The sequence below is a fragment of the Malania oleifera genome, chromosome 7, assembly GCF_029873635.1.
Source record: "Malania oleifera isolate guangnan ecotype guangnan chromosome 7, ASM2987363v1, whole genome shotgun sequence".
NCBI lineage: Eukaryota > Viridiplantae > Streptophyta > Magnoliopsida > Santalales > Ximeniaceae > Malania > Malania oleifera.
In genome coordinates, this window is record NC_080423.1 from 54,964,742 (window position 1) to 55,108,920 (window position 144,179).

Genomic DNA, 144,179 nt, shown 5'->3' on the forward strand with positions numbered 1-144,179 from the left:
ACATTTCATATCTTGTCATAAAACCGATGATGCAACCCACATTGCTGATTTATTCTTTAGAGAAATAGTTCGACTCCATGGTGTTCCTAGGAGTAGTATGTTTAATCGTGATGTTAAGTTCCTTAACTATTTTTGGAAAGTCTTGTGGGGAAAGTTAGGAACTAAATTGTTTTTTTTTTTTTTTTACTACTTGTGACCCCCAAACAGATGGACAAACCAAGGTAGTGAATAGTTTTTTATCTACTTTGTTGCGTACTATAATTCAAAAGAACTTGAAAAATTGGGAAGGATTGTTTGCCATTCATTAATCTGAGTGTTCATTCTACTACTGATTTTTCACCATTTAAGATTGTTTATGATTTTAATACACTAACTCCTCTGGATTTGTTACCTTTCCTAGTTAATGAAAGATCTAGTTTGGATGGTCAAAAAAAGGCTGAGATGATGAAGAAACTCCATGAAAGTGCACAACAACACATAGAGAAGAAAAATGAGCAATACACGACCAAAGCCAACAAGGGCCATAGACAAGTTATCCTTGAACCAGGTGATTGGGTTTGTGTAACGCCTTGAACCTGAAACTAGGGTTCGGAGTGTTGTTTAAAATAAATCTCTAATACCATACAATAAAACAGCGGAAGATCCATAACAATTACCAGAGCACTAAAAATTAAACTTTATAACAATAAAAATCCCAATACAACAATAAGATTCTGAGGTCATCAAAAACATAAAAAAATACTTATATATATAATATAATTTAATTAATAATTATTATTATTAATTAATTAATTAATTTAATTTAATTTCAATTTTAAATTTTTTATTTTTTATTTTTTATTTTAAATTTTTTTACACTTCCATGCATATTAATTTTATAGGGCGTTACAGTGTGGGTGCATATGAGAAAGGAAATATTTCCAGCCCGTAGACGGTCCAAGCTACATTCTCGAGGGGATGGTCCATTTCAAGTACTTGAGAGAATCAATGATAATGCGTACAAGTTGGATCTTCCAGGTGAGTATAACATTGGTGCTACATTTAATGTTTATGATCTTTCTCTTTTTGATACAAGTAACGATTTGAGGTTGAATCCTTTTGAAGAGAGGAAGAATGATGAGAATCAACAAGTACCATTAAAGGATCCATTGCATGTTCCTGTTGGACTTATCATTAGAGCGAGATCCAAGAAGATCAAAGAAGCACTTCATGGGCTGATTCAAGATATTTGGGCTTATTAAAAAATTGGGCACTCCAAGTTTGGCCCAAAGAAATATGAAGGCTTTATAAACTTAATCCAAGTTTTTGATGGAGCTAATCTTCCTTAATGACTGTAATCTCCCTATTAATGGTGTTCTATTTAATTATGGGATTTGACTTTTTGGCTTTTTTCTTTACATTTAATTTGTAATTTTGTAAGACAACTTAATTTGCATGAGTTTTTAGTAAGTTGTAAGAGTCATTAATGTGTCTAGTAAGTTGGTGTATTTATTATTTAGGTCTCTCATGCTTGTGTGGGAATTGCTAAGTGTTTAATGTCCTTGTCTCCCATGCTTGTGTGGGAATTGCTAAGTGTTTAATGTCCTTATCCCCTATGCTAGCTATATATATCTCACCATTGTAAGAACTAAATTCATTGAATAGAAATCAAGAAAAAGTGAGGATTTGTTTCTTCTTTTGGTTCTTTAGAGAACTTGCGAACTTATCAAGGATTCTTCCTTGTGGCATTCAAATTTTATATATTCGGTTCATGATTAAGTTATAATCATTGGGTCTGCGTTTGTTACTTTATACTTTCGGTTCATGTTTCATTTATAAACATTGGGTCAGAGTTTCCTATCAAAATTCTGAATTTTAGCTTTCTTGGGCAAGCATTCTAATATTGGTTGTTGGGTCTCAACGCGTGTCGATTGAGGTTCGCATCATACTTTCAAAAAGTCGGCAAGCCTTGTTACTAATCACATATTTCCCACATAATCAGAAGCCGTTAGGCCTTTATGTAAGTTGCATGCATGCACTTTTTTGGCATGTTCAACAACAAGGCTCAAGGTTGACAAATCGACTTATTAAAAATTGGTTATCTCTTAGTAAACAAACTTATTTTACATAGTGCTTACATGTGGTAGTAAAGTGACTTATGAAAACTCTGCTGGCTCTTCATAAATCAAAATTTCATAAGTCGGTGAGCTTGTAAACAAACTTATTTTACATTGTGCTTACATGTGGAAATAAAAGTGACTTATGAAAACTCTGTTGCCTTTTCGTAAATCGAATTTTCACAAGTTGATAAGCTTGGTTTTATGTAGTGACTTATTTTATGCATACTTATGGAAATAAAATGACTTATGAAAAGTTGGTTGCCTCTTCATAAATCGATCTTTCACACGTTAGTTAGTTTAGTTTTACGTAGTGTATGCATGGCAACATAAAAATGACTAATGAAAAATCAATTCTCTCTTAGTCAAGAAGCTTAATTTACATATTGCATGCATGTGACAAGCAAGTGTTTGGAGTACTACTGTAGTTTGTTTGTTTGTTTGTTTAATTAATTTCTTTCTTCAACTTTGTTAATCTATCTTCCATGGAACGTTATAAGCAACAACAACACCTTAACCCACAAGCTGTGCTTATGAGTATGAGGGCAATAATGGGAGTAGTAGTTTAATGGCGTGCAACTAGCATAGCAACAACAACAATAGTAGTATGGGCTCCCACGCCTGCCCATATTAAGATCTTGCACTACTACAATAATGGAGTTAGGTCCCCAACCATAGAGCAGATCCATGGATCACAACCAGATTGTGGTCATACGGTAAGATTGAAGGCAAACATGTGTTTTATTTGTTACTTACAATTACAAAAAAATTTTGCATGCTTGTGTTGGTAGACTGACTTATGAAAAGTTGGTTTTTCCTGCACAAATGGATTTTCAATAAGTTGGTAGGTCGTTTTATGTATGCATAATAAATTGACTTATGAAAAGTTAATTAATCCTTCATAAATTGACTTATGAAAAATCAGTTTGCTCCTTGATAAATTGTTTTTTCGTAAGTCAATAGCCTATTTTACGTAAACTACATGCATGCATATGCATAATAAATCAACTTATGAAAAGTTAATAAATCCTTCATAAACCAATTTATGAGAAGGCGGTGATCTCTTAATAAGCTGGCTAATGAAAAGTTGGTACGTTCTTCATAAATCAACTTTCATTAGTCAATTTCTTCTACTCCATTGATTGGAAAGTCGTTTAAGTTTTACCACATTTCTGTCTATAACTCATGTGCAATTGTGTTTTTTTGAATTAAAAATATTACTTTTATAAAAAAACTCCCAACCAATCACAATTTGTTATATTAAAGGCCAACTAAAATGTTGTGGGATTCATACCTAATAATAATTTTCATTTGTATGGGTCTAAATGTTAATGTGAGATATTATATTTGGCTGATTTCAAATCTTATATAGAGAAATTGGTCTTTCAAAGTGTTTCTCAATGAAGATAGGATAAATTGAAGATTCTCACTAAAAAAAAATTAATATAAAATTATATTAAAATTCGATAAAATTTAGGTAAATTCAAATTTAAGAATTAACATTTATATAAGGTGAATTTATTTTAAAATTTTTAAATTGTAATTACCTGAAACATAGGCGTTATAAAAAAAGGCACAAATTTTTTTTCTAGTAAAAAGTTGCGGTAGAAAATTTATGGAAAAAAAAAATAAAAATTGTGTTCGTGATTATTGTGTGTTTCTCTAGTATTTGTGCAAGTGCGAGTGCTGGTGCGCGTGAGAGAGAACATAAGAGAGAGAGAGGGAGGGAGGGAGGGAGGGAGAGAGAGAGAGAGAGAGAGAGAGAGAGAGAGGTTGGTTGGGGTTGATCCATCGCCATTGAGTTGCGTCAGTCCCTCCTCTCTGTCAACGGCAATCTGATAGAACTATCTAATTATTGTCAATATATAATTATATTTCGTTGTTTTTCTGATCGAAGTTCGAAGAATTGCCATCATGGCAACCAGCGGAAACAAGAACATCAATGCTAAATTGGTGGGTCTTCTCGTCTTTCCCTTTTTTTATTAGTTTGTTTTAATATTTTTTCTGAGGGTATCATCGTTCTTTGTGTTTCTTTTTTTTTTTTTCCCGAGTTTTGTGTGAGTATTGTGTGCGTGCGTGGTTGTTTGTATATATCTGCGAGTTCTAGTCTATGCTACCTTTATTTCTCAAGAGTTTCGTTTGATTGTGTATGCTTTTGATGTAAATTCTGATGTGGTTCTTCTTTATTTTTGTTTTAGAAAAAAAATTGTTTACATTACATTTTTCTACGCAGATTCTGGTTTGAGTTTGCTTTCGTTTTTAAGCATCAGTTCTTTTCTGGATTTTTGTTAATGTTTCCTATGCAATTTCTGACTTGGTTGCTTCAGTTTCTGAATAAATTCTGATATATATATATATATATATATATATATATATATATATCTGTGTGTATATTGTCGCGACATTTAATATTCTGACTTTCTAATGTTTTAGTATCATTTTTATTTAAATAATATTGAGATGTTCTTAATAAATTTGATTGGAAGTTTATTTGCTTTGGACGATGAGCTTAGTTTTAGGTGTTTCCCCCTTGATGGAGCTTCAATTGTCAGTTTTTCTTAAACTGGCATTTTCCCTGTTCACCTTTTGGGGTAGAGTTTTCTTTTTATTTTTCTTTTTCTTCACGGTAATTTACTTTTCTAGTTTATTTTGGAGCATGTGAAACTTCTTCGTTTTGACCACTTATGCCTTTTATGGGAAGATGTGATATTGTAATATTATTATTGACAAGATTTGAACTTTAACAGGTCTGGATCATAATCATCATTGGAAATTCATATAATTTGGACCTTGGATTTAATTTTTTCTCAAGAATGTAAAGTTGAGCTGGTTTCAACCTCTTCTTTTTTTTTGTGTAGTCTTTTGCTATCCTACTTATGTGTTGTTTGTCATTCTGAATGACACTATTATTTTTTTGTTCTTTCTATTGAAGTGTTTTGAAGGGGATGCCATTGGTAGGATGCGTCTTTAAATCTGTGCAATATATTGATAAACTACTTGTATATGACATTACTTTGTACCATGTGTTTGGGAGAGGCCTTGATTTGAGTTTGTGTGAATTTGGATAAAATGTAATTCAAAATTGTATTGAATTTTGTACAAATCCAAATCCAAGGCTCAAAATTCATGTTCCCAAACACATCTTTATGAGGTTTTCCTATGTTAGGACTTTTACCTGTTCTATTCATGCTAACATGCTTAAATAAATTTTATGCCATCATATTTTCTTATAGATGGAACTTGAGTCTAACTCGTGTGGTAAATAGCTTTTATGAGCTTTTAAAAAAGCTAAGGAATAGTTTAGTTTTGGAGAACATTTCCTATTTTCCAATTATTAGTTTTCCTAATAATTATTAAAAATTAGCTTATTTTTTAATTTTCAAAATTCGTATTAAAATGGTAGAAAGTGAAGAGTTTGTTTAAATGTGCAAAACAATTTTTCATTTTTTTATTTTAAGATTTTAAAATAATCAGAAAAAAAGACAACTTGTTTTCCAATTTTCCAAATTTTATGTAATATCATATTTGGAATCATGGATTTAGGGCTTGAATTTGGATTTGTGTCGATTTGGAAGAAATTCTATAATTAAACACAAATTGAAGTTCAAGATCCAAATCTCATGTTCCTATATGCAAAGTAAGAGATGGAAATTTAGAAAAATAATGAAAAGATGTTTTCCAACATTTTTATATAAATTTGGAAAATTGAAAAACAAGGTGGCATTTTTGTAATTATTGGAAAAATTAGAAATGAAAAGTAAAACTATTTTTTCACAAGCAAATAGTGCCAAAACCGTTTATTGTTATTCATTTTTTTCATACAAATGTTGTAAAAATGAAAAAATTAGTTGACTTTTTTGTAATTTGTTGGGAAACTAATATGGAAAATGAAACTGTTTTCCAAACTGGATTGACCCTAACTTTTTTGCTTTTTCTGGGGAGGTTTTAAGAGTTGTGGATTTGAAACTTTAATAGACACAATCTGGTTTTTCCTGGACTTTTTCTCAAATGATACAATTTTAACAGCACATTATTTACATTTCTAGCTCTAAGAGATCATTCTATTCATTCTGGTAATTTCAATATTTCAGTCTGTTTATTGCTTTTTTACCAAATACTAAGTCACCTTTACTATTCACAGTGACACCAAACAATTTTTTTACAACCATCCCAATCACCTCTTTCTCATCATCTCCTTTTTAAAAGCTCCTTTTCACTTCATCACATGATTTTTTCATGATTCCTTTTTAATTGTTTTGCATTGTGGTCTCTCTTTCTCTCTCTCAAAAACTCTATTTTACATCTATTTTGTTAGCCTCTATGGTTTGTTAACTGAATTCTTGCTTTTTTAGAAGCTAGAGTCCATGTTTGGAGTCGATAATGAATTAGTTTCATCTTGACCTAGATATGCATTATGCTATAATATTATTGAGGAGGACTCAATATGCCCGGCGGTCCACCCCTGCCAACCCCAACATATATTTCTGGGGAAAAAAAATCCAAAGAAATTACAGACGGTTATTATTATTATTCCAGTTGGATGTCCCTTGTGTCTCAGCCATCCCCGTTTTCTTAAATATGTTTTTTTTTTTTTTTTCCACTCAAGGTCAAATTTCTCTTAAATCATGCTTGTGGTTGATTTTTATTTTGTTTTATTTATTTCCCTAGGTGCTTCTTGGTGATGTTGGAGCTGGAAAATCTAGTCTAGTGCTGCGCTTTGTTAAAGGGCAGTTTGTTGAATTTCAGGTTGGTGCTGGTAGGGATACTGAAATTGCGTTCTAATCTTTTTTTTATCCTTTGTATTTTAGAGCTTCACTTTTGTTATGTAACACTGTAGGAATCAACCATAGGCGCTGCTTTTTTCTCACAAACTTTGGCTGTCAATGACGCAACTGTAAAATTTGAAATCTGGGATACAGCAGGTCAAGAGAGGTATCATAGCTTGGCTCCGATGTACTATAGGGGAGCTGCAGCTGCAATAGTTGTCTATGACATGACAAACCAAGTATGTGCAGACTTACAATACCTGCTCTTTCTTTACATTCCTATGTGTGGTGTTTGGGAAGCCCCATTATCAGTGCTTCAAATTTATGAAAGCTTAATAATGCATAATTATTTGAAAAAAAGCTGTGTAAGACAAGGAACTAAGACCTTTAGACTTATGAAGTCCTTAAGGCCAAAGGTCTAAACTTGTTTTTTTGTTTTTTTTTTAAATTTTGTTTTTTGTTTTTTTGTTTTTTTTGTTTAAATGCTCATATATTACATAGTAGCTGAAATGAGAGAAAAAAAAAAAAATAAAGACTTTTTTTAAGTGTAGGTATGCTGCATGCACTTATAATTCAACATTTATATTGGAAGAAGAGAATAAATCCAACTCATCCTTCTATTTGTTCTTTCCTGTCTTTTGTTCTATTATTATTGTTTAAGTTTTTGTTGTAACAAGAACTTGCAAATTATTCATCAGATTTACTTATTATAGGCCACATAAATCTCCTCACATTTTGATGGAGATCTTTGTTCTGATAGACCTTAAAAAATATTAAAATCAATAAATTACGCTTATAAAAATGAACTGTTTGAAGGATTGTTATTGTGTGAAGCTTCAAAATTATTATGGATTGAGTCTTGGCCATTGGAAACATTGACACATTTGCCTTCATGTCTGCACGTACGCTTTGTGTGTATTGCTGATCTTTTGGGTATATAAATGTGTTCCTTGGGTCTGGAATGTAACGACGTTTTCATGTATGTCGTCAAATGGCCCATAAGTTAAATTTTTCCAAGTAAAAAGCCATATGTTTCATCCTTGTATACATTAAATAATATTTTCATTGGGGAAAGAAAAAGAATTAACAACTAAGTGCCTGTTTCAACATTGTTTTGGTGAGGTGGCAGAGCAGAAGCCCACTACTTATTCACATTCTCTTTTTATAATCCTATTCCTAACAATTAACAACCAGTGACAATGCTTTAAATTCTATACTGTTACTGTAATCAATCATGTTAAGCTTCTACATCTATGATAACAATTTGTTATGGGCCCCAAGCTAGGGCACATAGGCAAATATCCATTTCTTGTGGTTTTAGTGACACCCAGTGCATGGTCACTTAAAATTTCTTCAACATCCTTTTGTCCAAGAAAATGAGCTTCTTCTTTGATGTTCCTTGGGTGATTGATCTGCGTAGTGTTAGGATTCCCAAATCAATTGGGATTTCTAATTAATGTGCTATGATTCCCAAATCAATTGGGATTTTATTTAATATGAGGATTATTTAATGTTTGTTAGGATTCCCAAATCAATTAGGATTCGAGGAGATCCCTATATGTGTGTAACCCCTATGGGGCTTTTTCATGGAAGCAACCAAGCAATAACATAATTCATAGCCTTTGGCTAATTTGGAAGCAGATCCCCTCAAAGCGATCAAACCCTATTTTCTTTTACCATTCCTTCTTTAAATTTACCCAATTTCTCTATGATAAAACCCTAGGGTCTTATCATTTAGTATCAAAGCTGACGTTCTTGTGGATGTTGTTAACCTGTTGACAAAAGCAAGTTCTTGGAATTCTTGATCTTTACTCATACTCAATGTCCTAAAAAAATTTAGCAGTCTCTAATGGAAGCTAGGCTAAAGGCTGAACTTAGCAATGTGTTCAAGTCTCAATTTGAAGAGATCAAGGCATTACTCTCTAAATTACTCATTACATCTTCCTGTAAAGAGAGAGAAGATGATGTCTCTACATCAGCTAATCGTAGGGAGCAGCCGAACATGCGTGAAGGAGGTTATCAAGGAGAGCTTGATCATGGTCCGTTTTCGTATGAAGGTGGATTTTCCTCAGTGGGATAATGATGATCCTACCGGTTGGGTTTCTAGTGCTGAAAAATACTTTTGCTTTCCTCAAACCCCAGTAACATCTAAAGTTGAGATTGCTTCTATTAATCTGGATGGCGATGCTATTTAATGTTATGATTGATTTGAAGCTCATTATGGAATGCCTTCACAGGAAGAATTTGTTTCTGGATTACTTGTCCGATTTGGGCCCATTGGATATGAGAATATCGATGGAGAGCTTGACTACATATTCCAAACTAGCATTGTCTTGAAGTATTAGACATGATTTAAGTGGCAATCAAACATGACTAAAAATTGGAATGAAAGCCAACTTGTTGGTACTTTTATTGATTGTCTCCTACCTAACATTCAACATGAGGTCAAAGTGCATCTGCCATGAATTATGATTGCAGCAATTTCTTTTGCACTGTTAGAAGAATTGTTGGGAGAAGAACAACGTTGATCTAACAAGACCATTAGCTAGCAAAATGTTAGCAACACTATCACACCACCTGCTCCTGGCAATCCTCTTGCCAAATGATTGACTCAGGAGGAACTTAAAGAGTGAATGACAAAAGGTTTGTGCTGGCATTGTGATGAAAAGTGGCATAGAGTGCACCGTTGCAAAAAAGGACGACTCTTGATGATTGAACCAGTGGAGGAGCCAAAAGAGGTTGAGGATGACCCCACTTATTTAGATCAGGAATATATGGAATCTGATGATAATGATGAATCTATCCCTTCTTCAGTTCATGCTTTAGCTGGTCATGTACTTGATACTATCTTAATTGATACAGGTAGTACTAATAATTTTATGGACATTGAAATTGCTAAACGACTAGTCAATCTTGTGGAGCAATGTGAAAAGTTTGATGTGAAGGTTGCAGATGGAAGGACCTTGATTGGTTAGAGCAAGTGTTTGAAGTTTAAACTTATGATGCAAAATCATGGGTTGTATATTGATTTCTTTTTGCTGCCACTAGAAGACTATGAAGTGGTTTTGGCTGTTGAATGGTTAAGGACTTAAGGTGATATAGCTTGGAATTTCTCTAAACTGATTATGAAGCTTGTTGTGAATGGCTAGAGAGTGACTTTTAAAAGCAAACGTTGTGGTAATGTCACTACAACTTCAAGCCATCATATGAAGAAGCTCCTTAAGAAGGAGTGACATGGTTACGTGGTACAACTTTGAGTATCAAGGGAGTTACAACATCAATCTGGATAGGATGAAGGGCTAGACTCTCTTATTTCATAATTTTCTGACCTATTTGCGAAGCCACAGGGATTGCCATCTTAGAGAACACATGATCACCGCATTCCTCTAGTGCTAGATCATTTAGGTCATTTGTGAACTATACTCACTACTATTCATGAGCATCATTTGTTTGTCAAGAAATCTAAATGCAATTTTGCTCGATTGCATGTAGAATACCTTGGGTGTATTGTTTCTCAAGAAGGTGTTTCAGTTGACCCATCTAAAATACAAGTGATGATAGATTGGCCTATTCCACAAATAATAAAAATGTTGCAAGGATTTTTGGGGTTGACTGGTTACTACCTCAAGTTTGTGAAGGATTATGGAACGATTAGCGTTCCATTGACCGCTTTACTGAAAAAGGATGCATTCAAACGGAGTGAGGAAGCTGAACAAGCCTTTGTCAAGTTTAAGCATGCAATGTCTACCACACCAGTTCTTGCCTTGCCAGATTTCAACAAGGTGTTCATCATTGAGTTTGATGCATCAAGAGTTGGCATTGGTGCAGTTTTAATGCAAGATAGACGCCCTGACAGCCCCGTTGCTTTTACCAGTAAGGTTTTTTGTCCATCCCACATTGGCATGTCTGACAAAGAGATGCTAGCCATTGTGTATGCAGCTACAAAGTGGAGAGATTCTTGGAGTTTATTGCTGCTTAGCCTTGAGGACGAGGCTGATTTGAATGAGGTGGGAATGTTACGATTCTCAAATCAATTAGGATTTCTAATTATTGTGTTATGATTCCCCAATCAATTGGGATTCTATTTAATGTTAGGATTATTTTATTTTTGTTAGTATTCTTAAATCAATTAGGATTTGAGGGGATATTTTACATTCCCGATAGGAGTAAGTTTCTTTACCCTATATATATGTGTAACCCTTACGGGACTTTTCCATGGAAGCAATCAAGCACTATCATAAATTCATAGCCTTGGCTACTTTGGAAGCAAATCCCCTTGAAGTGATAAGACCCTGGGTGTTTATCGTGGAGAAAATGGGAAATTTAAAGAAGGGAAAATAATAAGAGAAAATAGGGTTTGATCGCTTCAAGGGAATTTGCCTCCAAATTAGCCGAAGGCTATGAATTATGTTATTGCTTGATTGCTTCTATGGAAAAGCCCTGTAGGGGTTACACATATATATAGGGTAGTGAAACTTAGTCCTATTAGGAATGTGAAATATCCTCTCGAATCCTAATTGATTTGGGAATCCTAACAAACATTAAATAATCCTAACAATAAATAGAGTCCCAATTGATTTGGGAATCCTAACAAATAGTTTGTGCAATATTGTTATTTTCTCATTATAGACCAGCTGAGAGGACCCAACACAAAAGGTCTGATAGAAATTAGTCCCCAATTGCACCTTGAATCATTTGAAGGTTAAATTAATTTCTAAGAAATCATCCCCCATTTGACAATTTTGGCTTCGAATTCTCAAAGCCTCCTCTTATCTTTCCTTAACAGCTCAACGTCAGTGATGACTTCTCAGCCTTTGACTTCCCTCCTAACCTCTAGTTGCCAACTTACTAGAAATCGTAGTGACGATATTGGCTTTGAATGGTTGAAGTCTTCTCTCTTCTTTCCTCAACGGCTCAACGTGAGTGATGATTCGAAGTGTTCATCGACATTCAAAGGGTCGAAGACTTTGCCGAAGGGCTGAAGCCAAATTCTCTCTCCCTCTCAAGCGTATGTAATATGGAAGCTATGGTTTTGCGAAAAGTTTATCTCTCACTTCTTGCGAAATAATTCTCTCTCCCTCTCGAGTGTACGGGCGATATAGAGTCTTATGCAGTAGGCCATGCTGAATCAATCAATTCAAATTGAAGGAAAATCCTTCAATCTGCATTTGGATAAGGTCGGGGAGTTCTCTTCTTTGCTTGTGGTCAAGAACAACGTGGTGCGCAATAGATGGGTTAGGTTTTCTAAAGAGGCAGTGTCTTGGGTTTGCTGATGAGTTATCAGTGTTTGGCCAGATGGAAAGGGGGTACCAGAGTTTCCATAAGGGCATCATGCTGTACTGGATGTCGATTAGGTGGACGGAGGCGGGAAAGTTTATGGAGTTAGGGTTGGGATGGAAAGGAAAGAATTTCAGTGTTCATTCCTGGCAGCGTAAAGGGCGAGGTTTGTTGAAACTTTGTAAATTATTTTTGTGAGATTGCGAAGGTATTTCAGAAGGAATCTGAAGCTGTTGTTGCAGATGACCCTTCATGTCCCCGTTTGTGGAGTCAGGTGGTGCTGGAAGCTAAAAAGGGCGTTGGTGTGGGTCGTGGTAGCCAATATTACTCTGGGAATCCAGGTATGGTGGGTGGGAGAGAGGATCAGTGTTGCAGATGTGGAGGTGTGATGCAGTTGAAGGAACCTGAGTTTTTGTAGTCAGGACCCATTGCAGAATGACCAGAATTGTTAGACCACAATAGCAAGGAAGCTAGGGTTTTGGCAGGAGTAATGATCTTCTCAGATGCAGTTAGGGCTGCCTTGGGGGAGGAGATTGCAAAGATGAAAGGGTTGGGTGGTATTTTTCTGGTTCTGGACCTTGCCCAAATAATAGAAAAAGGAGGCATGCCCATTTTTAATAAATTGGGCCAATTATTGATCGGACTCAAGTTTTAGGAAAGTCTGAAGTGGGCTCAAAGGGAGGATTGATCCTTTGGGCTTCATGCAGATGGACCAAGGTGGTAGTCAAGCTTATGGATTGGATGATAGTGATCCAGGTACTTCCTTGCTGGAAACCAAAAATAGGCAGGTGCAAAATTCTGTCCTTAGATCCCAGAAGCCAAGAATTGGGAAGGAGGACACTGTTCCTTTTGGTAGTACTTTACATTCCCAGTCTATAGATTCCTAAGATATTAGTCAAATTGAACAAACTCAAATTAACAGTAGAGAAGATTTGAAACAAGATTGCGGTGATAAAAATGCAACAAGTTTAGAAGAGGGATTAGAAAGTGATGTGGAAAAGAGTTAATAATTAGAAGTTGCTTTTGGGGGAAAGGAAGTTTGTTGGTTTTTGTCTTAATTATAACAAATTTGAGGGAAACAAGGTTTGTGCTCATTAGAGGGCGGCTTGTATAGGTGCTGAAATGAGGAAGGTGTTTGAAGATAAGATAGAAACATCTAGTGAGTCAGTAGCAGAGTTATTAAAGAGAGATTCTAAAGGGGAGCTTAGTATAGTGGAAGATTTGGATGCTAAGAAGGAGGCTGGGTATAGTTAAGGGGTAAGTAAAGAAAAAGAGGGAAAAAAAATGCGGGGACTTCTCAGATTCAGAAAGTGATGATATTAGTGAGTTTGAATGTGGTGGGGGGGGGGGGGGTAACTGGATGAGATTCGAGAACAATATGGGTATGTTTCGGGTTCTTTTGAAGAGCTTGGGGATTATCTTTTGTCCATCAAACCTGTTGGAAGGATTTGGAGGGAGTTTCTATCTTTGATAACGATGGTCTGGTTAACAATTTACAGCAAAGGGATGGAATTTTGCTTATGCCTATGGAGGAGGCTCCTAAGAAGGACCTAGAAGCACAATATCTTATGGATAAAATGGGCTTAAAGTTAGCTGATTTTGGACGAAATGAATTGCGCATGGATGGTGGCAAAGCTGCAAAAGTCAAAAGTTGAAGGGACAAAGGGAATTAGTGAAATTGAAGAGCTTAGCAAATTATGATGGAAAGGGTTTCCTTAATTAACATATTGTCTAGTGTTATATGTTAAGGGGCTGACTAGTGTTTTTTGTTTTTTTTTTCTTCTTTTTCTTGGGGGGTTTTCTTGTTTTATTTGGTGGAGTCCTTGTCCCTGCACATTGTATCTTCCTTTCTTTCTATCTAATACAGCTTCTTTTTATATATGTTAAAAAAAAATAATCTATGCAGTCTACAAAGACTTCAAGACTGGAGAGTGTTCGGTTTGATTTGGATTGCGGTGTAAGTATGGGGTTTGGGTACAATGCTATGCGCAGTTTGACTTTATGCTCATATTATGCTTTGCTAGCTATAATTTTCCAATAAGGAATCTTCTGATCCTCTTAACTATACTAAACTTCTGTGGCGCATTTAAAAATGAGCTGTAACTGCTGGGTGGAGTGTGTCAATAGAAGGTTTTTTTAAGTTCCGACTGGTTGGCAATGGTGATCTGTTCCTTTGCATCCTAAGTGGAGAAGGTAGTTGTTATTTCTATTTTTTGCAGTGGATGAGAGACAGGTAAGGTGGTTGGCCTCTCAAATGGAGAAGTTCTGGTTCTGGAAAGGGAGAATCCCTAGGTAAGAGTTTTTTTCAATCGCCAAATTATAGTGTACAGATGCATCTTGTGACTAAGAATCAGGGACTTCAGTGGTTGTTCTCGATTCTATGCAGGGTGTTCTACAAAAGATCATAATTTCTGTTGAAAAGAAGCAGTTGAATAGTAGAAAATGGTTAAGGTTCTTGCTGAACTTGTTTTTAGTAAGATGCTTGCTGGGATTGCCAGTGAAGATCGTGTTCATATGTAGGGATTGTGGTTCTCATAACATTGACATAGTTGGGGAAAGCATTTTGAGACCCCCTAAACTGTTGAACAGGATATGAGGGATGGAGGGACAGGGCAGAGCATTTTTTTGGAAGATTGGGAGCGTCAATGAGGCCTAGAATTGTTGAATTTTTTAAGAAAAGCAATGAACCAGTGCCGCGCTGGTGGTTTTCTGGCCATTTGGACGAGATGTGAGTGGGAAAGGCAGGGAGGTTCCTGGTTTGAAGAGGGAAATAATTTTGGTTGTTACCCTTGGCACAATAACATATGCATTTTTCATCTGCTTTGCAACTCAAGTTTGAATGCCTGCAGCCTTCAAGTGCGGGGTGGACATTAGTTATAACAAAATTTGGGCCTAATGGATTTATTAGTTGTGTGGTCAGGCCCATTATTAACACTTTAATGACTTAAATCAGGTTAGGCTGGAGACAATTTGGCTGCCTTCTAAATGTGTTTGTTCCCAGACAGGAGGTTCTTCTCCTCACAGGCCTGTGGGGGAGCACGATTGTTGTCTTATTCTGCCTTTACTATGATGAATGAGGCACCATACCAGATTTCAGATTCATCGAAATGCTTGCTTGACGGGGGACCGCAGTGAGCCTTGTAGAGGTTCTCTATGTGGTGGAGACATTGGTGCAGTTGGCAATCAATGAATGAAGGCAGAGGTTGGTGTAGGATGTACTGTCTAAACTCAAAGGGTAAGAAATAACAGAATATAGTATAAGATTGTATTGAGTTTCTTCCAAATCCACACAATCCAAATCCAAGCCCAAAATTGATGCTACCTTAGTACCTTATATAATTTTTGGAAAATTGAAAAACAAGTTGTGTTTTTTGTAATTATTTTGAAATCTAGAAATAAAAAATGAAAACCATTTTGCACAACTAAACTAAACCTTAATTTTCTTCCTTTTTAATATGAATCTTGGAAAACTAAAAAGTAAGTTGGATTTTTTTTTCTTTGGAAAACTAAAAATGGAAAATGAAAACTATTTACCACAACTAAACGGGTCCTACATTTCCTAAATTTCTTGAATGATGCATGGGGCTTCCTGGTTGGGTCCTTTCTACATAAGGCTACTGCTGCCATGATTCTCCTCGACTATGAAAAAGTTTGGTTTTGAATGTGGATTAATAGGACTGGGTGTACAGGAGTAACACAAAATCTACACTCAAAGGAGGCTTTCACATCAGAGATGAGTAGCAACACAACTTATCATGAACTAAACCAATCTTGATGGCTGTTGCTGATGGAATTCTCGCAACTTGTGCCCATTGTAAATGATGTAATGCTGAAATTGTCATGGCTTTCACCAACACATCACAAGCATGCAAATCACAAACATAGGAACAAACTAGAATAGAATCTCACCAAGCATGAAGTCTGCATCAACATAGGAAGAAAATGATTTTAAATCTAGTTCAGTAACCCATCATTGGCATCCTTTGAGCCTAAAATGGCTGTACACTGAGCTGTTCATTAACATGATGAGAAATAATCATATCGATTGAGCACTGGGATCAACAAAATCATGCATGGGCTGATGAACTCCTTATATGTACTTGTGCTGGCGCGAACATGATGGAAGATTTCATTTAGTTTAAGAGATGGTCTCAGGCAAGATTTCATTGACTCCTGATGGATAATTGTGCGGACAGAGTAGCGGAGGACTCATACCACCGCTTAGGCCACCCATTTGGCAAGCCTATCTTAGGTGTTGTTAAGAATTGAGTGTTAAATTTGGAAACTATGTTTTAATAACTTTTAGTTATTTAGGGACTGTTATGTGTATGCGTGCGTTCTATGTTTGGTTGCGCAATTTGAATTGAATCAGAGAATTCCCCTCCTTTCTCTCTCTCTCTCTCTCTCTCCTCTATGTCTACTGCTTTCTCTTCTTCTTTCTTCTCGTTCTTCCTCTCTTCTTCCTTTCCTCTTCTTCTGTCTCTTTTTTTGTTGTTCCCTGCTGTGTAATTGAGAAGGATTCCTATTCCTTACTCTCGCCATAGTAATGCATTTTTACCATTCTATTTCATGTTGGATGGAATAACCCAAGCTTTCACACGAGTAAATTTTTTGTAATTTATTATCTTCCTATTCAATTTTTATTATGTTTCCATCCCATTCATTCTATCCCTAGGAATAGATATTCCACGAACTAAATGTAGCCTAAAAGTTTAGCACATATCACAGCAAAGTCAATCCACTGTGGATGTTTCCTATTGCAACAGTCATTGTTGAAGCCCAGGGCACTCTGACCTGAGTTCTCATAGTCATTGCAGCACTTAGAGAATCTCAGGGAAGGAATTGAATTTGCCAAGCCATTGTAAAGGAGTTGCACCAGCAATCAGACTTCAAATTTGAACTTGAAAGCCCATGGCCAAAACCAGTAGCACTGCCGCCACCTGCAAGTGGATGTGCCTCCACGTGACACTCTGGTGTTGGCCAACTGCTTCCAGTCAGTTATCTCCTCATTCCCAAACTTTTTTGGTCACACCTCTACTGCTCATTGTGATCCCAATCTACCATTGTTTTGAACACAGTTTCCGGAATGCTTGGTGGAAGCAACAGGCCTCACACACTAACTTTGTATGTGTGACTTGGTCAAACCTTCTCCAACTATTTCCCGAATGTCATATTTTGACCAAAAACACTAGCTTTTCACTCTTTTTCAAGTTCTTTGATATGCACCATGAGAAGTTGGACTGCCTGTGCAAGGAGAAATCAATTCTTCCAACATCAAGATTTATATTTATTGTGATATTTTAAGATTCTATAAATAGAATAGTGATATTTTGAGGTTTTCTTGCAAGACATTGAAGAAATTTTGCCTGAAATTCTGAGTTTCTGCAAGATGGTTTTACTATGCCTTTCTTTCAGGATAGTTGAGAGACCTTCAAAGGAGACCTCCTCAAAGTTTTTCTTGAATTCTTTCACAATGGAGTGGTAGGGAGGAGTTTGAATTCCACTTTTATTACCTTTTTCCCCAAAAAAGATGGTGCAGTTAAAGTCAAGGACTTTAGACCTATTAGCTTGGTAATGAGTGCCTATAAGATTTTGAGGTGTTATCTAAGGGTTGGCTACTGTTCTGGAGGACACTATCTCTCTTAGACTAAGAACCTTTATAGGTAGCAGATAGATCCTAGATGCTGCCTTGATAGCTAATGAGGGGGTTGAAGTTGCTGTTAAAAGGAATAAGAGGGGTCTTGTGTTGAAATTGGATTTTGAGAAAGCTTATGATAGGGTGAGCTGGAGCTTCTTGGACACTATAATGGCCAGAAAAGGTTTCGGCCTGAGGTGGAGGAAATAGAATAGAGGATGTCCATCTTCTGTGGTCTTTTCTGTCTTAGTAAACAGCGAAGCCAAGTCTTGATTTCGTGCGTCCAGGGGTCTAAGACAGGGAGATCCTCTTTCTCCCTTTATGTTTACTGTCGTGGTTGACATCTTGGGTAGGATGATAGAGAGGTGTAGATAGAGGGTTGGTGGTGGGGATTATGGTAGGTTATGAGAATTGCATCATTTCTCATCTTCAGTTTGATAGTATTCTCTTCCTATCAGCTGCTTCTCTAGTTTGTTGACTATCATATATGTGTTTGAGAAAGTGTCCAGGCTGGAAATTAATTTCTGTTAGAGTGGTCTGGTGGGTCTGGATATTAATGTGGATCCTTTTGCTAGACTAGCTGGTTGTGCCACTTTGATTTCGTCTACTTATTTAGGTGTCCCCCTAGGCGGTAATCCCAATGTAAACTCTTTGTGGGATCCTGTTTTTGAGAGAGTGGCTAGGAAATAGGATGGGAGGAAAGGAGTGTTGTCCACTTTAGGGGGTCGTATTACCCTTATCCACGTTTGTCTATCTTCCATCCCTTTGTATTACCTTTCTCTTTTTAGAATCCCTATAAGGTTGGCACCTGAGGCTTGAGAAATTAATGAGGAATTTCTTATGGTCGAGCAGGAGAGAGGGTAGTAGAGATCATCTTGTAGGTTGGAAGACTGTTTGTAGGGAGGCTTGGTGTCCAAAAACATGTCTATGGTAGGGAAATGGTCATGGCCCTTTCCTTTAGAGCCTAATTCTCTTTGGCATAAGGAAATTTGCTGTAAATTTGGGCTACAAAATGGGTGGGATTCTAAAGTGGGAACTAACACTACTTATTTGAGTCCTTGGAAGTTTGTATCTCCTTCCTTCCCAAAGTCCATTATACAGTGGGTAATTGGGTGGGGAAGATTTCTATGGCTAGTACTTCCCTCGTCTTTTTTGTTTATCGGATCTTTATGACATCTCAATTTCTGCTTTTCTTTTTTTGCAAGAAGATGGCCATTCTCGGAACTTTCATTTTGGCAGAAATCTAAATGAGAGAGAATTAATGAAATGGTTATTTTGATCGGGTGACTCAATTCTTTTCATGTTCATTTGGGGAGTGATAATAGGGTTTGGAGTTTAGATCCTTCTGGGGAATTCTCTTGTAAATGTTTTTTCACCCACTTGACTTGTGATTCTACTGTGGATCCTTTTGCTTTGTATCCTTTGATTTGGAAAGCTAAAGCTCCCTAAAAAATAAAAGCTTTTATTTGGACTGTGATACTTGAAAGAGTTAATACCAATGATTTTCTTCAGAAGAGAAGACCTAATAAGACCCTGTCCCTTGACATTTGTGTCCTTAGTGTGAGCAGTGAAGAGACTTGTGCACATTTTTTTTTTCATTGCCCTTTCATGTTGGCTATTTGGAATATGTTATTTGGTATATTTGGTGAAAATTGGGTCTGTCCATACACTTTGAAGGCCTTTTATACATGACTTTTAGGGGTTTGGGAAAATGAAAGGATAGGAAAGCTCTATGGCATTATATTGTTATGGCTATTATTTGATGTGTTTGTTTGGGACGGAGTGCTAGAATTTTCAAAGGTGTGGCTATTGCTAACAATTTGCTTTGGAGTAGGGTGGTATATCTTGCATCGTTGTGGGTGTTGGCAAATGGTTCTTTTGTCATGTTTCTCTGGGAGACTTGCAGCAGGTTTGTTTGGCCCTGTTACATTGAGTTTGGTTCTCTGTTTGGGTTGCATTCTTTGTAACTAGTTTCTATTGATGTAAAGGGAGGATTTCTTATTCTCCCTGTCTTTTCTTTTTCCTTTTCCTTTCTCTTTCTAATTTTCTGATGTAAAAGCTTCTCTCTTTTAAAACAATTCTTTGTTATACAAAAAAAAGGGTAAACATCTGATAAATTGCGGGAACAACTGAGTGAGATTGCAAGGCGGTCGTCAGGGTAAAATTCACTCATTGTGTTTGTTTAGTGTTTATGTGATTTATTGCTAGACTCCAAGTTTCTTGTTTGAAAAAAAATACAGAAAAGATGTTGCTGTTGTCCCTTTTCAGATCAGTGCCTTTGATTGTTTGTTTGCATCCTTGTTATTGCTGTGTTTAGAAACTTTATCCATTTGTTGTTGCATATGTAGAACTGTGACAGGTCATTTTAGATTAAGTTCATTAACTCTATTAAAGGGTGCTGTCTATGGCATTACTTTTTCCTTTGAATAGAGTTGGATTCCTCAATGCTCTTTGGGCTTTTCTTCCGGTTATGTCGAAGGGGTACGGCTCTATTTTTTTTGATTGGCGAAAAGAGAATTCATTAAAAGGGCACCAAAGGGGTGCCACCAATTTACAAACAAGAAAACAGAGAGAGAAAAAAAGCGAAAGAGATCTATCAACAGTGAGACAGTGTATCCAAGAGATCAAAAATTGAATGTCCGGCATGTTCTGTTTATTAAACCAGGAAGAAAGCGTAGAAAGCCATTCATCCTTGAGGACTGTGGAGAAGTAGAAGTTCCTTCACCAGCTCAAGCATTTCTCTCTCCACATAATCCAAAAAGATGGTGATAGGGATCAAGGACCAGGCTTTTTCCCTCTCTATTTGCAGAAAAACCTTTCCAAGCCCAGATTTTCTTCCTGCAGATTCAGAAATGACCCAGTGCTGTTTTCAAAGATTAGTAGTCAGATTCTAAAAAATTCTCGTCCTGGGGCAGTGGAGCAGAAGGTAGTCAACATTTCTGCATCAACTTTGAAAAGAAGGCATCTGTTAACCTAAGTGGAACTCCTTCTCTGAATATTATCAAGAGTGAGAATCTTCCTCAGAGTTGCCTCCTAAGCCAAAAAAGCAACTTCGGTTGGTGCAAGAGTTTTCCAAATTGCTTTCCAAGGGGAAATCAAGTCAATGCTGTTCAGCTGCTTGTAGAAGGACCTGGCCCTGAAGTAATTATTTTTATGAGTTGTCAAAATGGCCCATCTGGATTGGTCCTATTGGGGATATTTCTATGAAGACATCCATTAAAATCAGCAAAAAAAATCAAGCTCCCAGTCATTACCATTTTGAACAAAAGAGATGTTCTAGGCACCTCATTGAGGGAATGGCCCACATATAGACTCATCACAGCATCTTTGTTACAGGCAAGATTGAAGATTGCAGGAAAATGAGACCTCAGAGGAGAAGGGTTGTACCAGTTGTCTTGCGGAAAGAAGGTGTTGCTCCCATTCCAACTTGGAAGTGGATGAGATTTAAGAAATCCTCCCACCCATTCCCAACACTGGCCCCATAGGATAACCTTGGCTCATTAGGAATCTCCCCATTTTGAATTGAGGCCATACTTTAAAGCAATGATCTTTCTCCAAATTAACTCCTGGTTCTCGCATCTGAACATCCGCTTACTTGGAAGGGTCTTGTTGAGGAGAGTGAGATTTGAAACCCAGACCAACTCTTGGGATTGGTTGCCGGACTGCATCCCATTCAACTAAATCTAACTTAAAGGCCTCCCTGTATTTCCCCAAAATATACTCTTTTGGCCATAGAACAAGGAATAGGGAAGAGGGACATGGAGTAAACTGGGAGGTTGGAGGATGCTTTTGATGAGAAAGAGTCAACTTCCTTTAGTGAGTGGTTCCTAAAGAGATCCACTTCTTAGATTTCAGGGGGATTGGATGGCTTTGCTGTTATGATGTTTTATTGTTTTCTTCTGCATCGGAGAATACTTGGTCATCCCCTCTGTCCATCTTTTCCCCTAAATGAAAAAAATAGATTCTTATTGCTTCAAGATCAATTATAGTCTTGCGTTGCATTTTATATTTAGTTGCCCTTTGTTGCACTTCTCCATGTCCACTAACAAGATCAATGAACCCACTCCCACCAAATCAATGCATATTGATGCCTAAACTCTTTCTCTTGATTGGACATGCTTTTGATCCCTCTAGACCAAAAGTTTGAGCAACTCAATGAACAATTTGTACAAGTCCTAAAGTTGTTGGGTAAGCGCCATGTAATGGAATGGAAGGCCCTGATCATTTAGTTAGGCAATCCAATGGCCTAGGGCATTCTCCCCACTCCTGGACCTTTAGTAGCTCCCAATAGGGTGATTAAGCCCCAAGGTTGTCTATTAGACCTGTTATAGCAGCCTTAAATGAACCTAGAGTCAAGGTTTGGAGAGGGAGTTCTTGATGAGATTGACCACTTAGGGCACCAGTGTAATCTTATGCATCTTCCACCCTCACTAAGGTTTGTTTAGGATTTTTGAGATATCAATGAGAGGGTTTAGGTTGATGTGCCCACATATGATGGAAAACTAGATCCTAGCACCTTCTTAGATTGGCTAGATGGGACGGAGAACAACTATGAATGGTACCTTATTAGAGGTGAGGAGAAAGTTTGTTTTGCCAAATGTTATCAGCTGAGATTGGCAAACCTGCAACTGGACCTCCTACACTTAGCGGAGCTCCTTGTTCATCATGGGAAGCCCTGAGAGAGAGATTAGAGAATAAGTACCTTCTTACCACTTATAGAATCTTTTATTTGGATAGGCTCTATAACTGTAAATAAACTTCAACTGTACTAATTACATTGGCCTGACTTAGCAAAATAGAGAATTGTAGGAAAATAATAGAAAATAAAGAAAATTAAACAGAAAATAAAGAGAAATTAAATGAAAAAGGAAAATTAAGGAAAAAATTAAAAACTCAATTAGGGTTCTAATGTAGGACCAGAAGTGGCTAGTTGGATGGATCATTTCGACCCAATTAGGAGGCCTATGTCAAAGAATAGGGTGAATGGTTTATTGGGTCCAAAACCCAAATGTGCTCAGTTAGTTAGTTGTTTATGTGTGTGTGTGTAGTTTGCTTGTATTAGGATTATTTATGTTGGGGGCTTCTTTGTAGTAATTGTGTATTCTAGGGGTATGTTTGTAATGCAATGTTGTTTTAGGGGTATGTGTAATTTCATGTGTTTAGAGGCTTTCTTATAAATAGTGTATGGAAGTCATGTAGGTAGAATTGAACGTGAGTTCCCCCCTGGTATCTCCTCTCTCCTCCCATCCCTTTCCGTCCTCTCTTTTATTTCTTCTAAATTCTCCCATGGCTGCAGAACCTTGATGCTGCCCCTGCATCATTTGGGATCAGAGCCTAACCACGATATCTTTCTTCTGTTTCAATTCCTCCATCTTTTCCTTTCAATCTTCTTCTTCCCTGTCTTCTTCTCTTCTTTCTCCCCCGTCCCTGTTCTGCAACTTCTATCTACCTCTGCTGCTGCTTCTTCTCCTTTTCTTCTTCTTTCCTTCTCCTCCTCTGTTCTGTAACTTCTCCCTCCCTCTCTGCTGCTGCTTCTTCTTTTTTCTCTTCTTGTTCTCTGGTTTTCTGCTCTGCCTCTGTTCTTTTCTCTCACTTTCTGTTCTGTATCTAACCCTCCCTTCTTTTCTGTCTTTCTTTCTCCTTCTTCTTCTTCCTTCCTGCTGAAAAGCAGTTCGTTGTGCCCCATTTTCGAAATCTTAATTTCCAGCTTAGACTCTACAACACCACCCACATGACCAAAAACAGAATCCCTCTTAACCCTTCCCCTCCAATTTTCATCGCCGTCCAACCACCAGAGGTAACCCCACGCACCAGATAAACATACTTCAACTGTCAGTCTTCAGAATCCCTAGTGTTGTGTGACAACTGTGCTCCCCACTCACTGATCTGCACTCGTCTGAAGTTGCATGACCGGAATCTCGCCGTGGGCAACTCATGTGCCCCACATGCCGGAGACTGTGAGTGAGGATTCTGCCAGACTTCCACCTGCTGCCAGAATTGCAAGACATTGGCTCTCACAATGAGAATGGTGTTTTCTCCATGATATTTTGATATGCAGCAAGATATTTTGATTATGGACACTAGATTGCAGGCAAGCATGATAATTTTGGCACGAAACTCTGAAATTGCTGCTGGCAGCATCAAAAATCAGGTTTTTTTCTTGCTGCATTTGTGAGTTTTGCTAGTGAATTTGTTTCATTTCTGTGGATACTCAAGATTAAAGGTGACTTGAAGATTGTTCTTAAATAATTGAAAGTGAAGTTTGTGATTTGCTTCATATAATTGCATCATGGTGACCAATGTTGAATTTGTCTGCAAAGGTGGAGTTGTTATCTGGTGGGGCACAAAATATGGAAAATGCTTTGGAGACTATTATTGGTGCTTTGAATAGGCTAACAACCGAAGTTGCAGCCAAGGCCCATGGAATTTCCTACCAAACAAGATGGTGGAATAGCTGCTGTCCCTCATGCTTTGAGCTGGTGAAGGATGAAATAATTCTTTTAAGGGAAATAAACTGAAGTCTTAGATTTTAATGGTGATGGTTCTCCTGATGGAATTTGAGATGGATGTTATTCTTGGAGTGACTCTTTATGATGGTATAGTATGAACCTGAATGGGGCTAGAAAATTGTACTTGGCTGAAATCAACATTGAAGGCGAACTGCTCTCGACTTTGGTGGGATGAAACAAAGGAGATCTTTAGACTGTTTAATGGGAGTAATTCAGGCAATTGGTGTAAATAATGCTGAAAATCTGGGCAGCATTTAAGTGATGAAAAATAGAGCAACAACTATGTAAATCTCTTCTATATAATGAAAGCAAACCTGATGGAAAGGGCATTCAGACCAAAATTAACATGGTATTAGAGCCTCTCTTCTGATTCTGTCCTTTTGGTCTTAATCACTAGGTGCGATTCTCATTGCTGTTTTTTTTTTTCTTTCTCTCGGTTTCAGCAAGTTCTTTCTTGCTTCCGGGGCTCAGCCTTCTTCCGTGGGTGTCTCTTTGGTGTTGAGCTTTCGTTGGGGCTGCCGGAATTTTTTTTTTAAAGTGCGCCGCTTGTCTTTCGTTGTTGGGCACTCATCGTGGTGTTTTTATCGTGGTGGCTGCGCATCTTGTGGCTGTGACAGTTTCTGTGGGGTCAGCAGCTTGACTCTCCTGGTTGTGATTGACGAAGGTTGCTTTGTTTCGTGTCTTGCGGTCGTTTTTCACACAAGGCAGGTATTTCGAGTTAGGCTTCCGTGTTTGATCTGGGCCTTCCGTGTTTGATTTTCTGCTGGGCTTTTGTAATCTGGTTGTGTATGTGGGCCTCTTATTATTTGGATTTGGATCTGATTTGAGTTAGGCTTGCCGTTTATTTGGTTGACTGCTTGGGTTTATTTTTTTTAGTGCCTTTTATCACGTCTATTGAAAAGACTATTGTTCGATTTACTGGAAAGAATTTCTCTATGTGGGAATTCCAATTTAAAATGTTCTTGAAAGGGATGAAATTATCAAATCATATTGATAGTTCCTGCTCAAGGTTACCACTGATTGAAAAGGATTTGCAAAATGGGCGGTTAAGGATGCTAAGGTGATCTCTGGTTTTGGGGACGATGCAGGGTATCACCTTGTGACCAATCTTTGTTGTTTTACTCGACTCAGCTATGTGGGATTATCCCACCGCATTACCACCAAGATCACAGGATTGGAGTTCGAAATTGGAGTGGAATTGTATTAAAGTCAAGGTAATTTACCTATTGAACAATTTTATTCTAGTTTTATTAATCTTTGGAGCGAGTATTCTGCTATTGTTCATGCTAAGGTTCCCCCTACGGCACTCGCGGCTCTTCAAGCGGTTCATGCTGAGAGTCAACGTGATCAGTTTTTGATGAAACTTCGATATAAATTTAAGCCTGTTTGAACCAATTTATTGAACCGTAATCCGGTTCCTTCTTTGGATATTTGTTTGGGAGATTTATTGCGTGAAGAACAACGGTTATCCACTCAGATGGGTATGACTTTTGAATAGGTATTTTCTGAGGTTGTGAATGTAGCATATGTAGCACAAGGGAAGAGGAGGAACAAGTTGCAGTGTTTCAATTGCAAGGATTTTGGTCATATTGCTTGTATCTGTCATAAGAAAGTTTGTAACTACTGCAAGAAAGAAGGCCGTATTGTTGGAAAGTTTCAAATCTATTTAGTCAACTTTCCAATTTTTTCTAAGAGAATCCCGACTGTAAATGTGTGAATATCCTAGAATATTTAGTTTCCTTAGAAGTTAGCATCTTTGATTCTTTCCTTCTATTCTTTTGCTATACATCTATTTATACAGACCTGTACTGTACCTATGTTATGATGAATGAGAATTTTTTTTTCCCACAAGAAGCTATCTCATTCTAGATGGTATCAAAGCAAGGTCCGGCTCTTGGCCTTGTGTAAACCCTAGTTTCCCTTTGTGGCTCCAATCTGACCCTAATCTCTATAAGGTTTTCTTTTGTTCAACTCTACCCTAATCTCTTCTGTTGCTATAGCTATGGCTAAAACCAAACTTGAAACCAGACCTACCCATTCTGAACCTTACTCTGTCCAAATTACCAACATACGATTGAATGAGGCCAACTTCCTGCGGTGGTCACAATCTGTCAGGATGTATATTCGTGGAAGAGGGAAGATAGGGTACATGACTGGTGAAGCTAAGGAGCCCGAGAAGACAAACCCATCTTATGCTATATGGGATGCTGAAAATTCCATGGTGATGGCATGGCTCGTGAATGCTATGGATGAAGAGATTAATGCTAATTACATGTGCTATTCTACTACAAAGGAACTCTGGGACAATGTGAGTCAGATGTACTCCGACCTTGGGAATTACTCTCAGATTTATTAACTGCATCAGAAGATCAGCCATACTTATCAAGTAGATGGTAGTGTAACTTGGTATTTCAATGTTCTTAAGGGCCTATGGCAAGATATGGATTTATTCAATGATAATGAATGGAAAAATCTTGCTGATTGCAATCACAATAAGAAGATGGTGGAGAATGCAAGAATTTTTAAATTCTTGGCTGAACTTAATGATGAGTTTGATGAAGTAAGGGGAAGAATCCTAGGGAGATAGTCTTTACCCCCACTCGGGGAAGTATTTTTTGAAGTACGACGAGAAGATTGTCGAAGGAGTGTGATGATGAAGAAAAAGGAGCATGAGACTCTGTAAAATTCTGCTCTACTTGCTGCCAATAATCCTGCTCCTTATGATGCTGGTAACACAGATTTGGCTAATGCCAATATTTCTGCACAGCTTCCTTACTCTAATCAAAGGAGGTTGGAAGATAAGCCTCGAGTATGGTGTGGCTATTGCAATAAGCCACGCCACACTCGAGAAAATTGCTAGAAACTCCATGGAAAGCCATTATCAGTTCTAAGGACACAAAATATTCAGATTGCTGATGGCAGTACTCTTCCAATACTGCTGTTGGTAATTTGGGCTCTTCATTTCACGATGTTTTTGTCACTCCTGGATTGTCTACCAATTTGATTTCTGTTGGACAATTGGTAGATGATAACTGTGATGTTCATTTTTCTCGTGGTGGTTGTCTTGTGCAAAATTAGGTGTCGAGGACGGTGATCGTGAAGGGGCCTAAAGTGGGACTTTTATTTCCTTTACAATTTTCTATTCCTAATGTTGTTTCTCTTGCTTGTACAACTACTGCCAATAATAATTGAAGTCTAGCATAAGAAATTGGGTCATCCTAATTTTGTTGTCTTGCCTCAACTTATGAAACTTGGTTTTTTGGGCAATAAAGATTCCTTTTCTTCTTCTCCTATATCTTTTGATCGTGCTACTTGTCATCTTGGTAAAAGTAAAACTTTACCTTTTCCTGCGCATGGTAGTTGTGCTTCTAATTGCTTTGAGATTGTGCATACCGATGTTTGGGGTGTGAGTCCTATTATTTGTCATGGTTAGTATCATTATTTTGTGACGTTTATTGATGATTATAGTCGATTCACTTGGATATATTTTCTCCCCTCTAAAGTTGATGTGTTTTCTGTCTTTCAAAAATTTGTTGCGTTTGTCGAGACACTGTTCAGTACTTGTATTAAAACTTTATGCTCTGACTTATGGGGGAGTATCTCTTTCTTTTCAGATTTTTCTTCAGCAAAAGAAAATCATTTCCCGATGTTCTTGTCCTTATACCCCTCAACAAAATGGAGTCGCTGAGCGTAAGAATCATCATCTCTTAGATGTCATTCGTACTTTGTTGATTGATTCTTTTGCACCTTCTAAGTTCTGGGTAGAAGCTCTATCTATCAATCGTTTGCCTACTGCCACTCAAAATTATGATTCTTCCTATTTTTGATTATTTGGCATATCTCATGAGTATTCATACTTTTGGGTGTGTTTGTTTTGTTCATCTACCACCTGTTGAGTGTCACAAGCTTGCTGCTCAGTCTATCATGTGTGCCTTTATGGGATATAGTCCTACTCAGAAAGGATTTGTTTGTTATGATGCTCATGCAAACAAATTTCGGATCTCCTGGAATGTGATTTTCTTCAAAAATCAATACTTCTTTCAGTCTCAGGTTATTTATGATACTCTTATTACTCTTCTTCCCGCTTTTGATGATGTGTCTTCTTCTATAGAGCGATTTAAACTAGGTGTGGTGTATCATCGACGTCCTCCTCCTTCTTCAATGCCCCTTCTAGACATTGATCCGTCATTTGATTGTGCAGTTGCTCGACGCTCCACTCGGGTTACACATCCACCAGATAGGTATGGTTTTCCTCATACCTCGCTAACTACCACTCTCGACACTGTTTATGTTCCTCACTCATATACCCAGGCAGCCACCCAAGCATTTTGGCAGCAGGCCATGCAAGAAGAAATCCAAGCTCTTCAGGATAATCGCACTTGGGATCTTGTGACTTGTCCCTCTGGTGTCAAACCTTTTGGTTGTAAATGGGTGTACTCAGTCAAGTGTCGGTCTGATGGGTCACTGGACAGATGTAAGGCCCGTATCGTGGCTCTTGGGAACTAGCAGGAGTATGGTATTGATTATGAAGAGACTTTTGCACCTATTGAAGTGACTACTGTGCGGATTATCTTGGCACTTGCTGTGTCGCAGGGGTGGTCTCTCCGGCAGATGGATGTGAAGAATGCTTTTCTACATGGGGATTTGATGGAAGAAATCTATATGTCTCCTCCTCTCGGCATGTTTCACCTTCCTCAGAAGTTTGTCGGCTACGCCGATCTTTGTATGGATTGAAACAGGCTCCACGTGCATGGTTTGATAAATTTCGCTCTACCTTGCTTGCTTTTCATTTTACTCAGAGTCAGCTTGATTCCTCTCTCTTTCTTCGCAAGACTTCTAGAGGAATTGTATATCTTCTGGTATATGTTGATGACATTGTAATTATTGGCTCTGATACTGAGTTAATTAAGAAATTACAACAGCATCTCAAGGCCACTTTTCACATGAAAGATCTTGGTCTCTTGCAGTACTTTCTTGGCCTTGAGGTGCAGCTTACTCCGACTAGTATGTTGTTACACTAGCACAAATACATGCAGGAAGTGATTTCATTGGCTGGTCTCCAATCGGGTAATTTTGTTCTTACTCCCTTGGAAGTAAATCTTAAGCTTCGTCAAGAGGAAGGCGAGTTTCTATCAGATCCATCCTTGTATCGGCAGCTTGTTGGGAGTTTGAACTACTTAACAATCACTTGTCCTGATATTTCTTTTGTTGTGCAGCAAGTTAGTCAATTTATGTAGGCTCCCCGACATCTTCATTATTTAGCCGCTGTCCGCATCATTATCCGATATCTGAAGGGCACCTATACACGCGGGTTGTTCTTTCCTAAGGAATCTTCCTTACAATTGGTGGGGTATAGTGATGCTGATTGGGCCGGATGTGCAGATACTCGTTGCTTAGTAGGCTGCTGCATGTCCTTAGGCAATGTACTCATTTCTTGGAAGAGTAAGAAGCAAGATAGAGTTTCCAAGTCCTCCATTGAGTCTGAGTATTGTGCTATGTCTTCTGCATGCCCTGAGATCAAATGGCTTCGTGGGTTATTGGGCGAGCTTGGTTTTTCTTAGCGTCATTCTACTCCTCTTCATGCTGATAATACCAGTGCTATTTAGATCACTGCTAATCCTGTCTTCCATGAGCGTATGAAACATATCGAAGTCAATTGCCATTCCATACATGAATCCTTTGACAAACGAGTGATTACTCTTCCTCACATTTCTACCGAACGTCAAACTACATACATATTCTGTAACACCCCGGTCCCAACTTACGGCCCGGGTGTTATTGTAGTGACGTCTGTGTACCTGATATACTTCTCAACAAATATATACGCAACGGAAAACATAAACATCCATCAAACTATTACTAGAGTTTTAACTGCCTGATAGATACATACAGCTATTCCAACATCTATATACAATATTGTATGATACATGACGCATCCTCGAGTCTTACAACATTTTACAAGTTCTGAAAACCTATTACATAACCTACAAAATCGAGCTCATCGAGACGCTCACTCAAAAACAGATTGCTACCCTACCCCAATACTTGCTAATCTCAACCTCGATAAGGACTTCAAAAGACAGTTTGTATGATAGGGTGGGATACCTCTCAGTAAGGGGACGATTAAGCTAATAACAGTGTGTGGCCAACATGCTTTAAGTGTTTAACAAAAACATAAACATATATGATCATCGTTTTCGTAAATTTAAAATACGTAGCCCATTTTCATCATATGAATGGCCCCATAGTATATAACAACAATTACATAAATGTATAGATATGCAGGATAGGACACGCCCTCAAACTTTATACCATGTATAAATCTCCAAAATCGTGGTTGACCGACCTTACTGTCTCAATACAGCCTGGGTACAAGATCAAGAGGCAAACTCACACTAAGACCGCCCCTACTATCTTAATACAACCTGGGTTCATATAGATCAAAACTATGATGCCCTCACTTGCAATGGATGCGTGCCTACACTATCAGTCCCTAGGTTTCCTAAAGCATATCGTGCAATTTAAGCAATTTAAACACTCTTTTGAAATCATTTCACAAGACACATCATTAAATGAAATCCGGCATGTAGCCGTCAAATAAACTTCCTGCATTTTCACAACAGCTTCAGTATTTCACAACATCAACACCTGCCACACAGTTTTCCACATTCGAAAACAACCCGAAAGTAAATATAAACAATTAATATCACAGTATGGATTTTAAAACGAAAACAACATTTCCAACCGGTGAAAAGGCCCATAATGACAAGTTCAATATTTTAAAAATATAACATTTAAATTTGACCAATTGGTTTTGAAAATAAAGCCGGTTTAACGAATTGAGGCCCGGAAACCCTAAAACCGCCATAAGTCGATATCTAAGAGTTATTTCAACATTTCAATCGATTCATATTGTATAAATCACTGTATTAACATAACCCCCTTACTTGTGTGTGAATCGGAGTTTGAAACGACCCGAAACTCAAGTCCTAGCTTTCCGAACCCTGAACCTAAATGGTTCAAAATAACGGCACGAAAATCTCGAAACCTAATACTCGAAGAACAACACTTCAGTATAATCTCGTATACTAGAGATCTACTGGACCAAAAGCAAAAACTGATCCTTACCTCGATTTTCGGAAAAAGTCGGAAATCTCCGAAATGAAATTATGATCCATAGAACCTATAGATATTCCTTCCCTGATCCACGTATCAACGTCGGATTGTCGATTCCAGCAATGAAAATCTTAGAGAGAGAGTGAAGTCCGTGTCTAGAGAGAGAGAGAGAGAAAATGAGAGTTTATAAAGAAAACCTAACTTAGCCTTTACGTAATCAAAATAAATATCTCCTCCAAGATATTTATATATAAATATCTCAAAATATCTCTTTATTTATTTATTTATTTATTATACATTTTTTTAATTGGGTTACTACAATCTCCCATCCTTATAAAATTTTATCCTTGAAATTTGATAACTCTTCTTATCACATCGTCTGAACTAACTGCTCTATCTCTAGGAAGAGCCTGCGGTCACCCACATAGCAGCCCCATCCCAAATTTTTTACCTACCCTCACTTATGGCAGAGGAACGCCGTGGTTACATACAATAGTCTCGGAAGCTCACATTACATATACCAACTCTCCTAGAGACAATCCACATACCCTTACCATAAGCAAAAAGGGATACACTCGCATATCTATATTACCTGTCTAACTCTGAACATCTCTGAATAGTTGAGGATACTTTTGACGTATCTCGGCCTATAATTCCCTAGAAGCCTCCTCAACCGCGTGGTTACGCCATAGCACCTTTACCAATGGTATCTCCTTGGTACGCAGCTTCCGTACCTTCTCATCCAAAATCTGAATCGGTACCTCACCATAAGCTAGTGCTTCACTGATCCCTAAGGACTCATAACTGATAACGTGCATCGGATCTGACACGTACTTTCTCAGCACTGACACGTGAAACACATCATGCACCCTAGATAAGGTCGGGAGTAAGGTTACCCGATTAAAAACTGGACCTATCCTCTCCAGGATCTCGAACAGCCCAATGTACCGAGGACTCAACTTGCCCTTCCTCCCGAACCTCATCACTCCTTTCGTAGGAGCAACCCTCAGAAATACCATATCTCCGATATCAAATTTCAGTTCCCGTCGGCGAGTATCGGCATAACTTTTCTGCCGAATCTGAGCTGATCTAATCCTTTCTTTGATAAGCTCGACCTTCGTAGAGGTCTGCTGAACCAACTCCGGTCCCAAAATATGCCGCTCACCTACCTCATCCCAGTACAACGGAGTTCGGCACCGACGACCATACAAGGCCTCCTATGGTGCCATCTCAATACTGGCCTGGTAGCTGCTGTTATAAGCAAATTCTACGAGCGGTACCAGATCCCATTGTTACCGAAATCCAACACACATGCTCGCAACATATCCTCCAAAATCTGAATCGTCCTTTTAGACTGCCCATCCGTCTGCGGGTGAAACGCTGTACTGAACGTGAGTTGTGACCTTGAGGCATTCTTCAACCCCTTCTAGAACCGAGACGTGAAACGTGGGTCTCGATGAAACGATAGACACCGGGATGCCATGGAGCCGTAATACCTCCTGTACGTACAACTCTACCAGCCTATTCATAGAATAGATGACTCTGATTGGAATGAAGTGTGCCGTCTTCGTCAGCCGATCCACCACCACCCAGATAGCTTTTTTTTCTGTGCAACGCTGAAGGCAATCCCGAAACAAAATTCATCGAGATGTGTTCCCACTTCCACTTGGGAATGTCTAGCGGCTGTAGTGGTCCTGCTGGTCTCTGATGCTAGCCCTTTACCTGCTGACATGTCAAGCATTGCCCAACAAACCCGGCCATTTTCCTCTTCATATTACTCTACCAGAACGATTCTCGCAGATCTCTATACATTTTCGTTCTCCTTGGATGAACAGTATAGAGATAGCGATGAGCCTCCTCCAGAATCATCCTCTTTATCTCTGCGTCGTCTGGTACACACAACCTGGTGTGGAATCTGAGAACTCCATCTTCAGAGACATTAAAGTCTGAATTTGGTTCGCTCTGCAGTTTCTCCACAATCTTTACCAACTCTGCGTCATTCAACTGAGCAGCTTTGATTCGTTCTCGTAAGGTTGGCTGAACCACCAACTTGGCAACGTAGGCCTAGGGATCCTCGTCCACTAGCTCTACCCTCAATCTCTCTAGATCCATCCTGATCTGATGTTGCCCCACAATTGCTGAAACCGACGCCTCCACTGACTTCCGACTCAGCGCATTAGCTACCACATTAGCTTTTCTAGGGTGATAGCTAATGGTACAGTCGTAGTTTTGATCAATTCGAACCACCTGTGCTGCCTCATATTCAACTCCTTTTGGGTGAATAAGTATTTGAGACTCTTATGATCGGTAAAGATTTCGCACTTCTCACCATACATATAGTTCCGCCAGATCTTTAGAGCAAACACAACTGCTGCTAGCTCCAAATCATGTGTAGGGTAATTCTTCTAGTACTCCTCGAGCTGACGAGAAGCGTAAGCAACCACTTTACCCTGTTGCATCAAAACACAACCTAGTCTCTTCAGGGATGCGTCACTGTAGATCATGAAGCCACCATCTCCTGATGGAATGGTCAACACTGGAGCCGTGACCAAGCGCCACTTCAACTCTTGGAAACTCTGCTCGCAGTCTCCAGTCCACGCAAACTTGCTACCTTTCCTAGTAAGCTACGTCAAAGGGCCCGACAGCTTAGAAAAGCCCTCGACGAATTGGCAATAATGCTTGGTCTGACCCAAGAAACTACGAACCCCATGCACATTTCTTGGTCTCGCCCAGTCAACTATCGCCTCAACTTTTCCTGGGTCAACTGAAATCCCTTCCTTGGATGCCACGTGCCCCAAAAATGCAACCTGCTCAAGCCAGAATTCGCATTTCTTGAATTTAGCTAGTTCCTTCTCTCTAAGTACCTGAAGGACTACTCTAAGACGAGCATCTAGCTCTGCTGGACTCTTCGAATACACCAAGATGTCGTCGATGAATACCACGACAAATATATCCAGATACTTGTGGAACACCCTGTTCATCAAGTCCATGAATATTGCAGGTGCATTCGTCAAACTAAACGGCATAACCAAAAACTGGTAATGGCCATATTAGGTTCGGAAAGCAGTCTTCGATACATCCTTAGCTTTCACCTTCAGCTGGTGATACCCAGACCGCAGATCAACCTTCGAAAAGACCTGAGTGACTTGCAACTGGTCAAACAAGTCATCAATCCGAGGCAACGAATATCTGTTCTTCATGGTCACCTTATTGATCACCCGGTAATCGATGCACATCCTCATCGACCCATCCTTATTTTTCACAAATAACACAGGCGCACCCCAGGGTGACACGCTTGGCCTGATGAACCCCTTGTCCAAAAGTTCCTGCAACTGCTCCTTTAGCTCTTTCAACTCAGCTGAAGCCATCCTGTAAGGCGCCTTGGAGATTGGTGCCTTCCTCGGTGCTAACTCAATGGCAAACTCCACTTCCCTGTATGGAGGCAACCCTAGCAAGTCTTCAAGAAAGACATCGGAGAACTCCCTTATCACCGGGATATCCTCCAACTTCAATCCCTCCTTAGGTGACTCTTTCACATTCGTCAGGTATCCTTATCAATCCTCCAGAAGCAGCCGTCTCGCCTGCATTGCCGAGAGGATTTGTGGTGCAGAACGCACACACGACCCAAAAAATAGAAATTCTTGCTCTCCGGGAGGCTTAAACACTACTTCCTTCCTACGGTAGTCAATGCTCGCAAAACTGAATGCCAGCCAATCCATCCCTAGGATTCAAACCCATGCATATCAAACATGATTAGAATGGCAGGCAGCCTCCTCCCCTGAATCTCTATCAGGTAATCCCTGACCACTCTACTACATACCACCACTAACCCTGATGGCGTATCCACACCTACCTCGACCTCTAACGGTTGAGCCTCCACTCCACATCGTTTAAGAAATTCTCAAGATATAAAGGAGTGGGTTGCAGCCAAATAAAAAAGAACAACAACATTATATGATAAGCTGTAAATGTTACCTATCACCACATTGCCGGCGTTCTCTGTATCGCCCGGTGTCATCGAGTACACCCTAGTCTGAGCGGTGCCTCCCTGGTGACAATCTCGAGATGCCTGGTTACCACCCCGGTTCTGAGCCTCTGCTGAAGGGAGACTCACTGTATCAGATGCCCGGACTCCCCGCACTTGTAGCAGCCCGTGAATCGAGACTTGCACCCGCCCCTATGCTGCTTTTAGCACTTGGGACACATTGGCTTCTCCGAACCCCCTTGGGAAGCTTGAGATCCTGACTGCTGCTACTATTGGCTTGAAGGACCACCGGACTTCTTCCAATAACTCTTGCCGGAGCCTGACTGCGTATTCTGGGGAAAATGCCTCTTCTTCTGATTCGCCTCTCTCCCCCTCCTGGATGCTGGCTTCAGCCGCCATGGCTCTATCCATAATGTCGTAAATGCCCTGGACCATCAACGCTGTCACCTGCGCGCGTATAGCCTGCTTCAGGCCCCTCTCAAACATACGAGCGTTCTTCGGCTCATCTGAAACCATGTGAGGCGCAAACCGAGATAACTCCACGAACCTAGCAGTGTGCAGCTGCATCAGCATCGATCCCTGAGTCAAGTGGAGGAACTCCTCAGACTTTGCCTCACGGGTGGTGATGGGGAAATATAGTGCGAAGAACACCTCCCAAAAGCGACTCCAGGTAGTCGACACGCATCCTGGGCGCTGCTCCTCGACCAGCCTAGCTGATCGCCACCATCTTTTAGCCTCCCCCACCAGCTTTAGGGCGCCGTATTTAACCTTTTGTTCCTCCGTGCACTCAGACACCTCCAGAAGATCATCCATCTCTACAACCAGTCATCCGCCGCAATCGGGTTTGGCCCTCCCGAAAATCGTGGCGGATTCGTTCTGGAGAACTGCTGGTATGTGCAGCCTCTATCTGCAACCATTTGATCCTGCTCCCTGGAACCCCTCTTTGGTTCCTTCCTAGCCTGGCTCTCTATATCGCGGAGGAACATAGGAGCCTCAGTCTCATCCTCATTGGAGGCATCCAGATGATTATCGCCTCCTGCCATAATCCCCTTCCCTCTGGGTTCCATCCTGTACACAGGTGAAAGCCGACTTAATCATTCCACATTTAACACAATAAATACAAATATGGAACAAGAAGATTAAACAACACGTATTCGAGACACTGACAGCCCATACACACTAGACCGTCTAACCTCTTGTCTCGACATCTGAGTCAAGTCTCTTAACGTAGAAACGAAACCATTGATAGATTTACCATGGTTTTCCTGAAATCGTAATTCCCTGAAAAGCATAGAAGACCGTCGAAAGAAATCCCGCCTTCGAGCCTCTAGACTAAAACCCGACTAACTCTCTAACTCTATGTCATTACAGCCAATACTCTGGTAATTTATTCACTGACCGTCAAAGTCTGCAGAATCTAGCAAACCTAGGCTCTGATACCACCCGTAACACCCCAGTCCCAACTTACGGTGTTATTGTAGTGACGTCTGTGTACCTAATATACTTCTCAACAGATATATACGCAGTGGAAAATATAAACATCCATCAAACTATTACGAGAGTTCTAACTGCCTGATAGATACATACAACTATTCCAACATCCATATACAATACTGTATGATACTCGTCGCATCCTCGAGTCTTACAACATTTTACAATTTCTGAAAACCTATAATATAACATACAAAATCGAGCTCATGGAGACGCTTATTCAAAAACAGATCGCTACCCTGCCCCAGTCCTTGCTAATCTTAACCTTGATAAGGACTTGAAAAGACAGTTTGTATGATAGGGTGAGACACTTCTCAGTAAGGGACGATTAAGCTAATAACAGTGTGTGGTCAGCATGCTTTAAGTGTTTAAAAAAAACATAAACATATATAATCATTGTTTCCGTAATTGTAAAATACGTAGCCCATTTTTATCATATGAACAGCCCTGTTGTGTATAACAATAATTACATAAATGTACAAATATGCAGGATAGGACACGCCCTCAAACTCTATACCATGTATAAATCCTCACAATCGGGGTTGACCGCCCCTACTGTCTCAATATAGCCTGGGTACACGATCAAGAGGCAAGCTCACACTAAGACTGCTCCTACTGCCTCAATACAACCTGGGTTCGTGCAGATCAAAAGTATGGTGCCCTCAACACTATCAGTGCCCAAGGTTCCTAAAGCATATCGTGCAATTTAAGCAATTTAAACACTCTTTTGAAATCATTTCACAAGACACATCATTACGTGAAATCTGGCCCGTAGTCGTCAAATAAACTTCCTGCATTTTCACAACAGTTCTAGTATTTCACAACATCAACACCTGCCACACAGTTTTCCACATTCGAAAACAACCCGAAAGTAAATATAAACAATTAATATCACAACACGGGTTTTAAAAAATGAAAACAACATTTCCAACCGGTGAAAAGGTCCAGAATGACAAGTACAATATTCTAAAAATGTAGCATTTGAATTTGACCTGTTGGTTTTGAAAATAAAGCCGGTTTACCGAACCGAGGCCCGAAAACCCTAAAATCGCTGTAACTCAATATCTAAGAATTATTTCAACATTTCAATCGATTCATATTGTATAAATCACTATATTTACATAACCACCTTACTTGCGTGTGAATCGGAGTCCGAAACGATCCGTAACTCAAACCCTAGCTTTCCGAACCCTGAACCTAAACGGTTCAAAACAAAGGCACGAAAACCCCGAAACCTAATACTCAAAGAACAACACTTCAGTATAATCTCGTATACTACAGATCTACCGGACCAAAAGCAAAAACCGACCCTTACCTCGATTTTCGGGAAGAACTCGGAAATCTCCGAAATGAAATTTCGATCCGTAGAACCTGTAGAGATTCCTTCCTTGATCCACGTAGCGACGTCGGATTGTGATTGCAGAAACACACGACTCGGAAATCTTAGAGAGAGAGGGTGAAGTTCGTGTCTAGAGAGAGAAAGAGAGAGAGAGAGAGAGAGAGAATGAGAGATTATAAACAAAAACCTGACTTAGCCTTTAAGTAATCAAAATAAATATATCCTCCAAGATATTTATATATAAATATCTAAAAATATCTCTTTATTTATTTATTTATTATATATATATATATATATATTAATCGAGTTACTACAATCTCCCTTACTTATAAAATTTCGCCCTCGAAATTTGCTAACAGTTCTTATCACATCGTCTAAACTCTAACTGCTCTATCTCTAGGAAGAGCCGGTGGCTACCCACATAGCAGCCCCGTCCCAAATTTATTACCGACCCTCACTTATGGCAGAGGAATACCGTGGTTACATACAATTGTCTCGGAGGCTCACATTACATATACCAACTCTCCTAGAGACAATCCACATACCCTTACCATAAGCAAAAAGGGATACACTCACATATCTACATTCCTTGTCTAACGCTGAACATCTCTGAATAGTTGAGGATACTTCTGACATATCTTGGCCTCTAATTCCCAAGAAGCCTCCTCAACCGCACGGTTACGCCATAGCACCTTTACTAATGGTATCTCTTTGGTGCGCATTACCTTTTGATCCAAAATCTGAACCGGTACCTCACCATAAGCTAGCGCTTCACTGATCTCTAAGGACTCATAATTGATCACGTGCATCGGATCTGACACGTACTTCCTTAGCACCGACACGTGAAACACATCATGCACCCTAGATAAGGTCGGGGGTAAGGCTACCTGATAAGTAACTGGACCTATCCTCTCTAGGATCTCGAACGGCCCAATGTATCGATGACTCAACTTGCCCTTCCTCCCGAACCTCATCACTCCTTTCATAGGAGCAACCCTTAGAAATACCATATCTCCGATATCAAATTCCAGTTTCCGTCAACGAGTGTCGGCATAACTCTTCTGCCGACTCTGAGCTGATCTAATCCTTTCTCTGATAAGCTCAACCTTCGTAGAGGTCTGCTGAACCAACTCTGGTCCCAAAATCTGCCGCTCACCTACCTCATCCCAGTACAACGGAGTTCGGCATCGGCAACCATACAAGGCCTCATATGGTGCCATCTCAATACTGGCTTGGTAGCTGCTGTTATAAGCAAATTCTACGAGCGGTAGAGACCAGATCCAATTGTTACCAAAATCCAATAGACATGCCCGCAACATATCCTCCAAAATCTGAATCATCCTTTTAGACTGCCCATCCGTCTGCGGGTGAAACGCTGTGCTGAACGTGAGCTGTGACCTTGAGGCATCCTGCAACGTCTTCTAGATCCGAGACGTGAAACGTGGGTCTCGATCTGAAACGATAGACACCGGGATGCCATGGAGCCGTACTACCTCCTGTACATACAATTCTGCCAGCCTATTCATAGAATAACTGACTCTGATTGGAATGAAGTGTGCCACCTTCGTCAGCCGATCCACCACCACCCAGATAGCATTCTGTCTGTGCACCGCTGAAGGCAACCCCGAAACAAAATCCATTGAGATGTGTTCCCCACTTCCAGTTGGGAATGTCAAGCGGTTGTAGTGGTCCTGCTGGTCTCTGATGCTCAGCCTTCACTTGCTGACATGTCAGGCATTACCCAACAAACTCGGCCACTTCCCTCTTCATATTACTCTACCAGAACGATTCTCGTAGATCTCTATACATTTTCGTGCTCCCTGGATGAACAGTATAGAGAGAGGGATGAGCCTCCTCTAGAATCATCCTCTTTATCTCTGCGTCGTCTGGTGCACACGGCCTGGTGTGGAATCTGAGAACTCCATCCTCAGAGACGTTAAAGTCTGAATGTGGTTCACTCTGCAGTTTCTCCACAATCTTTACCAACTCCGTGTCGTTCAACTGAGCAACTTTAATTCGTTCTCATAAGGTCGGCTGAACCACCAACTCAGCAATGCAGGCCTGGGGATCCCTGTCCACTTGCTCTACCCTCAATCTCTCTAGATCCACCCTGATCTGCTTCTGCCCCACAACTACTAAAACCGACGCTTCCACTGACTTCCGACTCAGCGCATTAGCTACCATAATACCTTTTCCGGGGTGATAGTTAATGGTACAGTCGTAGTCTTTGATCAATTCGAGCCACCGTCGCTGCCTCATATTCAACTCCTTCTGGGTGAAGAAGTATTTGAGACTCTTATGACCAGTAAAGATCTCGTACTTCTCACCATACATATAGTGCCGCCAGATCTTTAAAGCAAACATAGCTGCTGCCAGCTCCAAATCATGCGTAGGGTAAATCTTCTTGCACTCCTTTAGCTGACGAGAAGCGTAGGCAACCACTTTATCCTGTTGCATCAAAACACAACCTAGTCTCTTCAGGGATGCGTCGCTGTAGATCACGAAGCCACCATCCCCTGATGGAATGGTCAACACTGGAGCCGTGACCAAGCTCCGCTTCAACTCTTGGAAACTCTGCTCGCAGTCTCTAGTCCACGCAAACTTGTTACCTTTCCTAGTAAGCCGCCTCAAATGGCCTGACAGCTTAGAAAAGCCCTCGACAAATTGGCGATATTGCCCGGTCGGACCCAAGAAACTACGAACCCTATGCACGTTCCTTGGTCTCGCCCAGTCAACTACCGCCTTAACTTTACCTGGGTCAACTGAAATCCCCTCCTTGGATGCCACGTGCCCTAAAAATGCAACCTGCTCAAGCCAGAATTCGCATTTCTTGAATTTAGCGAATAGTTCCTTCTCTCTAAGTACCTGAAGGACTACTTTAAGACGAGCATCATGCTCTGCTGGACTCTTCGAATACACCAAGATGTCGTCGATGAACACCACCACAAATTTATCCAGGTACTTGTGGAACACCCTGTTCATCAAGTCCATGAATATTGCAGGTGCATTCGTCAAACTAAACGGCATAACCAAAAACTGGTAATGGCCATATCAGGTTCGGAAAGCAGTTTTCGATACATCCTCTGCTTTCACCTTCAGCTGGTGATACCCAGACCGCAGATCAATCTTCGAAAAGACCTGAGTGACCTGCAACTGGTCAAACAAGTCATCAATCCAAGGCAACGAATATCTGTTCTTCACGGTCACCTTATTGATCACCCGGTAATCGATGCACATCCTCATCAACTCGTCCTTATTTTTCGCAAATAACACAGGCGCACCCTTGGGTGACACGCTTGGCCTAATAAACCCCTTGTCCAAAAGTTCCTGCAACTGCTCCTTTAGCTCTTTCAACTCAGCTGGAGCCATCCTGTAAGGCGCCTTGGAGATTGGTGCCTTCCTCGGTGCTAACTCAATGGCAAACTCCACTTCCCTATATGGAGGCAACCCTAGCAAGTCTTGAGGAAAGACATCGGAGAACTCCCTTATCACCGGGATATCCTCCAACTTCAATCCCTCCTTAGGTGACTCTTTCACACTCGTCAGGTATCCCTATCAACCCTCCAGAAGTAGTCGTCTCGCCTGCATCGCCGAGTGGATTCGTGGTGCAGAACGCACACACGACCCAAAAAATAGAAATTCTTGCTCTCCGGGAGGCTTAAACACTACTTCCTTCCTATGACAGTCAATGCTCGCAAAACTGGATGCCAGCCAATCCGTCCCTAGGATTACATCAAACCCATGCATATCAAACACGATTAGAATGGCAGGCAGCCTCCTCCCCTGAATCTCTATCAGGTAATCCCTGACCACTCTACTGCATACCACCACTAACCCTGATGGCGTATCCACACCTAACTTGACCTCTAATGGTTAAGCCTCCACTCCACACCGTTTAAGAAATTCTCAAGATATAAAGGAGTGGGTTGCAGCCAAATAAAAAAGAACTACAACATTATATGATAAGCTGTAAATGTAACCTGTCACCACATTGCCGGCGTTCTCTGCATTGCCCGGTGTCATCGAGTACACCCTAGCCTGAGTGGTGCCTCCCTGGTGACAATCTCGAGGTGCCTGGTTACCACCCTGGTTCTGAGCCTATGCTGAAGGGAGAGTCACTGTCGCCCGAGAGTCTCATATCAGATGCCCGGACTCCCTGCACTTGTAGCAGCCCGTGAATCGAGACTTGCACCCGCCCCTATGCTGCTTTTAGCACTTGGGACACATTGGCTTCTCCGAACTCCCTTGGGAAGCTTGAGATCCTGACTGTTGCTACTATTGGCCTGAAGGACCACCGGACTTCTTCAAATAACTCTTGCCGGAGCTTGACTGCGTATTCTGGGGAAAATGCCTCTTCTTCTGATTCGCCTCTCTCCCCCTCTTGGATGCTGGCTTTAGCCACCATGGCTCTATCCACAATGTCGTAAAAGCCCTGGACTATCAACACTGTCACGTGCACGCATATAGCCTGCTTCAGGCCCCTCTCAAACATACGGGCCTTCTTCGGCTCATCTGAAACCATGTGAGGCGCAAAATAACTCCATGAACCTAGCCGCGTGTTGTTGCATTGGCATCGATCCCTGAGTCAAGTGGAGGAACTCCTCAAACTTCGCCTCTTGGGTGGCGATGGGGAAGTATTGTGCGAAGAACACCCCCTTGAAGCCACCATCCTGCTCCCTGGAACCCCTCCTGGGTTCCTTCCTGGCCTGCCTCGCTATATCGCGGAGGAACACAGGAGCCTCAGTCTTATCCTCACTAGAGGCATCCAGGTGATTATCGCCTCTTGCCATAATCTCCTTCCCCCTGGGTTCCATCCTATACGCAGGTGAAAGCCGACTTAATCATTCCACATTTAACACAATAAATGCAAATATGGAACAAGAAGATTAAACAACACGTATCCTACAACCCATACACACTAGACCGTCTAACCTCTTATCTCGACATCCGAGTCAAGTCTCTAAAGCTAGAAACGAAACCATCGATGGATTTACCATGGTTTTTCTGAAATCGTCATTCCCGGAAAAGCACAGAAGACCGTCGAAGGAAATCCCACCTCCGAGCCTCCACAATAAAACCTGACTAACTCTCTAACTCTATCTCATTACAGGCATTACTCTGGTAATTTACTAACTGACCGTCAAAGTCTGCAGAACCTAGCAAACCTAGGCTCTGATACCACCTGTAACACCCCGGTCCCAACTTACGGCCTGGGTGTTACTGTAGTGATGTCTGTGTTCCTGATATACTTCTCAACAGATATATATGCAACGGAAAACATAAACATCCATCAAACTATTACATACTTGACGCATCCTCGAGTCTTACAACATTTTACAAGTTCTGAAAACCTATAACATGACCTACAAAATCAAGCTTGTGGAGACGCTCACTCAAAAACAGATCGCTACCCTGCCCCAGTCCTTGCTAATCTCAACCTCAATAAGGACTTGAAAAGACAGTTTGTATGATAGGGCGAGACACCTCTCAGTAAGGGGACGATTAAGCTAATAACAGTGTGTGGTCAGCATGCTTCAAGTGTTTAAAAAAAACATAAACATATATAATCATTGTTTCCGTAATTGTAAAATACGTAGCCCATTTTTATCATATGAACAGCCCCGTTTTGTATAACAACAATTTCATAAATATACAGATATGTAGGATAGGACACGCCCTCAAACTCTATACCATTTATAAATCCCCACAATCGGGGTTGACCGCCCCTACTGTCTCAATACAGCCTGGGTACACGATCAAGAGGCAAGCTCACACTAAGACTGCCCCTACTGTCTCAATACAACCTGGGTTCGTACAGATCAAAAGTATGGTGCCCTCACTGGCAACGGATCCGTGCCTACACTATCAATCCCCAGGGTTCCTAAAGCATATTGTGCAATTTAAGCAATTTAAACACTCTTGTGAAATCATTTCACAAAACACATCATTACTTGAAATCCAGCCCGTAGCCGTCAAATAAACTTCCTGCATTTTCACAACTGTTCCAATATTTCACAACATCAACACCTGCCATACAATTTTCCACATTCGAAAACAACCCGAAAGTAAATATAAACAATTAATGTCACTATACAGGTTTTAAACAACGAAAACAACATTTCCAACCGGTGAAAAGGTCCAGAATGACAAGTACAATATTCTAAAAATATAACATTTGAATTTGACCGGTTGGTTTTGAAAATAAAGCTGGTTTATTGAACTGAGGCCTGGAAACACTAAAACCGCCGTGAGTCGATATCTAAGAGTTATTTCAACATTTCAATTGATTCATATTGTATAAATTACTGTATTAACATAACCCCCTTACTTGCGTGTCAATCGGGGTCCGAAACGACCTGGAACTCAAGCCCTAGCTTTCCGATCCCCGAACCTAAACGGATCAAAACAACGGCACGAAAACCCTGAAACCTAATACTCAAAGAACAACACTTCAGTATAATCTTGTATATTACATATCTACCGGACCAAAAGCAAAAACTGACCCTTACCTCGATTTTTGGTAGAAACTCGGAAATCTCCGAAATGAAATTCTGATTCGTAGAACCTGTAGAAATTCCTTCCCTGATCCACGTAGCGATGTCGGATTGTCGATTCCGGCAACACATGGCCCGGAAATCTTAGAGAGAGAGAGTGAAGTTCGTGTCTAGAGAGAGAGAGAGAGAGAGAGAGAGAGAGAGAGAGAGAGAGAGTTTATAAAGAAAAACCTAACTTAGCCTTTAAGTAATCAAAATAAATATCTCCTCCAAGATATTTATATATAAATATCTCAAAATATCTCTTTATTTATTTATTTATTATACTTTTTTTTTTTAATCAGGTTACTACATATTCACTAAAGCTCTTTCTTGGCATCGGCATCGGCATCAGTTCTTGATTGACAAATTGATGCTTTTTGATTTACCAGCATCAATTTGAGGGGGGCAGGGATGTTAACGGAGATAATTCAGGCAGTTAGGCTGTAAATAATGCTGATTAGGCTGTAAATAATGCTGAAAATATGGCAGCATTTAAGTGCTGAAAATCAGGCAACAACTATGTAAATCTCTTCTATATAATGAAAGCAAACCTGATGGAAAGGGCATTCAAACCAAAATTAACATGGAAGAAAGAGATTTGGTGAGATTACAACGTGGGATGAGATGAAGCGAGCCATGTAGGAGCAATTTGTGCCTCCCAATTATTAGCAGCATGTTCATCTGCAGCTCTTTGATTTGAAGCAAGAAGAGAAGACAGTGATGAAGTACACTGGTAGATTCTATCATTTGGCTACTCGTGGCAATATAGAATGGAAAGAGGACATTGTGATAGCTTTGTACAAAAAAGGGTTGAAGCCCGCTATATTGCCTCCAAACTTGCTGCATGTTGTCTCATCACAGTTGGGGTTGCAGCAAAGGTTGGCACTCAGATTTAGGAGGACATGCAACTCAATCCTCCTAGAGTTACATCAGCCCTTCTGTTTGAGAAGAGTAATAGTGTAGATGTACGAGAGAAGACAGTTGAGCAATTGGGTAAAGGTGTTCAGACTAATAGCTCTTGGAAGACTCTTGAGCATTCCAGAACAACTTCTAAGAGCCAACCATCACTCAAATTCTTTAAATGTCAAGGTTTTGGACGTCGAGCTGCACAATGTTCTAACCAATTCATGGCTGTTGCAGAAAAGGAAGAAGAAGAAGATGATACTTTGAAGATGAAACAGAAATTCCAAGTGACTTAGATGATGATGGCAATTTGAGAACCTGTTTAGTGTTTCGACATATGCTCTCTTCCCACAAGGTTGAAGAGATAGAGGATTGGAGACGGACCAACATCTTTCAAACTCAAGTGATATGACAAAAACAACTTTGTATTTTGGTTATTGATCCTGGTAATTGCACAAATGTAGTTTTTGAAAAAAGCTGTGAAGAAGTTAAATTTGGAAGTTGAGCCTCATCCCGAACCATAAAAAATTTCTTGGGTGAATAATATCAACTTGAAGGTCCATGATCGCTGCTTACCTTGAAGATTGGTTCCATTATGGAGATAGTACAATGTGATATCCTTCCTCTCAAAATTTTCACATCCTTTTGGGCCGACCATGGTTATTTGATAGGAAGGTGAAACATGATGGATATGAGAATTCTTATTCCCTCTCCATTGACAACAAGGAGCATAAGTTGACGCCATCATGAAATCTTCCACTCACCAAGTTGAAGTGTATTGCTAGTTTTTTTCTTATGAATGAGATAACACTATTCATGGTGATGGATTCCTTGGCACTTTCGTTGAGTTCTTTCTATAAGGAGGGAATTGATGTGGGACGAGAACCGGCTACTTGGATGGATCATTTTGACCCAATTAGGAGGCCTATGTCAAATTAGGAGGCCTATGTCAAAGAATAGGGTGAATGGTTTATTGGGTCCAAAACCCAAATGTGCTTAGTTAGTTGTTTATGTATGTGTGTGTAGTTTGCTTGTATTAGGATTATTTATGTTGGGGGCTTGTTTGTATTAATTGTGTATTTTAAGGGTAGGGCTATGTGTGTAATTTCATGTGTCTAGAGGTTTTCTTCTAAATAGTGTTTGAAAGCCTTGAATGATGTAGGCAGTTATTGATGAATGTGAATTGGAATTGAACGTGAATTCACCCCCTGGTGTCTCCTCTCTCTTCCCTTCCCTTTCCTTCCTCTCTTCTATTTCTTCCAAATTCTCCCATGGCTGCAGAACCTTGATGCTGCCCCTGCAGCAGGTTCTCAATTTCAATTGGACAAGCTCTCTTTAAATGTACATACCAAAGGATCATTTGGAACCCTTACAAAAATATTTTTTCTTAAAAACAAGTACTGAAGTTTGAAAAATACTGCAATTAAGATTGAAGTGGAAAAGTCCGCAAAATCATAAGTACTGTTTTGTTGTGTATAAAAATAAGTATGGACTATAAGTAATAAAATAGGTAGCATTTGGAAACTAAATGAAAGAGGAATGATTAAGGGAAAAGGCAAAAAAACAATTGGTGCTCTCAATTTCAATTGTACAAGTTCTCTTTAAATGTACTTACTACAGGATCATTTGGAACCCTTGTGCAAAAACATTTTTCTTAAAAACAAGTAGTAAATTTTGATGAGTACTGTTAATAAATATTGAGGTGGAAAAGTACTTGGTCATAAGTACTGTTTTGAGGTGGGGAGTGACAAACGTGTTTGGAATCTTGATTCTTATGGGGATGTCTTGTGCAAATCTCTTTTCTCTTATTTGATCCATGACCCTGACATCAGCTCCTTTTCACTCTATTTTTCAGTTTGGAAGGCTAAGGTTCCTTCAAAGATCAAGGCCTTTTCTGGATTGCCATGATCTACTTCAAAGGCAAAGACAGGACACAAGGTCCTATCTCCTGATATTTGTGTTCTCTGCTTCTGAAATGGGAAACCTGCTCATGCTTGTTTCTACATTAACCCTTTTGGGGACTTTCGAATAATTTATTTGGGATATTTGGAGAAAATTGGGTCCAAATTCTTTGGAATGCTTTTGTATTACTATGTTTGGGAGCTTTGGTAAGATGAAGGAGAGGAAAGTTTTATGATGGCGTACTGTCAGTCTATTGTTTGGTACATTTGGATGGAAAGAAATGCCAGAATCTTTAAAGGAGTTGTCACTTCCAGTAACGTGCTTTGGAGCAGAGTGGCCTTTCTGGCGTCTGTTTGGTGCTCAGCAAATGGATTCTTCCAGCATGTTCCTTTGGAAGACATGCAGTGGGATTGGCTGATTTGCTTTGTGTGTACTTTCTGTTTAGTTGCTCTCTTATTGTGATGGGAGTACATCTCGTTCTCCTTGTTTTTTTCTTTTCTCCTTTTCTGTTTTCTTCATTGTAACCCTTCTTTCTTCCTTTAATACAATTCTTTGTTTATCAAAAATAAAATTAAATAAAATTAAAAGTTTGTCTAGAAGTTGTTAAAATTTACAAATTTGCTACTGCCTCTCAACAGTAACTACCTATAAGTGGCAAAAAAGTAATCCAGGTTACTTCTCAAAAAAGTGCTTATTCACCCCCCCCCCCCCCAAAAAAAAAAAGAAAAAGGTCTGGAAAAAGCAAGCCAAACAGTACTTTTTAGGACAAGTACTTATTTTAAGCACTTCTTGCATTAAATACTTTTTTATTTATTTTTTATTTCTAAGTGGTTCAATGGGGGTTAAAGCCTTTACATGGGCTTAAACCCTAGGTCTAAATAAAGAGCCAACTAAAGAGAAATTCATACTGAATCCATAAATAAATAAAAATTACAAACACACCCTAATGTACAACAACAACAACAACAAAACCAAGCCTTAGTCCCACTAAGTGGGGTCGGCTATATGAATCCTTTTTCGCCAATTTATGCGATCATGGACCATTTCTTTTGATAGATTCAAAGACATTAAATCCTTACTCACTATCTCCTCCCAAGTTATTTTAGGTCTACCCCTACCCCTTCTACTGCCCCCCACAGTAACTAAGTCACTCTTCCTCACAGGTGCACTATAAGGCCTACGTTGCAAGTGTCCATACCATCTGAGTCGTCCTTCCCTTATCTTATCTTCTATAGGAGCTACACCTAACTTACCACGAATATGTTCATTCCTTAATTTATCTTTTAATGTTATACCACTCATCCATCTAAGCATCCTCATCTCGGCAACTTTTACTTTTTGGATATTATATTTCTTCGTCGCCCAACATTCTGATCCATATAGCATAGTTGGTCTTATAGATGTCCTATAAAACTTCCCTTTCAATTTTAAGGGTATTCTACGATCACATAGAACACTTGAAGAACTTCTCCATTTTACCCAACCTGCTTTAACTCTATGCATTACATCATCTTCAATTTCTCCTTCAGCTTGCATAATAGATCCAAGGTATCGAAATCTACAAGTACTATTTATTTCTTCATCATCAAGTTTAACTTTGTCTCCAATATTCCTCCTATCATTACTAAAATTACATTTCATATATTCTGTTTTATTTCTACTTATCTTAAAGCCTCTGGATTCCAAAGCTTCTCTCCATAATTCTAACTCAGCCTCTACTCCATCCCTAGTTTCATCAATTAATACAATATCATCTGCAAACAACATACACCATGGAACCTCCTTTTGAATACTCTTAGTCAATTGGTCCATCACTAAAGCAAAAAGATAAGGACTCAAAGCAGATCCTTGATGTACACCTATGGTAATTGGAAATTCTCTAGTTTCTCCATCTATAGTCTTTACACTAGTCATTACTCTATCGTACATATCCTTAATGACATCGGTATACCTACAACATACACCCTTTTTTTCTAAAACCCACCATAAAACTTCCCTAGGTATCCTATCATATGCTTTCTCAAGGTCAATAAATATCATATGCAAGTCCCTCTTCTTTTCCTTAAACTTTTCCATTAATCTTCTTAGAAGATAAATAGCTTCTGTGGTAGATCTCCCAGGCATAAAACCAAATTGATTTTCTGAGATCTTCGTTTCTAACCTTAATCTTTGTTCAACTACTCTTTCCCATAGTTTCATCGTATGACTCATAAGTTTAATTCCACGATAGTTATTACAATTTTGAATATCTCCTTTATTTTTGTATATAGGTATTAAAGTGCTTTTCCTCCATTCATCTGGCATTTTCTTAGTTTTTACAATTGTATTAAATAAATTAGTTAACCATATAATTCCGTTAGCACCCAAGCATTTCCAAACTTCAATTGGGATGTTATCTGGTCCCATAGCTTTCCCATTTTTCATCTTTTTTAGTGCAAACTTAACTTCGTTAACTCTAATTTTTCGAATAAATCTTATATTTTTAGTCTTTTCCTCATTTGACAATTCTAAATTTAAGCCTTCTATTTGGTTTTCATTAAACAACTTACTAAAGTAACTTCTTCATCTTTCTTTAATATCTTCATCCTTAACCAAGACAATATCATCCTCACTTTTTATACATTTTACATTTCCTAAGTCCTTGTTCTTCCTTTCTCTAGCTTTAGCAAGTTTAAATATATCTCTTTCCCCTTCTTTTGTACCTAATCTATCATACAAACTATTAAATGATCTATATTTAGCTTCGCTAACGGCCCTTTTTGCATCTTTTCTTGCCTCCTTATATTTTTCAAAGTTATCGTTGTTTCTACATTTTTGCCACGTTTTATACCAAATTCTTTTTGTCTTTATGATTTTTTGTACATCTTTATCCCACCACCAACTTTCTTTGCTATTTGAGAATCTTCCCCTTGATTCGCCTAAAATCTCTTTTGCTATTTTTTTAATAGATTTAACTAATCTATTCCAAAGAGTATTTGAATCTATCCCATCTTCTAAGGTCCAATCCCCATCTTTGATCATTTTATCTTTAAATTTTATTATATTTTCTCCTTTTAGGTTCCACCATCTAGTTCTCCTACACTGGTTTATATTATCCTTTTTCTTCCATTTTTTAATGCATATATCTAACACTAAGACTCTATGTTGTGTGGTTAAACTTTCACCTGGAATAACTTTACAATCCTTGCATGATACACGATCTACCCTCCTAGTTAAAAAAAAATCTATTTGACTTCTATTTTGTCCACTTTTAAAGGTTATTAAGTGTTATTCTCTCTTCTTAAAGCAAGTATTCATTATACTAAAATCATATGACATAGCAAAGTCTAAGATCATCTCCCCAGACTCATTTTTGTCTCCATATCCATATCCTCTATGTATCCTTTCATAATTTTTATTATCTCTTCCAACGTGTCCATTCAGATCTCCTCCTATAAATATTTTCTCAGTCCCTGGTATGCCTTGTATAATACTATCCATATCTTCCCAAAATTGTCTCTTAAGATTTTCTGCTAAGCCAACTTGAGGAGCATAAGCACTAATGATATTTATTATCTCTTGTCCTAATACCATTTTGATTTTTATAATTCTATCCCTTACTCTAATTACATCCACAACGCTATCTTTTAAGTTTTTGTCTATAATAATGCCTACACCATTCTTATGTTTTTCTTTTCCAGTGTGCCAAAGTTTAAAACCTGATTTATCGATTTCTCTAGCTTTCTCCCCCACCCACTTAGTTTCTTGAAGGTAAATTATATTAATTCTTCTTCTAATCATTGTATCCACAATTTCCATGCTTTTACCCGTAAGTGTCCCTATATTCCAAGTTGCTAATCTAATCCTAGTCTCCTGAACTAACGTCTTTACCTACCCACGTCCAGAATGATGCAGGAACCCTCGCATATTTGACACCGTGCCCGGGCGCCGACACGGCGCGTCGTTTCGGGGCGACGACCTAGCCCACCCTCGCCCATTTTTTGCTACACCCGGGTGGTTCAAGTGCAACGCGTCGCTCGTAGGGGACGCCCCAACAAATATTCGGTAAGGATTCATATCATAGTGATCTGACAAATTTTACGCTGGCTGTCAGCTACCTAACGCAACCCTCCTCCTTAACTCGGGCTTGGGACCGGCTGTGTGTGAAAAAATTAAGACATTCAAATAAATAAAATGGATAATTAAGTAAAGATAAGTCCCAAATCTTCTTTCTTCCCACACCAAATTCCCCTGGTGCTAGGGGATGGAACCAAACAAGCACAAGTGATAAGGATGGAACAATCTTGTTGATAATGTTAGAAGCCAAGCATGCATGAACAAATTCACTTGTTTATAAAGTAGCAAGGAGAAATGCCAATCAGAAAGTGGTCATTTGGAATCTCGGCAACATCCATATTATGTAACACATGAAGCAGGAAGAGGAATTGAATCCTTGGAACTAGAGGTGTAGTTAGTCTTTTACAGCCACCTAGAAGTAACAAAGAGGCTCTCCCACCTTTTGGTAAAGAAACAAGCCTTTAATCTAATGGTAAATCCTATAAATATTCACTGCAAAAAAATTATTAGATTTGGTCAAAGAATGCATGGCACAATAAGAGTAAATTTGAGAGCATATATTCAAATGGAGAAGAAGTCACCATCTCAAAAGTATCATGGATCGATGCCTCAAGCTTGGAGGGACCATGAATAGGTTTAATAGTGGCTAAACGTGGTCGGGATCAAAGTTGACATGAATTTTGGCCTCAATAGTAAAAGACTAAGTATAGGAGTCGTTGAATGTCTCAACCATTAAATCATGCAACAAGTTGGTGCTACTGAATGGTGGGTCCCCTCCTCAAGTTCACAAGGAGCATGGACAGTCCACATGTTTAGCATCTTTATCTCCTTGTAAGATATTCATCTTGGATTTTCTGTCCACGAACAATTGGAAATGTGTCCACTGAAATTATTAGCATGATCAAAATAAGCCCAAAGTTTTGACAATAAGGATTCATTAAGGACTTGAAATAGGGTACTCTAAATTTCGTTTAATGTTAATCTCTTCATGAACACTTCGCCAATGGTGGTGGCCACTTTGGAGTCCTACATGTGAGGGGTAACTGACTGGTTTTTTGGATTTTGATACAAACGTGACCTCTTAACTTTTAATTACTCCCTTGGTGGAACAAACTTACCTTTTAAGATATTTTTCATTCATGCCATGTGGGTAAGTGGTTATGGTGTTTTCCTTTGGAAACTAACTCTCTTTGGCATAAAGTTATCAAGAGTAAATTTGGTTTGCAAGTGAATGGATGGGATGCTAATATTAGGAATAAAGTTTCGTGTGAAATTCCACAGAAATTTATGTAGCTGATGTCACATTTTTCTTTCAATGATGAGGGTGCGACGTCCTAACCTGATGGTCAGCAGTTCAAGTCAGGGAAACGGTCTCTCCAAGTGTGGAGGTAAGGCTGCATACATCATGCCCACCCTGGACCCAAATGGCATGAGAGCCTTGTCCATTGCATGTCACATTTTTTTTATGTCACCCCTTTTCTTTCCTTGTATTGAGGACAAAGTGGGGGATGGATCTTGGATCCGTTTTTGGGATGATCTTTTGGGTGGAGAGCACTATTTTCTGTTGCTTTTCTTTCTTTCTTTCTTTCTTGTTACTTTGTGTTCTCCTATTTCTTATTTTTTGATAATTGATGAAGATTGTGTTTCTTTGGACTTTCATTTTTCTAGGAATCTTATTGATAGGGAGGCCAAGGAGGTTTTTGTACTTGTTCTTGGGTTGGTTTCTTGTGTAATCCTTTTTATTGTATTTTGATTTGTTCATCTAATTCCCTTTCTCTTGCTAATATTTTTATGGGAAACTAAGGTTCCTTGTAAGGTCAAGACTTTTGCATGGATGGCCATTCTTAGTAGAGCTAGTGCCAACAGTCTGTTGTAGATAGGGGTCTATAAAATTACCAAAAAACCGGAAACTGGACCAAAACTGCACGGAAATGTGTTTTAGTTCAGTTTTTCAGTTTCTAAAATAAAAAATTTTGGCTTCAGTTTCGGTTTCAGTTTTTGGCCCATAATCGAACCCAAAACTGATTTTGTAAACAATGTCATAATTTATATTTTATTAATGTTAAGTTCTGCTGTATACTCACTGTCATAAGTATTTAGTCATTTTTTATAATTCATAATGTCCTAACTTCAGTCATTATTATTATTATCATTGTTAAAACATTTAATAGTTGACTTGTTTAAGCAAATATTAAAAGAGTGAAGCTGGTATGTGGGTTGGCATTTTATACAGATGGTGAAGCTCCCCTAGTTTGTAGATCTTCCATGTGGGACAACAAGTTTGCCCTCTGCAGAAGAGAAGTTGTGTATTTATGTTGTGCTGCTCCGCTTCCCCATGTCCCAAGATTTCCATTCAACATTGGCTGCATGGGAAGGGAATAGATTTCCCTTCCTATAAATACTAACCCCACCCCTCCCCCCTCTCACTTTTCAGCTCACTGTCTGGGCTTGAAATAGAGGCCCAGATTAGGCCCACACCTCTTCATTTCTGGTTCAAATTTTGACTAGATCCCAAGGATATCAACAATACTGTTCAAAGATTTGAAAACTGAATCTAACCAAACCGAACTGGAAAATTGGCAGTTTGGTCTTTCTTTTAACCGACGGTTTACGGTTCGGTTTCAGTTCATGAAATTTCAAAACTGAAGAGTTTGGTTCGGTTGTTGATTTTGCCATCTTGAACAAATAAAACTGACTACCCCCCCCCCCCCTAGTTGCAGCTTAAAAGGCCTCGGAAGGCGTTGTTTCTTGATGTTTGCATGATGTGCTATGCTAGTGGCCAGTCTTATGTTCATCTATTTCTTGGCTGTTCTATTGCTTGTGGTTTATTAAATAAGCTATTTGGTTTCTTTGGCAAGTGTTGGGTATGTCCTAACTCTTTGGACTTTGGAGACCTTTTGTTGATTGCCTTAAATAGGTTTCAGACGCAAACCAGGAGATTATGGCTGTGTGCAATTTTCGTTGTTTTATAGGTGTTTTTTCTTGAGATATATATTCATATTTTCCACGATTGGTAATTTTAGTATGTTTGATCTTCAATGTGATGGTTAGCAGTATTTAGTTTTTTTTATTTATTTATTGGTTGTCTTTCGTATTGTTTGGGAGGGTTTGATGTCCTCCTTGTGTGTTTTCCTTCTCTCAATGAAGTCTTACTAAAAATAATGATGCCATGTGGTAATAGGTTTTTCTATAGTATTTTGTGTCATGTTCCACCTGTTGCCTATACTGTTGTGCAAAACCGTAGAGCTTAGAGTTTGGCAAAATGTATACACAGGTGACCCAACACCCTATACCAATTAACGTAATTTTTTGTTTAAAATAGCTGGTCTAAGAAACAATGTGTATGGATCTAAACACCCAGCAAAGTGAGAAAAGAATACCTAGGACCTGACACTAGTTGAGACTTTTAAACCACTTAAACATGTCAAAACAATTCATATTTTTCCTAGATAGATATGCAAGAAATAGGACCAAGGGGCCATGTTAGATTACCACTTGAGTTAAACCTTTAAGCTTGTATAGAAGAGCAGTTTAAATTTTTTTTGTTTTTAATGTATCTATGTTACGTTATTCTTATAGCACTATTGCTCATCTTTGACTTGTTCTGTAATTATGCAATACGAATAAATGCTGGGATCCCTTAATGTGTAGGCCTCATTCGATCGAGCAAAAAAATGGGTTCAAGAGCTTCAAGCGCAAGGTAGTGTGTGTTATTATTAATTCTATGTTTTCTATGTACTTGTGTTATAACGTATGCCCTTGTTCAGGTTTCATTGTCAGCATTTCTGATATGTTTTCAGCATGTCAAAGCAGAATTGGGCACTGCTTTGACATGTAATGCATGGTGAATTTCAGTTGTGACCATTATATAGGCTCCTTAAAATCAAATCATTATTCTGTAATGTTAATTTACTTGGTATATTGGGTAGCTATTGGCTGTCACTTTTCTTATTGTTCTCTGTTTCCTCATTTCTTTGCTGCAAGGTAATCCAAGTTTGGTGGTGGCACTCGCTGGGAATAAAGCAGATCTGTTGGATGCAAGGAAGGTGACAACAGAGGCAAGTAAATCATTATTAGCTTTTGAGTCCATGCAAATAGAACTGGTCATAATATAAGCAAAGCATATTTATAAGAAATAAAGGATTGAGGAAGTTTGAACTTTAAAGAATATTCGGTCCTGACATTCAAGAGTTGAAAAGAAATACATAGCTAGGGATTTCATTTTTGTTCTTTTTTTTTTTTTCTTCCTTTTTAATTCCGTTGGTAATGATATAGTAAGGACATGCATTTATCAAAAGAAATTGTCCATGATCGCATAAATTGGAGGAAAAAGATTCATGTAGCCAACCCCATCAGTGGGACTTAAGAGGCTTGGTTTGTTGTTGTTGTTTTATTATGTTGGTAAGTAGCTTCTCAAACCTCAGGGAGGTGCTTGCAATATCACCAAACCTCTTCAGAAAATGGTGAAATATACTCATGTTTTATAATTTACTTATGTCAATGAGAAAGATTTTTTTTTCTTTTCGGAAAAAATTAAGCTTCCATATAAACAAAACGGGAAACTATACAAACAGACCCAAAACTTTACATCATCACTACTCTTCCCTTTATCTTCTAATCTCTATAATAGTCTTGTTAATCAAACTACCTAGTTCCTCATTACTTCTAAAGACTACCTCATTCCTAAGTTTCCATACAAAATATACAGTGGCTGCCCATGTTTGTGTTGATCTTTTGTCTCACATCGCCACACATCCCTTCAATCCAGTTTAGAACATCCTCCCAATTATGGCTCTTGGTATTCAAGGTGATGCCCAACTCCAAAGAATTTTCCAAAATAGTCCTCCCGACTGAACATTAGAAGAATAGATGATATCTAGTCTCCCTTTGGTTCTCACATTGAACACAATTTACGTCAGTTATGTTGCCATAAGAAAGGATTTTGTCCTTGGTCAGAAGCCTATTCAAGGCTGCCAACCAGTAGATAAAAGAATGTCTTAGTTGAGCTTGCTTAAATCAGACTACTTTGCTCCAGCTCACTATTTGTCCCCTCCGTCTTATGGCTTCCCAAGCTGATCTGAAACTGAACTCATCATTCAAACCCCCTTCCCATCTTAGTTTATCTGAAGTACTACTGAGAGGGCGAAAGCTTACCTTTGGAATCAAGTCTGCAGAGCAGCCCTCGGATCCTCTTGGCCAGTTCCATAAGGACCCAGAGATAAAGTGCTGTAATGCAGTGTATCTCTGGATCCCCAGGTCATACTGCAACTGGCAGCCATAATGATCAATTAAAGGGCTGCAAGGGCACCAGTTATCAAAAAGGATCTGAATGAAGCTACTATTTCCCACCTTCCATTTGATTTTCTTATAAATGTCTTTCGTGCAGTTCAAGATTTCTTTCCAGCAGCAAGAGTCATATGGGCTGATATGCAACTCCCAAAAATGTTTTTCCTTGATTTTATATGTGTGTATCCATATCGCCCATAAGAAAGCTTTAGACTTACAAATAAACTAGCAAAGCTTCATAACCGCAGTTGTTTTCCAATCAGAAAGAGATTTTAAACCATGACCTCCTTCTGTAACAGGCTTACAAACATTGCCCCAGCTGACTTTACATGCCTTGGAATTCCAATCATTGCCCTTCCACAAGAAACATTTAAACTTTCTTTTAACCTCCTTGAGGACAGAACAAGGAATATTAACTATTCCAGCCCAGAAAGAAAAGATACTGTGTAGTACCGATTTCAGCAGTTGAAGCCTACTTGCATAAGTGAGAAGTTTATAGGCCCAATGATTAATCCCGCCCCCAATCTTTTCAATTAGAACCTGACAATCAACCTTTCTCAGCCTTTTTGTGCTGAGAGGGAGGCCAAGGTAACGAACTAGTAACACTCCTTTTTTAACGCCCAACAAAGCAGTCATTTGCTCCACATCTGCATGAACAACCCCTAAAAAGAAAACCACAAATTTAGTTTCATTACAATGAAGCCCAGACATCCTGTAAAAAAATACCCAAAAGCCTCTTAACACATCTGGTAGAAATAGGGTCCCCTTTGGTAAGGATCAAAAGATCATCAGCAAAACATAGATTTACCAGCTTAATCTTCTCACACTTAGCATGGAAGGAGAGGAAATGATTAGCAGTGGGTTTCCTCAACATTCTACTGCAAACCTCCATGACCATAACAAAAAGGTAAGGGGGATAAAGGGTCGCCCTGTCTTGACCCTTTCTCCCCTTTAAAAAAAAACCCTTTGCACAGAGTCATGAGCCTTCATAAGATTGACCTTAAGGCCATTTTAGGCATCCTTAAGTTTAGATGGTATTTACTCAACAACTCTTATGCCAAGAGAAAGCTATCATTGATGCTCCTCCCTTTAATGAAAGCAAATTGATTCAAACCCACGAAATCGCCAATGGAAGTCTGCAATCTATTTGCCATAAGCTTGGTAATACATTTGTAAATAATATTACAGAAAGAAATGGGTTTGAAATCCTTCATGTCGGCAGGATTCTTAACCTTAGGAACCAGAGTAATGAAAGTAGTGTTGATGTGCTTCAAAATCTTCCTTTCCTTGAAACATGACAGCACTGCTTCAACAACATCCTTCCCAACTATCAGCCAGCACAACTTAAAGAATTTTGCATTGAACCCATAAGGCCCTAGGGCCTTTTGATCTGCAAAAGAAAACATAACTTTTTGATCTCATTACCTGTTATCTCCTTACTTGGCTTCTGCTTATGCTCCTGCAGGTGAAACCAATGATCTCTTTCAATAAGCAGTATTGCAGTCTGAAACATTATCATCAACCCTTCCTAGTAACTTCTCATAGTATTGCAGGATAACTGTAGTTATATTTTCATCCTCCTTTACTCAATCACCTCTCTCATTTCGAATATACTTGATCTGGTTTTTCAAATACTTTCCTTTAACAAAGGCATGGAAGAAGCTATTGTTCCTATCACCCAACCTTATCCAGTCAATCCTGTACTTCTGTCTCGTCAAATCTTCCTCTTGATTATACAACTCCAAAAACAGTCTCCTCTTTTGGTTAGCTGACTTTGGGCTGATTATGCCCTTTACCACTCCTTTAGTGGTAGGCTCGCCAAGGCTTCGGTCCTCAACTACCAAAAATACAATTTATAAAACCTAACTAATCCCAAGTTCTGTAGAAAGTGAGAAAGTCGGGTGTCGATCCATAGGGACTGAAGTGCAGTTATGAACTACTTTCAATCTAGTTTATTAAAGCTTTGTGTAAAAGAAAGTGAAAAGGAGAGATTTTGATGGGGTTTTCTAACAACCTACTGTAAGCATGTAAATTCTACGTTAACTCTACTCCTACAAAGCAATACTTAGTCATGAATCCGACTTAGAATGTTGTGCGTAAACTACGTTCAGTTAGCTATCCGTATTAGGCTAGACGGTGAAAGGAGCCATTCGAGGGCATGGGTAGCAAGGGTGCACCAATCGTTCGAAGCACGATCGGGAATCGTAGTATACCCTATCCAACGATCACGAAAACCTTTTTAGTATCCGTAGCCTACTACGTATATCTGATTGAATCAATAGTAGTGCTATCCTATCCCTAAGACTTCATCACAATCCAAGCATTAAAAGTGCATGAAAGTAAATCAAAGCATGTAAAGGAAAGCATTTAAATGAAAGCAAGTAAAGATGAAAGCAATAAAGGTGGTTTCGTATTGCAAACTCAAGAGTTTGTCACTAACAATGAAGATTACAATAGAGAACCAAAACAGGAATGTAATTGAAAGCAGTAAATCTAATCTAAGGTGGTTGTCAATGACGTTTTAGGTCTGTCACTAGCCCAAAAGAGGCCAAAGAGGAACTCTAAGAACATCTTTGAAGCTTATATTTATACCCATTAGGGCCTACAAGGTTTGAATTTCAAAATAGGAAAGTTTGCAGCAAATCTCGCGCAGAAGATTGTCGCTATCAACCAAGTTGCACCTCTGCTTTCCCCTGGTCGCGCCTTGGTCGAGGCTCACGGGAAATCAGGAATTTAAACTTCAGGATCTTCGACTTACCCGCCAATGGGTCTTGATGGTTGAGCTGATGGTCGAGACTTGCAGTATCTCAATCTTCACTTTAGCTTCAGGAACTCGACTTGGTCTCCCTCAAGGTCTCTTGGGCGAACACTTGGTCTAGACTCTCGGTATTTCTGGGCTCAGTAATCTTCAGTATCTCGACGTGGTCACCCTTGAGGTTCACTTGGTCGATCACTTGGTCGAACCTTGTAGCATCTCTTCTTCAGTCTGAACCTTGGATTTCGCTGCTTATGACCTGGTCGCTCCTTGTGTTGCTAGTCGCACCACATGGTCGAGCAAAGTCTTTTCTCCTTTGATGTGTTTTGAGGCTTTAGGAGCTTGGCTGAACATTTGAATTTCTCTTTGAATACCCCAAATACTTCCTTGGCTTCTCATAATGCCTAACTCCTTGGTTTTAACCTGTATTTCCTGAAACACGAATAAACCTTGCATAACTCTGAATTGTGTTAACAAAGGGTTACATATAAGATAAATGAGGATAAACAAAGGCAAATGGGGGCCTAAAATAGTGCATTTTAGGGACTCATCATTTAGCAGTAAGCAAATCTTTCCTATCCATTACAACTTTCTTGTTGAGGAGGCTGAAATGGCATAGATGGAATTTCTTTAGATCCTGTTTTAGGCCTTTCAATTTTTGAACTAACCTGAACATTGGGGACCCATTCACTATTACATTCCAACTATTCTCCACAATTTTCAAGAAATCTACGTGAGAAATCCAGCATTTCAAAAATATGAATAGGGGATTAAAAGCCTTCACCTTTGGGTCTAGCCGAACTAGGGAGGCACAATGATCCAAGACACCTGGAGAAAGAAATTCCACATGAAGAACCGGGAGCATATCAGAGACTCATGTAGAGATGAGAACTCTATCCGGATTTCTTCTTATTAGCTCCACCTCTCTTTTGTTGGGCCACGTGAAGCCATCTCCTGTAGTTGGGGCATCATCCAACTCAATTTCACAGATAAAAGCCTGGAAATCCAGCATTCCCCTAATACCATTGTCACTAAGATTGTTACTGCTCTCTGAAGGATCTTTAACTGTATTGAAGTCCCCCAACATAAGCCAAGGGTCGCAAATTCTATCTTTAAGAGAACCCATTGCACACCACAATTTTCTCCTTTCCATATAGTCTATAGCACCATGGACAAAAGATAGCCAAAGATGGCCAAAATCTAACATTACATGGATGGACAACATCTGATTATGCTTCACAACTTCTACCAGTTTAATCTCTATAGGATCCAGCCCTACCAAAATACTAGCAGCAGAGTTACTATTCCTAAAATTATGTACAAAAATCCAATTCTTATTCAGCTTTTTAACTGCAGTATACCTCTTGGCCTTTACCTTGGTTTCAAGTAGCTCGATAATCTTCAGCTTATGATCTTTCATGAATCTTCTGACCTTTGTTATCTTGACTGGGTCATTCAACCCTCTAGTGTTCCAGCATCCAATATTCATTTAGAAGGAGCTATTGTGTTTTCAAGTAATACCTACTTCTTTGGGGGTCTCCCTCTCTTGTTACCTTTATTTCCAGCTTGTTTCTTGTCTCCCCCTGCTTTTCCAGAACTATCTAAATTATTGCAAGGAGGAGAAACATATTTGAATAGGCCATGCTCAATAGATTGAATCCCTTATCAATTTTAGTTCCAACATTTGCAGGGCCATTGTTGTCATCTGTAATATGCCTTCCAGCCCCTTTGTCCGATCCAATGGTGTGAGTAATAGCCTCTTCCGCCAGTGGAACTGTAGGACTGTCATCCTTATGGTCGTCCAGCACGCTAAACATGTTGACAGACTCGATCCCTTTCCTAGTGACCTGGGACTCAGTCTTCTATTTGACAATGGAAGACTTTCCTTTTCCTAGCTCCTTAGTAAGGCTACATTGAACTAAGATGTTGCTCACTGAAAGCCTGGTTTGTTTTAGGTTTCCAAACCTGGGAGCAACACAATCATTCATCAAATGCCCCAATTTCTTGCACCCTGCGCAAAGAGAAGGTTTCCATGGGTATTCGACGTCCATGGTGTGCAAGGAGCCAGAGGGCATCTTGATGGAAATGCACTCTGGAAGATTTCTCTCCATATCCACTTCCTCACACACCCTGGCACTCTGCAAGTTTCTCATTAATTTGGTTCTCTCATACATATATAGCTGAGCCAATGACACTAGCAATGTAGCTCAGCCCCTCCTTAGTGACAAAAGGAATTCCATAAATACTCACCCAAATAGGAATCCTCGAGAGTTACAAATCCTTATTCTCACAATCAGGGTTCCATTCAGATAGAAACATTAGGCTGTTGTTAGCGAACCATGGCCCATTCTCAAGCACCCATTTCATCTCCTCTTTTGCTGTATTTGAAGATGTAAGATCTCGACAGCAAGGAGAAGATCCCAATACCTAGAACCATCTCCATATTTTCTCAACTATGGACTTCACATACGAGAATGGTGGAGCTTTCACAAGAAATTGCCCTATAAGTGAACCACTTCATTTCTTTTTACCAATTTCAAATATTTTATGAGATGCCCATGTTTTGTGGAAATCTTTCATTCCAAGAAATGTTAGAATGACGCCATGTTAGATTTTGGTGCATAAACAAACATGGGAATGAGATGACACAGACATCACATTTTTGGGAATGTTGAAAGATTCTACCAATCAAATACCCCTTTTAGAGAACTCCTTGTTTGTGTGGTTTGTTGGCGGTAAGCATTCTATGCCTAGTCAGTTGGTTACATTATTTTTTTTTTGTGGGGAATAGGAGGATGAGTTTCATAATGTCACCTGGGAGGTTTTTTCTTGGCTAGTATGCAATCATTTGTTACCATGTTGGTCTAGTAAGGTGAGGTATCCTAATCCCTTTCATTTTGAGAATATGTGATTGACCTATTGTTCCTTTCATTATTTAGTGGGAAGTCTTGGGTGATTTTTCAGTGTTGGTTTGGGAAGGCTTTTTAAATTTATAAAGAAATTGAAGCACTTTAAGGGAAGTATGAAAAATGGAATTTGGAGGTTTATGGAGACATAAGAGTTAAGAAAGTATTTTACAGGAGACGATTGTTTAAATATGGGTGTGGGGGAGGGAGGGGGGGGGGGGGGATATTAAGGAGTCGCGTGAGGTTGAGGGTGATAGTTGTCATTTTGAAGAATGAGTTAAGTGATTTAGTATTCTAGAGGAGTTGGAGGTGAAAAACTAGGTTTAAGTGGATTAGGGAAGGAAATTGTAATTCTAGGTTTTTGCATTGGATTGCAAATGGGAAAAGAAGGAAAAATATGATTCAGGAATTGAAAAATAGCACAGGTGACGTTGTTAGGGACTTAACATAATTGTTGAAGAAATTGTTGGTTTTTGCAAAAATGTTTACTTGGAGGAGGATGAGTGTAGGACAAAGATCGAGGGATTGGACTAGTGTTTTTTTTGTGATTTTATAAGTTGGTTGGACATACGTTTTGAGGATGAGGATAGAGAAAAGGCTTTGATGGTTTTAATATAGTTTTTTGTTTCTTCCGGTTTGTTGGGGATGTGTTTATTAGTGACCTGATGAAGGTTAGTAATTTGGTTAAGGTGTTTCAATTTTATAGGGGCAGGATTATTGAAAAGTAGTATTAATTCAATTATTATCATTGTGGTGCCTAAGAAGGTTTGTTCTATAAAGGATTTTAGGTCTATTAGCTCAGTCACTAGTGTGTATAAGTTTTATTGCTAGATCCTTGCTTATATGTTGAGTTCACTTCTAAGTGTTACTATTTGTTATTCCCATGGTGCTTTCATTGGAGGTAGACAAGTTTTGGATATTGCTTTGGTGGTGAATGAAGTTGTTAAGAATGTGAATGGGAAAAAGGGTTAGAGGTAGATTTTTATGGTGAACTAAGAAAAAAATTTTGATTGAGCAACTTAGAAAATTTTTGATAAATTTTAGATAATGTTTTGGATGGAGAGGTTCTTGTGCTCAGTGGAGGAGGTCGGGGTTGTTTGTCTACTGTTTGTTTTTCTGTTATTATTGGGGAATCGAAGAATTGGTTTACAGTTTCAGTGGATGTGTGTAAGATGGATCTTTTTCTTCCTTTTTTTCATCTTAGTTGTAGATGTTTTGAGTAGATTGGTTGATAGGGCTGTGGGGAGGTTTTATTCAGGGGATTTAGAGGGTAGTGAGGCAGAACTGTATCAAATTTTTGGTTTTCTTATACAATTTATTTCCATAGCTGATGATGAGTCCTTAGGTAATGTTCTTACATTTCTTCTGAATTCTTGAGATGGTTTCTTGTTTGAAGATCAATGAGTAAGAGTCATTGGTATTTTTTTTTTTCCTTTCTTCAATTGTATTCTTTTCTTGTTTGGTATTCTTCTTGGGGTGGCAGGCAAGTTAGAAAAAGGCTGAGGGATGTCCTTTTCTGGTATTGGAAGAGGAGAGATCATCGTATTAGCAGGAAGTTGTGTGTAGATCTGAATGAGGGGGATTGGGTCTTCATGTCTTGATGTCTGAAAACTTTGCTTCAGTGGGTAAATGATTATGGAAATTTCCTTTTGAAATAGATTCCCTTTTCCATAAGGCTCATAGTTACCAGAAACTTGCAAACACAAGCACCCTTGCAAACAATGTATTGGTATGAGCATTTTGAAATGTGGTACATTTTTGTTCCTAAATGCTATATCCAACAATCCAACGTTCTAATTCAATATTTTTCATATACAACAACAACAAGCCTTAATTAAGTCCCCACTAGGTGGGGTCGGCCACATATATCCTTTTTCACCAATTCACTTTATCAAGAGCATTTTGCTCTATTAGATTAAGGGCTGATGAATCCTTCATCACTACCTCATTCCAAACTATTTTAGGCCTGCCTCTACCCCTTTTCATGCCAAACACAATAACTAACTCACTCCTCCTTACAGGTGCTCTACTAGGCCTGCATTTCAAATGCCCAAACCAGTTAAGCTGCCCTTATCTTGTTTTCAACTAGTGCTATGCCTAAATTGTTACGTATGTGTTCATTTCTTACTTTATCTTTTAATGTTAAATCACTCATCCACCTTAACATTCATATTTCAGCACCTTTTATTTTTTGTACATGTTTCTTATTTGCCCAACATTCTGAACCATAAAGCATAGCTGACCTTGTCGGCATCTTATAAAACTTTTCTTTTAATTTTAAGGGTATTTTACGATCACACAACACCTGACACGCTCCTCCATTTTACGCAATCTGTTTTAATTCCATGTGCTATATCTTCTTCAATTTCCCCTTCAGCTTGCATAATAGATCTAAGATATCTAACTCTGTCAGTGCTATTAATATCTTGATTATCAAGTTTAATCTTCTCTCTATTATTACTCCTTACATTACTGAAATTACATTTCATATATTCTGTCTTATTCCTACTTATCTTGAACCATTTAGGCTCTAATGTGGCTCTCCAAAGTTCTAGCCTAGATTTGACTCCGATCCTACTATCATCAATCAACATGATATCATCTGCAAACAACATACACCAAGGGATCTTATTTTGGATATTCTTAGTTAGTTCATCAATTACTAAAGTAAAAAGATAAGGACTCAAAGTAGAACCTTGATGTACACCTATTGTAATTGGAAAATCTCTAGATTCACTTCCTACAGTCCAAACACTAGTCACTACTCATCATATATGTCCTTAATGACCTCTGTATATATACTACAAACCGCCTTCTTTTCTAAGACCCACCAAAGAACTTTCCTAGGTACTCTATCATATGCTTTCTTTATGTCAATAAAAACCATATGCAAGTCTGTCTTCTTTTCCCTAAATTTTCCCATTAAACTTCTTGAAAGATAAATAGCTTCCGTTGTTGATCACAAAGGCATAAAACCAAATTGATTTTCTGAAGTCTTCCTTTCTAATCTAATTCCACGTTCAGTTACCCTTTACCATAATTTCCTCGTATGACTCATAATCTTAATTCCATGATAATTATTGTAGTTTTGAATATAGCTTTTGTTTTTGTACACAGGTACTAATGTACTTTTCCTCCATTCTTCTGGCATTTTCTTGGTTTTTGTAATAATGTTGAATGGATTAGTTAACCAAACAATTCCTTTGCCCCCTAAATATTTCTAAACTTCAATTGGTGTTTTATCTAGCCTTATAGATTTCCCACTTTTCATCTTTTTTTATGCCATCTCAACTTCAAGGACTCTAATTTGTGGATAAATCTTCTATTTTAGTCTTCTCCTCATTTGTCACTTCCAAGTTCAATCTTTCATTTTGATTTTCATTAAACAACTTATCAAAGTATCTTTGCAACCTCTATTTTATGTCTTCTTCTCTAATTAAGATATTATCATTCCCATCCTTTATACATTTTACATCACCTAAATCTTTGCATTTTCTTTCTCTAGCTCTAGCAAGTTTATAAATATCTTTTTTTCCTTTTGCATCTAGTTTAGTATATAAAGCATCATAAACTCTATGTTTAGCTTCACTAATAGTCCTTTTTGCATTTTTTCTTGTTTCTTTATATTTTTTAAGCTTTTCTATATTTCTACAATTTTGCCATATTTTATACCAATTTCTTTTTATCGTAATGGATTTTTGGACTTCTTGATCCCACCACCAACTTTCTTTACTACCTGAGTATTTTCCTTTGGACTCACCTAAAACCTCTTTCGCTATCCTTACGATAGAATTTGGCATTATATTCCAGCCCTTACTGTCCAATATCACAGTCTTGGTTCATTTTATCAATAAATTTGACTATATTCTCTCCCTTCAAGTTCCATCATCTAGTTCTCGCGTTGATTTATGCTACTCCTTCTCATCCATTTTTTAATATGTATATCTAATACTAAGACTCTATGTTGTATAGCCAAAATTTCACCTGGAATAACTTTACAATTCTCACAAGATAGACGATCCCCGTTCTTAGTTAAGATAAAATTTATTTGGCTTTTAAACCCACTCTTGAAGGTTATTAAGTGTTCTTCTCTTTTTATAAAACAACTATTCAATATAATCAAATTGTAAGATATGACAAAATCTAAGATTGTATCGCTGGCCTCAATTTTATTTTTATATCCGTGGCCTCCATGTATCTTCTCATATCCTATATTAACTTTTTCAATGTCGTCATTCAAATCAGCTCCTCCGTGTAAAATACTATCCTTATCTTCCCAAAATTGTCTTTTAAGATTTTTTGCTAATCCTATTTGGCGAGCATACGCACTAATGTCGTTCACTATCTCCAAGCCTAAAGCTATCCTGATTTTAATGATCCTATCCCCTATTCTTTTAACATCCACTACATTATCTTTTAGGTCTTTGTCTCTAGCTTTCTCTCCTACTCATTATTTCCATTATTTTCCTCCTAAACATTATTTCCATTATTTTCGTACTTTTTTCTGTAAGAGTTCCTACATTTAAGTTGCTAAGCTAATTTTAGTTTCTTGTGCTAATTTATTTATCCTTTCCCTTTTACATTGACCTAATCTATTCCCTTGGCCTAGGTGAATTTGGTAAGAATTCATTATAATAATATCCGACAAAGTTTTACGCTGGTTGTTAGCTACCTAACGCAACCTTGCTCCTTTATGCTTGGGACCGGCTGTGTGTACAAAGAATTTGTGTTACTTAGGCAAAGAACACATTTGCATTTTTTTTTTTCACTATAGACAATTTTCTAAATTACACCCTACAACTAGTAGAAACCACACACACAATTTTTAATAAAAATGCATTAAAAAAAATTAAAAACATATAATTTTGAGTGTGATCAAGCTAGACTACAATTAAAAAACTATGCGATAGTACTTTTTGGAAAAAAAATTGTATATTCCAAAACTTGCAAATGAAAAACACAAAAATGTACATACTAAGCTTACAAATCTTAAACACAAAATCTCCACTACTAACAAACTATTAAGATTTTTTTTAATAGTAATAAGAAAAGATATATAACAAGAGAGGAGAAGATCTCACTGGTGATTGAAATTAAAAAGGAAATGACAACCGCTTGAAATATACTACAGTATGTACCCTTTGCCGCAGGAATTTTGATGCTGCTAACCAAATCAATCGAAGAGTATTTAAGCAATGAGGGATTGCAAGAATTCTTCAAGCTAAATTCAAGATTCAAATCCATAAAATCTTTATTGGTTCTTTATGATTTTAGGGCTGTAAAAACAAGAATCCTTGAATTTGTTTGGGTCTTTGGGAGAAAAGAAAGGAAAGAAAGGAAGTTCCTGATGCAGGATAAATATTAGAATTTATATATATTGATGGAATTGAGAGAATTAGAAGAATAAGGAGAAGAAGAAGGAGATAAGAAGAAGAGAAGAAGAAAAGCATCTGCAGCAGCAGCAGTAGCGAGGCAGAACGGAAAAAGAGCAGGTAAGGGGAAGAATAGAACAGAACAGAACAGAACAGAGGTGAGAGGCAGAATCAGAAGAGAATAGAGAAGGAAGAAGGAGAAGAGAGGAGGAAAAAAGAACAGAACCCTGCCCAATATTTTTCATATAAAATTTCTTTTATTAGTTAAAGTGGGAAATTACCACATTATAATTTATAATTCTATTTCCATTCATTATTAATATATTTCATGGATTCTAGATTATTACATATTTTCGCCGATATATCTATATAAATATACCCCTAATGTCCCAAATTCTAGAGAGGTTATTAAAAGCAAATTTGGCATGTAGAAGAATGGTTGGGATAGTACTGGTATTGCAGGCTTAGAGTTGGAGCTACTCAGGTGTCCTCGAAAATTCATTTGGAAAATTCTCTTCTTTTTTTTCCCGTTTATTAAATATAAGTTGGTGGTGGCTCCCATATTTATTTTTGGGAGGACTTTGGTTGGAGAAAACTTCTTTTTCTCTCATTTTACCTCACACAATAGACCCTGACTTTCTTTGTTACACAATCCCTTCTATTTCTTGGAATTTTAATTTTTGTAGAAATCTTGATGATTGGGAGGTGATTGAGCTCCTTTGTTGCTCCATTTCTTACATGGTTTTTAGCCTGCTTTTGGGAGGGATTATAGGGTGTGGAGTCTAGACAGCTTGGGATTGTTTTCTCTAAATATTTTTTTAACTGCTTGATTCATTCTAGTTTTTCATATTTGGAGAGTTAAGGTTCTTCCATGATTAAGTTATTTGTTTGGTTGGCAGTACTTAATGGAGTTAACACCCAACAATCTGTTGCAGAGAAGGCACTAGGCAGCCTTAAGGCTTTTTCCCTAGATGTTTGTTTTACGTGTTTTGACAGTGTTGAGACTAAATCACATTTTTTTTTTTCCCTTCTGCAATTCACAGTAGCTTGGAGTTTGTGGAACATATTGTTTAGTTTGTTTTAATCAGAATCTTAGTTGTTAGAACTTAGAATCATACCATTCGAATTGAGCAGGCTGTAAATCAAGTTGAATCCTTAGGGGAATCGATTTTGGAGCTGGATGGAAGGTGAATCGAGTGATTCAAGCAGTGAATCAATTAATCAAATCAAATTGCACGATTTGATCGATTCTTGTCTCACGTGGCACCTACATATTCGACTGGTTTAAAGGCCAATAAAAACCCAATTTTACCCCTATTTTTTGCACAATTTTTTTAGTTGTGCCCTTTACGTAGCTTCCGTCCCAAAGGAGAGAAGAAACGAGACATTTGGCCGTCCCTTCAGCACCCCTCTGTTCTCTCTTCAAACATTCCTCTGTGCTCTGCTTCTGCCATTGATACTGAGCTTCAAAGGACTACCAATACCAGTCTTCTCCTCTATTGTTCTGTTCTGCCATAGGAGAAAAATATAGAAGGGCTGGTTGCTCTTTGTACCATTGAAGAACCAGTCGGCAGTTGTTTTTCTCGTGACAGGGGAGGAGCCGAGAACAAGAAGACCCAGTGCTGATAGAGTGATAGGTAACTAATAACTTTATTTGGTATCCTTCCATTTTTTTATATTTTAATCAGTTTTCTGTATACTTTTAATTTACTTTTTGTCCTTTTATACTTATTTTAGTTTTAAAAGTTTTAAAGATAGCCTATACTTTAAAAAAATGATATTTCTTTCTTATAAAACACAATAAAGTTCAAATCTTTATTGTTTTTATATGACACGTTCTCTTAAATATAGTCTTAAAAACCACAAAGTTCAATTTCTCATTAATATTTCTTGTCTTGAATGATTGAATCATTCTCTTGTTTTTTTAAAGAATGCATGCACTTGTGAAATACTTAAATGTTAAATATATTGCATTTCCATAAACTATTCAACAGTTTATAGTTTATTATAATTTATAATATTCAATTGTTCATTAATCATTATAGTATTATATTCATATTAGATTATATATTAATAATTTAATATACAAAATATAGAGTTTGTAAACTTATAATAAATTAGTAAGGAAGTATTAAGTAATATAGTTATATAATTTTATTATACTTCTCTAGTTGTTCTTACTCTTCTTGAATATATTATTCATTGTTTTTTTGTAGGTTGAAAATTGAAATTTGACTTGGAAAGTTTGTGCTTATTTGAGTGTTAGGGTGTGGGAAGATGGCTTCTAGTTCAAGTGCTAAGCCCAGAAAAAAGACTTCCAACACAAAGAGTGAAGATCCTACATGGGATCATTGTTCCCGAGATGCACTTGAAGTACAACTATTGTGGGCTTGAAAGATGGGGTGGCATAATTAGAATGAAGCATCATTTTGCAGGGGATCATGATGATGTTGCTCCTTGTAAGAAGTGTCCACAAGAGATGAGGGAAAAATTATCTTTTGGAAAGAGTAAAACGAAGGAATATTGACAATGAAAATGAAATTTTTCAAGAAGTGTTTGGAGAACAAGAACAAGAAGTTCAAATTATAGGAGGACAAAGACGAGGCACCAGGGATGCTTTTGTAAGGGCGGGCAAAGGAGTAAAAGGGAAAGGGTTTAAGCAACGAACCTTGAATGCATTGGTGAAAAATAGGGAGCTAGTGGTTCAAAGCATTTGCCAATTTTTATATGGACATGCTTTACCATTCAACTTGGTGAAGAGTCCATTATTTGCATCAATGATGAAGATGGTTGGGGAATATGGAAAAGAATTGAAGCTCCCAAGTTATCACGAGGCTAGAGTCACATTTTTTAAGAAAGAAGTTGATAGTGTCAAATAAATTATGGAAAATATGAGAAAGAATGGGTGAAGACCAGATGTACTTTAATGTCAGATGGATGGATCGACATCTCACAAATTTTCTTGTTAACAGTCCTAGTGGCATGGTTTTTCTCAAATCAATAGACACTTCAAGTGTGGTGAAGGATGCTTATAAATTGTATGAATTGCTTGACTCATTAGTGGAAGAGATTGGAGGGGAAAATGTGGTTCAAGTGATGACGGATAGTGCCTCTACTTATGTGGATGCCGGTGAGTTGCTAATAGAGAAGAGGAAACATATATTTTGGTCTCCATGTGTAGTTCATTGCATTGACTTTTGCATGATATTGGAGATTTGCCTATCTTTCATAATACAATTCAAAAGGCTAAGAAGGTGTTTGTCTTCATTTACTGACACATATGGCTGCTTAACATGTTTAGAGAGTTTTCTAGAAAAAAAGAATTGAAGAGAGTTGGGGTTATGAGGTTTTCTACATCTTTTCTCACATTAAGAGTTTTGATGAAAACAAACTTGCTGTTCGAGCCTTGTTTGCGTCAGAGGAGTGGGCCATGTCACATATGCTTCGATGTTGGAAGCTAAGGAAGCGGAGGCCCCATATTATTGTGTGATGATAAGTTTTGGAAAGCAATAAAGTATTGCTTGAAGTGTGTGAGCCCACTTGTGAAAGTTCTAAGGCTTGTTGATGGTGATGCAAAACCGGTGATAGGGAATATATATGAAGCCATGGATAGAGCAGAAGAACAAATTGCCTAGAACTTTAATCATCACAATACCAAGTATGATCGTATTTGGAGCATCATTGATACGAGATGGGACTTGCAACTCCATAGGCCCCTTCATGCGGCAGGATATTTCCTTAATCCGAGTTAAGTTACATTGTCCAAAAATTAAATTAATTGGATAACATGTTATGTGAGCGTTAAGCCTATTACCTATGCATTTATCTTTATCACTTATTTTATTTGTAGGTTTAAATGTAGTGATAATTTTAATGTAGACATGGGAATCAAAATTGGTCTATATAACACTATTGAAAAAATATATTTGGATGTTGAAACAATGATCAAGATTGATCAACAATTGGAAAAGTTCAAAAAAGCTGAAGGGATGTTTGGCTTTAGCATGGCTACTCTAACAAAAGAAAAGAAACAACCCGATATTATATCAATCTGATAGTTGCCTACTTGTCTTTATGATAATTTTTCATTGTTTAGGTTTTTTGCTTTTGGTTCATAACCAAAAATACGATATGATATTTATTCATTTGTTTTAATCATTTCTATAGCTTTATGGTGGGAGAGTTATGGAGAGAGTGCAAGGAGCTTCAAGGACTTGCACTACGAGTCCTTAGACTCACATGTAGTGCCACGGGATGTGAGAGAAATTGGAACACATTTGATCATGTCCACTCCAAAAAAAAGGAACAGAGTGGAACAACAAAGACTAAATGTTCGTCTTTGTTAAGTACAATATTCAACTAGAGTTAAGGCAAACGAGGAGGCAACAAAGTGGTGAGACATATGATCCAATTTTTTTATCGGACATGGAATTAGATGATGAATGGATTATCGAAAAGGAAGGCCCTTGTCTACCTGAAGACATTTTATGGATGAATGCCAATGAGTGCTTTGAAGATAATGGAGGAGTTGGAAATAGCGAGAAAAGAGAGATATGAGTTACATGACTTTATATTTGTTGCTCTATAAGTAATTACTTTATGAATGGGCGATGGAGCATTAAAAATAACTAACATGTTTTAATAGTTTTATAATGTCATGAAAATGTAGGACTGAGGAACCTAATATTTGATCGTAGAGGAAATGGAAAAAATGTTGAAGAAGATGACATTGAGCTGATTGATGAAGAGAAAGGAGATGAAGAAAAGGAGGAACAAGAAGAGATGATTGTGGTAGACGATGAATATGATGATGATGGCGATGATGATGATGACCTTGCATTAGGGGAATAGGATGATGAATGATGATGCATTACATCGCACATTAGTAGTCTATATTCCATCATAGATGGTTTAGAGTTTAGTTTGTTTTGTTTTATGAATATGAGACGTGGGCTTCTAGATATCTTTTTTGTTTTTGAAGATGACATCTCATAACACGTGTTAGACATACAGTTTTGTGGCAAATTATCGTGACTTTATACTTGATAGAGATGGGATGGGTAAATCATGGAATATCTTTTTGTATATGACTAGTTTTTCCTTTATATAAATATATGTAGAGTTAAATAGATAATGGTAGGTTTCAAACCTACGAAACTTGCTTCAACAGCAAGCGTAGTTTCAGTTAACAACATGATTTATCCATATTTGTTGAAATTTCAATGTGTTTTGCTTTTTTATTTTGTTGTACGTAAGTGCATGCCATCTGGAATCAAATTTTGAAATTTTGTACCAAAACTTATGATTCAATTCGATTCTTGATTCAAGATTCACTAAATTGGAATTTTGATTCACGATTCGAATCTCGATTTGACAAATATGGTTAGAATTAGGTGTGTCTGGAATCTTTGAAGGGTTTCTTACGTGCATCTTTTAGAGGGTTTGGCAAGGACGATGCTAGAAGATTGTGGACAAGTGCCTTCTTTGTTGTTTGTTGGGGAGTTTGATTGGAAAGAAATATCTATATCTTTAATGGGTTGTCCCTGGCTTTACCATTTGTCTGGATTTGGTTTCTTTTGCTTTTCTTTTTTCTTTTGTTTCTTAAAATGATATATTTTTCTCTGTGTTGGGCATCTTTTATCTCTTAATGAATTTTTTTTCTATAAAAAAAAAATACATTTTTTTATTAGTACAGCTGTGTCATATATGACACATAATTTTAGATGCCTAAAATAGAGTTTGCAGAAATCCAATAGAAGCAACATGTTGGTTATTTATATCTGTTAGTATTATTATCATTATTAAGTGTGTTAGTATGTTAATTAGTGTTAGAAAGGGTATTATTGTCATTAGAATGTATTTAATTTGTATTATAAATAGAGAGACCTATCTTCAAGTTAGGTCATTCATTTTAATCAAATCTTAACATGGTATCAGAGCGTGATCCAACCTAAACCCCATTCCCCTCAGCCGTCACTGGAAAACACCATTCTTGCGGCTGTCCTTTTCAAATCCACTTCTGTCCCATATTATTTCACAAAACCAACCATAGACCCATAAACAAAACCCCCCGAAGCCTTACCCCACAAAACCCCATCGCTAGAGGAGCGACGACACATGAATGAAGTTTCGGCCACTTTTTTCTTTTCTTTTACTGCCCCATGTTCCGATTCCTTCTCTAGACTATATTATCAAGCTTTTAGGCTTTTTTTTTTACCCTAAAAAAATTCAACCTTTTTCGAGCATGCACTTGCGGTATTCTATTAATCTTTGTTCAAGGTTTGTGAAGGTTTCTTTGTGAGTTTTTTTGGAGTCGTGGCAGTGTTCGTATGTTCAGTTGTGAGGTTGTGGCATTACTATAATCGTCAGGGAGTTGTTCACCTAGTCCATGGTTGTGTCGGTGCTTCACATAGTTTGTGATTGTTTCGATTAGTTTTGATTGTTCTTCTTGTTTTGGTTTGGTTGCTAATTTGTGAGTGTTGGTATGGAATCTATGAATCCCAAAAATTTGTTTCCTACATCGTTGCCACAAATGGCGATTCAAAAGTTGGATGGAAAGAACTATGTTTGATGGTCTAGCGTTGCATATATTTATTTAGCAGGATTATGGAAATTTGACCACTTGCTCCTATCTGATCCTTCCAATAAGAAGAGAAAAGACGTGTGGGTTTAGGAAGATGCCTTGATTGTTTCCCTCTTATGGAATTCGATGGAGCCACATGTTGCATGGATGTGTATGCATCTAGATACGGGCAAGGAGATTTTGGATTATGTCAAACTTCTATACTCCAGTAACATTACACATATGTATGATTTATCCCACGAGTACTTTCAGTTACAACAAAGAGATAGGAGTACTGCAGATTATTTTGGAGAGATGAAGTGTATTCATGAGGAGCTTAGCGTTGTGCAACCTATAACTGTTGACATTCGTGAGATGCAGAAGCAGAGGGAGCAGATCCCAAATACTTAGTAGTGCTGAGCTTCCATCATTTGCCGATGTTTATTCTCGTGTCTTCCGTGCTTCCTTTAGCATGCATTCTCTTGATCTTGCATTTGGCTTTAAAAAGACAACCTTTGCTACATAGGGCAATTCTAGTTCTCTAGCAAACAACCGCAAAATTTATTGTGGTGGTTTGAGCAATTGTAGTGGTAGAGACAGATGAGGTAGAGGTACTCCCACCCGCAAGTGCACCCACTGTTGAAGGAGTAATCATTCTATTGAGTAGTGTTGGAATTTTCATAGTGGACCTTCATGTGTTGTCAATGCAGCCACCACTAACTTTACACCTTTGGGGGCAGCCAATGCAGCCACCACCGACTCCTCGCCTTTTGGGCTGAGTGTGGGGGCAACGTACCGTATCCATGTCGGAGGAAGAGTATCCAAGTTCCAGCAGTATCAAGCGTCATAGCAAGCTTCTCTTTTCATTGCATCTCTTGCCCAAATAGGTAATCACACAGTATGCCTGTCATCCAATACTTCTCGTCCTAGTCCTTGAGTCATAGACTCCGCTGCCATTGATCATATCACATGTACACCTAGCTTCTTCTCCACTCTTCAATATTCTACAAATTTACCTGATCCATCACTACAATCAAGGGAATTAGGACTGTAAATCCCACTTCTTCTATTTCTCTTCTATATTCCCAAATTTCCTTTCAATCTTATGTCTATCAGCAAAATTACGAAATCCATGAATTGTTTAGTGACATTCTTCCTTGATTCTGTGGTTCTTCAGGATTTGAAGACGAGGAAGACGATTGGTGGAGGGTGTAAAGTTGGTGAACTCTATCACTTTGAGCCTCTATCTCCTTTGTAGCCCGCATTGCTGCTACCACACCTTTCCAAATTCATTGTCGCCTTCATTGAAAAAGTTAAAATGTCTTGTTCCTAGTTTGAGTTCTGTGTCTAGTCTCGATTGTGAGTCTTGTCAGTTGGGAAAGCACCATCGTGTTCCTTTTGCTTCTCGAGTCAATAAACAGGCTGCAAGCCCTTTTATGTTAGTTCATTATGATGTTTGGGGTCCTAGTAGGGTTGGGTCTAAGTTGAGTTTGTAACCTTTGTGGATGATTATTCAAGAATGACTTGGTTATATTTAATAAAAAGATCGTTCTAAGTTATTTCATGTATTTTGTGCCTTTTGTTATGAAATAAAGACTCAATTTGGTTTGCGAGTTCAAATACTTCAAAGTGATAATGTTAAAGAGTGTTTCAGTGTACAATTCACTACTTATATGACTCAGTTTGGTAATGTTCATCAATTATCCTGTGCCCACACTCCTTAACAAAATGGGGTTGTGGAGAGGAAAAATAGACATCTTCTTGAAATCATTCGTACCTTACTTTGTCAAATTCATGTACCTAAAGTGTTTTGGAGTGATGCTGTATTGCTTGTTATCTGATCAATAAAATGTCATCCTTTATTCTTGGTGGTAAAATTCCCTACTCCATTCTCTTTATTAATTCACCTTTATTTTCTCTTCCTCATATATTTGAATGTGTGTCCTTTGTTCATCAACTAACTCCTGTGTATAAGTTAGATCCTCGTGCTATAAAATGTGTCTTTTTGGGCTTCTCATATACTCAAAAGGGATATTGTTGTTATAGTCCTGTGTTACATCGCTTCTTTGTTTCTGCTGATGTTAGCTTCTTTGAGTCTATACCTTACTACACCCTGTCACTGAGCGCTTTTGAGCTCAATGAGACCCTTCCTTTGCCTAATCTTCCAGATTATATGTTGTTGTACTTGCCCAACCAACCATGTGAGTCTCCATGTAGTTTGAGTCCTTCTCATCGTCTTGGTCATCCTAATTTGCAGGTTTATTCACGATGGCGGCTCTAAGGAAGAGAGTTCCCTCTAGCTTCTACTACCACGCCTTTGGTTTACTCATCTAATGACCATACCTCCTATGATGTTGATCCTCCTATTGTTGTTTGGAAAGGTAAACGCACATGTACTCAACATCCCATTTCCAACTAGGTTTGTTATACTCCATATCACCCTCCTATTATTGTTTTGTGATTGCTCATCTTCTACCCTTCTAAAATCTATTTTGGAAGCCTTAGCCCATTTTGAGTGGAGGGATGCTATAAATGAAGAGATGAATGCTTTACATGACAATGGTACTTGGGACTTGGTACCTTTTCCTCCCGACAAGTCTATGGTTGGTAGTCACTGAGTTTACACTATGAAAGTCAACCCTGATGGTTCTGTAGCTCGTCTAAAGGTCCGTTTTGTTGCTGAGGGATACACTCAGGTGTATGTTCTAGATTATTTTGATATTTTTCTCTAGTTGCCAAACTTACATCAATACGTCTTTTGTCACTAGCCTCCGCATCAGTTAGATGTGAAAAATGTCTTCTTGCATGGTGACCTTGAGAAGGAGGTTTATATGGAGCAACCATCTGGGTTTGTTGCTCAATGGGAGTCAGGCTTAGTGCGCCGGCTCAAGAAGGCTCTATATGGTTTAAAACAATCTCCCAGAGCATGGTGTGGTTGTTTTAGTGCTGTAGTACTTGAGTTTGGTCTTCGAAAGTGTGTTGTGGATCATTCCGTATTTTATCATCATACTTCATCAGGTAGGATCCTTCTTTTTTGTTTTTGTGGATGATATTATTATTATAGGTGATGATGATAAGGGTATTCAGAGTCTCAAAAATTTTGTATAGACTTAAGTTTCAGACCAAAGATTTGGGACCATTTGAAATATTTCTTGGATATAGAAGTATCTAGATCTCGTATCGGAATTGTTTTGTCACAGAGGAAGTATATTCTTGATCTGTTGGATGAAATTGGATTGTTGGGATCTAAACCAATTGATACACCCATGGATCCTAACAGCAAGTTAGTGTCAGATATAGGTGATTTACTAATCCTAGACAATACTGGGGACTTGTTGGAAAGTTGAATTATTTCACAGTCACTCGTCCAAATATATCTTTTGCAATGAATGTTGTGAGTCAATTCCTAGATTCTCCGAGGACAAATCATTTGGACGCAATAATTTGCATCTTGAGATATTTCAAAAGTGTACTCGGGAGTGGTTTTTCATATCGTGATCAGGGTCACACATATCCACGGATATACAGATGCAAATTGGGTTGGATCAACTTCGGACCAGAGATCCACGACTAGGTATTGTATCTTGGTTGGTGGAAATTTGGTTTCTTGGAAGAGTAAGAAACAAACTGTAGCGGTAAGGTCAAGTGCTGAATCAGAATATAGAGCTATGGATTTGCTCACACTACTTGTGAATTTGTCTGGTCAAAGAACATTTTGGAAGAATTGGGCACTTCTCATTCGCAACCTATGAAGTTGATGTGTGACAATCAAGATGCTCTTCATATTGCCTCCAACCTGGTCTTTCATGAGATTAAGCACATTGAAGTTGATTGTCACTTTGTTTGGGAGAAACTTATGCAAAAGCTCATTACTATTGCTTTTGTGAAGTCGATTATGTTGCTTGTTGATTTGTTTACCAAAGCATTGGGGGTGGTCGTGTTAAATTCATTTGTAACAAGCTAGGAGCATATGACATTTATGCTCCAGATTAAGGGTAGTGTTAGAGGTTATTTATGTCTTTTAGTATTATTATATTTATTAAGTGTGTTAGTATGTTAATTAGTGGGAGTTAGTAAGGGTATTATTGTCATTAGAATGTATTTAATTTGTATTATAAGTAGAGGGAGAGACCTATCTTCAAGTTAGGTCATTCATTTTAATCAAATCTTAACACAGCATATCACCTATTAACCTTTCAGCAAAGTTCTAAGATCTCATAAGTTCATAATGTCATTGAATTTCATATCCAGATAATTACATGAAGTATATGTTACCAGAATGGTATGTGCTGGCCTAGTCTATTAAGGCAGCATATATTCTACCTTATTTAGTCTTGCCATATATAGCACAATATATTGTGTATAGGCATATAATTGATAGGAGTTTATTCGCAGCATATATTCTACCTTATTTAGTCTAGCCATATATGGAAGAGTATATTGTATATAGGCATATAATTGATAGGTGTTTATTCTTACCTTGTATAGTCCAATGTAATGTCTGATTTTCAGCCTTGTAATGAGCCCGACAATTTCTATATAAAGGGAGCAACTCTCACAAGGAGGGATATTTAGAACAATACCCTTTTTGACATGGTATCAGAGCCCCAAATTATTTTCGTAGTTATCTCTCGGCTTAGCTGAATTCTTGGTTTCTTGGTCTCTCGGTAATTTGGTTTTTCTGTGGGTAGCGGCAGAGAGTTTTGGGTAGCAGTAGTTTCTTTAGGTGATCGGTGGTGCTGTCGATGATTTCTGGTGGACTCTAAAATGCTGTTCAGCAGTTTTGTTGAAGATGTCAAGAATTTTTGTGGGCTCTAAACTGCTTTTCGGCAATTCTGTTGAAGGTGTCGTGTCGGGAATTTCTGTGGAGTCCTGGTGCAATGGTTTTCTTGTTCAGAGGTTCTAGTTTTGGTTGTGACGAATTCTTGGTGGCTATCAGCATATTCTGGAGGGGCAATTCCAATGAATCAGGTTTATTCTTTCTGATTATATTCTTGTTGCAATTTTGGTTTTTTTTTTTTTTTCCCCTTCTTCTTTTGTTGCAAGTATGGTGTTGTTGGGCTATTGCAAGTCTAGGTGTGTGACTATTGGCAATTTTTTTTGGTGTTGTTGGGTTGTCGAAATTCTTGTTCTAGCAACTATTGTGATTTCTGTGTTCTGTCCAAATTTTATGATGGTTATTGTGTCAGGAGAAAATTCTATTGTTCGTCTTCATGGAAAGAACTGTGCTAGTTGGGAATTCTAGTTCTGAATATTTGTGAAAGGGAAAGAGTTATGGGGTCATTTGGATGGGTCTTCTACAACTCCAATTGATTCCAAGGAACTTAGTTCATGGGAAAGGCAGGGATGCCAAAATTCCTTCTTGCTGCTCAGCTCTGTTGAACCTCATATGGTCAACAATCTTTGTGGGTTCACTACTGTTAAGATGATGTGGGATTACCTTCGGCGAATTTATTATCAAGATAATTCTGCCCAAAAGTTTCAATTGGAGTTAGACATTAGAAACTATCGTCAGGGGAATCTCTTTATTGAGCAATTTTTTTTTTCGATTTTATTAATTTATGGAATGATTATTATGGGTTAGTGCGTTCTCAGGTTCCCAAAGAAGCCTTAGCAGCACTACAAGCGGTTCATTATGAGAGCCAGCGGGATCAATTCTTGATGAAGCTCCGATTCGAGTTTGAAAGTGCACGAGGTGGGTTAATCAATCGCACACCTGTCCCGTCTTTGGAGGTTTTCTTGGGTGAACTCTTGCGTGAGGAACACCGTCTCGCCTCACAGCTTGGCCTTGCTCAAGTGTTAGTGGTTTTGAGATGGTTAATATGGCCTATGCTGTTCAAGGCAGAGGACGATCCAGATCTCTGCCACAATGTTATAGTTGCAAGGAAATTGGGCACATTGCAAAACATTGTAGCAAGAAATTCTGCAATTATTGCGAGGGTCATATCATCAATGATTGTCGTGTACGCCCTCATAATCAATCCACTCCTGCTTTTCATACTGCTATTCAATCCAATTTTGTGCCTACATCTTCCGCACAACCTACTGTTTCGGGTTGTTCTTCCAACATTACTCTTGAGTAGGTTCAACAGATGATTATTTCCCCCCTTTCTGCTCTTGGTCTCTAAGGTAAGAAACATCTTCTTACTTCTCCTTGGTTAATTGACTTTGCAGCTTCCAATCACATGATTGGCAGTCCAACTAGGGGTGAGCAAACGGTCGGTTCGGCCAAATTCGGGTCTTTAACCGAATTAACCAAAAAATTCGGTTAAATAATGCTGTTAACCGAACCGACCGAACTACTGAATCACACCGAACCGAACCCGACCGAATTAACAATTCGGTTAACCGATTTTAACCGAATTTATTCAATTATACATTAAATTAAAATTTCATAACTAATTTATTTTAATAATTGTGTCAATGCATTTACTCTATCACATAGGCTTATTTATTTTGAGGTGCAATAATTTTTATTTATTTATTTATTCTAGGTCTTCGCAAATCAAGTGGAAATAAAAAAGAAGGCGATGTTTTTGTTATTATTGAAACGTTGAAAATAAAAAAAGATGAAAAAATTTTCGCTGAAAAAATTTATTGTCGGCGTCGTCATCCCCTTCGACGACAACATTAATTTCCACAAGGTATATCCATGTTCATAATAAAAAACAATTATATTCATAATTTATACTTAAAATTTAATTAATTAATAATTCGGTTAATCAGTTAACCGAATTATTTTTTGTTATTAACCGAACCGAAACTGATTAACCGAATTTTTATAAAATCCCAACCAAACCGACCAAACCAAGTCTTTTACCCGAACCGAACTGACCAATTTCGGTTGGTTAATTCGGTTTTCACCAAATTAGGGTCACCCCTAAGTCCAATAGCTTTACATGATGTTCATAAGTATGATGGTAAGCAGCATATTCAGATTGTCGATGGCAGTACTCTTCCTATTATAGTGGTTGGAAATCTGGGGTCTTCCTTTACTAATGTTTTTGTGTCTTCTGATTTATCTGCCAATATCATTTTGGTTGGACAATTAGTAGAAGAAAATTGTTCTCTTCATTTTGATCGCTCTGGCTGTCATATGCAGGATCAAGCGTAAGGACAAGAGATAGCGAAGGGGCCTAAAGTGGGATGTCTTTTTCCTCCTCAGTCATTTACCATTCCTCATTCAATTTTTGTTGGTTGTTTTGCTATTTCTAATAATAATAGCCACTTTTGGCATAAGAAATTGGGTCATCCCAACTCTGTAATTTTGACACATCTTATGAAACATGATTATTTGAATAATACAAATGCATCTTCTTCGTTATCTTTTGATTGTGCTCCTTGTAAACTTGGAAAAAGCAAATCTTTACCTTTTCATTTGCAGGGTAGTCGTGCTTCTACATGTTTTGAAATTATTCGATTGGATGTTTGGGGTATGAGTCATGTTCCTTCTCATGCACAATACGGGTATTTTGTGACATTTATTGACAATTACTTGTGGGTCTATTTTCTTCGTTCTAAAGCTAATGTGTTCTCAATCTTCCAAACTTTTGTTTCCTATGTGGAAACCCAATTTTCTACTTGTATTAAGATCTTACGCTCAAATTTTGGGGGAGAATACATGTCTCATGCTTTTCAATCTTTTCTCCAACAAAAGGGTATTCTCTCTCAACGTTCGTGTCCTCACACCCCTCAACAGAATGGTGTCGCCGAGCGTAAGAATCGTCATCTTATAGATGTTGTTCGTACATTGATGCTTGAATCTTTTGTCCCTTCTAGATTTTGGGTTGAAGCCTTATCTACAGCTGTATATTTGATTAATCGATTGCCTTTTCCTACTTTGCATCTTGATTCTCCATATTCTCTTTTGTTTGGTGTTTCACTTGATTATAATTCTTTGCATGTTTTTGGTTGCATTTGTTTTGTTCACTTACCTCCCATTGAACGTCACAAGCTTGTTGCTCAATTTGTTCAGTGTGCATTTTTTGGCTATAGTAACTCTCATAAGGGTTTGTGTGCTATGATGCGGATGCTAACAAGCTTCATATTTCTTGCAATGTGATTTTTTTTTAAAGTCAATACTTCTTTCCGTCTCGTCCTAATTCTGTTTCTTCCTCTATTTCACTTCCTCCTTTTGATGATGTCTCTAGTACTCCTCGTTTTAAGCTAGGTATTGTGTATCAGAGACGTCGCTCATTGCCTCTTCCTTCCTTTGAACCGCCACCTGACCATGTCTTGCATGAGCCCCGCCGGTCTACTAGGGTTTTCTGACCCCCAGATTGGTATGGTTTTTCTTCTTCCGCTCTTTAGGCTGATCTTAATACTACTTATGTGCCTAAGTCTTATTGTCAGGCTTCTACTCAAGAGTGTTAGCGCCAAGCTATGCAGGACGAACTTCAGGCTCTTAAGGACAATCACACTTGGGACATTGTCCCTCGTCCTGCTAGAGTTAAGCTTATTGGGTGCAAATGGGTCTATACCATCAAGCTACGTGCTGATGGCTCTATCGAAAGACATAAAGCTCGTTTGGTGGCACTTGGGAATCGGCAAGAGTATGGGCTTGATTATGAGGAAACATTCGCTCCCGTGGCCAAAATGACTACTGTTCGCACTGTTATGGCCATTGCTGTTTCGAAAGGATGGTTGCTTTGCCAGATGGATGTGAAGAATGCTTTTTTACATGGTGATCTAAAGGAAGAAATATTTATGTCTCCTCCTCTTGGCTTGTTTCCTTCCTATGCTGTTGAGGTTTGTCGTTTGAAACAGTCTCTGTATGGTTTGAAGTAGACACCACGTGCATGGTTTGAGAAGCTTCATACTACTCTACTATATTTCACTTTTACTCATAGTCAGTATGACTCCTCTCTATTTTTTGCAAGACTGCCCTTGGGATCGTTATACTTCTTGTGTATGTCAATAATATTGGGATTACAGGATCTAATCTCTAGTTAATTGAGCAGCTCCAACAGTGCCTCAAATCTTCGTTTCATATGAAAGATCTTGGTCCACAGCAATATTTTCTTGGACTTGAGATTCAACATTGTCCGAAAGGCATGCTGTACAGCAGCACAAGTATACCCAAGAACATTTTTTTAGCCAGCCTTCAAGATGGTAATGCGGTTCTTACACCTATGGAGGTCAATTTGAAGCTGCATCAAGCGGAAGGTGATCCCTTATCTGATCCTTTGATGTATCAGCAGCTAGTGGGCAGTTTAAATTATTTGACCTTTACTCGACCTGATATCTTTTTTGCTGTTCAGCAGGTTAGTCAGTTTATGCAGGCTCCATGCCAGACACATTTGGCCGCTGTCCGTCGTCTTCTTCGACATCTCAAAGGGACATCTGGTCACGGCGTATTCTTCCCATCAGGAAATTCTTTACAGTTGGAGGGTTTTAGTGATGCCGACTGGGCTGGTTGTGCAGATACTCATCGTTCTATTACGAGTTGGTGCATGTTTCTTGGCAATGCCCTCATTTCTTGGAAGAGTAAGAAGCAGGCTTATGTCTCGAAGTCATCCCACTGAGTCTGAATATCGGGCTATGTCGTCTACCTGTTTTGAGGGTTGTTAGGCGAGGGTTGTTAGGCGAACTTAGTGTTCCACTGCTTACTCCTACTCCTCTTCATGCTGATACAATTTCAAAACAGGTTGACAACATAGCCCGATATTCAGACTCGGTGGGATGACTTCGAGACATGAGCCCACTTCTTACTCTTCCAAGAAATGAGGGCATTGCCAAGAAACATGCACCAACTCATAATAGAACGACGAGTATCCGCACAACCAGCCCAGTCGGCATCACTAAAACCCTCCAACTGTAAAGGCTCCATGCTAGACACATTTGGCCACTGTCCGTGTCTTCTTCGACATCTCAAAGGGACATCTGGTCATGGCTTATTCTTCCCTTCAGGAAATTCTTTACAGTTGGAGGGTTTTAGTGATGCCGACTGGGCTGGTTGTGCAGATACTCGTCGTTCTATTACGAGTTGGTGCATGTTTCTTGGCAATGCCTTTATTTCTTGGAAGAGTAAGAAGCAGGCTCATGTCTCGAAGTCATCCCACCGAGTCTGAATATCGGGCTATGTCGTCTACCTGTTTTGAAATTGTATGGCTTCGAGGGTTGTTAGGCGAACTTAGTGTTCCACTGCTTACTCCTCCTCTTCATGCTGATAATACCAATGTTATTTAGATTGCTGCCAATCCCGTTTTTCATTAGCGCACCAAACATATTGAGGTGGATTGTCAGTCCATTTGTGAGGCCTTTGCTCGTCAGGAGATTACTCTTCCACACATTTCCACTGAATGCCAAACCGCTGATATTTTCACTAAGGCTCTCTCTCGTCCTCACCATCAGTTTCTGCTTGACAAATTGATGCTTCTCAATCGCCCAGCATCAATTTGAGTGGGGATGTTAGCAGAATTGTATGTGCTGACCTAGTCTATTAAGGCAGCATATATTCTACCTTATTTAGTCTAGCCATATATAGCAGAATATATTGTATATAGGCATATAATTGATAGGAGTTTATTCGCAGCATATATTCTACCTTATTTAGTCTAGCCATATATAGAAGAGTATATTGTATATAGGCATATAATTGATAGGCATTATTCTTACCTTGTATAGTCCGATGTAATGGCTGATTTTCAGCCTTGTAATGAGCCTGGCAATTTCTGTATAAAGGGAGCAACTCTCACGAGGAGGGATATTCAGAACAAAACCTTTTTGACAGTATACCTATTCAATACTTTGTTAATGGCTTATTCTGTGCCATATGTATGTGGGAAAATTGTCTTCTTCAGACGGTTTATTATTTGTTAATTTAAAAAATGATGATATTTATGCCTATTTATACCTGGTAAAAAAGTTTTTAAGATTCAGACATCAATAATTTTATGTTTCTCATATCATTGCCACTTTTGTTGCAGGAAGCTCATCTGTATGCTCAGGAAAATGGTCTTTTCTTTATGGAAACCTCTGCAAAAACTGCATTAAATGTCAATGATATTTTTTATGAAATAGGTATTTTTCCTGTCTTTATTGCAAATCTCTTGTAGGGGCACAGGGGTGGGTTGGATTATTGTTTTATTTTATTCTATTTATTATTTGTCACTCGAGGTTGGATGAGGGTGTGCTTGGGAGTGCAAAAAAATAAAAAAAGAAAAATCAGTATGTGTCCGTGTCTGTGTCTGTGTACCTTGATTTATTTTACTTGACCTTTTCCTGTTCTTTAGATAGTGTGCATCTCAGAAACATTATAGGATTTCAATGTAATTATGAAGCAGGCCTTCTTTGGGAATACAACCATGTCTGCTATGGTAAATTTTTTTGTGGATTCTGCTGCTGGAGTCCAGATCATTAGTTGGTCTATTAAGGTTTAACCCATGTTTGGATAGACTGATTATTTAAACCAAACTGGTCTGAACTACTCAGTTTAGTTTCAGGAACTGGGTTCTTCAGTTTGGTTCTGATTGTGATGCGTGCAAACTAAATTGTTTCTGTACAGTTCTCTGTTGAATGAAGAAAACTGAAGCTAAAAGATTATATAGATTAAGTTTTCTTAAAAATTATGTGTTTGGTTGCAAACAAGGTGATTTGAACCACTTGTATGAGGAGACCTGCGTGCTGCATCTTGGATATGTGCACACAAAAATAAGTTGGTACATATGTATGTTTATAGCGTGGATTTACCCAAGAATAAGCTTACACACACACACAAAGAAATAAGTATTGTTACCATAAAGCAAATAAGAGTGCAAACTTTTTTATGAACTATTTCCCATTTTCATATGGGAAAGCCTTCCTTTCTTATTTTGTGTTAAATGGAGTAGTATAAATTTTTCTTGGGGTAACTTTTATCTAAACTGTTACGTCCCTATGGTTCATTAGATTCTCATTATGTTCTATCAATCTATCCTATTCCTAGGAATAGGTATTCCATAAACCAAACACGACGTAAGGTTTTCAATTTTCTTCTGGAAATGGGTACTGACTTTTTCCTGGTTCTAATTTCCCCTTGGAACTAAAACAGATGACGAATCCAGTTCCACTCTCATATATGTCAAAAATGGCTAGATAACTGTTCCAAAAGAGTGCATTCACCTTTTGTTGATCTGTTTATATAAGATAAGAAATAATTGAAATTAAAGTTTGTAAAGACAACGGCTCCTGTCTTTTTCGGATATTATACCGGATTAAATCAATGAATTGTAACGAATTAATGGATTGATGGGTCTATATTTTTTAGACTAAATACCTTTAGATCATGATTCTATTTAGTTTAGACTATGATTCCATAAGAATTATAAAATTTCTTTCCAGTTTCAGAGTTATTCCAAATTTATGAATTTTTATATTGTATTGTTTTTTATATTGGATTGTATAGTATGTACCCGAATAAGTAAATAAATATTCTTTGAAAGGTTCACACAAGGTTAGAAAGTGCTAGTTAGGACCCTTTCAAAGCACCAGCATCCTGCTATTCAACAACAGGGTGAGGGTCATGGAATTTCAGCTACACCTACCAAAAAACGTGGCATTCGTGCTACACCTGTAAAATACAAATTGCTTTCCCTTTGAAAGATCTGTGCATGCCACAGTTCTGTTGAAAGCTTTACTAGTTTTTGTTCATCTTCATAATGTTTTATTCGTTCATATTTCGTGCAGCAAAAAGACTACCTCGAGTGCAGCCGGAGCAGAACCCATCCAGAATGGTTCTGATGAATAACAGGTCAACGGAGAAGGCAGCAAATTTATCCTGTTGTTCTTGAGCTGTTCCATCAATATCCAACTGTGTCCCATTTTCAATCCCCAGTGTTCTGCAGATAAGGAATTTTTGTGCCATTCATTCAGAAACTGTACATGACCGTTTACGTGCTCTATATGATGGTACTTGAGAATTCAGATTGTCGTTTTGTGTGATGCACTACATTGTGCAAGTGAAAGAAAGTCCTTATGGTATGTATATTATTGGTTGTATTATGATGCATCAATCGGTCTTATTCTGGTACGTATGAAATTATTTTGTTTATTGATGAGAAGGTAAAAGGTAATGGCTCGTTTAGTTATAGAATACAATTTTTATAGACTCGTTTAGTTATAGAATACAAATTTTATTTTCTATATTTAATTTTCCAAGTAATTATATGAGTTTTTGCTTATTTGGTGATTGGAAATCATTTAGCATTTCAAGTGTAAATCAGCGTCACTGCAGCTAAGTAGCTTTTGCAGGCCGAATAGAACTTACCAATTCATCCCCCACTCAAGTCTACCTACCTTGGAGCAAGGCTACATGCCACTTCAGAGGATGCTGGTGTGCTTTTACATTGTACGACGCTCTATACTCTTTGATATGTAGTAATGAAAAAATAAGAAATCAATTAAGAGGAGAATTAAATTTCACTTGATTTTTTTCCATTATGTTGGCCTTATTTCATTTTAAAAACAAAGAAAAATAGTTATAGCTTCTGTAATTTTGTTATTACCAGAATACCTGTGGTCTCTGGGTGGATGCTTTATTCTTTCTTCATGTACAAATCCCTATTCTCCCTCTTCCATCCCCTTTTCTCATCCTCTTGCGTTCATTTCCTCTTTTCAACCTCTCACTAGGCTGAGAAAAATAACTCACAGCGTATCACTTCAGTTTTCATCCAAAGGGGCCTGCTTTCAATTTGGTTAATACCTAATAGGCTTGCCGAGCAACAACCGGGAGGAAAAAAATAAAATAAAATAGTAGGCTTAGCATTGGTGTTGGCCGCCATTCAGTTTGCACTCAAACTCTATGGCACTCCGTTTGCTTCATATTCAATAATGCATTTTGTTCCCATTTAAAAAAAAAAAAAAAAAACATTATTGATATACAAGAAAATACTACAAAATTCTATAACTAATAGTATATCTCGCAAATCATATTCAATTCAAAACTATCAGTAACTTCGTTTTATTTTTTTCAATTTTAAACCTCTTAAAATATTATAGACAAAAAAAAAAAACAAATAAGTTAGAAAATGTGAAGTAAATACATAATTAAATTTTAAAAATAAATTGGTTGAAAATGTGTGCACAATTGTCCTGTGACTAATAGTTTGAGGTTGAATAATATGTATCTTACATGGTTTAAGTGTCACGGTTTGACTATTTTCACATTGTTGTGAAAGGGTTGTGCAGTACTAGTTAAAACACTCTTGTTTAACTAGCCAACTTATTATTTACCAACATTCATCCATGAAGCACTTTCATTAGCATTCAATCAAATAGTAGCGGAAACAGTAAGCATTCATGAAAGTAGTGACAAGTAAGCAGTAAGTAAACATTGAATCTACGCCATTCATTAACAACACCTCTGTTGACAATGTGTGTTTAGCTAGGGAGGCGAGTAGGCTAAACACGTTGACAAAAGCTAGTGCCTTAAAGAGGTTTTTATGTAATTATCATCTTGACACTAGAAAACATCAAAATGATTGAGGAGTCATACTACCTTATTTGGTATACAAATAAACTACTAGCAGAAAATAACCCTACACTAGTATTTACATAATGGAAACTCATCTCAAGTACACGAGACAAGCGGTCACAAGCAAGCATAATGCCTTGAACAAGCTTAACTCGTGACATTCTCCCCCACTTATGTGGTCGACGTCTTTATAGAATTTGGTGCTAGGTACACTTTAACTTTGTCCACGAACGGCTTCAAATCTTTCGCAAAAATCAAGTTAATTTTTTTGTCATCAAGGCATTTCCACTTCACTAGGAACTTCTGCCGCTTCCTCCTTGAGGATATAAACTTTCTATCTACAAGGATCTCTTCAATTTCATGTCTGTCAGGTTGCACTGTCTTCAACTCTGCTATGTTGGATTAACTTCTGCTCAGGTCATTGGTGTCAGCGTTGAACGACTTGAGGCAGCTGACATGAAACTGCGGTCTTCTCCCCTGATCTGCCCACTTATTCATCTGCTTAGAAGCTTTCTCCAGGTAGGCTCGGGCAAACTCTTCATTCTGTCTCCATTCTCTAGTGAAGATGTACGCCTTAAGACTCTTTCGTCTGTACGGCTCGCCCACTACGTGAGGTAACAACGACTGCTGGCCTGTAACAAGCTCAAAAGTGCTCTTGCTGGTTGTTGAACTCCTTTGGGCATTGCCACATAACGGAGCCACATCAAGTAGTTGCATGTCATTCTTCTGATTGTCGTTGACAAAATGGCACAAGTACTCTTCCAGTAGCTCTCTGAATCTCTTCATCTGTCCGTCTGTCTGTTAGTGATAACTCGAAGAGATGTCAAGATGTGACATGAATATCCTAAAAAATTCTATCAAGAAGTTGTCAGTGAACATCAAGTCTCGGTCACAAACAATAACTTGGGGAACACCCCAATGTTTCACAACAGACACAAGGAACAATTGTGTCATCTCCTTTGCTAAATAGTACTTTGATGCGGCCATGAAAGTACCATACTTCTTTCGCTCCCCCTTGTCTTGTTGGCAAGTGAGACAAGTTCTGGTATAATCAACCACATCATCCCGTGTGTGCGGCTAATAATACCTTCTCAATAGTCCTATCATTGGAGTCATTCTCTGCGAATACCCCTCAATGAACTTCCTACAATATATAGTAAGGCCAAGAAAGGAACGCAACTGCTTCACTGTTGTGGGGATCTTCCGTTCTTGAATCATCCTTACCCATACCCCTCCGGATACGACCTTGTTCAACCACATGACCAAGGAATTTGTTGCTCCACTGAGCGAAAGAGCACTTCTCTTTCTTCACATCTAGACTGTTTCCCCTTAGCCTATTGAACACTTTCTGTAGATACTATTTATGTTTCCTCTAAAACAACACCGATGCTCCCAATGGTGCTTTGGAAGGGCGAACACATTCCCCTTCCAATTCATCAAGTTGTTTCCCCAACTCTACTATTTATCTCAAGAGGAGCAATTCGACATGAGCCTTTAGCAGGTGGTTTCACTTCTGATAACAACTCGATCTCATGCTCCACAGTCAGTCATGAAGGCAAATTTTGAGGCAGCTTATCCGGCAACACTTCCTTGTACTCATCCAACACCACTTGGATGGCCGTAGGCTCCAGCTCTTGGCCTACTTCTTTGTCTGCCACCACCGTGGCTAGATGTGTCTGCTCACCCTGACCCAATCCCTGATTGAGTTGTATGACTGAAAGGAACTTCTCGTCGTTTCCTTTTATCGCAACGACTTGCACCATGCACGAGTGATCTCCCATCAGACACGGGGAATCAGCCAAAGGCATCAGCATTGTCCTCGTCCCCCTTAAGAATTCCATTCCTAAAATAACTGGAAAGTCATCCAATGGCACCGCTGTGAAATTCGCATAACCTTCCCACTGTCCGAGCTTCACAGTCACTTGCTTGACTACTCCTATAGTAGGCTAGGCTACAGAATTAACTACTTTCGTGTGTCTTGTATCCTTTTCTAAGGATAAGTTGAGTCTCCATGTTTCCAACTGCGAAACAAAATTATGAGTAGTCCTCGTATCCATCATAGTGCGGGTACTCTTCCCATTGATCCTCAAGTCCACAAACATTAACCCTTTTGCTCGTGTAACTTTTGGTGCTTTTACCTGCTTTTCCAATGTGCTTACCAGCTGCACTGAACCTACCCTCAGGGTATGATCCTCTTCCTCCTCGCTTTCCATCACTTTTCCCGAAGTGAAAGCTTGTAAGACATTGAGTAATCCCTTGTGTTGACACTCGCTCACTCTGTGAGATCCACCACACAAGTAGCATGAAATTTTACTCTTCCCTTTTCCATTGGGTGTGTTGAACCCTTGAGACGACGAAGCTTCCTTTGAGGTTGATGATTTAAAGTCGTCTCCCCCACTCTTGGGTTTGCATTTCTTGAAAGACTTTCCATTATTTCCCTCTCCGGCAAACAGTTTGGACGAAGCGGTATCATCACCAGCGTAGTCAGTTAAGCGTTCTGCAGCAGCTTGTGCAGTTGACAAGTCTTGAACCCTTTGCCTATGAAGTTCAGTTTAGTTCTTGCCCACGGTTTCATCCCCTCAAGAAAATAGAACAAATTGTCCTTCTCTAACATATCCCGAATATCCAACATCAAAACAGAAAATTGTTTCACATATTCCTTGATCGACCCCGAATGCTTGAGATCTCTTTGTTTTCTCCTTGCATTATACTCAACATTCTTAGGAAAGAATTGGACCTTGAGCTCTCTCTTCAAGTCTGCCAAACTATCGATTACACAACTTCCATTTTCAATTTCTCTGTACTTGGTACGCCACCATAGTTTGGCGTCACCAACCAAGTACATGGTTGCAGTATTCACCTTTTCCTATTCTGAGGTCATCCTCACACTACGAAAGTACTGCTCCACATCAACAATAAGTTCTCTAACTCCTTGGCATCTCAGGCACCCCCATACGTCTTGGGTTCTGGTACCTTGGTCTTGCTAACTCCCGGAGTGTTGGAGTTCCCCATAGCAAGAACCATCAAATTCACCTTTGCGTCTAGATAAGCCATCCACGACTGCAAAGTTTCAACTGTATGGCGAAAGTCCTCTGACATGTCACCTATCAAGCCTGCTTGATGTTTTCGTGATCCCATCACTTCATCAACAAGTTCTCTTATCTAGGCCACCTCCGCGGCCACAGTGTTGGTTGTTGCCTCAACCTGTGCTTCCAACACGCTGATCCTCTTAGCATTGTTTAGTGCCATGATCACTTACCAAAGCTTTCCAAATCCCACAACAAAGGCAATCGAATTCACATAGCAACTAAACCTTGACTCTGATACCAAGCGTCACGGTCGGACTATTTTCACACTGTTGTGAAAGGGTCATGCGGTGCTAGCTAAAGTACTTTTGTTCAACTAGCCAACCTATTGTTTACTAACATTCATTCACGAAACACTTTCATTAGCATTCAATCAAATGACAACGGAAACAGTAAACATTCATGAAAGCAGTGACAAGCAAGTAGTAAATATTGAATCTACGCAATTCATTAACACCACCTCCATTGACAATATGTGTTTAGTGAGGGAGGCAAGTAGGCTAAACACGTTGACAAAAACTAGTAAGTTTTACAATGACTGATGAACACTCACCTTCCCCTAAAAAAATTTTTATCCAATTATTATCCTAGTACTAGGTAACATCAAAATGACCGAGTCATACTACCTCATTTGACATACAAATAAACTATTAGTAGAAAATAACCCTACACCAGTATTTACATGATGGAAACCCATCCTAAGTGCACGAGACAAGCGGTCACAGGCAGACATAATGCCCTGAGCAAGCTTGGCTCATGACAGTAAGGTTTTCCATTAAGGCATTAACTACTATCAAACTGATTTTTAAGGAATAAAAAATTGAACACTCCAATAGGAGGATTCTCTTATATGAAGAAATTACAATTATATGCAATCCATCATTCACAATGTGTATTTGATTTAATTTTTCTATAATTAATTAATTCTTCATATTTTTATTTTGTTCAATCTTACATGCAATACATTTTACCTAGTGAGAATCTTCGTTTTATTGTCCAATTAATATTTATATAACATTTGAGGAAATTTAAGAAAACAAATAATATAGATCGTAAAGGACATCCGGATATATCAATGGGTTTGATCTTTAGGATCTCTTTTCGCCAAAAAAGCTTTGTACCATTGGATGGTGGTAATGAATCTACTGCATTATTACTACTAGTCATGTTATTAAAGAATAAAGAAGAATTTTAAAATAGAACAAAAAAAAAAAAACACAGAAACAAAGACGAAACAAGACTGAAGCAACATGAAGCAATTACAACACAACGGGATTCCCATTAACATCAGCAATGTGATGAGATCCGTATTTGCATATGGTTAGTAGTGTCCTGATTCGTATTTGCATGGTGAGTAGTGTGTTTTGTTCACCTAGAAAAGTGAAGAAGGAAACCGTAAATGGACGCCAACACTAAAACCAAATATTACTCCTTCCAAGTCTGTCTTCGTAACAACTGTTAAGGTCTCTTGGCCAAAGTCTTCTTGAGTCCCCTGATAATCTTCCCAAACCACATTAAGTTCATGATGGCCAGCACCGATGGCACCACAAACACCAAGAGATAACCAAAGATGTGCATCTGGATCACCTGCAAACAAGGCCCCATCCACTTGACTTTACATCATCACTAATAAATTTTCTTCAAATGGTTTGCAAAGCACATCAGAACCAAAGGAGGTAACTAAAAAACAAAAATAAAAACAAAGACATGAGACGGATGACAAGGATGATGATACCAATAAGCAAATAAAAGCAATCATATTTCGTCATTTAGAAAAAAATATTATGTTCCAATAATTCAAGGGGATGTCACAGAAGTATCAACTAATGCAAAGTACCGACAATATTGGCAGGGAGTCGATAAATTCTACTAAATTAGATGCAGTGAAGATGGGTTGAAGATGGGCAGCCAACATTTTTATGACTTAATAACCCCAAGTCAATTCTTGGTCAAGAGAAGGGTTTGAAAACCTAAAGCTGAATTGAAAGATTCTGAAACTCGAAACTGAAGTGAAAGACTGATGCAGGACCAACATCTAACTTAAATCCTCAATCCATTCTCCTAAAACTAGGCCACATCTCCTCTATGCAGAGCAGAGGTGGATCACCTTCTGCCCCTGTAGCTCGATGCCATCTGGCAATTTTAGAAAATAGACTACCATGATTAGCTGCCCTCCAAACTGAACAAAACATGGTCATTTGTAGAACAGATTGATTCAGTCTGGATGATCTGGTTTGGTTTGGTTTGGTCTGCTTGAACCAGATGGGTTCAGTTAAAGTGAATCTGTTTCAATGTTGCTACTTCACTTCATTTCAATCCTGAGCAGATCTGGCAGCAGGATGGCGTCACAGTGATTGGAAGAAATCTATGGTGGCAGAACTTTTAGGAAATTGCAGTGGAGTGAAGTGCTGTGAAGTCACTTGCGACAAGCGCTTGGAGACAGCACTATGGCTCAGTCACAATGGAGATTCTGATAAGAATGAACTCCATCACTTCCATTTGGTTTTCTAATGGATCACAGGACTGAACTTGGATTCAACTTGGATTTGGAAGGTAATCAGGCAAGGTTTAAAGTTTGATTGAGGCTGTATAACCTTCACTTCAAAGTTCTGATTCGAGAAGAAGAGGATGCTGCAATGAACACAAGGACTTCGAATAATCTGGATTTCAGGTTAGAAGCAATAAGCCGATATCCCAATCTTGGTCAGATTAGGGTTTTGCAATATTAGTGTCATTGATGGATCAAGTAGAGATGGAGAAGGCAGAGGTGGCAGTGCAAGGTGATTTAAGTTAAAATCACAAACCTTAGTGACAGCCATGGTAACTTGACTTGAAATCACAAACCCCATCAAATAATAACACTAACAGCCATGTTTGACTCTGATACCATATGATGGAGGACATATATTCAACAACTTAAATTTTCATTCCTATCTCCTAAAACTAATACACGAGGGGGCCTATTTATAGGCATAATGCTCGGAAGATCAGCAAACTGATTTAAGAAAGATAAATGAACTAAACTATTAGCTTCCTAAATAAACTATAATAACTTGTAAACCTAAACACTAGCTCCATAAATAACAATGCCCTAAATTCTTGCTTCCTGAATTATAATTTCCTATAATGTGAGGGTATGACCCTAATAAAAAATATCTTAGATAAAATAAAGGAAAATATAATAAAAATTAGGAAGGTAAATTAGATTTTGTTTTCATGCTGCATCAAAGACTTATCTCAGTTACATCAGTTCAGATATTGTGTTCAGCAGAAATATTCCTAAGCATGCTTTCATTCAATGCTTGCAGTGCAGGATAAGCTTAATTCTTTTTAAGTTGTTAAAAGATTAAAAGCCTGTCTCTCTATGTTCTCTGTGGTAGTCCAAAGCAAGATGGGCCAAATCTCTCTTGAATGCAGGTTTTCTGGTCAAATTTTGAAATTTATTTAGCTCCTCTTCGAATGCAAGCTGTTTGGTCAAATTTTTTAAAATTGTTATTTGATAATATTTCATTAAAAAAAAATAAAAAATAAAAATAAAAGTAGCAGATGGGATGAGGAGCTCAGATGGTTGATTCAAAACAGAACTGGAGCCTCCTTTCAGAAATTTCGAGGTAGAAATTGCATGTGAATGGAGAGCTGAAGCAATTGAAGTGATTAATGTCATCCCACCCATGTAAAGAGCCTTCTTTTTCCAACCCCCAAACAGGCTTTCAGCTTGTCAATAAAAAATTTGAAGCTTGCTGCAGCAGGCTTGCAGGGAAAAAAGGGAGGCCAAAACAGAACCATCATCAAGATCCTTTAGATCAGCCAGAACACTTGATTTCTGCCTCAGGCACCAATCACAATTTTTTGCTAACAGAACACCTGATTCCTCCCAGTTCATCACCCAACTCCATAAGGGAAGAAATTGAGGCAGTCTTTATAGCTTCAACCTCAGGAGGAGAGGCTCTGCAGTCATCAAATTTACTGTGAAAAAAAAAAAAAATTTGCTAATGGCTATGCTGCAGAAGCAATTTTAATTCCATGAAAACCCCTTGAATCCTCCTCTCAGAAGAATTTGGAGTTCACAGCCAGAATGGAAAAGAGGGGGGGGGGGGGGGGGGGGGGGGGGGGAGGGAGAGAGAGAGAGAGAGAGAGAGAGTTTCTGCTCCTCCACAAGACTTGAAGAAATCCTGCAACTGACCATTGAAGAGAACATAGAAGGTGGTGTATTGATGCATTAATGAATCCAACTAAAGAATTTTTCATTGAAACTGAACCAGCAAAGAACTTTAATGAAAACACTACTCCATCCAATCAAAAGATTAATACATATCAGCCATGTGTCCTCTCTCATTCTTCTTGGATTTAATTGAACATGTTCTCACATATTAAGGCCTGGACATGAATTGTCATAGGGTTGGCCAATCCTCAGCAGTTCAGGCAATGAAAATCACATTAGAGTGAGGCGCATGATAGAGCCTGCCTCCTTGGCCACAAGATCAATGCCCAGGTTTCTGCAACTCTGAATGATTTCCTCGGAGCCTCCACTTCTGTCTCAGAAACCACAGAGATCATTGAGGATGATTTCCGTCTTGAATTCAACCAGCATTCATCTATCAGAGCTTTGGAAGTGTCTATCACCTTCTTCCACAACTCGATCTTTGATCTAATTTCTACTCCCATTTCAGTTTGGTACAAAGTATCTATCTTGTTTGATTGGTCTAAGGGCAGGTAATGAGCCTACAGACTACCCATTTAAATTTTCTTTTTAAGAGGCCCAAAATATTCTTTATCAGCATCCCATTGCCTTCCAAGATATTCCCATAAATCCCATCCAGCCCAAAATATTCTTTATCAGCATTCCATTGCCTTCCAAGATATTCCCGTAAATCCCATCCACCATCCTAGGTGCCCATTGGTAAGAACTGCACATATCTCTAATGCAAATTAATTGCCCCATGCATAGCCTTGAAGGTTTGAAATGTATCTTTTACATTTATTCAATCCACATGCCTTACAGCTCATATTCCCATTGATGGAGCATGTCAATCTGCTCCCTCTCTTAGGATGTAAGCTTTTACACATCATGCAAATCCTGCTTCATTTCCAGATGTGTCAACTTGTTATCACTCAGCAATAATGGTTGGTTTTTACACCCCTGGATTGCATGCTACTGTCCTTCCAGCTGGAACATCACAAACCACCAGATCAGCTGGTCTGGTTTCAGGCTCCATCACTATAGATGGTGAACTTGCTTTTCTTGCACAGAAAAAGGGCTCATCAACACGGTCCATACTTGGGTTTTTGTTGAACTGAGGCCTCTTCTCCAATATTCCAAGCTCAAATATACAGCTTATCCATTCATGCTACAATCTTCCAGTCATAGCAACAGTTTGAGAGCTTTTTGCATTCGAACTTCACCCACAGCCTTTCTAATATTGCCTCTGGAAGTGAAACCTAGTGGACGGTTGTTGACCACTTCAACATCAACTCTCAAGCGGAGATACTTCTTCCATACAACTTTACCTTGACATTTTGAACATCCACTGTAAGTTTTCAAAATCAGTAGACAATCTAGAATCCATTCTCTTTAGAGACATTTAAATAGCAAAGCATGGACTTGGACCGAAAAGCGGGGCATGGTGAAAGAGACTGCATTCAATGTAGCTTTTAATTCCCACTGCTTGAGGATCAATATGTGATTCATTGCAGATCATGGTGATCCATTAACAATCCTATTGAGATCACCTTCATCCAAAAACTTGAAAATGAGGATATTGAGTCCACATCCACTATAGATACTTCACTTTTAAGATTCACATCTTCAAAGAATAGATTTTCCAACTTCTCCATTATGACATTTATCTGAGATTATGGCAGCAGTACTCAGCAGTGGTGGAGAGATTTCCACTGGTGGATAAGGAAAGCATCAGGTTTGGCTCTTCAATCTTTAAGGAAATGAAATAGTTCACACAATAGAAATGGTTTGTAAGAGAGGACTGTTGAGCAAAGAAGACTTTCCAATGAGAGGATCAGACAGGAGGAAGATGGAGGAAAAGTCTGGTAGAAAGGAGAAGACTAGGGAGGAGCCCTACTAAGAGGACACAAAAACCCTAAACAAGAGAAAATAAACCTTAGCAAGAGTAAAGGAGAGAACCTTCTACCAAGAAATCACCTTTTCGGCTCTCATTATTCCCTTTTTGCTGCAGTTGATAATGTTGCCAGAGATGCCAACAGTAGGTTACTATGCCTCAACAAGATGAAGGATTACTTGTTTAACTGAAAAATATGTACCAAGTGAGGACTAGCCCCTTGTATTTTATATTATTCCTCTCTGATCATTGATTTCTCATTTCCTTTTTTTAAGGAAAAAAAAAGTTACGCATACTAAAACTCCATTTAGCTGGCAAGGAGGTGGGGGAAAAGGGGGGGAAAAAACTTGCAAGTTATTGGAAACAGGAAATAATATTTCCTCCTTTTTTTTTTTGCCCTCCTTTGCTGTGAATAAGTAGCACAATTATTGAATGAAGAGAGCATAACATGGAGGAACTTCTCAAAACTTATGATGAATTCTTCACATGCAATGAAGTGCCCTTGTCAAAGTTCATGTAACACACTATTTTATTCCCAAATGTCGACGGCCTAAGAAATTAAATCACCTGCATGTTGCAATTACCTGATCATAGTGTAAATAGACGTGGTAAAACATGTACATGAACAGCAGAATTCTTGCAACCTGCAATCCACAATTATTGCAGCAAGCATGTCACATGAAAATTATGACAATTTTAAAAGTACAAAATAAACATGCCAAGTCTGGCACTCAAATCAAACCGAAAAAAATTAAACCAGCTTACTTAAGAAAACAAAATTGAATCAGCTTATTTGGAAAAGAATTTGAGCCAGCTTACTTAATGTATGATATGTTGGACTATAATATGTGACTCAAACATTTTGTGCCATATTGCACCATCTTGAGTTACAAGAGTGCCCATTTGATTATCCCTTTTTTGTATGGACCTAACAAAAGGAATCTACTCACCAGCCAAGCAAAAAATATCACAACACCATTAATGAGATAAGCACTGGACCGCTTTAAACCAGCCATATCAAGATACCTTCATCATCCAAAAAAGATATATCAAGGTCAACTTATCAAAATCAAAATTAGATTAGAGATTAATTAGTCCAACATTTACCATCGGATATTTATCTCTGGTGTTGTCACCTCAGAGATAAGGACCATAAATGTGTAAAGCTGTCCTTCCCCAGAAAACAAAGCATATGCTACTGCAGTTGCAGATAGCGAGTGATGGATAACCTGAAATTCAATGCTAACATGATGTGAATTAAAGTGACATGCCTTTGCATGGCTACATAGTACATCTTTCCCTATTAATGTTTTTTCATTTATTATTATTATAACATCATGTTTTCAACTGTGTTTAAAAAAACAGCTGTAAATTTTAGATGTTCTCACATTTCAAAACCTGTATCTATCCTCACTTTTGATTTAACAAGACTATATTCAATTTAGATTTTTGTAAAACATATGACATGGATTTCATTAGGGTTGAATACCTTTTCTGTAACTGTACATAGAATTCAAGGCCTAGTTTATATGTTTAATCTTCTTTCAATTTAAAGCCATATTTGAAAAGAAAATCAAGTTCAATTGTATACTACATGAGAATTTGAACAGGTATACATAATATGTGCACGATGGAATTCATGAGTTAATCTAATTCTAAACATCACGGTAGATGCATAATTTGAATCTTCTGTATTATGAGCATGCATGGTGCACCGGAGGAAATCTTATGCTCTAAAATTTGACATCTTTGGAGAATACACTTACATACTCTAATCCGCCTAAAGAAGGATATAGCCAACAAATCATGCCAAGGTCCGCAAGAAAATATCCAACAGAAACCTGTCAAGAATTATCGAAAATTTGTCACAGGAAATATTATTACAATACATGAACCAAAGTGGATAAAGTACGTCTGTTCCAACAAATTTGCAAAGTCAAATAAAGAAACAGCTCACAACAGTCAACATGTTTTAGCAATAAAGAGGGAACACATCCGCTCTAGTAGCCGATAACAGTTATTTTGGGCTCTATACAAAGAAACAGCACACCCACCATCAGGGGTGTACAAAAATTATCGAAAAATTGAAAACCGGACCGAAACTGGACCAAAATCACAAGCGGTTTGATTTTTTGGTATTCGGCTTTGGTCTTAGAAAATGTAAATTTTCGGTTTCGGTTTCAGTTTCCAAAATATAACCGAACCAAAAAAACCGATTTAAATTTAAATTATATATATAAATTAATATAATTACTTAATTAGTATGTTAATAAATGATTGGTCCATTTAATATTTAGAAATTCCAATGCCCAATAGATTCTCAACAACCCTTGTGAAAAACAATTGTTGAATATTTAGAAAATCGGTTAAAAACCGAAAAAACCGTAACCGAACCACCGAATGTTCGGTTCTCTAGGGGATAATAAATTCGGTTCGGTTTCATTTTCGGCTTAGGAATACTAAAAATCGCAAGGTTCAGTTCGGTTTGGCCCATAACTGAACCTTAATAAACCGATTACACCCCCCTACCCACCATTTACCATAAAAGCAAGAAGAACAAAAAAAAAGCGAAAGGAATTATCAATGTCAACTTTGAATGAGCACTAAAGGAAAGTGCAATATGAGAACCACGGTTACTGCAGCCTCATATACACGGACATCCATGTGCCTAGGTGTTACCAATCAAGCAAATACAGTAGATGTATGTTGGCACAGCCAATCTTGAATGTAACTGACTGAACCAAAAATATTTCCAAGACAAACGAATATAAAAATGATACTTCGTATAATTTCTCCTTTTCTTTTGGGCAGGGATAGAGAATATTAATAAGCCTCTTTTTCCTATCAAAACCATCACCCAGAAGGAATATATAAATGTTAATTTTGTGACTCTCTCTGTGGCAGGAAGGGGGGGAAGGCGCTTGAGAGCAGATATGTTCCATCTGTCTAATACTTGCATTCATTATCTTGGAGCTACTCCTATTGGTTATTCTTGAGGAAAACAAATTCAATTACATTTCTTTCAACAACAGATGCAAATAGTGAAACAAGGACTACCTTGATATTCAGCACATTGACAACATTGATAGACTGTCTCAAATGCTTATTCTTGAGGAAAACAAATTCAATTACATTTCTTTCAACAACAGAAGCAAATAGTGAAACAAGGACTACCTTGATATTCAGCACATTGATAACATTGATAGACTGTCTCAAATGCTTAAACTTTTAATGTGTTTGAAGCCACCTGCGTTATAATAATCTAAAAGTGTTTTTGGCAAGAAAAATTTATGCTGCTACTGCCACTAAATATTTTGGTAATAATAGGCAAAAGGAAAAGAAGAGGAGAAAAAGAAACACCAACCCCTAAGGTAAAAGCAGAGAGTGGTGAGCTTCGAAATGTGACAAAGCCAGCCAGCCAGTGATCAGAATACAGATCTGACCAGAACACAAAGTATAACGATGTAGCAGATATAAAGATGGCATGAACAGTAGAGATGCCACTGCAAAAGTAATTAAGGATGTCAGAATCAATTGCAATAGATAATAACAGACGCAGAAAAGATAGACATATGAACTCACCGATTATTCCACTCAATTCGTTGAATTTTGGTAAGGCTGGAATAACTTTTAAAGTAAAATGTACTGATTAACTGGGTAAGATCATAGACCTGCAAGTGGGAAATTTTTCAAAAACAAGTCAATATAAAATAATTTTTTAAACAGAACGTGTTTTTCTTTTCCCCCCCTCTTTTCCACAAAACCAGAACAAAGATGCTCAACTGTAAGAACTACATTCACTTTTATAAAGCATTTAAAGTAAAATTGAATAAACATGTCCCTAGAGACAACATGCACAAGAATTTTAAAGTAAGCATCAAGAGGAGGAATGATTGAAACTTACAATTTTGCAAATGAATATGCCAGCAAAGATTGAAGTATATGGAATTAATGAATCTGCAAGTAAGTAGTTCTTTACAAGGGTCCTAGCCTGATTTTGGTAAGACTTGATAGCCATAACTGTCCCTCTCGACATTGCAATCAAGATGCAATCTCAGGCCATGTATTCAATTAAAGAACATCTTTTTATTGCTTTTTTTTCTTTGACTATTTGTTTCTTTCTTCATTTTCCCATTGTCTCTGTTCTTCAACAAATAAGAAAATGTAGTTAGAATCAGAGGTAAAGGATAACATAACATCTATAACATGACAATTTATCCATTGCAATTATTCTCCCCCCAGCATCCTGAAAACTAAATCTAGCATGACAAGCACCTACTACAAACTCTGCACCTAAAAAAAAGCAGGAAAAGTATGAAGACATGACCAAGTAGCACATTGCCAATATAAACAGTGTACAAAAACATCTCCTAAGAAACATCCACAAAAGAAGAAGAAATCAGATTGTAAAATTTTTTTAAGTGTATAGCTGGGAAATGCGCTAATAATTATGGGTGCATAACTACTCGATCTTAAATACATGATCTCTAAACAACACTTTGTCCAAAAAAATATTAATTATTCATGGACCATGCACATGTTGCTAATCCATGGGATTGAATGGTTTTTATAGATAAAGGCGGTCTTTTCTAATTAAAAGATAGTTCACAGTTTTTAGTGTAACCTTTAAAACTGTAGGAGGGGCATCTGTAAGATAATATTTGTAAGATTGTGCGAGGAGAGAGGAATAAACTTAGAATTACAATCCAAATCATAGCAGGTACCTAAGTTCTTAGAAATTCCAATTATATACAACTGCAATCTCTTGGTGTTAAAGAGCTGATGAAGTGGACTTGATGGAATTAAGAAGACAAAAGCTAATTAAAATAGGAACTTCACCCCTACAAAGATTTGCCATGCTCCTTCGAAACAATATAGAAAACACCCCTAACAGATTCAGTTTGCTACTAATAATGAGTTTGCATTGTCTTGCAAACATATAAACAAAATTCGCTCAAATTTCGAAGCAAAATTACATACAAACACACAGCATGAGATCAATAAATAATCACATGCAATGAGGCCAAAAAAATGACAAAAAGATTTATAAGAAAAAAAAAAAAAAGCCGGCAAACATCAAAACCAGATAGAAAGGCTCACCAGGAGCTGAAAAAACCAGACGCTGTTGACACAGACAGTCGTAAGAAAACCCACCAAATGCAGATGGGTATTTTGAGAAATGGAAAGCGAGGATCAAAACCCCACACAACAGACCGCCGACAGCAACCAAAAGCTTCAATTGATCAGTGGGAACTATGACTTGAACGTCCGCCAAATCAATGAATGCTGGGATCGGATTAAGAAGAACAGGGACAAAACGAAGGTGGGGTTGGGTTCGATCGAGGGATGATGATACGTGTGGCTTTTGTTTTGTTTTGTTTTCGTTTCTGAGCTAATTGGCAGGGTTCGGGTGGTTTGCGTTATACGCTACGTCTATCCGTTTGCAAAACAGTTTGGGATCGGAAGGGACAATGGGAAAACGTGATTCGTGAACTTTAGGGGAACGTAGCAGCGGGTAGGATTAGGAAGAGGTTTCAGATGGGAGGCTGAAGCGTCCGGCTTCTTGATGGACATTTTACCATATAAATTGTGAGAATTATTTCTATCTCTTCTATTTTTTCACTCTTCAGAAAAGAGACAAGAATACAAGTTTTGGAGGATTGCATCTATGCTATTATATTAAAATTTTAAATAATATCTTATTGCTCATTTTACTTCAAATTTATCATCTTGACTTTTAAGATTTCAATATTTATAAAATATTTTTTATGATTGCATTAGTTTTAAAACATCCAATGTTGTCTATACTTTTTTCAAATTTATCATCTTAAATTTTAAGATTGTAATATTTATAAAAAAGAATTATATTTGTATTAGCTGAAAATTCAAAAGCCGTATTTCTATAGGCTATTATAACATTTAAATAAGAAAACAAGTATACGAATAAATTATAACTCTAACCACATTTAGAGCAGATTCTCTCTCTCTCTCTCTCTCTCTCCCTCTCTCTCATGCTCACAACCATACAACCACACATTAGGCAGTTTATTACATTATTTTATGAGAGAACACATTCATAATAGGAATTTCATACTAGAATATGTGAATATTGAAAATTAGTTGACTAATATTTTTACTAAAGTACTATTAGAAGAAAGATTCATAAAAATTTGTGAAGATCTTGAAATGTGTTATATTAATTAAAGATTTCTTTTTTTTAGGAAATGAGATGAATGAAAAGGCAAGCATAAATGGTTATTAGGAGAAGTTATTTTCAAGATTTATTGTGTGCTCATATTCCTTTTGTTAGTGCTAAATAATAAATCTTTGCTTTCCACTACAAAAAAGAAGACTTTTAGTGACGGTTAAAACCGTCACTATAAATTATTAGTGACGACGTAGTGACGCTTACGGATTAGTGAGTACATCGGCCATCTCAACTCACTATTTGTGATGATTTTAGAAACCGTCACTAATAATTGTATATTAGTGATGGAGTTAGATCGTCACTAAAAGTGTAATATTATCACTATAACTGACACTATTTTTGAGATGAAAATCGTCACTAAAGACATACACTATTAGCGATGGTCTCGAAATAGTTACTATTGTTCATTTTTAGCGACGGTTCGCAACCTTCATTATTGTCCTACTGTTAGGGACGATTCGCAACCGTCAGCATTGCCCTACTTTTAGTGACGATTAGCAATCGTCATTGAGATTTAAGGTGCACTCCCAAGAGGGGGGTGAATTGGGTATTTAAAATTTTCTTTGCGAAATTTTAATTTAGTTTAGCCCTTTTATTTTTGTATTACCACAATCACACAATCACAATCTAAACAACGACCATACTATACCAATTAGGAATCCTAGATATGAATATGAATATGAATGCTTCAATAATTAAGCAATATTCATAATCAGTATTTCATCAGTTATCAATGATAATCTCAAGATACAAGTTCAGTAATCAATCTTGTGTATCTTACAACTTTTGTCTCAACAAAATACACACTTGTTTTACCTCGGTTGTATATTCAAAAACTCAGTAATCAAGGTTTGTCTGATTTTTCAATCTAACAACACAATCAATATAGTTCCTTGATTCAAATACAACCGAAATCAATATTCAGCAAATCCCAATATCCAGCAACTTCTCAATAATTAAGTAAACATACAAGCGGTTTATAGTCTTGCAAGAATGTAAAAAGTCAAGGGAAGAAGAGTTGAACATAGGATTTTTTACAAGGTTTGGCCAGCAGCCTACGTCCTTGCCTCAAGCAACTTGTTGTGAGGATTCCCTATCCACTTCGTTACCAAGTGAAGTAAGCCACTCTCTGTTCAAGGTGGAGAGCCCTCTCTAACGAGAACAAACCCTCTTGCTAGGCAACGTTTCAAATACCCTAAACTGTAAAAAACAATCACAAATATACAAACTTTGTTCATACAATGAAAGACTCTCAAAAGAGTAGATTTGCACAAGTTAGAATCAATATACTTATCAAAATCAATATAGAAGTTGAAGCTCAAAATTATATCACCAGTGTTCTGATTATCAAGTGAGAAATTTGAAAGATTGAATAAGAATTTCGTATGAAAATAAGCAAGAACACAACAACACTTTCAGAATAGCTTTTAATAGTATATCTCAAAATTTTAATTGTATGTATATTGTGACTTACCCTAATGTGCGAAAATAATACATATATATAGTGTGTTAGGGTTTCTTACCATTTTCCCCAAGTTTTCTCTGAGTTTGGAAATCAAGAAATCAAATTTGGAAACAATTTCAGCTCTGTTAAAAGTTTAAAACATAGGTGTTATTCGACTGGACGCGAGGGGTCAGTTGCCCGAGCTCTTTTAAAAATAGCGCATTCTGAAAGTCAGTACTAGGTCAGTCAACTGGGTCCAATAGGTCAATCGCTTGTTCCTATACAGTTTATCTATTAACAAAACCAGTAGCGTATCAGTTACCTGATGATTAACCATTAGTCACCTGACCACTTGGCTACTTAATGTGTTTCAAAGTTTGGTTCCAAAATTTAAATGTTTAACTTGGAAAACTTATTTGAGACTTATGAAAATATTTTCCACATATAAAAATATAGGTCTCTAAGTCAATGATTTATCCTAGGAGTTTTAATCAACAATATTGAAATTTGAAGTACTTACATGAGACTTTTACATGATGAATCTATCTAAGCTCCTAAGTCCTCATGTGATGAAGCTTCTAATATCCTTCTGAGCTTTTATAAAATCTTCAATAATCTTCATATCCCTCATGACTTGAAACTTTATGTTCATCATGGCTTATGGCTTTAAGTATAAACTTCATTCAAGTTCTTTAAACATATCCACTTGATTTTATAAAAACCTTTAAGCCCTGAAACTTAACTCAAACAACCATGTTAAGTAACTGTTGGAATTGGTGTATTCCCAAGAGGGGGGTGAATTGGAATGTTAAAACTTTTCCTAGGTTAAGTTCAAATCCACAAGCAGTATACCTAGGGTCTATCTAAGTATTTCCCAATATCACAAATGTTCTACTGAGCATATATTTAAACATATAAAGCAAACTCAATATATAAATCAATCAGAGCAATAAATAATAACACACATGCGCAGTAAATAAAGTGCGAAAATTAAAGAGTATGCACAAGATATGTTATTGAGGTTTGACCAATACTGCCTATATCCCCGCCTCAAGCTGATAAGCAAGAGGGTTCCACTAATGCTCACTTGCGGGTGGAGCAACACCGATTACAATATCTTACCAGGATGGTGCACCTAGTTCTCCTAACTGGGTCTGAACCAATCCGATACTCACCTAACCGAGTCTGAGCAATTCGGGACTATTCACAGCGCTAGTCTCCCTCTTCCGACCACCCGTTGGGAATAAAACAGATAATCAAATAAAATATTGCGTACAACCAGATGCTTTTTACACTAAGTAGAAATGTACCACAATAAGCACAATGTAATCAATGCACTCATAAATGATAGAGATTTATGCTCAAGTGAGATTAGGTTTAATCAGTATATCAACTCACAACATTATGTGTATCTATATGTATATGTGTGAGTAAGTGAGACGTTTGATTCAAGATAATATATTCTCAATATGAATAGTCAAAGATGTTGGCCTTACAAAGCTTAAAATCTTATTTTGATGATAACAAATGAGATGAACTTAACATATTTGGTTAAGTGATGATATTTCAGGACTCAAATATATGACTACAAGGTCAAAAGCTCATAAGGATCAATGAAAGCTTATACTCCAAAGAAAGATGATCAAATGAAGCTTAAAAGGCATGGATTCAAAGATGATCTAATAAAACTTGAAGATCATGAGAGTATGAATGAGAACTTGCTAAATTATAATAAAGCTTGAAGACAAGATGGAGCCAAAGAAAGACAAGCATAAAGACTTAAGTGCTTAGAATGTCAAAAGTCCTAAGAAGTCTTTATGTAAGTACTTCATATTTGAATATCTTATGAAATATTTTTGAAGCTCTTTAGGGGTTATTCATTGAATTAGAGACCTTATTTTAAACCTCAAAAAATATTTTATAAGTTAACAAAGCAAGAGAGCAAAAATGTTTTTTGAAAATAAAACGAAAAATTTGAAAAGTGACTGCCCAGACGACTGAGGTATACCTTCAGAAGACTGAAGAGGCACTTTAGAAGATTGAAGATTTCATTCAACCTACTGAAGAATTTCTTCAAAATATTAAAGAATTAGTTTAGTCTACTGAAAATTTTTTTGAAGGAAATCAAAAGAGGCAGTAGACCCTCAGAAGGCTGAACCCTCAGTTCAGTCATCTAATCTGGGACTTCAGAAGACTGAACCTTTAGTTTAGTTGTCTAACCCTGTGTCTAGTTCATAATTTTCAGTGTGTTAAGGAACATCAGAAGACTGAACCCGATAGTTCAGTCGTCTGAATACTGTTAACGGTTAGAAATTTTAAATGTTTTAAATTTCAAATAAATGTTTCTTGTGCCCCAAATTTTCTAAAAACTTGGAAAATACTCCAAGTAATCTTAGGCAACACGAAATTACTTTTCTAAGCCTATAAATATATGGTTTTGCAAATCAAATCAAATCAAGAATTGAAAAATCTGCTGAAAGCCATATTGTTATCAAAGCTCTCTCTTGCTCACTCATTCAAAATCTAAATTGCTGAATTTATGGAGTGCTGATCATCACACTACTAAGTTCTAAGTTGCTAATTCTCAATCTAGAAGGAACTTGGTGAATTCTTATTTGAGCTTCAATCTTATTTCAGTTTGATATTTAAATATTGAAGTATCAAGTGTTTGAATTTGTACTAATATGCTCTATGTGAGAGTGTTATTGTACACAGAGGTTACCTATTATTATTTTTAGTTTCTTTGACGATTCCAAGTTATTTGGATCACTGACCAAGTGTGGGGTATCACTTGGAGAGGTGCAGCTCTAGCCTATTGAAGGAGTGACCGAGTGTGGGGTATCACTTGGAGAGGCATTGCTCTAGCCTACTTAAGGAGTGTCTAAGTGTGGGGTATCACTTGTAAAAGGTTTGTTCTGTCGGGAAAGGAATGGTATAGTGGAATCCTTTGGTGGTATTGGCCAAAGGCGAGGACATAGGCTGGGGATAAGCCGAAACGTGGCGTCACTCTCTTCCCTAGTCTCTTTACTTTTCAGCATATATAAATTGTTGTGTGTGAATGCAAAGTGCATGTAGTTGAAGTTAAGAACTGAGAATAACAAGACTCCTAATAAAAGAAAGTACTTTTTTATTAAACGTTTGCGGAAACCTAAAAAGAGAGTACGTTTTTTAATCGTTTGCGAATTTTTTTTTAAAAGAGTGCAAACAATTACATTTAATACAGGGCTACAATAAAAAACTGAAAGTACTAAAAAACAACATACTTCACTTGGTATCTTTGGTTGTTCAATTTAAAGTTGTTGATTGATTGTTTAAGTTTTGATTACTTATGTTAAGTATTGATTTGTGGATTGAATAAGTAAATAAAACTTTGTTGTATGATTGTTAAATCAACAAGGGGTTAAAAATTATTAAAGAATTAAAAGAAAATTTTAAAACCTAATTCACCCCCTCTTGGGACTACACCTCAACTTTCAACTGGTATTAGAGTGGGGTTATAGCAAATCTTAATCAGTAGCTATATAAAGATCTAGATGGCACATATAGGAGTAGCTCCCTTTGGAGAGGGTCAATCCTCAACTAGGCCTCCCATCTTTTGTGGTATAAACTACACATTTTGGAAACAACGTATGTGAATTTATCTTCAAAAAATGGATTGGAAAGCTTGGAAGATTATCACACATGGTGACTTAATTCCTGCAAAACTTGTAGATGGAAAAGAAGTACCCAAAGAAGAAAAAGACATGACTGACAATGACCATAAGATGTTACAAATAAACTCAAGTGCTATGAATGCATTATATTGTGCTCTTGATATAAATGAATTCAATAGGGTCATGACATATAAATCAGCCAACGAAATTTGTGATAAACTAGAAGTAACTTATAAAGGTACTATAGATGTTAGAGATAGTAGAATTGACATGCTCACAAGCGAATATGAGGCTTTCAAGATGAACCCGGATGAAACTATCACTAATGTATACACTAGATTCACACACATAATAAATTCTTTAAATGCATTAGGAAAAAAATATTCAACTTATAAAATAATCCGGAATATCCTTAGAGGATTTCCTCCAATATGGGAACCTAAAGTTACAGCAATTACGGAAGGAAGAAATCTCAAAAATACATCCCTAGATGAACTCATAGGATCCCTTCTCACATATGAGATGTCTATGAATGAAAGAAGTGGAAAAACTAAAGCTCAAGAATCAATTGTTTTTAAAGCTTCAAAAGAAAACTCTAGTGATGAAGATGAAGAAGAGATTAATGAAAATGAAATAACCTTCATATCCAAGAAACTTGCCAAAATCCTTAGAAGGAAAAACAAATTTACAAGAAAAATCTAGAATTCAAAATCAGATGAAGAAGAAGAAAAATAAATCAATAAAAAAAAAAACAAAAGCTGAACCTTCAACATACTATAATTGTAAGAAAATTGGACATATAAAATCAGATTGTCCACAGCTTAAGAAAGATTCGAAAAAGAAAAAGAAAAAGACAATGAAATCCACTACTTGGGATAATATGAGTACAAGTAGTTCCAATAATAAATCAAGTGACCAAGAGGTTACTTTCTATATGACATGGGATGATGATTAAGAACAAAGTTCCTCATCCAAATATTTTAATAGTTCTTGTGATGATTCAGTGGAAGAATTCAATGATGAGAGTATGCCCTCTTATGAAGAACTTCAAAATGATCTATTCAAGATGCATAAAATTCTAGTTAATGTGACTAAACGGTACACATCATTGAAAAATAAGAATGAAGGTATAATGAAAGAGTTGGAATCTCTAAAACTTGTTGAAAGAGAAAAAGACTTAAAAATCAAGAAATTAGAAAGCAAGAATGAGAAGGTAATAAAAGAACTAGAAGTTCTAGAGTCCAAAACTTCCATGAATAATGAAAAAGACATATATTGCTGAACTAGAAAATAAAATTACCAAGATGTCTCAAAATCAAGTAAAGGTGCAAGAAAAGGGCAAAAATATACAAAATTTAGAAATCTATGATCTTAAGAGACAAATTGAAGATCAAGTTAAAATAATCTACAACTTCACTAAAGGAAAAGAAAATTTTGATTAAATGATTGTTGTACAAAGAATGTCTTTTAAATAAAGAAGGCATAGGGTACAATGGAGTTGAAAATACAAAGAAAAATAACCTCTATATGGGGTACTTTACAAAAGCCTCCAAAGATTATGCTAGCACCTCCTCAAATGTCTACACTCGCACCACATGTTTTCTATGTAAGAAAAAGGAGGCATATTAAGTTCGAATGTCCATTAAAAATGAAAGATGTAAAAATTAAAAAAGTTTGGAAAATAAAAGAAACATCACTTGTTAAACCATCTGGATGAAAGATTAGTTCATAAACCTTAGATTTTAGGTATAGGGATTCTTTTATTAAGAATTGAGAAAGCTAAATTTGTATTAAAATGAAATGAGTTAGTGATGACTCAATAGCCTATAGAGTTTAAATTAGCTAATCCTAAAAGAGATAAAGTGATAATTATAATTGTGCTATGATAATAGACATGCTTAACTCATAAAAGATAAAAATAGATTTGTCTACCTTAAAATTTTGATGCCTAATCTAAAAGTCTATATTAACTATATCATGCTGAATATTTCAGTTATAGCTAAAGGAATGAAAAAAACATAACCTTAGATGAACAATTATAATTAAAACTTTTTTATGAGCACAACATATGATATTATTTACACATACTTGAGATTTAAAAGATCAATCACTAACAAAGCTCATAAGTGAACATTATGAAATACAACTGATTAAAGTATTGAAGGTGAAATGAACTTGTTTTATGCTCATAGCATATGACTGACTCATAAAGAAAACTCTCCTTGATCAAATCTATGGAAAATCATTTCATAATACAAATATATTAGGCATGTTGAAATAGTGGATAAGGATGAGTTTCCGAGCTTATTAATGCTTATCATATTGAAACAAATGAAAATAATATTGTTGGCCACAATCAATGTATGAATTGTCCAAGACTTATTTGTTTTGAGCTTGCAATAGAATACATATGCTTATTGATAACCTTCTTTATTAATGTCAAAAAGGGGGAAGAGAGAGTTGAATTGAAAAATTGATATCTATGAACATAAATTGATATCCATATAAGCAGTTTATGATATGATATTACTATTGGTATCTATGAAATATATTGGTATCCATGAGTATGTTAATTGATACTTGAGCATGACAACTTATTTTTTATATTCAGAAGCAAGATATGAAATATGATATTGTTATGATATTGGTATTATTCTTGAAATAGGTATCCATGAGCACTTACATGAAATAAAATTATATTTGATGCATGGCATGATAAATTTAAAAGCACAATTGGTGACTTCAGTCTAAACCTATTGAATATAAAATACATTTCTTTCAAGGGAAGTTAGACTTGATAAATAATGATATCATGATTTATGGAAATCATTGAAAAATTATGATATACAATTTATTACCTTAGTATTTATACGTTTTTCTTGATATTGTACTTTTTTATTGATGTCAAAAAGGGGAGAAATTTTAGGCATTAATTGAGCATGATATCTTGAATTATTTGATCTTGATATATGAACATGATATTGAAATTATTATTGAAATTGATCTTGATATTGCAAACTTTGTTAAATTGATGCTTATAGTAAAGGGGAGTCTTTTTAAGACTTACTTAAGTTTTTACTCCTTGTTTGTCATTATAAAAAAGGGGGAGATTGTTGGCCTTACAAGACTCAAAATCTTATTTTGATGATAACAAACAAGAGGAACTTGACATATTTGGTTAAGTGATGATATTTTGGGACTCAAATATATGACTACAAGGTCAAAAGCTCACAAGGATCAATGAAAGCTTATATGTAACGGCTTGAAGAATAATAGTACCTAAATAATAAAGAGGGAGGTAAATGGAAACAGAAATAGAAGGAGGCAGCAGACTTCATTGACGACATTGCACTTTGGGATGTAATGACCCAAGAAAATCTATCAAGACCTCGTCAACGAAGACAAGTTTTGTCGACGAGAAGATATCGAGAGGCTGTTTTTCTCAACTCTGAAATTCGTCAACGAGGAGATGGAGTTCATCGACGAACCTTCTTTGTGACCTCATCGATGAGATGACGTGACTCGTCGACGAAGGCCAATGTATAAATAGTGTTAAACTCGGATTTTAAGCAGAATTTTCAGCAAAAAACTTTACTTTCTCTCTCCTCTTCAGTTTCTTTCCCTTCTCTCTTTGATTTCGGCCCCATTAGTCACCAGATCGACGATCTGAGGCCACCACGACTCTCCTAGGGAAGTTCTCTTCAAGTTTGCCAGAGCGGATCGTCGGTGGGACGAAGTTGGATTTCATCCCAAATTCAGGGTAAGGTCTTTTAAGCAAAATTTGGCTTTCCAGAAGTTGTAGAAAATGTAGTAGACGTAAAAATAGTAATATTTTGTTCTAAGATATATGGTTTTCAGGGTGTTGAGTAGAACACCTTGCGGGTGTAAGACCCGTCATAATAGGGGATTTTTAGTAAGAATCAGGTAAGTGAAATATGCTATGCTAGGCAGTTTTAGAATGATTTTCAGTATGAAATGTATATTTTTACTAGGTTATTATTCACAGAAGAACTTTATACAGTTTATTAATTATAAATAACATATTTTAAATTACTGTGTGGCTTGAAAATATAGATATAGTAGAGAAATATGCTTTATAGTATTTTTCAGAATTATGTTTTACAGAATATACAGACAGTGGATATGTTTTATAGTAATTACAAAATACCATGATTATATAGTTTACAGTACCATGACATACAATTTTACAGTTCATTTCAGAAATACAGTTGATACAGATACAGTTTATCACGACGTCATGGTTAATACAGTTATTACAAAATCATGGTAAAACAAATAGTTATATATAGAAATATATTATATAATATCAGACCCTGATGGACCATACAGATACAGTTTACAGAGCACGGTACCGTTGCTATATACAGAATAAAGTGCAGCCACCTATTTAGATAATACGTGGTAAGTAGGTCGATCACATGCTCACGTGTGGACAGACTCCCCATCAGATATGGGTTGAGGAGGGTTGATCAGACTGATGAAGTATAGTGGTTTATGCTGGTCGACCAGCCAGAAAAGATCCTGCATACGGACCGCACAACCCTATCATGAGGGTTTAAATCATGACATACAATTATTCATCCAAGGAAGTTTTCAGTTATTATAGTTTCACAAAAACATAGAATATATGTATATATATATATTAAAAATATTATGTATAGAAACCTAAAATACAGATATGTTAAGCAACATGGGAAAGGTGGTGGTTATCTTATTTGTACTATATTTACAGATTCAGTTATACATGATTATATAGAAACAAATCTTCTTAGTAGTATAACTCATTTGCCACACACTAGCAATAGCATATTTCGTCTTTTTGAGCGTCGTCTCATCCCATTACTTTAACATTTTTTAGGTGATCTAGGTAGGCGAGCATATCAGGCTCACAGATAGAGGGGCTTCAGTACTACCTTGTCAGTAGAGTGAGTATTTTTGGGAGTATTTATGTATAGCCCTAGCCCATTTGAGGGTATATTGGGAAACAATCATATATGTATATTTTGGGGAACATTTTAGCACTCTAGTATTGTATATTTTCTTGATTGTGTTTATATGAATTTCGCCTCTCGCTGCTTAGGTTGATGGTTGGGTTTAATCTAGTAGGTATCAGAGCATTATAAATTTTATAGTATAAAAAAAACTAGAAAATAAATAGCAGGTCATTACAGCTATGATCATTGAGAGTGGTATGTAGAGGGGTATAGCGACTTAGAGTCAGAGGAAGTGGCTTGCGCCTCAGGGCTTTCAGGCTGGCTTCAGTAGGGTTACATGGAGAGGAGGTCGCGATAGGGGAGATCAGAGGCAGATGGTAGGACCTCATGAGAATCAGGGTGCGCCGATTTTCCCGGTATGTCAAACGTGCGAGAAACGTCATTTGGGGGAGTGCTGGGCAGGGAGAGATGTGTGCTATCGCTGTGGGATACTCGACCACATGATACATGCATGCCTAGGTCTACCAAACCAAGTCCCAGCTCCCAGGCCCTATCGGGGAGGATATCAGGCGCCTCGTGGAGGACAGCAGAGGAATATAGCCCCAATGAGGGTTTACGCATCGATGCCGGGTGATGCTGAGGCTGCCACAGATGTGGTGACAGGTACTTTTACTGTTTTATCACATTTCGTTATTGTTATTGATTCGGGTGCTACACATTCAATTGTCTCTGCATCCTAGGTTAAATTATCCGGAAGTGAGACCCAATTATTAGATATGGAATTGTCAGTAGCTACACCGTCAGGGTCATTGATACGGTGTCAGAGAGTGCTCAGAGGTTATCCTATAGAAAGTCAGGGGAAAGTGCTCTAACAGATCTGATTGTGTTTGAGATGTGTGGGTTTGATGTAATATTGGGTATGGATTGGTTGGCAACTAATCACACCAGTATTGATTGTCATCAGAAAGAAATAGTTTTTAGATCCCCAGGTGAGAAAGAATTTAGGTTTACTGGTTCATGTGTATGCGCTCCGTCGCAATTGGTATCCGCTATACAGGAAAGCCGACTACTCCAGGACGGAAGTTGAGGTTTGTGGCTTTTGTAAAGGAAGCATTAGAGAATGAATCAAATCTTGACAGTACCTCGGTCGTGCGAAAATTTCCAGATGTTTTTCTAGAGGAGCTACCAAAGTTGCCTCTCAAACGCGAGGTGGATTTTCCTATAGATTTTCCTCTAGGGACAGCGCCGATCTCTAAGGTTCCTTATCGTATGGCTCCAGCTAAATTAGGAGAATTGAAGAATCAGTTGCAAGACTTGTTGAATAGGGAATTTATACGACCCAATGTATCACCATGGGGAGCTCTAGTGTTGTTTGTAAAGAAGAAAGACGGTTCTTTGAGGATGTGTATTGATTACAGGGAAATAAACAAGGTTACTATTAAGAATAAATATCCTCTACCCCATATCGACGATCTGTTTGATTAGCTCCAAGATACACGAGTGTATTCCAAGATCGACCTTAGATCAGGTTATTATCAGGTGAGAGTAAAGGCAGAGGATGTTGCAAAGACAGCCTTTAGGACCAAGTATGGACACTATGAATTTCTTGTTATGCCTTTCAGTCTGAAGAATGCCCCAGCTGTGTTCATGGACTTGATGAATAGAGTTTTTCACCAGTATCTAGATTAGTTTGTAGTAGTTTTTATTGATGATATACTGGTGTACTCGAGGAGTTTTGAGGATCATGAGGTGCATTTGAGACAGGTTCTGCAGACACTCAAGGAAGAGAAACTCTATGCCAAGTTTAGCAAGTGTGAGTTCTGGCTTGAAAAAGTTGTATTTTTAGGTCATGTGGTCTTAGGAGACGGTATTTTAGTGGATCCCAATATGATTGATGCAGTAGTGAATTGGGTCAGGCCGAAGAACGTGCAGGAAGTCAGAAGTTTCTTGAGACTGGCAGGTTATTACCGTCGGTTTGTTGAGGGGTTTTCAGCTTTGTCAGGGCCTCTTACACGTTTGACCAGGAAGAATGTCAGGTTTATGTGGGATGAAGAATGCGGGCAGAGTTTCCAGGAATTAGAGCAGCGGCTTGTCACTGCACCAGTACTGACGATTCCATCAAGAGGTGATGGGTATGTAATTTACAGTGATGCGTCTTTGAAAGGGCTCAGTTGTGTACTGATGCAGCATGGTAGGGTGGTGGCGTATACGTCCAGGCAGTTGAAAGAATATGAAAAGAACTACCCTACTCATGATATGAAATTTGCTACAGTGGTGCACGCACTAAATATCTGGAGATATTACTTATATGGTGAGAAATGTGGAATATTTTCTGATCACAAGAGCCTAAAGTACTTCTTTACACATAAAGAGTTGAATATGCGCTAGAGGAGATAGCTGGAACTCATCAAGGATTACGATTGCACCATCAGTTACCACCCCGGTAAAGCAAATGTGGTGGCTGATGCTTTGAGCTGTAAATCAGAAGATACAGCACAACTAGTAGTAGTAGTTTAGCACCCAATTCAAATGGACTTGGAAAGGCTCGGCATGAAATTAGTAGCAGATGATCCTTAGACATTTATTGCCAATCTGGTTGTACAGCCTACACTTTATGAAAGGATTAAAGCCGCGCAAGGGAATTATCTAGAATTGGCACAAGTGATAGCCATAATACAGGATGGTCAGGGGGAAGAATTTAGTGTTTCTAACGATGGGGCTTTGAGTTGTGTGTGCTTGCAGATGACAGCATCAGGAGGAAGATTTTAGAGGAGGCACACAGATCCCTATACACTGTTCATCCTGGCAGTACGAAAATGTATAGGGATCTGCAGGAGTATTTTTGGTGGAATGGCATGAAGAGAGAAATAGCAGAATTTGTGCAGCAGTATTTGACGTGCCAGCAGGTTAAGGTTGAGCACCAGAGGTCCGCTGGTCAGTTACAGCCACTTTTGGACCATGTATCCATGGATTTGTTACTGGGTTACCGCCGGCACCGCATGGTTAGAATGCCATCTGGGTAATTGTTGATAGGTTGATGAAGACAGCGCACTTTCTGCCCATTAAGGTTAGCTACCCTATGAACAAGTTAGTAGAGATTTACATACAGGAGATTGTTTGACCCCATGGAGTGTCGGTATCCATAGTCTCGGACCATGATCCACGTTTTACATCGCCATTCTGGAGGAGTTTGTAGGAGGCATTGGGGACTTAGCTAGGATTCAGTACACTTTCCGTCCTCAGACGGTCGGTCAAACAGAGAGAACGATTCAGGTACTTGAGGATATGTTGTGAGCGTGTGTATTGGATTTTGGGAGTAGCTAGACTCAGTATGTAAAAACCCCAAAAAAAGATATAAAAGATTAATAGAATGATTCCAAAAAAAAAATTAAAATTAAAAAAAATTAATTTAAAAAAAAATATATTAATTAATTAATTAATTAATTAAACGAATTTAAAAAGAAAAAAAAATTAATTAAAATTAATTTAAATTAATTAATTTTTATTAAAAAAATATTATTATTATTATTATTAATTAAATATTATTATTATTATTATATTTATCCTCCTGAAGCTTCAACAAGCTTCAGGAGATTCAAGTATATCTATTATTATTATTATTATTATTATTATTATTATTATTATTATTATTATTATTATTATTATTATTCTTCTTCTTCTTATTCTTCTTCTTCTTCTTTTCTTTTCTTTTCTCTGTAACTCTCTGCAATCTCTCTCTCTCTCTCTCTCTCTCTCTTTCTCCTCACATTCTCTCTCCCTCTCTCCTCGATTTCGTGACGGATTTTCGCCCGATTGAAAATCCGAAGATACCACTGGACTCCATTCGCCGCTACCGTCATTTCTACTGGAGCGGATCGGTGGTAGGAGTGGCGTAAGCGTATGGTGGTAGGAGCGGCGTAAGCGTATTCCCTGGGGTAAGCCATTTTCTCCTTTTTCTTTAATTTCTCGCAAAATATAAGCCCAATTGACGAACGGACACCATCATGAGAATCTAGGGATGATTCTCTACAAGTCTAGTGGGACGGAATTTTCGTGGGGGTGTCGGGCCAAAACCCCAAATTTGGGGTGCGGCGATTATTAAGGGGCTTATTTTTAATTAGTTAGCATTAATTTAGAAATGCTAAAATATTAAGCATTTGGAACTAAAGTAGGATTTTCGAAATTTAGGGCTTGGGTGAGTGCTGCGGGTGTAATTTTGGGACCCGCGGAAAAATTTAAAAAATTAAGTGGGGATATTAAATAATGGTTTAAATATTAATTTGAGGTATATGGGGTCTAAGGAAGGTTAGATGGGTATTATTTTGGAGAAATAGATTAATTAATCTAGGAAAAATGTAAATTGCAGGAGTTAAATTTCGGGCACCAAGGGCGTGAAATTTTGGATTCTAGCGAGACTCTCAGTAAGCCAGGTAAGGGGAATAAATTATAGCAGTGTTTTTAGAATTATTATTTGAATGAATATGTAAAATTGAGCATATGATATTTTGTTTGAAAATTATTATGATATAAATATCAGATAAATTGTGTGGCATTTGAGTAATTGTAAATTGTGATATTTTGGAGTGTAAAATATAATAATGTGTAATTTCTGAGAAAATATTGAAATGAGAATTGCTGATCTGATTAGTGAAAAATAATGTAATATGGTATTATTATATGAGTAGAAATGTTTTGCCTAGAAAATGAGATTTTGTGAAATATTAATATTGGAAAATAATGAAAAGTGGTATTTATTTGTGAGTGAAAATTATTTACATGAGAAATGAGTATTTTGGGAAAATGTGAAAATACATGAAATATGATATATGATATTACAAGATGATGAAATATGCATAGAAAATGATGAGAATATTTATATTGAACTGAATTGTGATATACTGGAATATAATTGATGAAATGCCAATACCGCATAATGATTGCGGGTATGTGGTGGTAAACCCTGTTGGATGGTTATGATATTCAGCACGGTACCATTGCGAGTGGTGTTAGTGCAACCACACGGACTCTTGGAGCGTGTGGCGTGACAGTCGACTGTGCCATTGTGTAGGGTTGTTGGGCCCCCTGAGTCCGGATCAGGGTATTAGGCCGGCTAGTTGTACTACAGACGCGATATGTGATATGATATTTGATCTAACCGGGTCGGCCAACCGCGGTTAGATCCAGCCTTCGGGCCGCACAACCTTGACCATGGGGGGAAGCATGGCGTGTATAGAAAGATCCTCAGGGTGGCAATGAGTTACAGACGCGATGTTGGTATTTGATACCAAGGATACTCATGAGCCGGAAAATAAAGTGGAAATGAAAAGTGAAAGAATGAAAATTGGAAAAAATGAGGAATGAAAGAAAGAATGGAAATTGAGAAATAAAGAATGATAAAATTGAGAAATGGAACAGTGTGAGTTAATAATATAAATAATTAAGGCGAAGTGAAACTTTCCGCCTGAGGGCTTACTGAGTAAGGTGAGTGCCCTGATGGGTATCAAATGTGGCCATACCCGGCTGCATAACATGTTAGGGCAGAGGGAAGCTACCTGTATGGGCGGGTAATCTTCCCTATTCTCAGGAACTTCGCGGGTAAATATGTGTTGGAAATCATTGAATTTGATAAATGATTTTAAAGCTTATAAAAGCTTGTGTTGTATATCTATATAATTATGTGTATGTGAATATCAATGTATTTTCTCAGATGAAATGGTAATTTGAAAAGTAAAGTGTATTATAATTGTACTCATTTGGCCACACACTGTAAATAATTTATTCCTTCTTACTGAGATGTGTCTCACCCAATTTATCTAAATTTTTCAGGGAACAGAGACCGGTTGGGTGATAAAGCTCCGAGATAGTAGGGAGCTGAGACCCTGATACACAGGGTGAGTTTTTGGACTAGGGGAGATGTAATTCCCCTAGAGTTGAATAGTAATTTTTAGTATGGGAAGGTGGTGTGAATATTTGTATGTATGTTGATACTCTGGGTATTGTATTCTGACTGATATGTGTATATTGTCTTCCGCTGTTAGGTTGAATATAATAAAATACTTTTTACCCGGTACCCAATGCGGGTCGGGTTGTATGAATGGTACTAGGATTGTTGACGTGGCCGATTTGTGGATGTTGTGGATTTATGACGTGATTATTTATTTATTATTAAAAAAAATTGTACGAAAATCGGGGCGTCACACAGTATATGTCATTGGTGGAATTTTCCTACAACAATAGCTATTAGGCTAGCATAGGCATGACTCCTTATTAGGCACTTTATGGTAGGAAGTGTCGTTCCCTTTTATACTGAGATGAGCTGGGTGAAAGGCGAGTTTTGGGGCCAAAAATAGTATAGCAGGCGTACGATAAAGTTCGTCTCATTCGAGATAGAATCAGTACAGTACAGAGTCAGCAGAAAAGTTACGCAGATACTCGCCACCGGGAACTAGAATTTGAAGTGGGTGATCATGTATTTTTGAAAATAGCACCATTGAAGGGGATCATGAGGTTTTTGAAGAAGGGTAAATTGAGCCCTAGGTTCATTGGCTCATTTGAGATACTCGAGAGAATTGGGTCAGTGGCTTATCGGCTAACTTTACCACCATCTTTATTCAGGATTCATAACGTGTTTCATGTTTCTATATTAAGGAAATGCATCCCAGATCCTTCTCATATCATCAGTTATGTAGAATTGGAACTCAGTGGTGATCTAGCATATGAGGAAGCTCCAGTACAAATCTTAGATAGAAAAGAACAGGAATTGCGCAGTAAGAAGATACCACTAGTAAAAGTCCTGTGGAGGAATCACATGATAGAAGAAGCTTCTTGGGAGCTTGAAGATGAGATTAGACAGAAATACCCCCACCTGTTTAGTGGGTTATAACAAGGATGTGTAATTAAAGTAGTGATGATTTTGTTTTGTACAATGTAATTGTAATGTAGAGTATAGAATAGGTAGTATTTTGGTTTTGGGGGAATTTTCTTTTATAGTTGTAAAATCCTAGAAGTACTCATGTAACCATGGTATTCCTCCACCATAAGTGAGGGTAGGTAATAAAATAAGTAGACAGTTTTGCCTTTAGAGGATGATGAGTTATATGAATAGTAAATTTTGAGTACGAAATTTTATAAATAGGGAGAATGTAACGACCTGAAGAATAATGGTATCTAAATAATAAAGAGGGAGGGAAATGGAAACAAAAACAGAAGGATGTAGCAGACTTCGTTGACGACATTGCACTTTGAGTTGTAATGACCCAAGAAAATCTATCATGACCTCGTTGACAAATACAAGGGATTCATCGATGAGGGTACAAGAGGGCCTCGTTGACGAAGACAAGTTTCGTCAACGAGAAGATTCCGAGAGGCTGTTTTTCTAAACTCTGAAATTCATCGACGAGGAGATGGTGTTCATCGATGAGATGACGTGGCTCATCGATGAAGGCCAGTGTATAAATAGTGTTAAACTTGGATTTTAAGCAGAATTTTTAGCAAAAAACTTTACTTTCTCTCTCCTTTTTGATTTCTCTCCATTCTCTCTTCGATTCCGCCTCCGTTAGTCACTGGATCGACCATCTAAGGCCACCACATGCTCCTGAGGAAGTTCCCTTCAAGTCTGCCGCAGCGGATCGTCGGTGGGATGAAGTTGGATTTCATCTTAGATTCAGGGTAAGGTTTTTTAAGCAAAATTTGGCTTTCCAGCAGTTGTAGGAAATGTAGTAGACGTAAAAATAGTGATATTTTGCTCTAAGATATATAGTTTTTAGGGTGTTGAGTGGAGAACCTTGCGGGTGTAAGACCTGTCATAATAAAGGATTTTTAGCAGGAATTAGGTAAGGGAAATATGCTATGCTAGACAGTTTTAGAATGATTTTCCAGTATGAAATGTATATTTTGACCAGGTTATTATTCACAGCAGAACTTTATATAGTTTATTAATTATGAATAATATGTTTTAAATTACTGTGTGGCTTGAGAATATAGATATAGTAGAGAAACATGCTTTATAGTATTTTTTAGAGTTATCTTTTACAGAATATACAGACAGTGGATATGTTTTATAGTAATTACAAAATACCATGATTATACAATTTACAGTACTATGACATACAATTTTGCAGTTTATTTCAGAAATACAATTGATACAGATACAATTTATCACAACGTCATGGTTAATACAGTTATTACAGAATCATGGTAAAACAGATAGTTGTATATAGAAATGTATTATATAGTATTAGACCTTGATGGACCATACAGATACAGTTTACAGAGCACGATAACGTCGCTATATACAGAATAGAGTGCAACCACCTATTTAGATAATACATGGTAAGTAGGTCGATCACATGCGTGTGTGGATAGGCTCCCCATCAGATATGGGTTGAGGAGGGCTAATTAGACTGATGGAGTATAGTGGTTTATCCTGATCGTCCAGCTAGGATAGATCCCGCCTACGGGCCGCACAACCCTGTCATGAGGGGTTAAATCATGACATACATTTATCCATCCAGGGAAGTTTTCAGTTATTATTATGTATGTACAGTTTCACAAAAACAGGAAATATATGTATATATATATATATATTAAAAGTATTATGTATAGAAACCTAAAATACAGATATGTTAAGTAACATGGGAAAGGTGGTGGTTATATTATTTGTACTATATTTACAAATTCAGTTATACATGATTATATAGAAACATATCTTCTTAGTATTATAACTCATTTTCCATACACTAGCAATAGCATATTTTGTCTTACTGAGCGTCGTCTCATCCCATTACTTCAACATTTTTCAGGTGATCTAGGTAGGCGAACAGATCAGGCTCGCAGATAGAAGGGCTTCAGTACTGCCTTGTCAGTAGAGTGAGTATTTTTGGGAGTATTTATGTATAGCCTTAGCCCAGTTGAGGGTATTTTGGGAAACAATCATATATGTATATTTTGGGGAACATTTTAGCACTCTGGTATTATATATTTTCTTGATTGTGTTTATATGAATTTTGCTTCTCGCTGCTTAGGTTGATGGTTTGGTTTAATCTAGTAGGTATCAGAGCATTATAAATTTTGAAGTATAAAAAAAACTGAAAAATAAATAGCAGGTCGTTACATTATACTCCAAAGAACGATAATCAAATGAAACTTAAAAGGCATGGATTCAAAGATGATCTAATAAAGCTTGAAGATCATGAGAGTATGAATGAGAACTTGCTAAAGTATATTAAAGCTTGAAGACAAGATGGAGCCAAAGAAAGACAAGCATGAAGACTTAAGTGCTTAGAATGTCAAAAGTCCTAAGAAATCTTTATGTAAGTACTTCGTATTTGAATATCTTATGAAATATTTTTGAAGCTCTTTAGGGGTTCATTGACTTAGAGACCTTATTTAAAACCTAGGAAAATATTTTATAAGTTAATAAAGCAAGAGAGCAAAATTTTTTTTTTTTTAAAAATAAAATGAAAAATTTGAAAAAGTGATTGCCCAGACGACTGAGGTATACCTTTAGAAGATTGAAGAGGCACTTTAGAAGACTGAAGAATTCATTCAGTCTACTGAAGAATTTCTTCAGAAGACTGAAGAATTAGTTTAGTCTACTGAAGATTTTTTTGAAGGAAATCAGAAGAGGTAGTACACCCTCAAAAGACTAAACCCTTAGTTCAGTCATCTAATATGAGACTTCAGAAGACTGAACCTTCAGTTCAATCATTTGACCCTGTGTCTTGTTCATATTTTTCAGTGTGTTAAGGAACATCAGAAGATTGAACCTGATAGTTCAGTCGTTTGAACACTATTAATGACTAGAAATTTTAAATGTTTTAAATTTCAAATAAATGTTTTTTGCGCCCCAAATTTTCTAAAAACTTAGAAGATACTCCAAGTAACCTTGAGCAATGCGAAATTACTTTTCTAAGCCTATAAATACATGGTTTTGCAAATCAAATCAAACTAAGAATTGAAAAATCTGCTCAAAGCCATATTGTTATCAAAGCTCTCTCTTACTCATTGATTGAAAAGTTGAATTGCTGAATTTTTGGAGTGCTGATCATCACACTACTAAGTTCTGAGTTGCTAATTCTCAATCTAGAAGGAACTTGGTGAATTATTACTTGAGCTTCAATCTTATTTCAGTTTGATATTTTGAAGTATCTAGTGTTTGAATTTGTATTAATCTGCTCCATGTGAGAGTGTTATTGTACGCAGAGGTTACCTATTATTATTTTTAGTTTCTTTGACGATTCTGGGTTGTTTGGATTGTTGACCAAGTGTGGGGTATCACTTGGAGAGGTGCAGCTCTAGCCTATTGAAGGAGTGACCGAGTGTGGGGTATTACTTGGAGAGGCGTTACTCTAGCCTACTTAAGGAGTGTCTAAGGGTGGGGTATCACTTGTAAAAGGTTTGTTCCCCCCGGAAAGGAATGGTATAATGGAATCCTTTGGTGGTATTGGCCAAAGGCGAGGATGTAGGCTTGAGATAAGCTAAACCTCGTAAAAAAACGTTGTCACTCTCTTCCTTATTCTCCTTACTTTTCAACATATATAAATTGTTGTGAGTGAATGCAAAGTGCAAGTAGCTGAAGTTAAGAACTGAGAATAATAAGAAAACTCTTAATAAAAGAAAGTATGTTTTGATTAAATGTTTGCGGAAACCTAAAAAGGGAGTACGTTGTTTAATCATTTGTGGAAATCTTTTTTAAGAGAGTGCAAACAATTTCATTCAATACAAGGTTACAATCAAAATCTGAAAGTACTAAAGAACAACATACTTCATCTTGGTTTGGTATCTTTGGTTGTTCAATTTAAAGTTGTTGATTGATTGTTGGTTGATTGTTTAAGTTTTGATTACTTGTGTTAAGTATTGGTTTGTGGATTGAATAAGTAAATAAAACTTTGCTATATGATTGTTAAATCAACAAGGGGTTAAGAATTCTTACAAAGAACTAAAAGAAAATTCTAAAACCCAATTCACCCCCTCTTCGGACTACACCTCAACTTTCAAAAGAATCTCTACAACCCTAAGCAAATATCACAATAGTATTTTTTTCAAATACCGAGCACAATAGATATTAGGGTTTAAGCTTGCAAAAATATTTTTATCAAAAGTACAAAGCAAGCTTTTAAAAATTGCTATGAGGATGCAAGTTCTCAAGCAAATGTAGCCCAAACAATATTTATGAATGAAAATACAATGGGAAAACTTTAGCTTACTCACAAAAATCAATACATAATTAAATGCAAGTATGAGAGAGTTTATTTTTATGAGTACTATAAGATTTGCTCACAAAAATGCACACTCAACCTAGCTTTGAAGTGCAAACAATATGCAAGTGAAGAGGGTGAGGAAATATACTCTTTTTTAAAAAATATAATCAAATTTATATGAGAAAGAGTTTTGAACAATATGCTTTTAAAAATGTGGGAGTATGAAAGATTTAGCAACAAAGAATTTGAGAGAAAAAAATTGCTAATCAAAATGCTAATCTTTTACTAATCTGGGCAAATGAGGGAGTATATATAGAATTCCCACAAAATATAACCGTTGGGGCCATAGGAAGTATTTTGAAAAAGGTTTAATCATGTTTACATAAAAATAACCTTGTTTACTTGCGGTAAAAAATTGCCCAACCCTAGATGTTCAGTTGACCAAGGACAGGGTTCGGTCGACCACTTTTATAAGTACGGTTGACTGAGGCAAATTTGAGCTACAGGTTTGGTCAACCATATCAGGGTGTTTCTAAACCCTTCTTGGGTTCAGTCGACCAAAGCAGAGGTTGGTTGACCATTCATATGGATTCGGTCGACCAAGTAGTTGGGGTGTCAAAGGTTAATGCTTTGGTCGACTGAGGATGGTGCGTTCAATTCAGTATGGTCGACTGAGCGAAGTCAACATGTTGACTTCTGATCGGTTCGGTTGACTGAGGCATTTATACTGCCAAGGGTTCGGTCGATCGAGACCACTAATTTTGTGCTTTTAAGTCCTATTTTGGCCTCTATGCTTCATCAATCCAGTGTGAATAAGCACAAGGCAGTTAAGTTATATGGGTGATGGTTCCTATGGTCATTCTATGGTCCTTGTCTAGTTCCTACGGTCGAAGCTTCTAAATTAAGCCAAAAAATCCAACATCAGTCGACCGAAGTCTTTGTAAGATTGTTTTTTACCCTAAATGATTTCCTAAAAATTTGTTGGTCCTCTATTGTCAATCTATGACCTTTTGAGATGTTCATTCACATCATGCATGTCATATATTATTACAGACTAAATATAAAACAAAATGCATTACAAATTAAAAACATAAGTCTTCTTCTTCATCTTTGCTCTACTGCCTTCTTGGAATACGCAAGATGATGTGAGTTTAAGTCATTTAAATTTAAATTTAAATATTTATTTATTTACACTTCCATGCATATTAATTTTCTGGGGTGTTACATTCTCCCCTCCTTATAGGAATTTCGTCCTCAAAATTCGCTAATCGATCCTTTTACCTAATCATCCTCAAAATTCAGCACACACGCTCACAGAATATCCTATAGAATCTGAATGGTCCTCTCGGACTGCCCATCCGTTTGTGGGTGAAACGTGGTACCGAAAGTGAGTTGAGATCCCAAGGCATCCTACAAACTCTTCTAGAATCGAGAGGTGAGTGAACCGTGGATATCGATCTGAAACAATGGAAACCGAGATGCCATGAAGTCATACAATCTCCTACATATAAAGCTCTGTCATATTCATAAAATAACTAATTCTGATTGGAAATAAGTGCGCAGTCTTCATTAGCCGATCCACTATTACCCAAATGGCATTCTATCTATGTACCATTGAAGGCAACCTCGATACGAAGTCCATCGAGATATGCTCCAACTTCCACTTAGGGATATCAAGTGGATGAAGTGGTCCTACTAGCCTCTAGTGCTCTGCTTTTACACGCTGACATGTCAGGCACTGTTTCACGAATCTGGTAATCTCTTTCTTCATGTTACTCCACCAGAACAATTCTCGATGATCTCTATACATCTTCGTACTTCCCAGATGAATAGTATAGGGAGAGCGATGAGCCTTTTCCAAAATTGTCTTTTTAATCTCTGTGTCATTAGGCACACACAATAAGGTGTTAAATTTGAGAACTCCATCCTCAGAAACATTAAAGTCCGGTTACTGCTCACTCCATACTTTCTCCACAATTTCCATAAACTCCGCGTCTTTCCTCCGAGTGGCTTTAATTTTCTCCTGTAAGGTTGGATGAATAATCAAACTGGAAATGAACACCTGTAGATCCTTGTCCACCAACTTTACACCCAACCTCTCTAGGTCCATCCTAATCTGATGATGTACAATAACCGCTAAAACTGACGCACCCATTGACTTCCGACTCAAAGCATCAGCTACCACATTAGCCTTCCCTGGATGGTAACTAATGGTACAATCATAGTTCTTAATCAACTCAAGCCATCTTCGCTGCCTGATGTTCAATTCCTTTTGGGTGAAAAAGTATTTAAGGCTCTTATGATCAACAAAGGTCTCACATTTTTCACCGTATAGGTAGTGCCTCCAGATCTTTAATGCAAAAACTACTGCTGATAATTCCATGTCGTGCGTAGGATAGTTCTTCTTGTACTCCATGAGTTGGCGAGAAGCATACACAATAACCTTTCCTTGCTGCATTAAGACACACTTGAGTCCTTTGTGAGATATGTCACTGTAGATCACAAATCCACAATCTCCTGATGGAATGGTCAACATTGGGCAGTGACTAGTTGTTGCTTCAATTCCTGAAAACACTGCTCACACCTGAAAACACTGCTCACACTCACCAGTCCACTCAAACTTCATGTTCTTCCTCATAAGCTGCGTCAAAGGATCTGATAGCCTAAAAAAAAAACCCTCAACGAACCGATAATAGTATCTTGCCAGACCTAAGAAACTTCTAACCTCGTGCACGTTCTTCGGTCTCGCCCAATCAACTACCATCTCTACTTTGCCTAGGTCCACTAAAATCCCCTCCCTAGACACTACATGTCCCAGAAATAAAACCCGTTTCAGCTAGAACTCGCATTTCTTAAATTTAGCAAATAGTTTCTTTTCCCTAAGTCCGTCCCCTACGAGCGACGCATTGCACTTGAACCACCTGGGTGTAGAGAAAAGTGGGCAAGGGTGGGCTAGGTCGTCGCCCCGAAGCGACGCACCGTGTCGGCGCTCGGGTACGGTGTCAAATATGCGAGGGTTCCTGCATCATTCTGGACGTGGGCAGATAAAGACATTAGTTCAGGAAACTAGGATTAGATTAGCAACTTGGAATATAGGGACACTTACGGGTAAAAACATGGAAATTGTGGATACAATGATTAGAAGAAGAATTAATATAATTTGCCTTCAAGAAACTAAGTGGGTGGGGGAGAAAGCTAGAGAAATCGATAAATCAGGTTTTAAACTTTGGTACACTGGAAAAGGAAAACATAAGAATGGAGTAGGCATTGTTATAGACAAAAACTTAAAAGATAGCGTTGTGGATGTAACTAGAGTAAGGGATAGAATTATAAAAATCAAAATGGTATTAGGACAAGAGATAATAAATATCATTAGTGCTTATGCTCCTCAAGTTGGCTTAGCAAAAAATCTTAAGAGACAATTTTGGGAAGATATGGATAGTATTATACAAGGCATACCAGGGACTGAGAAAATATTTATAGGAGGAGATCTGAATGGACACGTTGGAAGAGATAATAAAAATTATGAAAGGATACATAGAGGATATGGATATGGAGACAAAAATGAGTCTGGGGAGATGATCTTAGACTTTGTTATGTCATATGATTTTAGTATAATGAATACTTGCTTTAAGAAGAGAGAAGAACACTTAATAACCTTTAAAAGTGGACAAAATAGAAGTCAAATAGATTTTTTTTTAACTAGGAGGGTAGATTGTGTATCATGCAAGGATTGTAAAGTTATTCCAGGTGAAAGTCTAACCACACAACATAGAGTCTTAGTGTTAGATATATGCATTAAAAAATGGAAGAAAAAGGATAAAATAAACCAGTGTAGGAGAACTAGATGGTGGAATCTAAAAGGAGAAAATATAATAAAATTTAAAGATAAAATGATCAAAGATGGGGATTGGATCTTAGAGGATGGGATAGATTCAAATACTCTTTGGAATAGATTAGCTAGCTCTATTAAAAAGATAGCAAAAGAGAGTTTAGGCGAATCAAGGGGAAGATTCTCAACTAGCAAAGAAAGTTGGTGGTGGGATAAAGATGTACAAAAAATCATAAAGACAAAAAGAATTTTGTATAAAACGTGGCAAAAATGTAGAAACAGCGATAACTTTGAAAAATATAAGGAGGCAAGAAAAGATGCAAAAAGGGCCGTTAGTGAAGTTAAATATAGATCATTTAATAGTTTGTATGATAGATTAGGTACAAAAGAAGGGGAAAGAGATATATTTAAACTTGCTAAAGCTAGAGAAAGGAAGAACAAGGACTTAGGAAATGTAAAATGTATAAAAAGTGAGGATGATATTGTCTTGGTTAAGGACGAAGATATTAAAGAAAGATGGCGAAGTTACTTTAGTAAGTTGTTTAACGAAAACCAAATAGAAGGCTTAAATTTAGAATTGTCAAATGAGGAAAAGACTAAAAATATAAGATTTATTCGAAAAATTAGAGTTAATGAAGTTAAGTTTGCACTAAAAAAGATGAAAAATGGGAAAGTTGTGGGACCAGATAACATCCCAATTGAAGTTTGGAAATGCTTGGGTGATAACGGAATTATATGGTTTACTAATTTATTTAATACAATTGTAAAAACTAAGAAAATGCCAGATGAATGGAGGAAAAGCACTTTAATACCTATATACAAAAATAAAGGAGATATTCAAAATTGTAATAACTATCGTGGAATTAAACTTATGAGTCATACGATGAAACTATGGGAAAGAGTAGTTGAACAAAGATTAAGGTTAGAAACGAAGATCTCAAAAAATCAATTTGGTTTTATGCCTGGGAGATCTACCACAGAAGCTATTTATCTTTTAAGAAGATTAATGGAAAAGTTTAGGGAAAAGAAGAGGGACTTGCATATGATATTTATTGACCTTGAGAAAGCATATGATAGGATACCTAGGGAAGTTCTATGGTGGGTTTTAGAAAAAAAGAGTGTATGTTGTAGGTATACCGATGTCATTAAGGATATGTACGACGGAGTAATGACTAGTGTAAATACTATAGATGGAGAAACTAGAGAATTTCCAATTACCATAGGTGTACATCAAGGATCTGCTTTGAGTCCTTATCTTTTTTGCTTTAGTGATGGACCAATTGACTAAGAGTATTCAAAAGGAGGTTCCATGGTGTATGTTGTTTGCAGATGATATTGTATTAATTGACGAAACTAGGGATGGAGTAGAGGCTGAGTTAGAATTATGGAGAGAAGCTTTGGAATCTAGAGGCTTTAAGATAAGTAGAAATAAAACAGAATATATGAAATGTAATTTTAGTAATGATAGGAGGAATGTTGGAGACAAAGTTAAACTTGATGATGAAGAAATAAATAGCACTTGTAGATTTCGATACCTTGGATCTATTATGCAAGCTGAAGGAGAAATTGAAGATGATGTAATGCATAGAGTTAAAGCAAGTTGGGTAAAATGGAGAAGTTCTTCAAGTGTTCTATGTGATCGTAGAATACCCTTAAAATTGAAAGGGAAGTTTTATAGAACAGCTATAAGATCAGTTATGCTATATGGATCAGAATGTTGGGCGACGAAGAAACATAATATCCAAAAAGTAAAAGTTGCCGAGATGAGGATGCTTAGATGGATGAGTGGTATAACATTGAAAGATAAATTAAGGAATGAACATATTCGTGGTAAGTTAGGTGTAGCTCCTATAGAAGATAAGATAAAGGAAGGACGACTCAGATGGTATGGACACTTGGAACGTAGGCCTTATAGTGCACCTGTGAGGAAGAGTGACTTAGTTACTGTGGGGGGCAGTAGAAAGGGTAGGGGTAGACCTAAAATAACTTGGGAGGAGATAGTGAGTAAGGATTTAATATCCTTGAATCTATCAAAAGAAATGGTCTATGATAGCATAAATTGGCGGAAAAGGATTCATATAGCCAACCCCACTTAGTGGGACTAAGGCTCGGTTTTGTTGTTGTTGTTGTTGTAGTTTCTTTTCCCTAAGTACCTGAAGTGCGAGTCTCAAATGAGCTTCATGCTCCGCGGGCTCCTCAAATAAACTAGAATGTCATTAATGAACACCACCACGAACTGATCTAAGTACTCGTGGAACACCCTATTCATCAGGTCTATGAATGCTGCAGGAGCATTCGTCAAACCGAACGACATAACCATAAATTCATAATGACCATGCCTAGTGTGGAAAGCCGTCTTTGGTACATCCTTTGATTTAACCTTCACCTGATGATACCCGTATCACAGATCGATCTTGGAGAAAACCTGTGTGCCCTATAGCTGGTCAAACAGATCATCAATACGAGGTAACGGGTACCTGTTCTTCACTGTCACTTTATTAATTTCCTTGTAGTCGATGCACATCCTCATCAACCTATCTTTCTTCTTTACAAACAACACTGGTGCTCCCCAGGGTGATATGCTCAGTTTGATGAATCCCTTGTCAAGTAGTTCCTGCAACTGCTTCTTTAGCTCCTTTAATTCAGCTGGAGACATTATGCATGGAGCCTTAGAAATTGGTGTCATCCCTGGAGTTAACTCAATGGAAAACTCCACCTCGCGATCAAGAGGCAATCCCGGTAAGTCCTTAGAAAAAAAAATTTGAGAACTCTCTTATTGTTGGGATATCCTCCAGCTTTAGTCCTTTCTTTGGTGTTTCTTTAACAAATGCAAGGTACCCCTAGCTACCCTCCAAAAGTAACCTCTTTACTTGAATTACCGAAAGGATCTGTGGTGTAGAGCGCACAAACCACCCCACGAACCTAAACTCCTGCTCTCCTAGAGGTTTGAACACTACCTCCTTCAAGTGGCAATCGATATTCGCATAGCTAGATGCTAGCTAGTCCATCCCCAAGATGACGTCGAACCCATGCATGTAAAAAACAATTATGCTAGCAGGAAACATTCTCCCCTCAATCTCCACTGGGTAGTCTCTGATTACCTTACTACACACCACAACTAACCCTACCAGTGTGGCCACACCTAACTCGGCATCTAATAACTAACTCTCTATCCTTCACAATTGAACAAATCCCTGAGATATGAAAGAGTGTGTTGCACCTGAATCAAATAACACAATAAAAATATTTGAAAAAATGGAAATAGTACCTATCACCACATCGCCGATGTTCTTTGCATCTCCCAGCGTAAGCGAGTACACCCCACGCCTGGGCAGTGCCCCTCTGGCGACCACCTTGGGGTTCTTGGTTACCTCCCCGATACTGATGCTGTAGAGGAGTGTGAGTCAACGTCGCGCTGCAGTCCTGCACCATATGTCCAGCCCCACCACGCCGGTAGCACCCAGCTGGTCCACCCCTGCACTCGCCCCAATACCTTTGATGGAATATAAAACAAGTAAGACGTGGAGGATTCCCTTGATGGGTTCGATATCCTATCTCTTGCCACTAGCCCGTGAAATTACCAGGCCTCCTCCATATACCCTGGCTGGTGCTTGTCTGAAATCCTTGAGGCAAGGATCTCTTCTTCTGGTTTACTGTTCTCTCACCCTCTTGAATACTAGTCTCAACTTCCATGGCCTTGTCCACCAACTTAGAAAAACTTTGAGTCAACAACACCACCACTTGTGTGCGTATCCCCTACCTTTCTCAAACCTTCGAGCCTTCTTCAGCTTGTCCGAGATCATGTATGGAGCAAAGCGGGATAGCTCCATAAACTTGGCCACATACTGCTGTACAGTTAAATGTCTGAATTAGATTCAGGAACTCCTCTGCCTTAGCCTCTCGGGTAGCAGTAGGGAAGTACCTGTCGAAGAAAACCTCCCTAAAACGGCTCTAGGTAATAGCCGCAAGTCCTAGTCGTTGTTCCTCCACTAGTTTTGCCAATCTCCACCACCTTTTCGCTTCCCCCACTAATTTAAAAGTGGTATACCGCACCTTATGCTCCTTTGTGCACTCTAGTACACCCAACAGTTCCTCTATTTCCTAAACCCAATATTCAGCTGTGACAGGGTTTGCTCCTCCTGCAAAATCGGCGAATTTGTCTGGTAAACTGCTGAAAAGTGCAGCCCCGACCAACCGGTGACTGATCCTACTCTCTAGATTCCCTTCGGTTCTCCTTCCTAGCCTACCGTGTTATACTTCGCAACGCTGCCAAGGCATCCATATCATCCTTACTGGAAGTATCCACGTGATTATCCCCTACAACTACGATTCCCTTTCCCCTGGAATCCATCCTGAAGATAGGATAGAAACCAACTTAGAAATTCCACATTTATCATGGTTGATGCAAGTATGGAATGAAGAAATAATATAACATATGAGTTAAAAAAATCATTTACACAATTCTGCCACAAAACCGTCAAGGTATCGGCCTCTAGTCACAATGCCAGGACTAAACACCTACTCATCCAACCTAACATTCCTACTTAAGTTTCCAAGTTTCAGTCTCTCAACCCAGAAATGAAACAATTGATGAATTTACCGTGGTTTTCCTGAAATCGTCATTCCAAGAAAAACACAGACGACCATCAAAGGATCACCGTCTCTAATCTTGTAGACCAAGACTCGCCTAATCTACCCATTCATATCCTTAACTTATTTCAACCTATACTCTTGTAATTATCAACTGTCAAAGTCTGCAAAACCTAGCAAACCTAAGCTCTGATACCACCTATAATGCCCGACTCTCCACGTGGGACCCAGGGTGTTACTTTAGTGACGTCTGTGTACTTGATACCGTATTCATTGTATAATAGCAGCGAAAATAAATGATACATTCTCCCAAAGTACATTACTAGAGTTCTAAACTACCTTTATAAACAAATGTCTCTAAATATCTATATTACAAACCATATTACAATACAAAACCCAACTTAATCCATATGACCATATTACATATCCAGGGACTTTAAACGTAACTTAAATACATTAGAGTTCTTACAGACACTCACAAAAACTAAACTATCACCCTGCCTCGAAGTTCACTAAGCACGATCTCGAGATGGTCTTGAAAAGATGATTTGTATATTGAGGTAGACACTTCTCAGTAAGGCAGATTAAGTTAATATTAGTGTGTGGCCAACGTGAGTTTTAATGTATACAAAATATCATCAGGTGTTAATTAACCACAACTATAAAATCATTCTTCGACCATTCTCTCTCTCTCTCTCTCTCTCTCTCTCTTACACACACACACACACACACACATAGACACACACACACAATTATTTAATAGCGAAAGTTTCTGAGGATAGGGGAGATTACATGCCCATACATGTAGCTCCCCTCTACTCTAATACGTTATGCGTCCTGGTATGACTACAACTGATACTTATCACGGTACTCGCCTTTCTCAGAAAGCCCTTGGGCGGAGAGTTTACTTCGCGATAAACATTCATGCATTTTAATTCATATACAAATACTCACACCTTTATAGTTAAAAAATATGCATTGTCTTCCTCAATATAAACCAGTTTAATAAATAATAACACCATTTACATAAATTAACACATATGCGTAAAAGACACTCCCTGGGACTAAACACCATTTACTTCCCCCATGGTACGGGTTGTGTAGCTTGAAGGCTGGACTTATGCCCTGGGGGATCAGCCTAGACATAGTTAAAGTAACCATATTCAAGTACGTCTACAGGCATCCACAACTCAGTTGTAGTTTTTCTAGCCATACCACTTCCTGGTCTAGCCCCCAAGAAAGGTACTTTATCTTTACGTAGGCTAAACGACGGAGACCACCCTATACCTCTTAGTATAGTGTGGGTGCACACAGTCTCAATAATTCCCTAGCAACGGTATCGTGCTCACAATACAACTGGTCCTCAGGGTTCTCAAACCATATCATGCAATTTAAGTAATAAAAGATGTAGTATAAATCCCATTTCATTTACAACTTGCCATTTAATAAAACCAGGCCCCCGCCCGTCAAACAAAACCCAACTCACAGCTGTTAAATAAAACCCTGCCATCGGTCGTTAAATATAACCCGACCCCTTTGCCGTCAAGTAAAACCCAGCTTGCAGCCATTAAATAAACTCAGTATTTTGCAAAGGCAGTTCCAATATATTTCACAAACAATTTAGTATTTTTCACAACCATACACAAATTCAGTTATACCATAACCCATACTAATTATTCACCTGCCACACGATTTCATTATTTGAATATAGCCATTTAAAGAACCAAGAAAACATAGTTTGAAGTTTGTAAGATAAAACCCAGTTTTCCATCGTTCGTTTTATCCAAAATACCATATCATATATCCTAAATTTATAAAGTCCATTTTAAACGGTCGGTTTTTGAAATAACCTTTGAAATCAAGTATATATAAAGCAGTTTAATCTGTTCAAAGTTAATAAAAACCTGAATTAACTTAATCCCCTTACCTGTTTTCCCGAAGCCACTTAACTTAATCCCCTTACCTGTTTTCCTGAAGCCACGCTTGCAAGGATCCCAAAACTACGGCTGCGGCGCTCACACGAACCCTAAATTCATAAATACTAGTTTAATCAACTCAACCCAATGTAAAATACTATTTTAAAATTTTCCAGGCCCACAAACTCCAATTAAATGATTAAAATTCCATTAACATCAAATTTTCTTAATTCCCTCAATCTTACCATAGCCTTGGAGTGGTGCTTGGAAAGCCTAGTTCAAAAATCTACTCCGCTAGATATGTAGAGAAACGCTCCTAGATCATCGTGGTGGTTTCTGATCGTCAGTTTAGCTAAAGATTGGGAAGAAATTGAAGAGAGAGAGAGAGAGAGAGAGAGAGAGAGAGAGAGAGAGAGAGAGAGAGAGTGGGTTTACCTTATCCTAGGAGTGGTGCCTACGACGCTCCTACAACAAATCCACTCCGGTTAAAATGTTGGTGGCGGAGAATGGAACTCAGGGGTATTTTCCATTTTTCGATCAACACACGTTTGGTCAAGGAAATTGAGAGAGAGAGAGAGAGAAATAAGAGGAGAGAGAAAATGGAGAGACGTGAGGAGAGTCTTCTGTTGTTTGCTTCTTCCTAAAGGAATTTTAATTCCTTTATGTTACTTAACTTACATATATATATATATATATATATAATATTATACTATATTAATATATTATATTATATTATTTAATTAGTAATAATTATTATTTAATTAATTTAATTTAATTTAATTTTAATTTTACATTTTTTTTACACTTCCATGCATATTAATTTTCTAGGGTGTTACATTTACAATAGAAATATATATAGGAAAGTAAATACCTAAACGATAAATGACCTAAACGTACCCATACAGGCATAAGAAATAACTTACTTAATGTTCAAAATTAAAACTTATTAATCACTCAATTAAATACCTCTCACAACTCATAATGTAAGTAATTAATTGCAAATAAAGTAAAAAAGGGAGGCCCAAGCTATGGGGCCTAGAGTAGTCGTGTGGGGCCCAATAGGTCCATGTGGGGCCCACAAGGGTTTTGATCTCCAAATTGCAAAATCGCAACTCGGGCTTCTTTGTGAAGAAAAATCTTCAAGTATTTTCATAAAGTCTTCAAGTATATGTGGACATTCGGGGGCCATCCACGTGTCACCATGTCGGCGAACGAAAGGTGGTCATCATGTCGGGGAAGAACGTAGACATTTGGAGGTTGTCCATGTGTCTGAACATCTGCAAAAGGTTGGGGTAACGCATGCTGATCCCCATCAAAAACTGGTAGAGCCCTTTGAAGAAGGATATGATAGTCATGACTTTTCATTCTTAACATCTTACCTTCCTTCGTACTTATGAATTGTGATATGTTAGATACATATCCATCAGGGAAATTCACCGATTTCAACCATTCAAAGAAATCATTTCTTTCATCCTTTGACAATGTGTAACATGTTGATGACATAAGAAGCTTGTCCCCATCACAAATCATGTGCAACTCAAGTTGTATTCCCATTTCTTCTATATCCCGACGAGCACTTGCATTTTCCTTTGTCTTCACATTTATATCCAATAATATACCAATCAAATTCTCAAAAATGTTCTTTTTAATGTGCATAATATCAAAGTTGTGGTGTAGTGAAAGATCTTTCCAGTATGTCAACTAAAAAAAATGCTTCTCTTTGTCCAATTTAACTCAATCTCAGCACGTTTCCTTTTTCTACTACTTGGTGCTTTCCTAAATTTCACATTTCTTATCAACTTCAACTAGTTTAATATCTCTTCCCTGCTTAGTCAATTTGGTTGTAACCTTTGTTCAGGTTTTTCATTAAAGCTTCTATTAAAACGAGTCATCCAAGGATGTTCAGGTGGTAGAAAACGACGATGACACATAAAGCATAACTTCCTTCTATGCTTCAAGGATAAGGACCCAACATCCTTATTTCACATTGGGCATGCAAAGTATCCTTATGTGTTCCACCCTGAAAGATTGTTGTAAGTGGGGAAATCATTAATTTTCCACAAAACTCCAGCATGCAACCGAAATGTTTTCCTAGTTTTCATATCAAAATTCTCAACCCATTTTTTCCATAGTTCTTTCAACTCATCAATTAAAGGCCTCAAGCAAACATCAATATCATTACTAGGTGCCCTCAGTTCAGGAATAAACAAATACATATAAATGAATGGTTCTTTCATACATCGCCATGGCGACAAATTGTATGACATCATCATAATTGGTCACATGCTATATGGGTTGTTCATGTTACTAAAAAGATTGAAACCATCTAATGCAAGGCCAAGTCTGATGTTGCGAGGATCACTGAAAAACAACAGATGCATTTTGTCAAACTCGACCCAAGCTTGCGAGTTTGCTAGATGGCTTAGGGTGTTTTCTTCTTGAAGATGTTTCTATTTATGCCATCTTATATCTGCAACAGTATTTCTTGACATGTATAATCTTTGAAGCCTTAGTATCAATAGAAAATATCGCAACATTTTTTAGGGGGTCTTTTTACCCTTTTTGTGATTAGTTTTATACCTCAGTTTACCACATTCTGGACACTCATTTGCATTTTCAAATTCATTATAAAAAAGTGCACAATCATACCTACACATGTATGTCTTTGCCTCATAAAAATACTTTGGAAGTGTTTCACAATTAGGCCATGCCACCTTAATTAGCCTCAAATTCATGTTGAATGCACTCTGAGTTTGACGATGCATAGTCCTTGAATGAAACAACTTTATCAAAAACTCTAATTTTGACAACTTTTTACAATTTGGAAAAAGTGGAACCCCTGCATCCCTCACAAGATTAGCTATTGTCCATTCCATAGTCTAATAAATGTTTTCCAACCAAATCAATGTGTCAAAATGTTATGTTTTGGCATTTCTTGCAATGACATCTTATTCTATTGAATTTATTAAAAGGAGGACATGTGAACTCTATAAAATCATGGACTCCTTAGACGTATTCTAGTAGAAGCCTATCCCGAGCCTTCATCCAACTCTTATCCATGTTCATTAATTAGCTTATAACATGTTCAAGTAAATGATGTTGACTATATTCTCGTAATGTTTATGAGGCATGCATCGTGCATCCTAAAATCAACCACCTTTTGTCTAAAAGATACGGATCCCATCCCATTCAAGAATGATGCATTTACATTGCAGTCTATCACTCAAATTCCTTGATCATACTCATTCTAAATTTTGGTAGCATCTCCCCATGGTTCTCCAAGTACACGAGATGGGGGAAGTGAGCATGTTGCTAAATTTTCATTGCTAACAAATTGTCACAACACCCCGCTATGTACCCAGAGAACATAAGCAAAGATGGTCTCGAAATATATAATGAGAATGAATAAAGCGTGAATAATGACAACAATGTAAATAAAAATTATTAAACTGTCCACACATTGGACAATTCAAGAATGGTTGAAATACAAACATCACTAATCATAAATGAAACAAATAATTAATATGTTCCATTGATTATTAATCTAGATAGTATGACTAATAATTAATTGAATATTAATTGATTCGTCTCACATTTATGATACGACATGAATGTATAGTGACGATTCTTGAATAGGTTTAAGCTTCAATGAACACATATAATGAATGAAAGCATAAATAAAATATAATTTTTTATTGTTTAAATGCATTTTATTATTTTTTTGTCGTACGTATATTAATATATGGAATTCTCGATTATGCAATAATGCACAAACAATGGCTGCTACTCCCTAGCTTTATTGCACGATGGGTTTTGCATAGTCATCAGACAAAGTTAACAAAATGGAGGGGTCTCCCTAGTTTTTTCTTGCTATTTACTTAAATTTTATACTACTTTATCCGAAAATTTATGTCATGCTGCTCTCCTTCTTCTTCCCTTCATCTTTCGCTTCTCCTTTTGCTGGCCTGCTCTACTGCGTAGTCAGAGCTGTAAGCGCAAGGAGAGATTTTTTGTTCTTTAATTTCTCTACTGCTTTATTTGTTTTTTTTTTTAAATTTTCAATATCTTTGATGACTTAGTTCATATAAACATGACACATACGCATGTTGAAACTCTTGTGGTAGTTTGATTTTCGTGTGTACTCTACTAAGTATATATTGCTATTTGCTTTTCTTTTTCCATATTATATGTTTGTAAGTTGCTTTTATTATTTTCAATGTCATTAAATTTTTTTTTTCAGTAATGTTCCAATCCTATGCTATTTATTTCACTTAAATTGTGGGTATATGTTCTTAAACTGCTGGTATATATACATTAAAATGTGCTAGCTTGAACAAAAATTAATCCAAAACAAAACTCTAAATAGCACATTTCATCAAACACTTCAAGCTCTAAACTAAAATAAAGAGCTCTATTTTGCTTCTTGTTTGTACATACATGCATATCATTTAGAATTGTTTTGGAAAATTGTACCAAATCTTACAATTCAATTTGATTCTCGATTCCCAAAATTAGAATTTTGATTCATGATTCGAATCTCAATTTGACAACTATGCTTTTGACACACTAACTCTTGATCTAATGTAGCACGACTTACAAACCCAATAAAGAACAATCCAAGCATACTCGAATAAAAAATACGAAAGGAAAGTAAGCAAATAAATGTAGTCCACAGTTGGTCTATATCAACATGAGTTGATTTATAACAGTAACAGCTGTTGATGAGCAAACATACCATTAGAGCGTACTTTTGTACTTGTGCACTTTCAGCATAACACACAATTTCAAATTGTAGTCTAGCAACTTAATTCATTCTCAAAAGAAAGCTTCTTGATGCTCACAAACTAGAGATCAATTATTTTCAAAATAGAGAGAAAACATCAAGAAGATCACACAAGTTGAATATTGGCATTGTCCTTTATAAAGACGAAAGGATAACCAAGGTTTTTTGTAAATGACTCAAACTTGAAATTTTGGCAACAAGCTAGTGTGGCGCATTGTAGTAGGAGGTCCGACAACAAGCTGGTGTGGTGCACTGTGGTAGGAGGTCTAACAACAAGCTGGTGTGGCACGTAGTGGCAAGAGCCCTGACAACAAGCTGATGTGGCGCACAATGGCAAAAGGTTCGACAATGAGCTACTGTGGTGCGCAGTGGCAGGAGTTTGCGGTTGTGGCTGCCATAGGTAGTAAACAGCTGGCCGACTATTGTCCTCGTTCAGTGATAGTGGTGGCTCTTCGGTGAATCGCATATGGTGGCTCTACGGTGGAGGGGATGCAGGAGGGATCACGAGAGAGAGAGAGAGAGAGAGAGAGAGAGAGTTTGCGCAAGGGAAGCAGAGAGGATATTTAGAGAAACTTTTTAGTGATGGTTCTTAAAACCGTCACTAAAATACCACTACTAGTGACATTTTTTAAAAACCATCACTAAAAATACAACTATTAGTGACGATAGACAACCATCACTAATAATACAGTATTAGTGACAAACAATTTTGTCACTAATGTCTGATAAATCATTACTAATATTTTCGCGTGATGGTTTAAGCAGAAAAACCTACTTTTAGTAATGAAAGTATTAGTGACGAAGAGAAAGCTGTCACTAATAATGCATTACTAGTGATGGATACTAGTTTCGTCACTAATGCCTTAATTATTAGTGACAAATTTATTTTTTGTCACTAATAGCGCATTATTAGTGACGATTTTTGCTCTGTCACTAATACTTTCATCACTAAAAAAGGCCTTTTTTTTTTGTAATATTCAAATATTTATAGAATGGAAGGTTGACAAAAAAACTTGTCGTCACCATTGAAATCTATAAAATCAAAATAGGCTTTTGGGAGGTCTCAATGGCTTTTAAGGGATCTCTCTGATGCCTAAATTAGTGATAAGTATCTAAGATTGAAAAAGAGAGAAATTTGTGTGTGTGTGTGTGTGTGTGTGTGTGTGAGAGAGAGAGAGAGAGAGAGAGAGAGAGAGAGAGAGAGAGAGTTTGACTATGTATACCCCTTTTTGAAAATGATCCCATTTTCTATGGCTTCGTTTCTCGTGGCTTAATTGCCTCCAAGATATGGGTTCCCCACTTAGGATGTGGGTTTTTATTGATTGGCTAATAAGCGCCTATGTAGACATGTATATACACAGCTGCTCTGGTAATTTTAATAAGTGGTTCCCACTTACTCCACTTTTTAGGTAACTACCTTGTTTAGGTAGGGTTGCCCTCCTCTTGAGGTTTACAAAGTGTGCTCTTCCATGTGCCTTACATATGGGGAAGTAGCTCAATGTAGGTCTAAACTTCCATGTTATCATTAGCAGGATAAGGTGCCCCATTTGGTTGCCAACTAGATTGGTGACCTTTTTGAAAACTAAGTGTATAATCAAACCATTCATCTAACTCGCCCTTTTTATTTGAAAAAATGGAGTCACCATTGTATTTTAGTTTTAAAAAGGCAAAATAAAGGAAAATATTTTGAAAGAGATTTAGGTTTATGAGTACAATTTTGAATAGGGAAAGTAATCTCTTTCCCTCTTTTTTGATGGAATTTAAAGGACTAGCACCCTATAGCACCCATTCCATGAATGGTTACTACTCTTCTCCTATGTGTGTGTGTCTCCCTTAAGAAAAACCAATTTTCTATGAAAAAAATATTTAAAATCATAAAAAATGAAATGTAGTAGGGGCCAGTGGATCATGCCTATAGAGGCTGGTCAACCACTTACAGTAGGTTTTCCTTCCTTTTTGTTTTTACAAAAAATGTTTTACCTGAACCACCTTTCGAAAAGGCTTTCGTAAGGTCCATGTAGAGGACTTAACCTCATGAAGACCCTAATACTTTGTGCCTTTTCAAAATGGGCAAACATTCACACAAAACTTTAAAAAGAAAAAGAAAGAAGAGAACATTTTAGTTTTCTTGGTTATTATAATTGAATATTCCAATGTAGAGTACCTATATATCCTCCAGAAAGAAATCAAGTCATCTGTAGTTCATCAAAACATTTTTAAATTTAGAATTCAGAAAACATTTTAATGATTTTTGAAATCCATGAAAGCATTTGAAGTCTTTGTTTGAAAAATCTTCATTTTGTGTTTTCAGAACTCTTTGCAAAAGTAGAGCCTTGAAACCAAGTTAAAGTTAGAAAATAAAACATTTTTCCACCCTAAAACCATTTTATAGGCGATTACTTTGAAAACTATCATTTTTCTTACTTTGAATTTTCAAGAGTTGGCTTTTTTGGCAGGAGAACCACAAACTCATCTTGAAATCTTGTTTAAAAAAAATACTTGGAAGCTTTTGGAAAATACCCAAAAGCCACATCATGGGCATTCATTCCAGAATTCGTTTCAAACACTTGAAAACACCTAAGAAAGTGAATTTTTGATTTTTTTTAATGGAAAAACCATGAAACCCCATCAAAATATTAGCAACCAACTTGACCATACACTTTGATGAGTGTTTTGACTCATCAACATCATTAAAAAAATTAGAAGTCCGAAGAAAATGACCAAATATTTGGCCTTTGGGCTAGGCGGTCTACCGCTACCTATAGACCAATTGGTCGTTAACCAAAGCCAAAAGACTACATTTTTCCTTTTTAAACAGGAGATGATTGATTGCCGCCTACAGGCCGATCGATCACCTATATGCATTTTGTGAAAATATGCAATTTTTGTGCAACTCTTTACAAATACATTAACGTAATTTCACTCTCCTTAGGCTTCTATCTTGTGAAGAAATTATTCAAGATAATCAAAAGTAAGCTTTAAATTTTATTCAAGCAATTTTGAATTATCTATCTTGTTTTATAAGTATGCTCTGCAGTTGCGTCTTTGAGACGATCTTTTGCATTAGAAACTTCTGTTGAATATTCGTTTTATTTTTTGTCAATTGAATGATTGTTTTGTTTGAAAATTCTTGAATCCATATTTTATCTTCTGAAATAAACAATCAGGGGAAAATATCCATGTATGTTATAATAATAATAATAATAATAATAATAATAATAATAATAATAATAATCATAATCATAATAATAATAATAATATTTCAGAAGATAAAATATGGATTCAAGAATTTTCAAGCAAAACAATCAAGAAAAATGAGTAGAAAAATAAAAGGCTAGAAGAATCTTTTGAATAACCAGGCAGGAACTTGAAATTCTTTTGAATAATTCAAAATCCTTTTGGATGGCTTCTGGGAAAGTTTTTGGATCTGGTCCAAAGAAACTGAACCAGGTGAAGAACCATCAGGGAAAACTTTTGATAATTTTCTGATCAA

At 37.6% G+C, this 144,179-nt stretch overlaps 2 protein-coding genes across 2 annotated transcripts; one reads left to right on the plus strand and one right to left on the minus strand.

The window, feature by feature from the left end:
- Positions 1-3,793: 3,793 nt before the first annotated feature.
- On the plus strand, positions 3,794-87,614 carry LOC131159680 (ras-related protein RABF2a-like). The gene is made up of 7 exons (XM_058114763.1): positions 3,794-4,049; positions 6,765-6,842; positions 6,934-7,101; positions 55,263-55,311; positions 55,596-55,669; positions 85,421-85,514; positions 87,159-87,614. Exons 1-7 carry the CDS (start codon positions 4,011-4,013, stop codon positions 87,260-87,262), a joined length of 606 nt encoding a protein of 201 aa, XP_057970746.1. The 5' UTR covers positions 3,794-4,010; the 3' UTR covers positions 87,263-87,614.
- Positions 87,615-93,158: 5,544 nt separating this feature from the next.
- LOC131160242 (uncharacterized) lies at positions 93,159-102,239 on the minus strand. Its single transcript, XM_058115682.1, has 8 exons — positions 102,009-102,239; positions 101,687-101,775; positions 101,469-101,607; positions 99,871-99,945; positions 99,212-99,333; positions 99,055-99,130; positions 98,689-98,748; positions 93,159-93,617 (listed from the first exon to the last, which is right to left on the minus strand). The coding sequence occupies exons 1-8, from the start codon at positions 102,138-102,140 to the stop codon at positions 93,489-93,491; spliced, it is 822 nt and encodes a 273-aa protein (XP_057971665.1). The 5' UTR covers positions 102,141-102,239; the 3' UTR covers positions 93,159-93,488.
- Positions 102,240-144,179: the final 41,940 nt, after the last annotated feature.

Excerpts from the sequence above, each read along its gene's own strand:
- LOC131159680 (XM_058114763.1), top strand. The coding sequence starts at position 4,011 with ATGGCAACCAGCGGAAACAAGAACATCAATGCTAAATTG. Across the intron at positions 6,843-6,933 it reads GGCAGTTTGTTGAATTTCAG|GAATCAACCATAGGCGCTGC; the intron begins GTTGGTGCTGGT and ends GTAACACTGTAG. Across the intron at positions 55,312-55,595 it reads TCAAGAGCTTCAAGCGCAAG|GTAATCCAAGTTTGGTGGTG; the intron begins GTAGTGTGTGTT and ends CTTTGCTGCAAG.
- LOC131160242 (XM_058115682.1), bottom strand. The coding sequence starts at position 102,140 with ATGTCGAGAGGGACAGTTATGGCTATCAAGTCTTACCAAAATCAGGCT. Across the intron at positions 101,776-102,008 it reads GCATATTCATTTGCAAAATT|GTCTATGATCTTACCCAGTT; the intron begins GTAAGTTTCAAT and ends TCCCACTTGCAG. Across the intron at positions 99,131-99,211 it reads CCAGAGATAAATATCCGATG|GTATCTTGATATGGCTGGTT; the intron begins GTAAATGTTGGA and ends TGGATGATGAAG.